Consider the following 144,179-nt stretch of genomic DNA (forward strand, 5'->3'; position numbering starts at 1 on the left):
TCGTTTGTGAAGCCATCTGATCCAGGACTTTTGTTGTTGTGGTGGTTCTTAATAACGGTTTCAATTTTTTGTCTTTGATTGGTGCATTTAGATTTTGTAGTTCTTCTTGGTTCAGTTTTGGAAGGGCATATGTTTCTAGGAATTGTTTCATTTCTTTCAGATTCTCTAGCTTGGTGGCATATAGTTCTTTATAGAAGTATGTGTTATGTGGATTTATAAAGAAGGTGTATTCCAATTTTTTGGGGTGAAGGAGTCTGAAAATGTCCAAGAGGTCTAGTCTGTCAATCTCTTCATTCAGTTCTCTAGTATCTTTATTGGTTCTCTGCTTTGTTGATCTGTCTAAGTGTGAGAGTGGGGTATTGAATCTCCCACTATTATTGTATTACTATTGATGTATTTTTGAAATTCTTTCAGTTGGTGCTTGATGTATTTAGATGGTCCCTCATTGGGTGCATAGATGTTAATAATTGTTAAGTCTTCTTGGCTGATTGATCCTCTAATCATTATGTCATGTCCTTGCCTATCTTTTATTACTTTATTTAATTTAAAATATATTGTGTCTGAGATGAGATTGGCTGTTCCTGCCCTTTTTTGTGGTCCGTTAGCCTGTATGATAGTTTTCCATCCTTTCACTTTAAGTCTGTGTTTATGTTGTTGTGACAGATGGGATTCTTGCAAGCAGCATATGGTTGGGTTATGTTTTCTGATCCATCCCCCCACCCTGTGCCTTTTGATGGGTGAGTTTAAGCCATTGACGTTTATTGATATTATGGATTTAATGTATTGTAGTGCCATTGTTCAAAAAAAAATTGTTTGCTCTTATATATTGCAAGTATTATATTGATGTTCTTGTTCATAAGAGGTCTTTTAGAACCTCTTTCAGGGCCGCCTTGGTGATGGTTGCCTCCTTTAACTGTTGTTTATCTAAGAAGGTTTTGATCCCTCCATCTAGTTTGAATGAAAGTCTAGCAGGATATACTATCCTTGGTTGAAACCCTTTTTCATTCAGGGTTGCATAGATAACTTGCCACTCCCTTCTGGCTTTTAGAGTTTGATTGGAGAAGTCTGCAGATAATCTTATGGGTTTTCCCTTGTATGTGACATTTTGTTTCTCTCTTGTAGCCTTTAGGATCGTTTCTTTATCCTTACTTCTTCTCATGTGACTGTGATGCATCTTGGAGTCTTCAGGTCTGGGTTGATTCTGTTTGGTACTCTTTGGGCCTCTTGAATCTTGATGTCCTTTCTTTTATTCAGGTCTGGGAAGTTTTCTTCTATTATTTCCTCTAGAATGTTTGCTTCCCCTTCCTCTCTTTCTTCCTCTGGCAGGCCAATTATACGAATGTTACTTCTGTTGATATCATGCCATATGTCTCTGTTGTTGTTTCCAGTGTCTCTCAATCTCTTTTAAGCTCTTTCACCTCTTTCTTCGTTTTCTCTAACTCATCCTCTGCCTGACTAATTCTGTTTTCTGCTTCTGTTAGTCTGTTTTCCCTTGCCTCAGCTTCTTTCTTCATTACAGCTATTTCAGCTTTCAGTTCTCCAATTACCTCAAGATAATCAGTATTTTCCTTGGTGGTCTCAACTGTTGTTTCCCTAATACTGCCATTCCTTTCCTCCAATGTTGTTTTCATTTCTGTGATTAATAAGTTTATTATTGCTTGCATACTTTTCTTATCTGTGGTTACTTCTGGCTGTTTTGTAGTTTCTTCTGTTTCCTGTCTTCATTCATTGGAGTAGCAGTTTTATTTGTTTTTGATCTACCCATTTTTTTGATTTATGTGTTTCTTTTTTTTATGCTCTGTTGTTCCTCAGTTGTTGTGTCTTGAGTACAAGAAACTGTGTACTAAATACCTTTATGACAATTGCCTTCACCTACCTCAGGAATTACAGTAGCAACTGAAGTGAGTGTTGAAGTAGTTTAATCGTTACCACTTAGCTAAACAATTTCTCCAATCCACCAAAAAACAGTAACCAAATCCCAGTGAAGAAAGAGAAAAGAATGAAAGGATAGCAAGAATAGACAGTTATGCAAATCTACTATCCACTTTATATTCTAGGGGTAACAAGTGGGGAAAGGGAACTAGAGCGGAGATACACACATAGAGAGTCCACTCTGAGTCAGATTTCTTCCCCAAAATAATTCACAAATTCAGACAGGCATAGAAGAAGGAAGAAGTGTATGACAAGATTAAAAAGAGAGAGACAAGAGAGAGAAAAGGGAAAAGATAAGAGAAAGAGCTTTAATTAAAGAGCAGTGAAAGGAAATTCCCAAATGTGTATCAGTGAATTCAAAAGGCACACTGTTTCTTGGTGTGGGGGCTGGGGGCTGTGACTTTGAAAGCTGTAGGATTAAGGAAGAAGGGATGACAAGAATGAGAAAAAGAAAAATAAAAAAAATAAAGAGAGAGAGAGAAAAAAAGAAAAAGATAAGAAAAAGAATAGTCATAAAAGGGCAGTGAAAGGATAGGGTTTTTTTTAATGTATTTATTTTTAATTATTTAATTAGCTATGCAGGGTGAGGTGGGGGAGGTTGGCTACTTAGAAAGAAAAAAGGCCAGAGGTTTCAGAAGGGTATAGACTTAGAATTAATGATACTCCCTGGTGGGACAGGAATTTGGTAAAGAAAAGGACTGGTTATGGGGGTGGTGGGGCCGGGAAGGAGGTATGCTTGAAAATTAAAAGGAAGAAAAAAATTTTTTTTCCTTTTTTTTTTTTCCCCTTTTTTCCCTACTCTAATTCTTAACCCAAATTAAGTTTAGTCACCTCCTTGGTGTCGCCGCTAGGACCCCTTATTGGCTGACCTGCTAAAGGCAGAAAATCCTACCGTTTCCAGAAGATGTGGTCAGAGTTCAGCCACCAGCAGCTTCTTAGTCCGCCATCTTCCGGGAACCCCCCCCCCCCGAAGCTTTTTTAAAGGATTTCTCAAAGATGAAAACTAGCTCTAAGTCCTTTTGATCCAATGAGAGCTGTACTCAAGGATGTCCTCGGATCCACCCTTAGGTTCGCGGTGATCCCCGGAGACTCCCAAGAGGAAGCCCCTGAGCTACAGTGCTCCCTCCCAGTCCTCTTCCGGCCGCCCAGCAGCGCTCTGCAACCAGCAGAGGAGCCGCCTTCCCGGGCCGAGGACAATGCCCGGCGCACCCGCCTTGCCCGCTGCAGCCTGGGAAGTCTGGAGCAGCCCGCCTGCTAGTCCGCGCCACCTCTACTCTAATTCTTGACCCAAATTAAGTTATAGTCACCTCCTTGGTGTCACCGCTAGGACCCCTTATTGACTGGCCTGCTAAAGGCAGAAAATCCTACCGTTTCCAGATGTGATCAGAGCTCAAGCCACTAGCAGCTTCTCAGTCTGCCATCTTCCGGCACCCCCCTATTTATTTATTTTTTATTATTTAATTAGCTATGTGGGGTGGGGTGGGGGTTGGCTATTTAGAAAGAAAAAAGGCCAGAGGTTTCAGAAGAGAATAGACTTAGAATGAATGATACTCCCTGGCGGGAGAGGAATCTTGGTAAAGAAAGAAGCTCAGCAGGGGAGCCTGCTAGGAGCTGTTCCCCAGGGACTCGTTATGGGGGGGGGGAAGGGGGAGGAGGTGTGCTTTGGAATTAATAATTTAAAAGAAAAAATTTTTTTTCTACTCTATTTAACCCAAATAATTATAGTCACCTCCTTGGTGTCACCGCTAGGACCCCTTATTGACTGGTCTACTAAAGGCAGAAAACCCTACTGTTTGCAGAAGATGTGGTCAGAGCTCAAGCCCCTAGCAGCTTCTCAGTCTTCCATTCCAGGAACCCCCGAAATATGGGTTTTATAGAGAAAAGGCAAGGTTACTGCAGTCCTAGGGGTTAAGAGTGCAATTGATCGTTATTGCTATTGCCAAATTATTTGGCAATTGAGTTAGTTTTGAAAATCCCATTGTAAGGATTTGCTGTATCATACAAGACCTCACCATAATTTATGTCTTTTTATGCTATTTACTTATAGCTGTATCTTATATAGTAACACCATCAGTTTCTTCTATTCTCCCTAATCTAAGCTTTTAGGAAATTTAATATTTCAAAGAACAAGTCATTATTAGAAATGTAGTAACAATTTGAACCCACTGTTAAAATTAAATATGATTACCAGTTTGATGTTTTATGTGCTTCGATTGAAGGAACATATACTTAGGTCTATTCATCAAAAACTTTGAGATATTCAATACATTTTCCCCCTCTCATATTAATTTAATAGTGATTTATGAGACTGTAAGTTAGGGTCTATATTTCTTATTTAAAGTAGAGACATTATGCAATATTCTAATCTAAAATCTTATAATAATTGTGAACCTACCTTTTAGTTGAATAAAAACCGTCTATTTAGCTATCAGTTTTTAGTCTAATTTTTTTCAAGTTTGTTTCCTTTTATCTCCTAATGCAACTGTATGAGTTCACATGCCATTAAATTTTTCTGGCTAGGCAGGCAAAATTGCTCATCTCTTTGCCATGACATGACCTAGAGTTGAATCTACCCTCCATATGCTGGAAGAAGCTTTGGTGTTATGGTATCCTTCTATCTGAAAAAAATCGTCCTGGAGTAGTGAATCGTCAGCTACGAAAAATAAAATTCTTAGATTATTGTGATGATTTCTTAGTTATATTCAGGTCTACATTTCCTCTTAATCCATCTTCAGGATCATCGCCTGAGATTTATTTTTATGAAAAAAAATGAAAGGTCATTTCATATTTAAGAATCTTCAAGAGTCTTCACTGCTTTCAAGATACAGTCTAAACTTTATTTTGGCACATAAGCTTCCTTACAGTTTGGTTCTAACACTTTTTTCCTGATGTTTATTACTGCTGCTTTGCATCCCCATAAATTCTTCTTTAAAAAAACTATTAGTACTTATTATTGATTTACAAAATTATAATGTAACAGGGTTATAATTATTTTTTATTTTTAATTTATTTATAAAATAAATAGAAATATCAACAAAACCACAGGATGAGAGACGTAAAAATTCTACGCTGTTCCCACCACCAGAGTTCTGTATCCTCTTCCCTCCATTGGAAATTACAGTAGTTCACCCAAAGTTGCAGATATGAGGTGACAATTATTTCTGTAACTCTCTCTCTCTCTCTCTGTATATTTTTATTTGTCTCCCCACCCTGCCCACCTTTTTTCTATGGTCTTGTATTTATTTATTTACTTACTTATTTATTTATTTATTTACTGCTACCAAGGTTATTGCTGGGACTCAGTGCCTACACTCAAATCCATAGCTCCTGGCAGCCATTTTTCCTTTTTTCTTTCTATTTTTATTTGACAAAAAATAAAAAAATTGAGAGGGGAGGGAAGAAGAGGGAAGGGTTGATAATCACCTGAAGACCTGATTTACTGCTCATCAAGGTGCCTGCAGGTGGGGAGAAGGCACTTGAACCTGAGTTCTTATGCATGATAAGGAAGGAGATTCAGAAGTAGTAATAGGTGTAAGTGTGACTTAGAAGGGGGGGAAGAGCAGTGGCTCACCCAGTTAAGTACACATATCATGCATAAGAACTACCATGTAGTATATGCCAGAGAGACACTGCTATCATCCTGTCTCTCCCTTGCAAGATAAACAAATCTGAAGGGTCCAGGCAGTGGAGCACCTGTTTGAGAGCACATGTTACTTTGTGCAAGGATGCAGGTTCAAGTCCCCAGTCCCTACCTGCAGTGGGAAAGTTTTGTGAGCAGTGAAGCAGTCTTGCAGGTGTCCCTCTGTCTCTCTCCCTCTCTATCACCCCCTTCCTTCTCGATTTCTGGCTATCTCTATCCAATAAATAAATATAGTTAAAAAACACATCTGAATAAAATTAAAGTAACCCAGAGAATTCTACTTCACATATCCATTAGAATGTAATTCAGAGGGGCCAAGTGGTAACACACCTGGGATAGGTCACACATAATATGCAAGGACCTTGGTTCAAGCTGCTGTTCCTCATCTGCAAGGGAGATTTATGAGCAGTGAAACAATGTTGCAGAGCTCTCTCTCTCTCTCTCTCTCTCTCTCTCTTTCTCTCTCCCTTCCTCTATCTGCCTCACTATCCCTCCCTTCTCTTTCTTTTTTAAATTATATTTATTTATTTATTCACTTATATTGCCCTTGTTGTTTTATTATTGTAGTTATTATTATTAATGATGCCATTGTTGTTGGATAGGACAGAGAGAAATGGAGAGGAGAGGGGAAGACAGAGAGAGGAAGAGAAAGACAGACACCTGCAGACCTGCTTCACCACTTGTGAAGCGACTCCTTTGCAGGTGGGGAGCCAGGGTTTTACGCCAGTCCTTGTGCTTTGTGCCACATGTGCTTAACCCGCTGCACTACAGCCCAGACTCTGTCCCTTCTCTTTCAATTTCTTTCTGTCTCTATCCAAACTAACAGAAAGGGGAAACACAAAGTAAATCTTGGACTGGCATGGAATAAAAAAAAAAAAAAAAAAACTCTGGGGGAGAAGAGCAAAGAAAATGTTGCAGGGAAGGGAACTTTCAGATTGTGGTCCATGATGATGGACCTAGTTTGTGAGTGTGAGTGTCTTGCAGACACCTGGCTGCATGGAATGATAATTGTACTCATATGCCAACAATTGTATTGTAAATCTCCCAATTAAATAATAAAAGAAAAAAAAAAGAATTGGACCAATTTGTTATTTATTGTCCTGTGACTTAGCATTGACCATAGATAAGGAATAATAAAAGATATAATTGGGTGCTGAGTAGTGGTGTACTAGGTTGAGCGGAACATGTTATAGTGCACAAAGATCCAGGTTCGAGCCCCTGGTCCTCACCTGCAGAGGGAAAGCTTTGTGAATGGTGATGTAGGGCTGCAGGTATCTCTCTGTCTCTCTTCCTCTCCATCTCTCCCTTCCTTTCAATTTCTGGCATTCTCTCCCCAATAAATAAATAGAGATAATTAAAAAATAAAATAAAATATATAATTTTTACCCAGACTCATAAAACTAGTTCTTCAGAATCATACAAAAATATTGGTCATATATTATGACTTTAATCAAAAACTTACAATCTAGACAAAGGACTTAAGGTTTTAAGTTAAAAAATTCTAGGGGAGTCGGGTGGTAGTAAATCTGAATGCACTTGATGGAAGAAAGTTTCCTCTTTTAAGTACATAGCATCATAATGCTTCTTAGCATACATAACTTTATATTGTCACTTTGTATGAACAATATCAAACAGGCTAACAAAATGAACCTAATGTGAAAAATCAAAGAAGAGAAAAAACTTTATCACCTGCCTATTTTGTGTCACTCAGTGCTATGTAATTTTTATCTTTCATTTCAATATATCCTCAGTATAAAAAGTCCACTAGGGGGCCAAGTAAGGGTTCAGCTGGTTAAGCACACATAGTTTTAAGTTCAAGGACCTGCTCAAGGATCTGGGTTTGATCCTCTGACTCCCCACGTGCAGGGGGGGATGCTTCATAAGTGGCAAAGCAGGTCTGCAGGTGTCTATCTTTCTCTCTCCCTTCTACTCTCAATTTATCTCTATCCTATTCAATAAAAATGGCCACCAGGAACAGTGGATTTGTAGTACAGGTATGGAGCCCCAGTGATAAACCTGAATAAAAAAAGGTAACTATTATATTTCTCACAAATAGTTGAAATATAAGCAATATTAGTTCATTTCTTTTTAAAATTTTTCTTTCTTTATTTAATTTTGTTGCCCTTGTTTTTTTATTGTTGTAGTTATTATTGATGATGTTGTTGTTGTTGGATAGGACAGAGAGAAATAGAGAGAGGAGGTGAAGACAGAGAGGGGGAGAGAAAGACAGACACCTGCAGACCTGCTTCACTGCTTGTGAAGTGATTCCTTTGCAGGTGGGGATCCAGGGGCTTGACCGGGGATCCTTATGCTGGTCCTTGCACTTAGTGCCACCTGCACTTCTATTAATTTCTAGGTTAGCTAAGAGATTCATACAACAATTACCAACCTACGTATAAGAGTTAATTAATGTAGTCATTGAAGCTAAGAAAAATAAATAATAAATTCCATCAAATTTTGTGATATTGAAAACACAGAAGTGGTTTCTCATATTAGCTCAGAGTAGTATGGCATGGTAACGTAGCAATGACTGAAGATAATTCATGTTTATACATGGGTTGATGAATGTGTAGGACTGGTGATAAGTAAAGGATTTTAGCTAAAACATCCACTTTTGTGATTTTGAGAATGTCTCTTTTTCAGTAAATTCTCTCTTTTATAAAATTTTATTTATTTTACTTGAAATAACAGAGAAATTGAGAGGGGGAGATTGAGAAAGAGAGGGAGAAAGACATCTGCAACACTGCTTCACTATTTGTGAAGCTTTCTCCCTGCCAGTGGGAACCAAGAACTTGAAAGTTTCTTTTAATTTTTTATTATTTCTCTAATTATCTTTATTTATTGTGTAGAGACATAGCCAGAAATCAAGAGGGAAGGGGGAGAGAGGGAGAGAGAGAGAGACACCTGTAGTGCTGCTTCATCACTTGCAAAGCATCCCCCCTGCAGGTGGGGACTGGGAACTTGAACTCAGGACCTTGCACATAGTAATATATGCGTTCAACCAGGTGCCCCACCACCAGACCCCCTGGGACCAAGATCTTGAACTTGGGTTCTTGTACATCATAATACATACACTTAACCAAGTGAGTGGACCATCACCCAACCAACTTTTTGAAAATTATCTCAGTAAAATTAAAAAGTAAATTCACTTTCAATTTCTGCACATTTTGGATGCATAAAGTGATTTCAATTATATCTACAAAGCAATCTGATAAGTTCCATTATTCTATTTTATTAAAAATATTAAAATAAATCTATAAATGTATTTATTTTGCTAATAAGATATGAAGGAATCATGTTAAGTGAGATAAGCCAGAAAGAGAAGGGTGAATATAAATGATCTCACTCATGGACAGAAGTTGGGAATGTAGAACTGAAACACAAAGTAGAATTTGAACTGGGTTTAGGGTATTGCACCAAAGTAAAGGACTCCTTAGGGAAGGCTAAGAGTTTCAGGTCTTGGTGCATAATGGTGGGAGGAATGCCTAGGCTGGGGGTGAAAGTGTTTTGCAGAAAACTGAGAAAGTTTACACATTAACCAACACCCGTATTTAATAAAAACCATTAATCCTCCAATTAAAAAATATAAAAAGAAATGGTATGTTAAAATAGCAGTGAAAGCTATTATGAAATGCTTTATACAGTAGTCACGTGTTAGTCTCTCAACTGTACTTTGCTTATTCTATTGTTGTCTATTAGATTTTTGTATTAAATATTAACCTTTTTATAGGCCTTCCAGACTAATAATGAAGAGATTCTCTATTGTTACTAAAATCTTACAAATTATTATTCAAGTCATGAAGTCTTCTGTAGAGTTTTCTAAAATTGGTCTAAATAGGTGAAGCTGAAGACAGGCCATCAATAAAGCTAAGACAATTTAGGAAGAGCAGTACATGACATTATAAAATTGTTCCCTGACTGTGTATCTAGGCAGGAATGTTCAGATATAATTTGGTTTGTTTTGATACAGAACGTTTAACTTTGAATAAAATGATTTTGTTCCCAGTGATTAAATTATATCTTTTATTCAAAATCTGACTCTTACATTAAGAAGTGTCCTCTACAACACAAACTCTTCTAAACATTTCAGTATGTTTGTAAACATCTGTACTTACCTTGTTCCATTGGTCAGTTTGGTACTGTAATTTTTTAAAATATGTTTTAAATGTATTTTAAGGATACATTTTTAATTTTTTTAATGAGAGTGATACAAAGAGAAAGAGAGAGATGGAGAGAGAGAGAAAGAGAGAGAGAGAGAGAGACCAGAGCACTGCTGGCTTATGGTGACTCTGGAGATTGAACATGGGACTTCAGATTCTCACTCATGAAAGTTATTGGCATAACCATTATGCTATCTCCATAGTTCTCTAATATTGCTTTATGATCATTCTTTTTGCAACCACAAAGAAACATTGGTTATTAAAGCCACTCATCATTTTTTCCTTAACATTGTACATGAAATAAATCTTTAGTTTTTACTTGTATCACTGATTTTTTATATTCCATTCTGCACTTTTACATACTATTCCAGTTACCAAGCACATTTTTAAATCTTATTTTTAATGGTATTAGCTGCATCTCTAAGCATAGTGTTAGCTCTACACAAATAAGTAAAACCAATCTAAATGTTTCAGCATTCAACATAGTGATAACACTGAATACAATGAAGTCTATCTGAATTGCCATTTTTTATTGTACCTCCAACATACAACTCACTTGATGTAAGATCTGAATCCTTTTAAACTTATTAAATAAATGTATTGAGCAAGGAACAGTTGAGTTCTCTCAATTAATATCAGAATTTGATATGAGCAGGCCAGATAGACATCTAAAATTTACAAAAGTAACTATTATGGAATGATTTTATTTATATATATAACATATAATATAATATATAATATATATAAATAATGCACGATAACATTAAGGTTATACAGTGTACTACAGTCTCTAGCCTTCTATAATTATAACTTTTCCACAAATATTTTTTATATCTTTGTGGTCTGTATTATATATAGTTGGAGAAGTGAAGTTTTATATAAAATAACAATATTATGCAAGTTGAATTAAAACTCCAGTACATCTAATTAGTGTATAACTTGGATTGTAAAATAGAAAGACAATTTTCAGGTACATAAAAACAATTTGTTGAATAATTGAAAATTTAGACTTATAAATACCTTTGATTATGAACTACATGCTTTTATAAAAATAACTACAAAAAACTCATCCGAATCTGGATTATTCAAAATGGAAATTGATATAGAAAATTTTAAAAGTAAAGGTAAAATTTTAAAATTTTAAAAGTAAAGGTAAAGTAAAAGTAAAATTTTAAAAGTAAAGGTATAGCATAATAGTTATACAAAGTCTCATACCTAAGGTTCCAAAGTCTCAGGTTCAATCCCCTGCACTACCTTAAACCAGAGCTAAGCAGTGCTCTTGTAAAGAAATAAAAAATAAAAGTAATCTAAAATCTTCAATGTACTCTGCATAATAAGTCAATTGTTATTGTTTTACATTAAATACACATTTGTTATTAGCAAAACTGAGACATGCTGCATTATGACAGATAGGCTGTCATAAGCTTCTTTGACATAGAGAAAGACAACCTAAAACTAACTTCCTAGGTCTTTTAAGTCATAATCTTAAAACTTCTTAAACCCCTGTATTTAGAACTTCAATATGAAAATACAATTGTCATAGAGTCTGCTCTGGAAATGTCCAAATAAGATGGTGGTAGAAGCAGCACTTGCTACACCAACTTGTTACATTATGCTGTCCATTCATTCTATTCCAGTTTTATATTCCATGGAATTCAGACAAAAAAATGTTAAGCAACATGACATTTAAAAATACTTAATCTTCACATGCTTAAGATTTTAATTCCAACATCTGGAAATGAACCTTTCATCAAATTTTGGGTTCACCATAGAGTACTGCTATGAATCTGAAAGTTATTATAGACCTTAACCACTTAAAAACATAATATAGGTGAGATAGTACGTAAGATACTACTATTTACTTTGAGCCCTTATTTCAAGGGGACTCAAATCATGAAGTAGATGTTTTTAATATCACATATTCCTGCAAAGCACAAAATATTATCATTTTCATCTAATGTAAGTGAAATCATGTACAAAGTTCAATATCGGAAAATGTGTTGTCAGGTGACTGAAGTAATTCACTATCATTCAATATCTTGATAAAAATGCAAAATGTCTTTTGTCCTTTGAATTATAAAGCGGTTAACCTTTGTCCCTCCTCTGTCCCAAAGACTGGGAGACACTTGACATAACTAATATAACTTGTATGTTTCATTATGCTGGGTTTCATGCATTTGAGAATTCACTGTTCCTAAACCTATTTTTGTTTTCATTTCGTTCTTCTTTCTCAGAGAATAAGGTGAAAGGGATAGAAACAGACAGGACAGAGGCCATAGACTAGATTCACCATCCAAGGAACGCCCTCAGCACCATTTATGGTGCTCACATACAGTGCCAGGGTTTGTATTCAGGGCAAAGTATATATGCTACCAGTGAACCATCTCCCTGGCCTATGAATCTTAAGTTACTAATTTTCAGAAGCTAGTTTACTTACTGTCATTAAGAGATCTAACTGTATGAAACTCTAGTGTATTTTACTCAAACTAAATGCTTTAAGTTATACTAAGTCAGCTACCATTTATTTTATTAATGAAATTAATTATATATTTTTAAAATTACTTTATTAGGGAAAATAATGCTCTATATGACAGTTGTTGAAACTTGGGAATGGCACTGTGGATAAAATGTTGGACTCTCAAACATGAAATCCTCAAACTCAAACTCTGGCCTCCCCTGTGCCAGAATGATGTTCTATTTTTCTTTCCTTCATTATAAATAAATAAATAAATAAATAAATAAATAAATAAATAAAACACTTAAAATAAAACAAAATAGAGAACAGTTGCTGTCATATAAGTACAGTTTCTAATCTTCCCATAACAGGGGGTGACCCCACTACCAACTGACATCTTCCTCCACAATAGTACACTGGGTCGATTTTTAAGTCACAAGTTATTTGAAATAACTACTGTAGTATAGTAGTAATCGAGTAGAAAGAAAATGAATATATATTCTATCATTTAATAAGAAAATGTTATTACTGTATTATTAAATGTGAATAAATTATAATAGTTTTTGTTAATCAAAATTAAGCATCATTTTAGAGATGATCTTTAAAATTCATGGAGTGATTAAATATGCAAATAAATGACTTAATTGTTATAATAACAATGGGAATTAAAGACAAATGAATGGAGAAATTCAGGGAATGAAGATTAAAAGAAACAACCACTACATATCTTTGTACAAAATTACTGAATATTCATTTATTGGATCTAAAACCAAAAGTTAATTTCACATACATATAAATTCTAAATCTGGTTTATAATTTCATACTTTTTGTTTTAAATATTCCAGAAACAAACTGAACTTTGTAAATTTCTCTTTTTCACTAAAAAAAAAAACCTCACACATAGGTTAACATAGCTATTTTAAAATAATGATTCAACCCTTTGCCAGAGGCACATTGAAAACGATCACAGAAGACAAATATCTGTGGAATAATATCTGGATAGATGACTAGATCAGAAGTAAAGTCAGTGTTGAAGGCAGCTGAAGTTTAACCTTCTTCCTTGACTACCTGGATAATACTAATATTATCTTGATAAAACAAGATATTTATTTGTTCCTCACATATAAACTACCTATATTTTCCCACACCTTAGTACATGAAGTTAGAATTGTGTATCAACCCACAAGAAGTACAAGAAGGCAATAGACATTTTCTTGTAAACAAACATAATTAAGAAAATTTACATAATTTTAACTTTAACATTATGTTATCTAATTTGTTCAATTTCAGAAGCAATTTAATGTCAATTAACCATTTAATTCCTTTACTCTGGATGATGCTCCATATAACACTAAAAGAATTGGGTAATAGGTTGATTACTGGACTCTGTAAATGGATGAAGGATTATGTTGTAGAACTAACAGAAATGAATTTGGCAATCTAAATATAATTAGTGAAGATGATACAATTTTAATTGAGTATATAATTTAATCCATAACAACTAAATGCACATTAGTTATTATAACTGAATTTCTTATTTGATTACACAAAATGCAAACTCAAAAATCCTTTATATTCAAAATTCCTATAAATGTATATGGCTGCCTTCTCAGTGAAATGCCTGTTCCCTCTCTAAGTTTTACTTATATGTTACTAATTTTTAGGAAGTGAAAATAATTTTCAATTTATTGTACTCAACTTTACAAAATGATAAAGAAAATTGTAGCACTTTTGAATTCCCTGTTATAGGAGTTTTATAATCTGCTTTTATGAATGATCTTAATCTATTATTCTGTATTTCTGTTTTTAAACACACTTAATGGACTGTTACAGATATATTTCTGTAAGTTAGAAAGAAGGAGCAAAAGAGAAAGACAACTACTTTCAAAGAATGTTCTTCAAGTGTAATGGAATCAAAGTCAACAAGATGTCACATTACTGTGGTGTAGTATAAGTTTTTGTATAAAAAACCAAGTTATAGCAGTTCAGAACTCTGCAACTCTTGGAAATATTATTTAAATTCTGAGACTTCTCATCTACTAAAAGAGAAAACTTCACAGCTTTTTTTCCTGAATATTCAATAAGAAAATGCAATACTGTGCTCCATTTCCTGCCTCAATTATAACCAAATGGATTTCTTATTTTAATATAGAAGTAGACCAAAAACTGACACGATTGCCTTTTCCTTTTCTCATTGTCAGAAGTGAACTAGGAGGTCAAAAACAACTGTCAAACAATTAAAACTGGCCTGTTAGATTGAATTCAGATATTAATCTCAATTTAATTTCCAATTCTAGCTATTATGATTATTTTAAGTCCTACTATGTCCTTGTCTGATAGTATAGAACTAACTACTTTCTTCACTGACTGTTATTGGGTCAGAAATTATAAATACATTCTCCTTTAAGTTTGAAAAGTGTGGATATATTGAGCAAATTTGGGAGTTAATATGATTTTATAGTATTTTGTATATATACCGTTATTATTATTTATTATTAATGTGACTTTGGGTACTGTTTTCTGAGGGTTAGTGCCTCACTGATGAACCATCTACAGTAAAAAAAGACAGGGGGACCAGCAAAATATTCTTGAAGGGACTTTTGAGTCTAGCTCAAGACTTGGTCTATAGTAAGTGTTCAATTAATATTTATACTCAATAAAAATATTAGTCTACTGTAATGTTTTATAATCATATTTAAAAAATATTATAGAATATTATTTTTAATGATATAGATGTTTCAATACAATTATTTTTCTTTATGATATAGGTATTAAGTTAAAGGTTGTTAAATAATATATTAAGTGTTATAAACATACTTTAATATTTTTCAAATGATGCACTATTCTTTGTTAATGAAGTAAAGGGAAGTTTAAAAATATTTCTAATGAATTATAGAATATTTTATTTTATTATCTTAAGAACGGACAAAGGTTCTATCATCTGAATATCATCATAAGTTAACATGGAAATGTTTAAAAGTCTTAACAGGTTCTATGGTCATAGAAAAACTGATTGGCACCACATCTTCTCATTTTCATTATGGCCTTCTTATGAAAATATTATGTAGCCACAATGTACTTGGAATGGCTTAGAAAAAAGGAAAAAAGTTTTGCTATCAAAACACTAAAAAAATCAGTATATACATCTATGATTAAAAATTTAAACAGATGTTTATATTTATAAAATTATTATTATTTATTGCATTAAAAAGGGAATAATCCAAAACTTCATAATTCTCACTGAAGCTACTAGTCTGAAGTAAAAGAGTAAAATTATAGCAGCTGACTGGTGAGCAGAGTTCAGGTTCCCTGGAAAGTGTGGAAAGAATCCTGCTGTGATGGTATTAAAAGGATCAGGAAACTAAATATCTGTGATATTCTGTGTATTATGTGAGGACCATATTTTTAAAATCCCAAGAAAAGTAAAATGCACTGAGCTATAAAGTTTAGATTGTATTGTTGCTGAGAACTACCTAATTGTTTATGCCAAAGAACATGAATAAAACATTAACAAAAACCACGTTTTAAGGTAGTTACAAGCAAAAAATATTGTTCTGTTTTGTCATAATTTGAAGATACTAAAACCTCACAAAGACATATCATAAAAGGTCACTGGTAATACTGTTATTCAGTTTTATGAGGAAAGACTGGTTAAACACCACACTTTGATACTAAAGTTTCTATTTAAGACTTAACATATTCAGTCTGAAGTAAATATTTAATAAAATATCCTTACCATTACCATTTAAAAATCACATATTTACAGAAATATTCCATCACTGGTGTAATTAAGTGTACCTAACTTTATTGCTACAGATAATAACTTTACTGTACATTAGTATGCTGGTAGACATATACATCATATCCAGATTTTGACATCAATAGAAATCTATTGGCAAGTTAAAAAGAAATGGCCCACACTGTTCTTTGGACAAATATTGTTTAGCCGCACCATATTGCAATTTAATATCTAATTGAAATTACAGTAGCTCATTTATTTTTGTGCATGAAATTTCCAAACTTCTGCACAAATCCTCGAAATTTGTTTTCAGTTGGCTGATATGAGTGATAAACAGCAGGGTTGTAATTAAGCAGTGGGCTGGACACACCATAACTATTGGCCATAGTTGTGGATTTTATTTCTGGACGGTGTATACTGGTATCAGGAACATTGTTTGATGGCTGAATAGAACTCTCAAGCTTACAAAATGGTTCAAAACGACTATAAACACGTCGGTTGGTTGAATGAGATCTTAGAATCTCATTGGACTTAGGTCTTGGTTTTCTTTCAGGATCAGTAACTGTGTTAATCTCCTTCGAATCTCGGTATTGAATCTGTTCAGTATTAAATCTGGGGGCAGAAGCACCTCCTGCCCTTTCCACAAATTTCCTTTCAACTGGGCCTGGAGAAGGTATGACTTTTTTATATTCATCAGATGGAGAATTCATCCCTTGAGATGAGTTAACTGCTATATCTTCCTTACTCTTATGGATGCTTCCTTGGGAGTTTGAGGAGGAGGAACGTTTTCTCCGAGGAGATGAATCAGTTTTGGGTTCTGATATTTTTGGCTTCTGATCCTCTTCAGCCTCAGAAATTAAAGTGTCTGAACTACTACACATTTTATAAAAGGCAGATGCTTTATTTTTGGGTAGATTTTCTTTCTTTTCTGGGGTAAGGCTAAGCAATGACCTTAACTTCTGAGATCCCTTTTTCAAAAAACTTGGGGAGACCTTAACATCCTTCTTTGAAGTGAGATCTTTACTAGCTTCCTCCTTATTCACATCAAGCAAAGCAGCAATGGAAACTGACTTGGTGGTAGTTCCACTGGGAGGATCGCTCTTGATATCCTCTTCCTCCTCTTCCAAGCTATGGGTCACATTGTGCATGCTCTTAGAACTTTTCAGTACACTCTCTTTGGGCTTTTCTGGTTGCCTAATTCGATTCCTGGTAAGTGTACTATATACATAATGTTTATTACTTGTATTATCTAAATTGGCTTTTGAGTGATCAACGAATGGGAAACTTCGCCTTTTAAGTAGATTTTCATTTTGTTGGTTCTTCGGGCTTTCCATCTGCTTATTTGCACACAAAGTTGTGTATAAGTAGTTGTTTGACTCTGTGTGGCCATTTGTAGTTTGGTCTAAGACTACTGAGGGCATCTCAGGAACCTGTAAAGTTTGCATTTTTGGTGCCTCTGACTGTAGTGGGAACTTGGGGACTGATTCTGGCAAAGGATAGTCTGTCAAATGCTGTCCATTTGTAGGAGTGTCTGGGATCTTTTTATGTGTGTCACTTCCTTGGGACCCACGGACAGTTGAATTTGAGGAGCTTGTTGTACAACTGCTAACTTCCTGCTGCTCAGGTAAAGTTGGTTTAAACATAAATGAGGAACGGAGTCGAGAATGAGTATAAAGGGCATTAGCTTTCAAATTCTCAGGTGCATCATAGCCCTCACCCACAGCTGATCCATTTGAATCAGGTGCAGCTTCTGAATGATCATTTAAGTAGGACTCGACTCTCCAGTTACGCAAGAATGACTTTGTGGTATGTTCAAGGGTTGGCATTCGTTGTTGCAGAAAGCGAATATGATTATCAGTTCCATTAAAAGACCTCCGCACATTTGAATTCCTTTCTGCAATATTTGTTGTTTTCCTCTGGGCAAGTGTGTTATGTTGGCTTACATAGCCTCCCCGTAATGAAGATGTTACACTAACACTATCTGAAGTTCTATTCAAATTAACAGGAGGATTCATGGCTCGATTCAAAGCCCTGTTAAGCATCAAGTATGAAGCTGTATCTGGCTGTTCCCCAGCATAACTATGTCTCTTCCAATTTTCATTTGTCTGATTGGATTGGTACTGACGCACTGCTTTTGGACCATTAAAGTTTGGAGCAAAGTGTGGTTTATAGCCATGGTTTCTTATGCCATATTTGTCATGTTCATTTAGGGTATATATCCCTCTATTTTTGAAATAACTAGAATCTAATTTATGAATTGCTTCTTGCTTACCAAAAAGGTTTCTTTGGCTGGGAACAGAAGCTAATGAAGAAACTGACCGCTGATAATTGCCATTTTCCCAGAGTGCTTTGCCATGTTTCACCGTTGTTGATTCTTCCTGCACAAATGAGCTGGGGACACAGGATCTGGCATAGAGAGTTCGAAATTCCTCATCAAAAGACTCAACAAGGTGTCCTGTGATTATCTGAACCATGCTGAGATGAACTTTTTCAAATGACCACATGTAGCTGAAAAAGAAAGAAAACAAGTTAAGATTAATTATAATGTAGAGTTCTATGAAGATTTATGTCATGTATTATGGACAAGAGTATTTTTGTTTGGTTTCTTTGATTACCAAGATACAGAACACCTTCAGTAATTATATCTTTACAATAGATATATCTTTTCATTTCCACTACATATTTTTAATTGCCTCTACATATTTTAAATGACAAAGTAACTCAATAATGACTGGATTCAAATCTACCCTTAACTTTTCCATTATTTTCCAGAAACTCAAAGAGAAATCTTTTTATACATTTTATATTTCTGCCTATCAGAATTTTATAAAGTAATATATATATATATATTTTACTGGAATTACAGTTGGGATTTGGTGCTTGCATATGAATCCACCATTGATGGTAGACACTCCCCCCCTCCCTTATTTGATGGTACAGGGAGAAATTGAGATGGGATAGGGAGATGAAGGAGGGGGGAGAAAGAAAGACATCTGAAGCACTGCTTCACCACTTGTGAAGCTTTCCCCCCTAAAGATGGAGATTAGGGAACTGAAGTCAGTTCTTTGCACATGGCAGTATGTGTGCTCAACTGGATATACCACCTCCTGGCCCATGATTCTTATGAATTATCTAGCCACAGGATTTTGCATCTCTATTTCCTCACATCTAAAATGAGGATGTAAGATACTGATGCTATACTTTTTTTATATAGTTTGAACATGTTATAATACAATATAGGGTTTATTTTTATACATGCATTTTAGCTCTGTGACTTATTCAGAATGCATACTTAGGGTGGATGCCAGGAGTCACAGACAGACAGAATCTTTGGGCAGCAGTCTCTGCCATTAAAGAACATACACCATTACCCTTAATATAGGCAGAATTTGTAAACTGAATCTTCATAAACTATACCAGTAAAAATATCAATTAAAAAATTCTCTATAGAATACATTCTTTTATTTTGGAAATTACGGTTTATACTACTTTTATACTATTTTGTGAAACAGACTTCTTTACTAGATTTTAAATGTGACAGTTATCTCGAAATTTCATGTTGAAATTAAATATTTAAATGAAATATTAAAAACCTGTTTACATATGTACACGTCTCCATTTCATGCCAACTTTTTCAGAAAGAGAAAGGGAGAGAGAGAGAGAGAGAGAGAGAAAGGCAGGAAGGTAAACTGATGGGTGGATAGACCTAGAGAAAGTGGGAGAGACTTCAAAGCACTGAAACCATATGACTCACATGCGGTGCTTGAACTTGAACCTAGGCCACATTCATGGCAAAGCAGATACCTCACTAGGTGAGCTATTTCTGTGACTCTAAATATGACAGAATGATACTATTTTCTCTCTCTCTTCATTAACAAATAAAATAAATCATTTTTATTTTAAAGTTTATATGTAGGGGGCCAGGTGGTGGTGCACCTGGTAGAGAATACATATTACAGTACTTAAGGCTCCGCGTTCAAGCACCCAGTCCCCACCTGTAGGAGGAAAGCTTCACAAGCGGTGAAGAAGTTCTGCAGGTGTCTTTCTCTCTCTCTCCCTATCTCCCCCCTTCCCTATTAATTTTTATCCAAAATTAATAAATAAAAGTATAAAAAAATAATAAATAAAAGTATAAAAAGTTCATATGTACAGTGTGTGGATATTGTAAGTAAAGATTCTGGGATTTACTTAAAGTGTTGGACATTTGAAACATGAAGAAATTTTAGAGGAAAGAATTTTGAATTAAGAAGGCACATTGAATTTTTCAATGAGTGAATAGCTAAGGCTATAATGTAAAATTTTAACTAGTTTCTGCAAAGACTGGTTTATGTCAACTGTTCCAGCAAATGCTATTAAAATATTGATAGCAAAAGGAAAGGTTCATGGTAATTACTGAGAAAGAACTGACAACATCTGATAACTATAAATAAGTAAACTTAAAATTGACATTAAGTAATAAAGTGAACAGAATTGTTTGATAAGAGTTTGGATGAATGTTTATAATTTGTGTTCCTAGGTCTTTCTTATTCACTTCTAAAAATAATAGCTTTATTTTCACCCAAGCTTATAACATAGATAAGAAGATAGAGACTGTGTTGCTGTTTTATTTTTCAAACTGTCTCTCTAAAACCTAAGCTATAGTTGCATATATATATCATCTATTAGTACCTGGAAGTAGTAAGTCAAAGCTGAATCTACAAGAGGAGATAATAAAGTGAATCTACTATTACAGATAATATTAAAAGTCAAGTTATATAATAAAGCCAGAAAATATAATTATGCAGACTAGCCGATACACACAATTCTGTAAGTCAAGAAAATTCCAAATTTTAATTAAAACTGCAAATAAAAGTCTTCTAGGGACCAAGCAGTGGCACACCTGGTTAAGTGCATGCATCACAGTGCACAAGGACCAAGGTTCAAGCCCCTGGTACCCACCTGCAGAGGGAAAGCTTCACAAGTGGTGAAGCAGGGCTGCAGCTGTTTCTCTCTATCTACCTCCAACATCAGTCTCTATCCAATAGTAAACAAATAAAAAAAATTAAAAAATTCCTCTAAACAATAACACCCATATACACATTTAATGAGTGTTTAAAAGGACTCATTAATTTCAAGTACTAGTTCTAATTTCTGTTTTTAATAAACTTTTGTTTTTATTTTGGAACTACAAAAAACATATTTGAAAATAGGAGAGACTAGTATCTAATGGCATGAAAAATGGTCTAAAATTGCATCTAACTTTAAGGTCTCATGATGTATTAACTCATTAAATTCTCACAACAATAATACAAAGTGGGTTCTATAATTATTCTACTTTTCTGGAGGGGCAAACTGAAGTGCTTATCAATTTATGTAATTTGCCTACTGCCACACACATAAATATCGTGCCTCATCTACTCATCAGAGAAGAGGCAAAGGTTTCTTTTCATACAGCCAGAAATTTCTTGTCTTATTCCTAGTCTTTAGTAATGAATTTACTCTGTACGATAATCTATTGCTTAAAAAATATATATTTGCCATTTTATCTATCTATTGATATGTCCTCACTGCATATCTCACTAAGGATTGATGTCCTGATTTGTAAAAGAACATTAGACCATCAAGCATATAAATGATTGTTCTCTGGAGCCAACCTGAATGGTACTACCCTTGGTCCATAGCTGTGGGATTTTAGATGTAATTTAACTTTCTGCAAATTTATTAGCATTACATATAAAACATAGCTGAAAACAATTGTTTTGAAGATCAATTGCAAGGACTGGAGATGATACATGCATTAAGAAGCAAATAAATATTCCTCCAGTGGTTGACTAGAAAGATGACAGAGAATAGTACCTAATGCTGAATAAGTCTGTCTATAGTCTGCCAGGGTATTTGTAACAGTCAGATTCAAATAGTTTTTATGCTGATATTATAGTGATTACATAGTGATTGGTTGGTCAGATTATTAATAAAAGTTATGATATATATAGAGACATATATATATACATATATATGGTAGTAAACTGCTCCTATTTTATTGAACAGTAGTTACGGAACTCATTTTGTATGTTTTTACAGGAGGCAAACATATGTGTAGTATCATCAATCTGCAAGGAACACAAAATATTAGTCAATCTCCTCACTTTGGGAATTAACTTGAATTCTAAGAAACTTGTATTGTTAGTCTACATTCGTCATGTTCTTCAGTGGCATAGCCAGAACTAAAAAATAGATTAGAAAAAAGGAGAAAAATTTTTTTCTTTTAAATTATTAATTCCAAAGCACAAAATGAAGTAGATGGATGGAGAATAGAGTGAGACCAAGAGAAGCACTGTGGAACATGCATTGCTAGATATTGGTCTCACTCATAGTTGTATGGCATTTAAGAAGATCAACACTCAGCCATCTTTCTAATTCTCTCATATTTTTATCTATCTTCTATCTACCTATCTATCAGAGCCAACACAGCAATTACACTGTTCCTTCTAGTCATTTCTCCCTTTTTCCTTTCGCAATAAAGACCGATTAGATGGAGAAATTATATGGAGACGAAAAGAGAGACACAGGTTCCCGGAAGATGGTGGACTGAGAAGCTGCTAGTGGCTTGAGCTCTGATCACATCTTCTGGAAACGGTAGGATATTCATCCTTTAGTAAGCCAGTCAATAAGCGGTCCTAGTGGTGACACCAAGGAGGTGACAATAACTTAATTTGGGTTAAAAAATAGATTAGAAAAAAGGAGAAAAATTTTTTTTCTTTTAAATTATTAATTCCAAAGCACACCTCCTCCCCCTTCCCACCACCCCATAAACAGTCCCTAGGGACCAGCTCCTAGCAGGCTCCCCTGCTGAGCTTCTTTCTTTACCAAGATTCCTGTCCCACCAGGGAGTATCATTCATTCTAAGTCTATTCCCTTCTGAAACCTCTGGCCATTTTTATTTCTAAGTAGGCAATCCCCTTACCCCACTCCGCATAGATAATTAAATAATTAAAAATAAATAAATAATAAAAAACTCTTTCCTTTCACCACTCTTTTATTACTGTTCTTTTTCTTATCTTTTTCTTTTTCCTCTCTCTTTTTTTTCTTTTTCTCATTCTTATCATCCTTTCTTCCTTAATCCTACAGCTTCCAAAGCCATAGGCCCCCATCCCCCACACCACCAAAAGAGTGCTTTCACTGAATTCACTGATACACATTTGGGAATTATTTTGGGGAAGAATTCTGACTCAGAGTGGACTCTCACTGCAAGTATCTCTGCTTAACTTCCCTTCCTCCTTTAGTTACCGCTAGAATATACAGTGGATAGTAGATTTGCATAACTGTCTATTTTAGCTATCCTTGTCTAGTCCTGAGGTGTGTTTTTTTAATTTTTTTAAATTTTTTTCTCTTTCTTAACAATCAGCTGCCTCTGATCACGAGGTTTGAGGTAATCTGGGACAGGATTTTTTTTACCCTGCTCTATTTTATTATCAATATTATATAAAGGCATATATCTTACCCCCCCTTTTAGGTTGATCAGAATTAACTATAGAGTATCTTTCATTGCTAGTGTAGTGGGCATCTTATCTATTGCAGGAGGAACTTGTCTAGTTACTCCTACCTCCTCTACAGACTCTTCCCTTCCTCCACCTCCTAGCTAATTAAAAAAAAATTAAATTAAATTAAAAATAAAGTAATCAAAAAAAACCCACAGAAACCTTTCCTTTCACTGCCCTTTAATTACAACTCTTTTTCTTATCTTTTTGCTTTTCTCTCTCTTGTTTCTTGTTTCTTTTTTTTTTTTTTTTTATCTTTTCATACACTTCTTCCTTCCTTCTTCATTGCCTTTCTGAATTGGTGAATTATTTTGGGGAAGAAATCTGACTCAGAGTGGACTCTCTATGTGTGTATCTCTGCTCTACTTCCCTCTCCCCTCTTGTTACCACTAGAATATACAGAGGATAGTAGATTTGCATAACAGTCTATTCTTGCTATCCCTTCTTTATTTTCTCTTTCTTCTTCACTGGGATTTGACTACTATTTTTTCATGAAATGGAGACATTGTTTGGCTAACTGGTCATGGTTAAACTGCTTCAATACTTGCTTCAGCTGCTACGGTAATTCCTGAGGCTGGTGAGTGAAAATGTCATAAAGGTATTTAGTACAGTGTTGCTTGTACTCAAGATACAACAACTGAGGAACAACAGAGCAGAAAAAAGAAAGACATAAATGAAAAAAATGGGTAGATCAAAACCAAATAAAACTGCTACTCGAATGAATGAAGACAAGAGCCCAGAAAAAACTACAAATCAGCCAGAAATAACCATAGATAAGAAAAGTCTGCAAGCAATAATAAACTTATTAATCAGAGAAATGAAAACAACATTGGAGGACAGGAATGACAGTATTAGGGAAACAACAGTTGAGACACCCAAGGAAAACACTGATTATCTTGAGGCAATTAGAGAACTGAAAGCTGAAATAGTTGTAATGAAGAAAGAAGCTGAGGGAAGGGAAAGCAGACTAAAAAAAAGCAGAAAACAGAATTAGTCAGACAGAGGATAAGTTAGAGAAAACTAAGAAAGAGGTGAAAGAGCTCAAAAAGAGATTGAGAGACACTGAAAACAACAACAGAGACATATGGGATGATCTCAAAAGAAGTAACATTCGTATAATTGGCCTGCCAGAGGAAGAAAGAGAGGAAGGGGAAGCAAACATTCTAGAGGAAATAATAGAAGAAAACTTCCCATACCTGAATAACAGAAAGGTCATCAAGATTCAAGAGACCCAGAGAGTTCCAAACAGAATCAAACCAGACCTGAAAACACCAAGACACATCATGGTCATAGTGAGAAGGAGTAAGGATAAAGAAAGGATCCTAAAGGCTGCAAGAGAGAAACAAAAAAGTCACATACAGGGGAAAACCCATAAGATTATCTGCAGACTTCTCCACTCAAACCCTAAAAGGGAGAAGAGAATGGCAAGATATCTATTGAGCCCTGAATGACAAACAACAGTTAAAGGAGGCAACCATCATCAAGCTGGCCCTGAAAGAGGTTCTAAAAGAACTCTTATAGACAAGAACATCACTATAATACTTGGAATATATGAGAGCAAACAAATTTTTTTTTGAACAATGGCACTACATTAAATCCATAATATCAATAAACATCAATGGCTTACAGTCATCCATCAAAAGGCACAGAGTGGAGGGATGGATCAGAAAACATAACCCAACCATATGCTGCTTGCAAGAATCCCATCTGTCACAGCAAGATAAACACAGACTTAAAGTGAAAGGATGGAAAACTATCATACAGGCTAACGGACCAAAAAAAGGGGCAGGAACAGCCATTCTCATCTCACACATGATAAATTTTAAATTAAATAAAGTTATAAAAGATAGGCAAGGGCATTACATAATGATTAGAGGATCAATCACCAATAAGACTTAACAATTACTAACATCTATGTACCCAATGAGGGACCATCTAAATACCTCAAGTACCTACTGAAAGAATTTCAAAAATACATCTATAGTTATAGAATAATAGTGGGAAACTTCAATTCGACACTCTCACACTTAGACAGATCACCACAGAAATCCAGAGAATCCTGCAAAACTTCTATGAATACGCTACCAAGCTAGATAATCTGGAAGAAATGGAACAATTCCTAGAAGCATATGCCCTTCCAAAACTGAACCAAGAAGAACTACAAAATCTAAATGCACCAATCACAGAAAAAGAAATTGAAACCGTTATTAAGAATCTCTCCAACAACAAAAGTCCTGGACCAGATGGCTTCACAAACGAATTCTACAAAACTGTCAGGAAACAGTGAGTACCCATACTTCTTAAGCTTTTCCATAAGATTGAAGAAACAGGAATACTCCCTTCCACCTTCTATGAAGCCAACATCACCCTGATACCAAAAGCTGATAGGGACAGAACAAAAAAGGAAAACTACAGACCAATATCTCTGATGAACATAGATGCCAAAATATTAAACAACATCTTGGCCAACCGAATACAGCAGCATATCAAAAAGATGTTCATCACGACCAAGTGGGATTCATCCCAGGATTGCAAGGATGGTTCAACATCCATAAGTCAAACAATGTCATTCACCACATCAATAAAAGCAAAGCCAAAAACCACATGATTATCTCAATAGATGCAGAGAAAGCCTTTGACAAAATCCAACACCCATTCATGCTCAAAACTCTAAAAAAATGGGAATAGATGGGAAATTCTTCAAGATAGTGGAGTCTATATATAGCAAACCTACAGCCAACATCATAGTCAATGGACAGAAGCTGAAAGCATTCCCCCTCAGATCGGGGACTAGACAGGGCTGTCCACTGTCACCGTTACTCTTCAACATAGTATTGCAAGTTCTTGCCATAGCAATTAGGCAAGAGAAAAAAATCAAAGGAATACAGATTGGAAGGGAAGAAGTCAAGCTCTCACTATTTGCAGATGATATGATAGTATACATAGAAAAACAAAGAATCCAGCAGAAAACTACTGGAAGTTATTGGGCAATATAGCAAGGTATCAGGCTACAAAATCAATGTACAAAAATCAGTGGCATTTCTTTATGCAAACACTAAATCTGAAGAAGAAGACATCCAGAAATCACTCCCATTTACTGTTTCAGCAAAATCATTCAAATACCTAGGAATAAAGTTGACAAAAGACTGTATACTGAAAACTATGAGTCGCTACTCAAGAAAATAGACACTGATACCAAGAAATGGAAAGATATCCCAGGCTCATGGATTGGAAGAATAAATATCATCAAAATGAATATTCTCCCCAGAGCCATATACAAATTTAATGCAATACCCATCAAAGTTCCACCAAGCTTCTTTAACAGAATAGAACAAACACTACAATCATTTATCTGGAACTTGAAGACACCTAGAATTACCAAAACCATCTTGAGGAAAAGAAACAGAAATGGAGGCATCACACTCCCAGACCTTAAACTATATTATAAAGCCATCATCATCAAAACACCATGGTACTAAAAAAAAAAATAGGCACACAGACCAGTGGAACAGAATTGAAAGCCCAGAAATAAATCCCCACACCTATGGACATCTAATCTTTGATAAGGGGGACCAAAGGATTAAATGGAAGAAGGAGGCTCTCTTCAATAAATGGTGCTGGGAAAACTGGATTGTAACATGCAGAAGAATGAAACTGAACCACTTTATCTCACCAGAATCAAAAATCAACTCCAAATGGATCAAAGACCATGATTTCAGATCAGAAACAATCAAATACTTAGAGGAAAACATTGGTAAAACAATTTCCCCCCTACACCTCAAGGACATCTTTGATGAATCAAACCCAATTGCAAGAAAGACTAAAGCAGATACAAACCAATGGGACTACATCAAATTGAAAAGATTCTGCATAGCCAAAGAAAATATTAAACAAAGAGATCACTCACATAATGGGAGAAGATCTTCACATGCCACACATCAGACAAGAAACTAATCACCAAAATATATAAAGAGCTCAGCAAACTTAGCACCAAAAAAGCAAATGACCCCACCCAAAAATGGGCAGAGGATATGAACAAAACATTCACTACAAAGGAGATCCAAAAGGCTAACAAACATATGAAAAACTGCTCTATGCCACTGATTGTCAGAGAAATGCAAATTACTACAACACTAAGATACCACCTCACTCCTGTAAGAATGGCATACATCAAAAAGGACAGCAGCAGCAAATGCTGGAGAGGTTGTGGGGACAAGGAACCCTTTCACATTGCTGGTGGGAATGTAAATTGGTACAGCCTCTGTGGAGAGCAGTCTGGAAAACTCTCAGAAGGCTAGACATGGACCTTCCATATGATCCAGTAATTCCTCTCCTGGGGTTATACCCCAAGGACTCCATAACACCTAACCAAAAAGAGGTGTGTACTCCTATGTTCATAGCAGCACAATTCATAATAGCTAAAACCTGGAAGCAACCCAGGTGCCCAACAACAGATGAGTGGCTGAGAAAGCTGTGGTATATATACACAATGGAATACTATGCAGCTATCAAGAACAATGAACCCACCTTCTCTGACCCATCTTGGATGTAGCTAGAAGGAATTATGTTAAGTGAGCAAAGTCAGAAAGATAAAGATGAGTATGGGATGATCCCACTCATCAACAAAAGTTGAGTAAGAAGATCTGAAATGGAAACTAAAAGCAGGACCTGACCAAATTGTAAGTAGGGCACCAAAGTAAAAGCCCTGTGGTGAGGGGTAAACATGCAGCTTCCTGGGCCAGTGGGGGGTGGGAGTGGGTTGGAGGAATAGTCACAGTCTTTTGGTGGTGGGAATGGTGTTTATGTACACTCCTAGTAAAATGTAGTCATATAAATCACTAGTTACTTAATATGAGAGGGGGAAAATTAATTGTATGTCTCTAAGTTCTTTAAAACACAGACTAAATCTTTTTAATATATAGGCTGTTTATTTGATATGCAGACTCTCAAATGCCTAGATCAAGTAGATCAGAAGCAACCAATAGCACAGCTGTATACAAGATACTGGGTACTGTACAGCAAACCCTAACAAAAGGACTTTTCAAAGTTAACCCAATTACCAAATAATGTGATGATAACATTAACTATCGATTGTCTTTTTGAACCCTAAGACAGCAGGATCCTCACATCTCCACTATAGAGTCTCTACTTTCCCCAGTCCTGGAACCATTGGATAGGGCCCACTTTCCCGTATGCCTCTCCCAATCCATATCAAATAATATTGCATCTGCAGTTCACAACCTAATCAACGCAATTATTGCCACCTCAACATGCTTCACTTCAGACTGTGTCCAGAGACTTCACGTGTGGAATGACAACCCTTCAGCTTCATTACACGGGTGAGACCTTTCCTTTCATAATATACTCTAATTCCAGGTGGTTTACTTTTTAACAAAGTCACAAAACCTAGATATACACCAGTTTCTGTGAGAGAGAGAGCATATGTTCACACGTATCCATAAACTACTGCAAAATCTATACCTGAAAGCAGAAGTACACTAGAGTTTGCAGTGAGTACCCCCCTAACACTTTCTCTCCACTATTCCAAGCTTTGGGTCCATGATTGCTCAACAATTTGTTTGGCTTCTTATGTTAACTCTCTTTTCAGTCACCAGGTTCCAGATGTCATGAGGATGCCGGCCAGGCTTCCCTGGACTGAAGACCCCACCAATGTGTCCTGTAGCTCTGCTTCCCCATAGACCCACCCTACTAGGGAAAGAGAGAGGCAGACTGGGAGTATGGACTGACCAGTCAACGCCCGTGTTCTGCGGGGAAGCAATTACAGAAGCCAGACCTTCCACCTTCTACAACCCACAACGACCCTGGGTCCATGCTCCCAGAGGGATAGAGAGTGGGAAAGCTATCAGGGGAGCGGGTGGGATATGGAGATTGGGTGGTGGGAATTGTGTGGAGTTGTACCCCTCCTGCCCTGTGGTTTTGTTAATTAATCCTTTCTTAAATAAAAAAAAAAAGAGAGAGAGACACTTGCTGCACTATGTCCCTGTTCATGAAGCTTCCCCACTGCAGATGGGGAATCCGGGGGCTTGAATCTGGATTCTTGCACATGGTAACATGTGCATTCTACCAGGTGTGCCACCACCCAGCTACTTGTTTTTTATTTTATTTTATTTTTCATTTTTTAGAAAGGACTAAATGACACTTGAGCCTGAGAATAAGAAATTCTAGAAATAATTGGTAGCACTGTAGGTATAAACAATTGTCTTACCTGTAGGAACCATATATAACTTTCTGGCAGTCAATTAACAAAAATTTCTGCTCCAATTTTCCATGAAATTTTGATCCTGTTTTTGAAAGATAATCTTGGCCTTTCACTGTGCGCACACGAATGTTCTAAAATTATATGTAAATAGAACATAAAAATCTTGAAATGTTAAATATGTATCAATATAAAGCCTAGAAACTAAGAAATTTTTTAAGATATTATTTTTAAGATATTATTTTTAAGAAATTATTTTCAAGATATTTAACAAAAACAGACAAAGAAAAAGAAAAACAAAATTTAAAACATCAAAAGAAATACTGGGCTGGGGAGAGATCACAATGGTTATGCAAAAGACATCTATGTCCACGTTCCAAAGATCCCAGGTTCAATTCCCAGCATCACCATAAACCAGAGCTGAACAGTGCTCTGATTAACAAATATATGATAAAAGAAATACTTACATGAAAAGTACTCAAGTATAGTAAGTATGTATAGTAACATAGCTTAAAAATATATCATTTTACATTTTCACAGACTGTTTAGATAAATTATTTATAGTTATATTTTGAAAAAATGTTTCAAGTTCTATTAGCTTAATGTCTGAATGGGTAAAATTGAAACTCAAACCTTAAAAATATGTTAAACTAGTCATTCATGTCAGTTTTATTGCTGTGCATGCAAAACTGAAGGAACATTTATTATGAGAGCTTGTGTTCTACTTTTAATAAAAGTAGGTAATATCATGAAGTTGTTTACTTTCCATCACATTCTGAAAAGTACAGAAGGAACCTTCTGTGATCATTAAGCTATCATATATAAAATATATATATTTCATATTAATTTTTATATATGCATATATACATTTTATATTAATTTTGTGTTTATATACTTTAACACAACTTAAATTTTCCCAAGATTAAAAATAGCCCTAAAATACTTATAAAACATATGTAATTCTTACCCTGAGACGTTGAACTTGACAGCCTTGTTTCTCAGTCATATTTAGAAAATGACTAAAATTGAATTCATCAAGCAGAATATATACAGATACTCCTCGAGTTGATGCCTCCACTATTTCTTTGAAAATGTCCACATCTGTAAATATATCCATCACTAGAGCAATGACCTGTTAAAGATACGATTATGAAACAACTGTAGACTTCTGAAAATAGGTATTTAGATTAAAGATCTTAGGGAACTGAGACAAAGAAACAAAATCCAGAAATAGAAATACTGCTCAAAAAGTGTAAATATGAAAAAGGGTAGAAGACTTGAATGTCAGAAAATTAAATGCATGTCTAAAGTTAATTTAGCAAGAAAGAGGAGGAAATAGCTATATGGATAAAATGGCACATGCAGAGTGAAATATCTTAATAGCCTTTAAGAAAGTAATATAGGGGCCACGTGGTGGTGCAACCAGTAAGGCTCACAATTTATCAAGCTTGTGTGACTGAATTTGAGACCTAGGTCCCCACCCACAAGATGGAAGCTTCAAAGGTGGTGAAGCAGACTGCAAGTCTCAGTCTCTCTCTCTCTCTCTCTCTCCTTCACAATGAAAAAGGAAATAAAAGTAGGCATCAAGACTGGTGGATTCCTGGTCCAGACATCAAGCCTTAATGGCAATCTCATAATAAAAAATTAATATTATAAAGCATATATATATATATATATTTTTTTTTTCTTTCCCCAGATCACTGCTCAGCTCAGGCTAATGGTGTTTCAGAGGACTGAATCTGGACCTTGGAGCCTCAGGCATATGAGTTTGTTTACATAACCATAATGTTATCTCCCCTACCCTAGATTTTTTTTTTCTGAATAAAATTGTTAATTATTAGAAGCTTAAAGATCAGTTAGATAAAATGATCTGTTGTATGTTTAAAATGTATTGTGTGATGCATTCAATTTAGGGCAGACTTTAAGGTGGGAATCAACATGGAAATAGGAAGTCCCTTGCAAATTCTTGGAACAACTGAAGTGGAAAATAGCAATGACTAAAATCAGGTCCTAGTCAATATCAGTGATGGGCATTAAGTAGATACTAGAGTTCTTTGAGCCCAACAGACTTCTCTATAGATTAAATATAACACGTGAGAGAAAAAGGGGTAGAAGTTATCTCTAAGGTTTTTATCTTCACCAATCTGAAGGAGCAAAGTATCACCATGGAGATAGGAAAGAATGTAATTGCACTAAATTTTATGTAACATACAATGTTTTGAGGTATATACCTATCAAGAGGTGTGTCTACACCAGAGATATCAATTGGATGTGAGTGATATTGAGAAGGCAATTAAAGGGCCTGGGGAGATAGCATAATGGTTATGCAAAAACCTTTCAAGCCTGAGGCTCTGAGGTCCCAGGTTCAATCCCCAGCAACACCATAAGCCAGAGCTGAGCAGTGTTTTGGTTAAAAAAAATTAAATAAAAATTAAAAAAGGCTCTGAGAAGGCAATTAAATTCAAATAATCAATGGAGACTAGATACATAAAAAAGATAACCAAGGTTGAAACCTGGGACAAAAAGCAGTAATGGAAAACTGAAAAGAATATGCAGTCGTGGAATCCAAGACAGTATATGGAGAAGGAGGGTGTATATTCAAGAGAGTCAAAGACCTTTCTCTACAGCAAATAATAGGAGGGCTATGAATTCACTGAATTTAGCAATATTCAGGATGCTGATGACTTCCACAAATGCTATCATAATGGAGTAATAACAGCCTTATATTTTTTTAGAAATTTTAAGAAGAAGTGGGGCATTAAAAAGGTAAAAACAAAATCAGGGAGCAGATAATATAAATAAGCAACTAATTTTATTGATTACAATAAGAAACAAAGAAATAAAAAAATAGTGTCAGTTTATCCGTGCCATGCTGTATTTTTTTAGTTTTAAACCTTAAATTCTTTATTAAAAATTAAAAAGTAAATTTAGTAGGTGCTGATGTAGTTATTACACAATAAAGTACTGATAATAATCATTGTTGATGGAAGTGTGAAAAAGGAAAGTCTCACATACACTGTTGGTATGAGTATAAGTAATTATGACCACTTAGAAGAAAATAGGTCATTATTAGACAGCTAATTTTGATACACATTTACTCTGTAATTCTATGTCTAGAAAGTTTCTCTAGTGAAGAAAGTATGAATTTGTAAATGAATACAGTATAAAGATGTACACTGATTTTATTTGTAATAATAATTTGAAGATTTTATATATCTACTAAGATAGGACAATTTAACAATTATAATTTGTTTTAGTATGCTCTATTGTACAAGTCTTTCTAAATGACATATCTAAATGTACTGATCTGGAAGTTTCTCAATGATATATTGTTGTAAAGGAAAAGTATCTAGACCAGGGTCCATGAAATATGGCATATGTACATGTATCCATAAGTTAGGTAAAAACAGCTACCTTAAAGCAGAAGTGCACAATAGTTTGCAGTGAGTTAATAAATATAGCAAGCAAGAAGAAAGACCTAAAAAGACATCATAGAGTACCTCATGAAATAGTTTCTACTTAGTCCTAGATATCCTCTTCATCCTATTCCACATCTGTCAACCACTCCAAAGCTAACCTTGTCAGATAAAATAAGGACTATAAAAGGTGAATAAGGGCAAGAGACCGGCATACTTTGATGATGACTCTTTAGTCACTACCAGGCCCCCCCATCACCTGGGGCCCTAGTCAGAGAGCCCTGTGATTCACACACAGACATGGTGGGCGTAGACCTCTAGAGGATCTATCTCAACACTGTCACTGGTCATCTCTATCAGGAACAACATAATGAACCCCTTTGTGGGTCCCTATAGGACCTTGCCTTCTATGTGGATAAACAACCTCCAAAGGGAGGTTAGATAACATACTCTACCTATCACCCAAGAATGATGGGTTATAATGGGTGGAATGTTCCTAGCCGTGACAACAGAATGCCAGATCAGACAGACCTACAGAGATGCAAAGGTTACATAGCCTCCTGTGCTGACTATGGACCTCAGATCAAATGAGTGGGGTTTACAGTTAACAATATTTATATAATTTGCCCATATTTGGGAGATACTCTCTTCCCTGATCCAGCTTTCTAAGCCATTTTTCCAACTATGACACCTTCTCCCCAGACAATAACTTAGGTTACCTGCTTGTTAGATGTCAAGCTCAGGCAAAAACTAGTTAAAGTCACAGGTGCCTTGGAATATACCTAAAACAGACCTACTAGTTTTTTCCAAAACAGACACCCAAATCTTTATCAGCAATATTCCAGACTTTAGGTTAAAGATTAGCTAATAATTTGTACTGCCTTATATCTTAACTCTTTTTCAGCCACCAGATTCCAGATGCTATTAGTATGCCACCCTGACTTCCCTGGGCATAGGACCCCACCAAGGTGTCCTGGAACCCCACCTCCCTAGATCCCTACCCTACTAGAGAAAGAGAGAGATAGGCTGGGAATATAGATCAACCTATCAATGCCCATGTTTAGCAGGGAAGAAATTACAGAATCCAGACCTCCCACCTTCTGCATACTATAATTATCCTTACTCCCAGAGGGATAAAGAATAGAAAAGTGAGAGTCAGGCGGTAGCGCATTGGGTTAAGCCCAGGTGGTGCAAAGTGCAAAGACAGGAGTAAGGATCTGGTTCCAGCCCCTGGCTCCCCAACTGCAGGGGAGTTGCTTCACAAGTGGTGAAGCAGGTCTGCAGGTATCTGTCTATCTTTCTCTCCCTCTCTGTCTTCCCCTCCTCTCTCCATTTCTCTCTGTCCTATCCAACATTGACGACAACAATAATAAATGCAACAATAAAACAACAAGGGCAACAAAAGAGAACAAATAAATATTTTAAAAAATGGCTGCCAGGAGCGGTAGATTCGTAATGTAGGTATTGAACCCCAGCAATAACCCTGAAGGCCAAAAAAAGAAACAAGGAATGACAAACCTGATTTGAACTGAAAGTATTACTTTCCCAGACTGTGTTGTAGCAATAGCATTACTATTTATGTAAAAAAAATGATTAGTATAAGATTTCATAACTGGGCCAGTGAAATAGCTTAGATGACAGTGCATTGTTCTGCTTTGCTATGTGTGTACCATGGGTTTGAGTACAGAGACCAGCACATTCAAAGAAACATAAGTATTTCTCTCTCTTTATCACCTATAAAGAAAAAGACATTTCAAAACCAATTGTTTTTATAAGTCAATATAGAAACAAAATGCTATTGATTAAAGTGCCATGGCATTGCATACTATAAAATTCTCTTTTTGCTTCTTCATTTATTCTAGCTGTATTATTGGGTTATAAATTGAAAGTTATATTTTTTCAGCAGCTCATTTTGAAAATTAAATATATATATATGTATAAATATACATATATATTTATTTCAGAGTGAAACCTTACATCTATTATAATAGTTCTCACTTATTTTTCTCACAGTAGTAAAATTTACTGGGAGTACAATGAAACAGGCACTACATCATTGAAATAACATGATGTAATCATTGGACTATGGAAATACTTCTACTAGTTGTGCAGCAGGCTTTTAAAATTTTTTAATATTTATTTATTTATTACATTTTGTTGCCCTTGTTTTATTGTTGTAGTTATTATTGTTGTTGTTGATGTTGGATAGGACAGAGAGAAATGGAAAGAGGAGGGGAAGACAGAGAGCGGGAGAGAAAGACAGACACCTGCAGACCTGCTTCACAGCCTGTGAAGCGACTCCCCTGCAGGTGGGGAGCTGAGGGCTGGAACTGGGATCCTTACCGCAGGTCCTTGAGCTTTGTGCCACATGAGCTTAACCCACTGTGCTACTGCCTGATTCCTGTGAAGCAGACTTTTATACTTGAGGTATCAGCACAGAGCTTTCTGGTTAAATGAAAATCATACACACAGGCACAAAGACAGACATAAGACAGATACACATAAGACATACACACACACACACACACACACACACACACACACACACACACACAAAGAGAGGGACAGAAAGAGAGAGAGAGAGAAAGAGAAAGAGAGAGGAGGGAGAGAGACAGAGAATTAATTTATAATAACCTCAAAATCATGACAAAAATATAAGGCCATTCAGGAGAGCACATAAGCAGGTATTAAATAACATGCTGTAGCTAACTTGGAGAAAGCATACTAGTTTTAAAGATAAAGATGGTATATGATAGAATGAAAATGATATATACATATTTTTGTTGCTACCAGGGTTATCATTGGGGCTTGGTGCCAACACATGAATCTACTGCTCTTAGCCATCGTCCTTCTTTCCTTTCTATCTTTCTTGTATTCTTCCTCCCTTCCTCCCTCTCTACCTCCTTTCATCTGGTCCTCCCCCCACCTTCTATTTTATTTGATAGGACAGAGAGAAATTGAGAGGGAAGGAAGAGGTAGAGAGGGGCAGAACCTGCAGCCCTGCTTCACCTCTTGTGATGCAAGCCCCTTGCAGGTGGGGGATATTGAGGATCAAACCTGGGCCCTTGCACATGGTAATGTGTGTTCAACAGAGTGCAGCACTGCATGGTACCTGATATATATATTCATATACAGACACTGCCTCCAGGGTAATCACTGGGGCTTGCAGGTGCCTGCACTATGAATCCACTGTTCCTGGAGGCTATTTTTTCCCATTTTGTTGCCTTTGTTTACTATTTCCATTGCTGTTGGATAGATTGTTGTTGTTGGATAGGACAGAGGGAAATTGAGAGAGAAAGGAAAGAGAGGGGGAGAGAAAGACACCTGCATACCTGTTTCACTGCCCTTGAAGCGACACCCCTGCAGGTGGGGAGCCTGGGCTCTAACTGGGATTCTTATGCCAGTTCTGGTCCTTGTGCTTCTCGCCATGTGCACTTAACCTGCAGCACTACTGGTTGCCCCCTCCCCTCCATAACATATTAATAGTGATTACATATCATCTAGGGTTAAACAGAAAGACTGTTAAATCATTATTCTTATAAATTTAGGATAAATTTAATTAGAATTTACATATACTATGAAGGATTTTTAAAAATCTAATACCTGTTTATACTTAATTTGAAGAACATTATAATTCATATGCATATCAAAATAATATCTTGGATAAAGGTATCTGATATAATACTCATATTAAAAATGTCTAAATTCTATTCAGTGACTGAAGGAGATTACTAACCCTCCCTTTATTGTTGTTACTATAATATTCATATTAATAAATGCACCAGAATTCAGAGAAAGAATGTTAGATAGAAGCCAGAGATAAGAAAGATGGAAATGAGGAAAATCAATGACATAGTTCATAGAAAATAGTCATCACAATACTGGACACTGAATACTTGAATTCCTTTAGAAATGTGCTTTGTTATCTGCAACAATCTAATTTAGAATCTTATATTGCCTTTCCCTTTGTAGTCTATTAGGAAAAAAAAACAACATTATAATTTTACCTGACTTAGGAAGTTAGGTAAATGTAAGATACCTTGATTTAATGTTGTTTAGTCATAGAACTGTCATTATCACACATAAAATTGAAAACTTGAAATATACTTTTAATGCTTCAAAGTGCTATGCACCATTTAAAAGGATCAGACTGCTGGTGCTTACGTGGATGGCCTCACAATAGAGGTAAGCAACTGGCTTTCCCGTCACTGATTCTAGTGATTGCGTGATGCAGAAAGAAATGCCAGGAGAAATTCAGCTGTGAACTTCCAATTTATTCGGAGGAGGACAAAGCTTATATAGCAAAGTGGAACAAAGAAAATTTTTCACATATGTCAGTAATCATAGGTTTTCAAAAGGTTAGTACCCCTATGGTGGGGAGGGCTAGGAATAATGAGAATTGATGAGACACCAAAAGGTCAAGGCAATTAGTTTCCATGATGCAAGAGTTGTTAATTATATAAAGGTAGTAAGAAAAACATGGTGGTTACACCAGAAGAGTGAGATAAAGCAGAAAAGGGCAGAGTTTGATGTAAATCATGGTGATCAAAGAATCCAGGAAGTGAGGTGTGGGGGTCTCACTGTTAAGTTACTGGCAAGGCAGTGATAAAGTATATTCTGTCTATCTTTCTCTCCTCCTCTCTGTCTTCCTCACTTCTCCCCATTTATCTCTGCTTTATCTGACAAGGACAACATCAATAATAACTACAACAATAATAACTACAACAACAATAAAACAGTGGCAACAAAAGGGAAAATAAATTTAAAAAATAAAAAACGTAACTTACACTTTTTCTTTTGAGTTGCCAAATATTTATAATGCCATAAGTAGATTATTCTATCATCTTTGTGTAAGTTGGCATTTTTGCTTTTTAAAATAACTTTATTACTCCAAGAATTAGGGTAAAGGAAACTCATGAGCACACCTTCAGAACTGAGGTTACTTAATGGAGGAAGGTGCTTAAGAGTAGAGAAGAGACATAGTGAAATATAGCAGCATATTGGTGGAGGTTGAGGTGTACTAACATATCTTGGGGATCTGTGAAAGTGTAGCCTGAGACAACAGCTTTATAAAAGAGCATTTATTCATATAGTAAAAGAAGTTTGGGGAAAAAATCTTTTGGAGCAGACTTGAATGAAACTGTAAAGAAGAATTATAGTCCTTTTACTGATTCCACTACTTAATTTTCTTGTGCTCTCATTTTCTTGGTGCATTCTCCTAAGTGACTTTCCTGGAATTTGGTCTGATAAGGGTTCTTACCATGGGCTCCCAAAATTAATGCATTAGAAAGTGTAGAAAAATAGTGTGTGCTCTTGGAGGTAGTGCAGTGGATAAAGCATTGGGCTCTCAAGCATGAGGTCTTGAGTTCAATCTACAGCAGCACATGTACCAGATTGATGTGTTTTTTTTATCCTTCTATTCTTCTCATCAATAAACAAATAAATAAATTTTTAAAAAGAGAAAAATAGTGGTAGAAAAAAAATAAGTTCTCAGTCTATGTAGTCACAGAAACAACTCATGCTCACCTTACACAGCCAAATAGGGAGTTTTTTGTTTTTTTTTTAAATTTATTTATTCCCCTTTGTTGCAATTACTGTTTTATTGTTGTTATTGTTATTGATGTCATTGTTGTTGGATAGGACAGAGAGAAATGAAGAGAGGAGGGGAACCCAGAGAGGGGGAGAGAAAGACAGACACCTGCAGACCTTCTTCATTGCTTGTGAAGGACTCCCTGCAGGTGGGGCGCCAGGGGCTCTAACCTGGATCCTTATACCAGTCCTTGCACTTTGTGCCATCTGCGCTTAACCCGTTGCACGACTGCCGAACTCCCCCAATAGGAAGTTTTGTACAGAGTTTACAATGAAAATGTAAAAGGGGCTCAATAAACTGAAAACACAGTAAGATAAGACTAATATTACTTTGGGAAACCACCAAGTCACAGGAAAGTGCAAATACATTGTGGCTCATGGATAAAGAAGGGCTTAAGGAATGATTCCTGGAGGTAAAAGCCCATATATACTCAGAAGTGGCTGTTATCAGCCTTGCAGTTTGCCAGTTGACTCACCACCTCTGGTCTGAGTTTTATCAATAAAAAGATTGCTGAAGGGTAGAGAAAATCACCTAAAAATTATCAATTTACAACTGTGAGTCTCCATAGCTGCTGTACCTCAGAGGCTGTAACAGCAGCAGGGAAACCCTATATGGACATAGGGGGCACAGAACTGGCCAGGTGACTCAGGAGAAAATCTACACTCCTGCTGGTCTGGAGGTGTGGCTATGTAGTAGGAATCTTTCTATATTGTTCTTCTGATAAATTAGGAAACACAGTGAGTAATTGCCTCAGAATCCACTAAATATAAACAGGATTTATTCAGAAAGTCACAGTGCAAAGAATGCTGATCAGCTTGGCTCTGGTTGGTGGTGGAACAGGGAATTTGGACCCCCGGGCATGGGATTCTTTTTGCATAATATTGTGCTATCTATCCTCCACTCATTTTATCTCTTGGTCACTAATGATGGTTAAGCTAAAAGTCTACTTGCAGTTAAAAAGCCCTCAGGCTCCCATAGCCTGCAGAGAAGATAAATAACATAGTAACATAAGGTTTAACAGCAACTGTGGTCCACATCAGGTATTGAGAACATAGAAACAACTATTAAGATTCGCAACTGTTAACTTAAGGACCTTATTTAGACACAAGTCAATCCAGGCAAGTGTGATCAGTAGATTGAAAAGTAAAGAGGGAGGGACTTCATAACACACCAAACATAATAGTTAAATAAAGAAGAAACATTGGAGAAATTAACCAGAACAAAAGTCCAGATAAATGTCCCAAAAAGAATGAGGACAACATCCAAACACTAGTCAATGTAATAATTACAGGAGTGAGGATAGATTTTGATAGTAATAGCATCAGAAATGGGAAAAATAATATGGCAAGATATATACTGAGCACTCAATGAGAAAGTCTTTCAACCAAGACTGTTTTATTCTGATAGACTGTCATTCAGCTAGATGGAGGCATAAAAACCTTTTCAGACAAGCAAAGGATACAGGAATCAACTAATGTCAAGGGTTCCATGTAAGACGTTCTGAAAGGTCTTCTATAAACAACACAACATCATAAACATGCCATGTATCAGAACACTCAAAGTTCAGAATAATGGCATGAATATATCTTAAATCAATAATATTGATAAATGTCATTCATCTGAATTCACCTATTAAAAGGCACAAAGTAGGAAGATGGATAAAAAACACAACCTAACCATATACTGTCTGTAGTAATCTCACCTAACTCAAAAACACAAACAGGGACTCAAAGTGAAAGGAAGGAAAACTACCATGTAAGAAAATGGACCACATAAAAGGGCAAGAACAGCTATTCTCATATCTGACATGATAGACTGTAACATAAATAAAGTAAAAAAAAAGGGGGATGGACATTACTTAATGCTCAGAGGTTCAGTCAATCAAGAGGACTTAACGATTATTAAGATCTATGCACCCCAATGAGAAGTCATCTAAATAAATCAAATATCTACTGAGATGCTGAAGTTTATTCATAGCAACAGAGTAGTAATAGGGGATTTCAACAACTCATGGTCTCAACTTGACAGATCATCTAGGAAGAGAATTAACAATGAAATGATGGAATTAAATGGAGATAGATAAACTAGAACTATTGGACATTTTCATAGTTATTCACCCCAAGAAATTGGGATGCACTTCCAAATTTTAATTTCCAAAATTAATCAAAAAGGAATTTTAAAATGTGAATAGGCCAATCACAGCCAAAGAAACAGAAACAGTTATCAAGAAAATTCCCAACAATAAAAGTCCTGGACCAGATGGTTTTAAAAATGAGTTCTTCAAAACTTGCAAGGAAGAGTTCATACCTCTACTTTCGAAACTCTTCCAAATGATTGAAGACAAAGGAATACTCCCTTCTATCTTCTATGAAAGTAGCATCACCCTGATACCAAAACCTGACAGGGATACAATGAAAAAAGAAACTACAGACCAATATCTCTGATGGACATAAATGTGAAAATACCCACTGGATACAGCAATATATTAAAATGATTGTTCATTATGTCCAAGTGGAGTTTATTCCAGAGATGCAAGGTTGGCTTAATATATGTAAATCAATCAATGTGATCCACCACTTCAACAAGATACCAAAAAACAGATGATTATATCAATAAATGCAGAGTAGGGCTTTGACGAAATCCAGAATCCCTTTATTATTGAAACACTACAAAAATGGAACTATATGGAAAATTCTTCAAGATAGTTGAGTCCATACACAGCAAAACTACAGCCAACATCATACTCAGTGGTGAGAAACTGGAAACAATCCCCCTCACCCACTATCACCATTAGTGTTCAACATAGTGATGGAAGTTCTGGCTGTAGCATTCAGGCAGAAGCAAGGCATTAAAGGGATACAGATCGTAAGAGAAGAAGTCAGACTCTCACTATTTGCAGATAATATGATAGTATACATAGAAAAACCTAAAAAATATCCAGCAGGAAAATATCAGGCAATATACTAAGGTTTCAGGCTACAAAATTAATATACAAAAGTCATTGGCATTCCACTATGCAAACAGTAAGTTAACAGAGGAAGAAATCCCATTATCAAGCCCTTTTACCATATCAACAAATACAATAAAATATCTGGGGGAAAAAAAAACCTAACCAAAGAATTGAAAGATTGTATGCAGACAATTATGAGTCACTATTCAAGGAAATTGAAAAAGACAAAATGAACTTGAAAGGTACTCCATGTTCATGGGTTAGAAGAATTAACTGCATCAAAATGTATATACTACCCAGAGCCATATATAATTTATTTTATTTAATTAAAATCATTAATTAACTCCCTTTTGCTTCTCTTGTTTTATTGTTGTAGTTATTATTGTTGTTGTTATTGATGTCATTGTTAGATAGGACAGAGAGAAATGGAGAGAGGAGGGGAAGACAGAGAGGGCAAGAGAAAGATAAACACCTGAAGACCTACTTTACTGCCTGTGAAACAATTTCCCTGCATGTGGGGAGCAGGAGGTTCAATCCAAGATCCTTACATCTGTCCTTGTGCTTTATGCCACCTGCTCTTAACCTGCTGCACTACTATCCCCAACTCCCTGCCATATAGAAATTTATTGTAATCTCCATCAACATACCACTTTTTTTAAAAAAGAAAATAGAACAAAAGCTACAAATGTTTATCTGGAGCCAGAAAAGACCTAGAATTGCCAAAGCAATCTTGAGAAGAAAGAACAGAGCTGAACATCAACTCACAGATCTCAAATTGCATTATAGGGCCATTGTAATCAAAACTGATTGGTACTGGAACATAAATAGACATACTGACCAGTGACATCATATTATAAAGAATATTTAAAAGCATTATGACACTAGGTTTGAATACAAATACCAACATGTGACATCTATGTGTGACATTTTTAATTAATTCTTTAAAAAAATCAAGCACCAGAAAAGCTGAAAGCATAATATGAATTAACATACACCACACTATCAATATTTAAGATGTATGTTTTTTGTCATTTTTTTTTACATCGATCTTTTGAGAGATTTGGAATCAAAATTCTGAATGGTAATTGGGATAAAACTTAGTATAGCTATAATTTTTACTCAGAGTTGGAAAAAAGATTTAAGGTACATATATATACCTGAAATATATATGTATACAAATATATATATTAAGAAATGTACACAAATATATACCTGAAAGCAGAAGTACACAAGAGCATGCAGGGAATACCCCCCAACACTTCATCTGCACTATTCCAGTCTTTGGGTCCATGATTGTTCAACAATTTGTTTGGCTTTGTATGTTAACTCTCTTTTCAGCCACCAGATTCTGGATACCAGCAAGATGCTGATCAGACTTCCCTGGACAGATGACCCCATCAATGTGTACTGGAGCTCCGCTTCCTCAGAGCCCCACCTTACTAGGGAAAGAGAGAGGCAGACTGGGAGTATGGATGGACCAGTCAAAGCCCATGTTCAGCGGGGAAGCAATTACAGGAGCCAGACCTTCCACCCTCTGCAACCCACAAGGACCCTGGATCCATACTCCCCGAGAGATAGAGAATGGGAAGGCTATCAGGGGAGGGGATGGGATATGGATATCAGGTTATGGGAATTGTGCAGAATTGTATCCCTCTTATTCTATGGTTTTGTTAATGTCTCCTTTCTTAAATTAAAATAAATAAATAAATAAATAATAAATAAAGGCAAAAAAATAAAAGAATAGGAAAGCTATCAGGGGAGGGGATGGGATGTGGAGTTCTGGTGGCAGGAACTGTGTGGAGTTGTGCCCCTTTATCCTATTTTTTTTGTCAGTGTTTCCTTTTTACAAATAAAATTACATACAAAAGAGTAAAAAAAATAAAGAAGTTTTTTTTTCCTGAAAAAAAAAAGTCTTTTGCTTTATTAGGGAAATAAGAATATATACAATAGCTGTTATCAAATGAATACAGTATGTTAGCTCCCCATGAGAGGTGTCTGCACACCACTCCCACCATCAACTTAAGTCCTCCTCCACTTGTACCATCCTGCCCAATATCCCCTACTCCCTTCTCCCACCTATCACCCACCAAAAGTCTTGGCTTTGCTGCAACAGACCACACCTAGTTCAGGTTTCACTTTGGTGTCCTTTTGTTTGTTCAGCTCCACCTACATAATAGTCATTCTTCTGTGGTTTATATAAATTAATATGATTCAAGAAGAATTTTTAAAAAATTATTTTAATTTTAGGAGAAATCACTAGAAAGGAAATAATGAGGGGTGCTGTAAAAATCAGTGTAAAGTTTTGTGGAAAATGTAAATAATAATCTCAAACTAGACTAAATATACAAGTCTTTCAGCATAGTGTTTTTCAGTTGAGTTAGATCTTCCCATAATTAACTCTACTTAATTTGAGTATATTTACTCTGTTAAGCAGCTATCAAAGTGAAATATATAGTCAACATTTTTTATGGATATTTACTGCTATATACCTCCAAGTAGCTCTGAATCATGTATGAGATGTGTTAACAGAAGTAGAAGTCAATGTGACACTTGCTGTAATAAAATTAAGATTAAACAGCTCTAAAGAAACAATTATTTCCAAGAATTATACGTTATCATATAATTGATCTTATTTATTCACTGAGGTTTATTGTAAATGAACAGAGTATTTCTAAAAATCTTGTCATAAAAGGGAGTGAATCTTTCTCTAGGGATGAAATTTCAAGAGATGGTGGATAGGGACCGGGTGGTGGCACAGCTGGTTGAGCGCACATGTTACAGTGCTCAAGGACCCAGGTTCTAGCCCCCGGTCCCCACCTGCAGAGGGAAAGCTCTGCAAGTGGTGAAGCAGGGCTGCAGGTGTCTCTCTTTCTCTCTCCATCTCTATCTCCCCTACCCTCTTGATTTCTGGCTGTCTCCATTCAATAAATAAAGATAATAAAAATTAAAAAAGAGATGGTGGATCAAAGCACCATCACGTAGAGTCTATGAAGCAAGGAGAGCAAGGTTGTGACTGTAGCACACCAATTACAAAAGCAAGTAAACTGTAGGAATAAATCAGGACCACAGAGATAAAAACTGCTTATGCTCATTTAAGTACTGCCAAGAGAAAAGGGGAGTTTACCAAAGGCATCACATTGACTTCCTATAATACTGGTCAACTATACTGGGAGAAGTACTATCAGCTAGTGAAGTATTTTAAAACATCATATACTCAGATGCTCTTATTCTTATTTTGTGAGGTTTTTTGTATGCTATAGATACACACACACAAACACACACACACACACACACACACACACACACACACACACACACACACACACACATGTACCGGGGAGAAAAAGTGACTGTTGAATAACATAAAACTGCTATTGATAGAATAGGAAGTTCTTACAATTAGCATATCAGTGCAACTTTGTAGAACATGCCAGTTTACCAAACTTACTCAATATCTTATTATTTAAATAAATATAAGCCCTTTTTATTATTAAGTCTAAAATTCAGAATCAAATCTTGACAAATTAACAAAAGTTTTATTTATATTTTTTTATTTTCTGAGATGCTTGTGTGATCTCCAAAGGCTAGGGATAAATTAGTCACCTAATTTGAATTATTTTCAATATTCACCTGTGTGATTCCTCCTGTAAGTGAAAGATGTTAGGTTAGTTGATTTGTAGATTATCCCAGTCTGAGTGGTTGTGGGTATCTGTGTGATTGTTCCTTGAAATAGAAGGGTGTTCTGTCCATGACTGCATTCTGCCTTGTACCATGTGTAGGAACAAATGAGCTAAAGATGATTGAATGAACTAACATGAATTATTATGTGATACAGAAGTACCATGGATCTATATTTGTGAGTTTGGCCACTCTTTGAGAACCATGATATAGAAATTTGGGGGGCCAGATGGTGGCGCATCTGGTTGAGCGCACATGTAATAGTGCTCAAAGACCTGGGTTCAAGGCCCCAGTTCCCACCTGCAGGGGGAAAGCTTCAAAAGGGGTGAAGCAGTGCTGCAGGTGTCTCTCTGTCTCCTCTCTCTCTATCTCTCTCCTTTTCCCTCAATTTCTGGCTTTTTCTATCAAATAAATAAATACTAAAAATAATTTAAAAAAAGAGAATAGAAATTTAAATCTTACTATCAATCAGTCTATGATGAAACTGGTTTCACCAAGCATTTTTTTCACATAAAGTCAGTTTTCAAAAATTTACTGAGGGGGCTGGGCAGTAGCACAGCGTGTAAAGTGTACATGGTGCTAAGAGCAAGAACTAACATAGGGATCTCGGTTTAAGCCCCCTGGCTCCCCACCTGCAGAGGGGTCACTTCACAAGTGGTGAAGCAGGTCTGCAGGTGTCTATCTTTCTCTCTCCCTCTCTGTCTTCCCTCCTCTCTCGATTTCTCTCTCCTATCCAATAACAGCAACAGAAATGACAACAATAATAATAACAACAACAAAGGTAACAACAAGGGCAACAAAATGGGAAAAGTGACCTCCAGGAGCAGTGGATTCATGGTGCAGGCACTGAGCCCCAGCGATAACCTTGGAGGCAAAAAAAAAAAAATACTGACAATGTAGTATGAATACTTAGTACATTAGGAAAAGTATAGATTAGTGCAAGAGTGAGAAGAGTAACTAGTAAGCCAGTTTTGCTGGGATATAGAAATCTGTTGAGGAGGAGTAAATCCTAAAGTTAGAAAAATTCACATATTTGACATAACTTGAACTGTAAGTGAAGTCTTTGAATGACAGATAGGCTAACACAGATTGCTTCTGACAGACTGAGGGAATATGTAAGACTTTCTGGCCCAAACAAACTTTTATTAAAACTTGCCCAAGAAAATCAATGTTAGCACATATTGTATTGGGTAGTCAGAAATTGGAAATCTCCAGGTAGGTAGAATAGTTAGGGTATTTCAGTGCAAATGTAACATAAATATATTATAATGCAATACAGAAGGCAGTTGCTAGCAATATCTCTTGATTGTCCTCCCAAAGTGATTAGCCAGAAGCTTAAATTTCAAGGAGAAAAATATAAGACAACAATTTAAAAGTCAAACTTTTGATTTTTAATGGAAAAATCAGAAATATATCCAAAACCAAGGTAGTTGTTAAAATAATGTGCTAAAAAAAAAAAGTGTCCTGCAAACCCAGGGATTCTGATGCAGAATTGAGGGCATCACTGTAGGAGTGTAGGGAGAACATGTGAAATGAGCTATGAGAAAGGGACACTGGATTTTTGGTGATGAGAATCTGATGTGGTAACAAAATGTTTCGAAAGGTGAAGTTGTGCCCCCTAAAAGATGATATAATCTTGCAAACCATATAGCCTCAATGAGAAATGATGCGTATGTATTTTTGTTGTTGTTGTTTTGAAGCACACATTTTAAAACACAGTGGAAAAGTTGAGTGGACAACAAAAGAATAAAATGAGAAGCAGTTGATTTAGTTGATTTCATGTGATCTCAGTAATATTAAGGAAAGAATAGGTACAGACAGAAAAGTTTTCATTGGTGTTAGATTTTACAAATGTAGTAAGAATGTAAGAAGAATGTTCTAAGGGAAAGGGAGAGATCTCAACAGCTAGAATGCATTTACAGAATATATGCAAGGGCCTAATTCTAGTAAAAGTTTTTGAAAAAAAATTTGTAATGTAGGTTTCTTAAGACTTCATTTTTTGGAAACTAATCAAATGGCAAAAGAAACTATACCAGATAGGTATTAGAACTTTCAGATAATCAAAGCAGTGAAAGAAAAATCCAAATCAGTAAAATGTGAAGCAATTCATTAAGAAAGCTAATCTAGAGCTTTTATTATTGATCTGATCAAATGATAGTCTATCTAATAATAAAGCTACCAAAGTAATTTGTCCCCTGAAAGCTCTGTCCAAAGGATTATGCAAAATACTATTGTGCATTCAAATAGCTGGTAAGACATAAGGTTAATAATATATGTATTTCACCACACTTCTTCACATAGGATGATTATCTTCACATAGGATGATTCACCACACTTCTTCACATAGGATGATTATCTAGTAAAATGTTGTTTTTTTAGACTTAATGCTAGATTGCCATTTCTTGTTTGTCTAAAATTGACTAGCTCCAATTTTAGGGCATTATTTCAATTCTAGTGTTTGAATTCTTAAAAGTCCTCTCTACAAGATCAGAGGGAAAAATAGATTAAGAAAATAAAGATAACAATAACAATAATTTAACAATCAGGGTCAATAGTTTTATACTTTCATGTTGGTATTGCATATTTTTATAAATTGAGAAAATCTTATATATGTAATGTATGTTTTATATTTGTCACTAATACACAATATTACAAAGTGTTTTAGCATCATGTTTGAAAAAATACTTCTCTAAAACAGTGTGAAGAATGTGGTAAAACACATAAAGACAAACTAGAAATCTGCTACATAAGGGAATTATAACATTCAGCATTTAAAATATAGTGTCCTTAAGAGCTTTTTAATATTGAAAAATGTGTGAAGAGTACCGAAGCGAGTGCATAGTTACGGGAAACTTTAAGGGTTAACAGAATCTGGGCTCTTGAGTGGGGATGGGGTAGGGAAATAATAAACACATATAAAATAACTTTTTTCTGTGTTAAGTCTCCTGCTGGTGCCTTCTAAGGGGAAACATTTTTTTTTTAATTTGGGAAGGTATGTACATAAAATTTTGTTGATGGGTACAGTGTGTGCAACTATACCACTGTGATTTTATAGTCTTTTAAGTCACAACTAAATATTACTTTTTAATAAAAGAAGTGTGAGTCAGATGGATCATGAAATGAGTCACTCAAATATCAAGAAAGAAATAAAATATGGAGTCAGGCGGTAGCTCAGCAGGTTGAGTGCATATGGTGCAAAGCCCAAGAACCATCATAAGGACCCGCATAAGGATCCTGGTTAGAGCCCCAGGCTCCCCACCTGCAGGAAAGTTGCTTCACAGGCAGTGAAGCAGGTCTGCAGGTATCTATCTTTCTCTCCCCCTCTCTGTCTTCCCCTCCTTTCTCCATTTTTTTCTGTCCTATCTAGCAAAGACGATGTCAGTAACAACAACAATAATAACTACAACAACAATAAAAAAAGAAATAGAAAAAAGAGGGGATAAGAAAGTGTAAGGGACTTGGTTTAAAGTGTCATAGCATAGAATTTGTAAATCTGAGGCCCCAGAAGTCCCAGGTTTAGTCCCTGAAATATTCATAAACCAGAGTTGAATGTACCTCTGTTTTCTTTCTAATTCACATATGCACACACAGACATACACTTTGTGTGCTTCTCTCATAAAGATAGGTATTTGTAAATAATAATAATAAATAGGGTGAGGAAATAAACTAATGAAAATGAACAACTGATGTAAAGAAATTCTATTAATTGAATATGTCCCAGAGTATTTTTTGCTAACAAGTTATAGACCTCCACTTGATTAACAAATGAGATCATAACAAGTTTATTTTATTTCACAAGGCTCAACTTTAGATACTTTTTTCTCTCTAAATTGCAAGTAGTGGTAATTTTTATTTTTTGAGTGTGATGGAAATTTTTTTTTTTTGCTTGTTTGTTCTGTTTTGTTTTTAGTGCTAGGGTCTAAGACTTGCATAGTGTTACTGATCCTGAAATGACTTTTGCATTATTATTACGATTGTTAATTTTCTTAAGAGACAGGCTAAGAGAGGAGGGATATAGTTTCTGAGTTTCCCTTAGTACTATAGGACTCCTGTGTTGTATAAGGGACTTAACCCATGCTATATGAATAGCAAGGTACACATTTTATAATATTTTATATTTTATAAAATATAAACACTTTATATTTTATAAGAATTTCATTGTATAAAAAACTTTCAAAGTTAACCCAATTACCAAATAATGTGATGATAACATTAACTATCGATTGTCTTTTTGAACCCTAAGACAGCAGGATCCTCACATCTCCACTATAGAGCCTCTACTTCCCCCAGTCCTAGAACCCTTGGATAGGGCCCACTTTCCCATATGCCTCTCCCAATCCATATCAAATAATGTTGCATCTGCCAATCGCAACCTAATCAACTCAACGATTGCCACCTAACATGCTTCACTTCAGACTGTGTCCAGAGACTTCACGTGTGGAATGACAATCCTTCAGCTTCATTACTCGGGTGAGACCTTTCCTTTCATAGTATACTCTAATTCCATCCCATGTGGTTCACTTTCTAAGAAAGTTCCAAAACCTAAATATACACCAGTTTCTATGGAGTGAGCATGTGTTCACACGTATCCATAAACTACTGCAAAATATATACCTGAAAGCAGAAGTACACTAGAGTTTGCAGTGAGTACCCCCCTAACACTCTCCACTATTCCAAGCTTTGTGTCCATGATTGCTCAACAATTTGTTTGGCTTTGTATGCTAACTCTCTTTTCAGTCACCAGAATCCAGATATCATCAGGATGCCGGCCAAGCTTCCCTGGACTGAAGACACCACCAATGTGTCCTGGAGCTCCGCTTCCCCGGAGACTCACCCTACTAGGGAAAGAGAGAGGCATACTGGGAGTATGGACCGACCAGTCAACGTCCATGTTCAGCGGGGAAGCAATTAGGGAAGCCAGACCTTCCACCTTCTGCAACCCACAAAGACCCTGGGTGCATGCTCCCAGAGGGATAGAGAATGGGAAAGCTATCAGGGGAGGGGATGGGATATGGAGATTGGGTGGTGGGAATTGTGTGGAGTTGTACCCCTCCTACCCTATGGTTTTGTTAATTTATCCTTTCTTAAATAAAAACAAAACAAAACTCTACAGAGGGGCTGGGTGGTGTCATACTCAGTTGAGCAGCACACATTACCAGGCATGAGACCCTGGGAAGTTGAGAAAGAAGAAGAGAAAGGGAAACAAAAAGCAAGACTTGACAAAACCTAGAGTAGGGCACCAAAGTAAAAACCCTGTGGTGAGGGTGAGGGTGAACATTTGGGTTCCCAAGGCAGCGGTAGGGGGGTGGGGGGCGATGGAATGGGACACATTTTTTTGATGGTGGGAATGGTGTTTATGTACACTCCTATTAAATTTTAGTAATATAAATCACTGTTTAATTAATATGAGAGGGGGAAATTGATTGTATGTCTTGAACTTTTTAAAGCACAGACTGAGTATTTTTAATACATAGGCTGAGTCTTTGATATTTTCACTCCCTCAAAAACCTAGACCAGGGAGAACAGAAGCAACCGGTGGCACAGCTATATACAAGATGTTGGGTATTATACAACAAATCCAAACAAAGGGACTTTTCAAAGTTAACCCAATTACCAAATAATGTGATGATAACAATAACTATCCATTGTCTTCTTAAACCCTAAGACAGCAGGAACCTCACATTTCCATTATAGAGCCTAAATTTCCCCCAGTCCTGGAACCTAAGGGTCGGGTTTACTTTCCTGCATGTTTCTCTCAATTCATAACAAATAATATTGCATTCGCCGATCACAACCTAATCAAGGAAATGAGTACCACCTCAGCATGCTTCACTTCAGACTGTGTCCAGAGACTTCAGGTGTGGAATGACAACCCTTCTACTTCATTACTCGGGTCAGACCTTTCCTTTCATAATATTCTCTAATTCCACTCCAGGTGGCTTACTTCCTAACAAAGTCCCAAAACCTAGATATAGACCAGGTCCCCTTAGATAGAGCATATGTTCACACGTATCCACAAACTAGGGCAAAATATATACCTGAAAGCAAAAGTACACAATAGTCTCCAGAGAGTACCCCCCGAACACTTTATCTGCGCTATTCCAGCCTTTAGGTCCATAATTGTTCAACAATTTGTTTGGCTTTGTATGTAAACTCTCTTTTCAGCCACCAGGTTTCAGATGCCAGCATGATGCCAACCAGACTTCCATGGACAGATGACCCCACCAATGTGTCCTGGAGCTCTGCTTCCCCAGAGACCCACCCTACTAGGGAAATAGAAAGGCAGGCTGGGAGTATGGACCGACCTGTCAACACCCATATTCAGCGGGGAATCAATTACAGAAGCCAGACCACCCACCTTCTGCAACTGACTGGGTCCATACTCCCAGAGGTATAGAGAATGGGAAAGCTATTAGGGGAAGGGATGGAATATAGAGATCTGGTGGTGGGAACTGTGTGGAGTTGTACCCCTCGTATCCTATGGTTTTATTAATGTCTCCTTTTTAAAATAAATAAATAAATAAGTAAAAACTCTACAGAGGGGCTGGATGGTGGCATACTCAGTTGAGCAGCACACGTTACCATACACAAAAACCTGGGTTCTAGGCCCTCTTAAAAGGGGTGAGGCTTCATGAAGGGTGGAGCAGTGCTGCAGGTGTCACTCCTTCTCTCTCTATCTTGCCCTCAACTCTCAATTTCTCTCAATTTCTTTCCAATAAATAAATACATAATTTAAAAAGAACCCTATTAGTGCATTTGCTTAATACAATTCCATAAAAATATTTATAGTTACTCACTCAAGCTAAATGTGTTATCATAACACTTGCCATTGGAGTTCTTTGCAAACCATTAAAATAGATTTGCATTAGAAAATGAGATTCCTTTGAGTCTCAACCTATTGTTTGAAATCTTGTCAAGACTAGGGCATTAGCTAGAATTCTGCAGAGAACAGAAGAATTCATACACTGAGTAAACACAAACATCAGATCAGTTATGACATCTATGGTAACTATAAACTCTTAAATTTTATGTTTCCATTTAAAAAAGGGCAGTTACATAAACTATTCCCTAAAATATATAACTAAGATCTATTTTTTCTACTTTTTCAAAATATGTTATTTTATTAATTTATTTTTGGGTAGAGACAAAGAAATCAAGAAGGAAGTCAGAGATCAAGAGGAAGAGGAAAAGAGAGACATCTGTAGAACTGTTTGAGCACTTTAGAAGATTCCCCTGGCAAGTGGGGACTGGGGTTTGAATCTTATGTATAATAACATGTCCTTTCTACCGGATATGCCACCATTTGATCCCCCACTAAGATTGAATTTTATTTTCTCAGTCTCAGGTTCCTTATGTTATGTTTCTCAGGTTCCTTATGTTACCAGATAATAAGATCCAAGGTGTAGAGGATAGATGTTGAGATCAAATGAGAGTAGGAAAATGAAGAACTGAAGAGCTGTAAGTGTTCACTTTAGAAAAATGGGGACTAACATTACTAAAACCTGCTAGCCATACTGAAACTCTTCATTTTTATATGTTGGTGACATTTAACAGTGTTCTAGAGATGTGTGGTTATTTTCCAGCATAATGTTTTCTAACAATTAAGATCTGTAGATAAAGTATACCATCTGAGAAAAATGTAGTACCATTTACTTGAATAAAACACTTGCAGGAATAATCTTCTTTAGCTTAATTAAAAATGCAATGAGACTAATATATAGATAATAGCTTTACTAGTGAAATGGCTAAAGAAGGCTGAAGTAAGATATAAAATGTGTTTTCTTTAGGTTATTTATTTTTTATTTTAATCACGGAGAGACGGTCAGAGAGACACAGAGATCAGAGGATTGCATAGCTCTGACATATGGTGGTGCTAAGAGCTGAACATGGGACATCTGGGGTCACATTTAAGTAAGCCATTGTGTGCTTCCTGATGCTGTATTCCTCACTGTGGAATGTCCAACATTTCCTGTTTTCATTTTTGTTTGTTCTAGTTTATTTTATGTTACATTAATAAGCATTTAAGAAAAAGCAGATTACAGAACATATTAAAAGTAGGCTTTCTTTATAAAAAATTAATTTTAATTCATAAATAAATTAAAATAAAAAATAAGAAAAGGAGAAAAAAGAGAACGGGAAAAAAAGTAGGCTTTCTTCATTTAACTTTGATGAAGCTTATAGTTGATAGCATTATTTACTCCATACACATTACAATATTATAATAGAAAATAGTTGCAACAAATATTAATATAACCAGCCAATATTGTCTAACCAGAGATTCATAAATATATATTAAATGGACATGATTGTATAGTGTCTGTTATTTTTGTGATTGGACATCTTGTATGTCCAATTGGTGAGATTTGATTAAAACATTTTATCAGAATTAAAAAAATTATTAGCAACATTCTCTCTCTTTAGATTCATTTATTTTCATAAGATAAACACACACAAAGAGATAAAAGCACTACTCAGTTATTACATATGATTGTGCTAGGAATTGAACTTTGGACGTCTGAGGCCTTTGTATAGATATCTGATTTGCCATTGTTACAGCATTTCCCTTACCCTCTTAGCAACATACTCTACAAATAAAGTAAACATACTTTTAAAATCATCTATTAACTGTGGAGATAATAAATAACTTTTCTTGCCTTAACTATTTATCATATTGGACTGAGGACTGACTCTTTAAAACAAAGGTGCATATTTTTTCCCTAAAATTTAGATAATAAAATGGATTTAAGTTCAATTTAACCTATGTATGTTCCCTCTATGGGGAGAGTTTCATAGGTTCTGTCTTTTTTCTAAATTTTGAACACTATAAGTAAAATCTTATTTCTAAATTTGACTAGGAATTCCTTATGTTGTGGCTCTTCAAAAGTTCTTTTCAGTATGGTAAACTGAAAAAAAAAAGTTGTCCAATTTCTGGCACAGCCATGTCACCTTAAAAATTAATTAATTAAATCTTTTTTTAACATTGTAATCCAAAAAAAAATAAGTGTACTTTCTTTTTTGTTTTGTTTTGTGGATTTTCTGTAGCAGTAGACCCTCAAGTAAATGCTATTGCTATTTCATCATCACTGGGCCCACTGTGCCATTCATTTTATTACAGATACACACACACACACACACACACACACACACACACACACACACATACAAAAAACACACAGAGATGACAGAGACAGAGAGAGAAAGAAATACAGACAGAGAGAGAACTCACAGTAATGAAGCTTCCAGAATATCCTGGTACACCCATGAGATGCCTGGGGTTCAAGCATAGCAAAGAAAAAGCCCAAACAGGTGAACTATCAGCCCTTAATTTAGTTCATTTTAGCACTATACATGTACTGAGAACTTTGGAGCAAGGACGGAAGCTGCTTTCCTAATGAGCTGGCTTCTGGCAACTGGGTTAGTTTGAAAGCAGCTATGAGAGGCACTAGAGCTTTAAACTGCTCCATAGTCTTGCTAAAAGCTAAAAGCTCCCTGCTTACCCTAAATCCTTTTTTCCATTCCACCCTCCTCCTTTAATGAAAGTTAAAAAGAAAAACTCTGAGGAAGCTATGTGACATTATTAGGTAGTTTAAGGCTACTCCTATCTGCTATTCTTTTCTTTTCTTCTTTTTTTTTGCTTCTAGGATTATCACAGTGCCATGTGCACTTTAACCCAATGTGTGCCTGACCCCCAATCTATTCTTTTCTTAAACTACATGGCCACTGACTCTGGGAATCATGTCACAAATTTCCAAAATGGCATTTCTTTTCACTGCAGGTAATTTATGTCCCCTTCTCTTCCGGAACCACTATATCTTCCGACCTCCACTTATTTTCTGTGTCTTTTATTTTTTTTGTGTTAGTCCCTCTGGATATATTTTTCCTGTGCTCTTCTTGTTCATAAAAGTTCTCGATTTTAACCAACCACCCTACCTTTTTGTCAACCTTGGTTTGTAAGAAGTTCATGTAGCCATAGTTCTTTTCTGCTTCTTATTTAATTTTTATTTTTAAATTCTTTTAAATATTTATTTATTTCCTTTTGTTGTCCTTGTTGTTTTATTGTTATAGTTATTGATGGTATTGTTGTTGGATAGGACAGAGAGAAATGGAGAGAGGAGGGGAAGACAGAGAGGGGGAGAGAAAGATAGACACCTGCAGACCTGCTTCACCTCTTGTGAAATGACTCCCCTGCAGTTGGGGAGCCAGGGCTCTAACCAGGATCCTTACAGGAGTCCTTGAGCTTCGTGCCACCTGTGCTTAATCCGCTGTGCTACCACCTGACTATCTCTTTTCTGCTTCTTATTTTTCTTGGTCTCACAGCTCTAATGCTAATCCGTAAGTGTAATATCTTAACTACCTGAATCACTCTTGCTCACCATTGGAGCAAAATCAGCATTGGCAAACGGAAGGTCGCACCCATTTTTTTTAAAGAAACATACATACTAAACTTTTTTTTGGGGGGAGGGGTCATGCAGTATGAGAAAACTATAAAACTAGGGCTGGAGGAGGAGGAGAAGGGGATTTGGTAGAGCATCGAGCCATCCTCTTAAATTACTTTAGAACTGAGTGGGGAGGGAATCATTTATATTCAAGCAAACTTAGATTTGGATAGCATTATTTTCTGATATAAGTGATAATATCAGTGCATGCACTCAACAGGGCATCACAGGACTCTTGAAGAGTACACTATTCACTGCTTTAGAAGAAGCTCTGTTTGCTCAGATGGGCTTGCCAAAAATGTCTGTAGGTCAGCATACAAAATGACTATAAGTCCTTAACACCATGGAATATCTGGGTTCAGTTACTTCCTACTTTGCAGAATATTTTGGAGAAGAAATAGTCATTTTACATTATTTTTGAAGTCTGAATCCAAAGATTTTTGTGCACAGAGAAAGAAAATACAGGAACCAAGACTTTTCAATAAATCTGTTTTAGTGAGATTTATTTCTGCGTGAGTGAATATGGATATATATCATCATATGTATATGTATACACACACACACAATGAGCAGCACTAGTAGAAATAAAGAGAACAATCATTCATACAAAATAAAGGTTTACTTGGAATTTTATAGTCCTTAGGATACATTCAAGAGTATTGGAAATGGTAAAATAATAATAATAAGATAACCATAATAATTAAGAAGGACAGGTCAGTCAAAACAAATGAATCAGAATTTCAGAAAGACTATAATTATAATATTCTATGGGATTTTTGCAACATCTTAAGTCAATGTCGAAGAATAAAATCATGAGAAACAGACAATTTCTACTATAGATAAGAAATTTCACTCTGAACTAGGGAAACTACTTCTGGAAGTCAGTGAAGTCAAAACAATGGAAATATGATTCAGAATTACTAAAAGTAAATTTATGATTTATAAATTCACAATGCCTCTAAAATAGAATAGAGGGCATTTGGGGATACAGCCTTACATAATTGGAGTCAACAGATAGAGAATACTTATTTTGCTACCTTGCATCATAAAATTGCATGTCACTGTCAGAAAATGAAAAAACACACAAGGCCAAGTAAATGCAGATGGGCAGCACAGTAGACCTGCATTTCTGAGGCTTCAGAGGTCATAAATTCAATCCCTGCCACTACCATATGCTAGCACTGAGCAGTGCTCTGGTCTCTCTCTTTCTCATGAAAATAAATAAATAAACAAATAAATACATTATTTTTTAAAAAGAAAGAAAACACAGAGATATAGGAAACAATATTCTGTACAGTCATGCAATCCCTCTACTGTGAATAGAATGAAGTAAACAGCTGTGGCAAACATGAAGCAAATGGTAGCTGATTCAAATATTATGAATCGGGGCCCAGTGGTGACGCACCTGGTTGAGCACATGCTATAGTGCACAAGGACTCAGGTTCGAAGCCCCAGTCCCCACCTTCAGGGGGAAAGCTTTGAGAGTGGTGAAGCAGGGCTGCAGGTGTCTCTTTGTTTCTCTCCCTCTCTATCTCCCCCTTCCTTCTTGATTTCTGGCTGTCTATATCTAATTTTTAAAAGACATTTAAAAAACCCAAATATTATGAATGAACTTGAATAGTATAATGACTATACAAAGGGACTCTCATGCTTGAGGCTCCAAAGCCCAAGGTTCAACACCCCCCCCACCCTCACCCTACCAAAGGTCAGAGCTAAGCAGTGCTCTAGTAAAAAACAAACAAAAACAAACAAAAATGAAAACAGAAAAAGTAAATCAGATTTACTCTCCATAAATAAAATAAACCTACAGATGGAAAGATAGCTGGCCTCGAAAAGCCTCTACTAGGGAAATAGTCATTCAAAATATTCACTTGTCATACAAATAACACAGCTGTCATTAAATAAAATAAGGCTATCAGAGTTAAAGTGCATAACTATCTGAGATTGAAACATTTCTTTATATATCTGGCTAATAAAAACAATCTGAATGTAAAATGCTGACTTCTCTTCAAAGTCATTCCAAGATACAGTGTCTGACAACATAATGTCTTTTAGCAACTGTTAATTCAATATTAAAGGTGTGACTGAAGACAATTTTAGACACGTCTACACAAGTTATTTTATTTTATATATCTTATCACCATGAAAAATCTTTCATGAGGGAAAGAGAGAAAAAGTGGGTCACCTGCAGCACTGCTTCACCACTTGTGAGTTTTCCTTGTTTTGGTGGTGACTAGGGGTTGAACCAAGAGCCCTGCATATAATGATGGGTGCATTCAACCAGTTTCATTGCAACTGAGCCCTTACATGACAAGAATTCTTTTTACAGCCCTGAGGTAACCACATGACTATTGAATATGGGGGGGGGGGGAAACCCCTCTGTAATATTAAGGGTATATCAATCTTGATATATTTAGAATTCTCAGAAAGACTAAAATTGCAATAGTTTATGTGATCTACACAAACTTCTAAGTCAACTATGAAGATAGAAATCATGAATGGTCTGGACAATTTCTCCTACCAGTGAGAAATGTCTTTCTCTTTTTATTTTTTAAACACTATGTATTGAATTAATGTTGGCTTACAACATTATAAGTTTTTAGCAATGTGATTTCAAATTTATGCCGGTATGCAGCTCTCACCACGCTCACAGGAGGATTCCTGCAACATAAACACATGCAATCTCACAACTCAGCATTGCTTATTATTATACACAGAGAGAAACAGAGAAATACCATAGCACTAGAGCTGCCTTTAGTGCCCTAGCATTTCCCATGTGGGGCTGAGGGCTGAGCCTGAGCAAGGTAAGTAACCTGCCTAGTGAATGATCTTTGTGGCGCCATACCAAAGCCCTTTAACATAATGGTTTTAGAGGATAAGACGATCACCACTTTGCTTTATTAAAAATATCTTACTACATTTATTTCAAGAAGATGGCAATAAACATTATTTTTAAAGTGGTTATCAAAGTTGTAAATACAATGCAAATTTCCTTATGAGTTTTATACTGAACTAGGTATACGCTGGATTTCCCCAGTCTTGATGGTTTTTCAGCCTAGGAAAATGTGACAGATGTATTTAGAGGAAGGCAGCAGACTCAGGTTAATAACCTAAAGATATAGCATCAATGAGATTGTATTAGGAGGCATCTGCCATCTTTAGCATTCAGGACATTTGCTTCTAGACTATTTAAGAATCTTGATATGGCTAACTAAGCAGACAGATTTCTAATTCTTTTCTGTTTATGGTAGCGTATCTTTATTGCTAGAAACGCAGAAAAATTGGGAGTTGGGCGGCAGCACAGCATGTTAAGCACAGGTGGCGCAAAGAGCAAGGAACTGCATAAGGATCCCGGTTTGAGCCCTGGCTCCCCCACCTGCAGGAGAGTTGCTTCACAAGCGGTGAAGCAGGTCTGCAGGTCTCTATCTTTCTTTCTTCCTCTCCTCTCTCCATTTCTCTCTGTCCTATCCAACAACAACGACATCAATCATAACTACAACAATAAAACAACAAGGGCAAAAAAGGGAATAGATAATAAATAAATATTTTTAAGAAGCTTAAAAAAACAAATGCAGAAAAATTAACTAGAACTAGTGTAAAAGAAAAGTCATGGTCTATTAAAAATATTTTGACCTATGATAACCCTTGAATGTCAGAAGACACAAAAGTTGCTTTGATTATTGAGTATGCAAATGCCTGATAATACACTGCAATTGCATACACAGATAATGTTCTTGTGGTCCTTCATTTGCTTTCCCCAGTCTCTCTCTCTCTTTTTACCAGAGCACTGCTCAGCTCTGGTTTATGGTGGTGCTGGAAATTGGTATTTCAGAGCCTCAGGCATGGGAATCTCTTTTCATAACCATTATGCTATCTCCCCTATCTACCCCAGTCATTCTTAATAAAATAGTGTAGTGTGACCCAATATCTCATCAGTTTTGGCATCGCATCCTTTATGACTAAAGCAAAGAATTTGAGACAAGTCACCATTTAGCTGCCAGTACAGAGTTAATTTAATGGAGCCATGTTTGAGCATTTTGTTATACATATTTGCCATATATAAATACACACACGTATATAATATACAGTTATAGATGCCATTGATATACTTTTTTATTCTCTTCAGTCATCAGTATTTACTTAGGAGATAGCAAAGACATAAGCTATGGCACAAACATTATTCTACAATTATTTTATGTATTTTAAATTTATAAAAGACTGTGTTTTGTATTATTGAAATGCAAAATAGTAATAATATCGCTATTGACTTCTATCTTCATTAGTATATTTTTGTCTAAATTTTTTAAATAACAGCACTGTCTCATGAAGTAAAAGCTTTGATTACACACGGTGATTCCTACTGGAGCCAGGAAGAATGAGATTTTTGGAAAGGTAACCCAGGGATTCTGATAACCTGACATGAGGTGAAATAAGCCTGAAAGTACCTCTCTTCCTAAGGCAATCCAACACTGAAAGACAATGATATAAATATATAAAAGTTTTTTGCTATTATTTTAATTTTACTTTTTTGCTCTTATTTGTATGTGAACCTCTGTGTTAAATTGATATTAAAGATGGAAATGTACTACCTTTAAGATGAAGGACAATGTGATAGTTATCACATTAATTGCATAGTTTTGCATATACAGTGCATTTTGACACTATTGTCAATTATAGGTGTGATATATACTTTTCTTTTTCTTAAGTCTTATTTATTAATGAGAGAAAGAACCAGAGCATCATTCTAACAGAAGTCATGTCTGAGACTAAAGTCAGGACTCCATGCTTGCAAGTCTTGTGATCTTCCTCTGTGCACCTCTTAAATGTGATTCTGCATTTTGTAATCAATAAGCCACATACCAAGGAATAAACTATATAAAATTTTTGTACATCATATTTTAATTTAGTCTTTTTTAACCTGAACCATTTGATTTCATAATATGTGTTCTGGATCATTTAATCCTTGCAGTTCAACTTATCTTCAATCAGCAAAATCTGAGAATGAACATTTGAACAGCATTCAGTTTGGAAATTTCCACTGTTCTTTTGAACTGAACTAAGTTATTTTGGAGAGAGAACATTTGAACTGTTAAGTGTAAAAAATCAAAAATGTATACTTGATTTATGCATGGAATTGCTACATTTACTATTACTGAATTTCAGAATCTTGATGCAAACTATCCTTGCCTATTATTTTAAATATATTTTCAAGAAGAATGCTAGAAAAACCTTAAATCCATCTTCTCATTCACACAGGTGATATATGTAATGTCCATTTGTGATATAATAATATTGCTTTCTTAAGTTCTATTCATTAATACAGTCTGTGAATTTTGAATTTCATGACAAATCAAAGTATTTTTTTTTCTATTTTAGATTTTAAAATATGCCAGGAATTTTATAGGTGCTATAAATTAAAGTACTAAGATATAATTTCTTTCTCATGGATTACAAATTCTAGTTGAAAAAAAAATAGAGCAAAATATTTGAATCACAGAATGATTAATGGCTACAAAGATGCATACAGGAGCATGAGAGATAATACTGAATTAACCAGAAAAAGCTTAGCAGATATGATATGTTAACTGAAACTTGAAGGTTAAGAAGAAATCAGTTGGAAGGAATATTGCAAAGAGAACAGAAATGAAATGTCTCTGGAGTAATTCAAATAAGCCTGAAGATAGTCAATGATTCCTGCAACAGAACAGGCAGCATTAATTTTACAAATATTGGTGACAGATTCAAAAATCCCTGAAATATTTTTAGGGTGAGTAGGGAAGTTATATGGAAGAGGAGAGGGATAATATTAATTCTAGTGCATAGAAGATAGTTCACCAGGGAAGTGCACCTGCTTTGATATATGCATGACTCAGGTTCAAATAAAGCCCCATTCTTACTGGAGCCAGCTTTGGTACATTCTTGATCTCTTTCTGTCTCATTTTTTAAAAATATTTTAATGATGGAGATACAGAGCACTGCTCATTTCTGGTTTATGGTAGTGCTGCAGATTAAACTTGAGACTTCAGAGCCTCAGCCATGAAAATAGCCATTATGCTATTTTCCAATATGCTATTTTTGTCTCTGTCTTCCAATATGAATAAAGCCAGTTTGGAATAGTAAAGCCTTAATGCAAAAAAAAAATTTAAAAGGGGGCCAGGCAGTGGCACACCTGCTTAAGTGCACAGGGATCCTGGTCTCCACCTGCAGAGGGAAAGCTTATCAAGTGGTGAAACAAGGCTGCAAGTGTCTCTCTGTCTCTTTCCCTCCCCTCTCAATTTCTATATGTCCCTTTCTAATAATAAATAAATAAACTATTTAAAATAATTTTAATGGTACTACACTGAATAAAGGGTTAGGTGATTCTAGTATCTTAGCAATGTGTTAATGACTTGTGGTAAGTGGGTGAAGTACTATGTTTAGAGTATCTGAGACACTCCAATATCCAAAAAGTCAATGAGTGTGTGAAGTGTCTGACATTGAAGGGCCAGGAAAATCAGGAGAAGAGCTACACCCTGGTGTACTAGAGGTGGGGCTGTATACTGAGAGCCTTTCCACATTGTTACCCTGGATAACTGGGAGAAATGGTGATTAATTTCAAAATAACCCACAGAATATAAAATGGATTTGTTTGGAAAACTCATAGGGCCAAGTAGTGCTGCCAGCTTGGTTCTGGTTGTTGGCAGAGAAGCTGACCTGAGCCCAGGGGTTTGGATCCTCAGGGCGAGGGAGTCTTTTTGCATAAACACTGTGCTATCTCTCCCACCCTGATTTATCTCTTGTTCAGAAGTGCAGGATTATGTTGGAAAGACTACTTATAGTTAAAAATCCCTCAATATTCCATAGCATACAGGGAAGAAAAAGAACATAAGAGGCTTTAACAGCCAGTGTGCTTCAGCTCAGGGATTGAGATAACATTGAAAGAACTGTTAATTTCCACAACTGTGAACTCCTTAAGTATCTTACTAAGACACAAGTCAATGAGGCAAGAGTGATCAGTGGATTCAAAAGTACAGAGAGAGTGACCTCATAGCACATTATATACAACGGTTAAACCAAGAAGAAACACTGGAGAAATGAACTAGGACAAACAGCTAAAAGACACCTCCAAAAGTAGAATCACAGAAGATTAGGTCAACATCCAAATGCTAATTGAGGAATTAGTCACAGGAGTGAGGAAAGAGTTTGAAAATAAAGTCATCAGAAATGGGGAAAAAAACAAATCAGACTGTGAAAGAAAACACTATTTTGAGGTAATTAGAGAACTGAAAGCTTGAATAACAGAGCTAAGAGCACACCTAGCTGAACAAGCTAATAAAGTGTCACAACAGGATAAAAAAATAGCTGAGATACAGAAACCAACAGAGAGGAGGGAGAATAGAATAAATGAGTCAGAAAACAGAGTTAGCAAGATTGAAGATGAATTAGAGAAAACTAAGAAATAAGTAAGAGATCTCAAAAAGAGATGAAGAGATACTGAAAACAACAACAGAGACATGTGGGATGACTTCAAAAGAAATAGTATATAGGCATTATTGACTTACCAGAGGAAGAAATAGAGGGAGGAGAAGAAAACATTCTACAGGACATAATAGATGAGAACATTTCTAGTCTAGACAACATAAAAGACATAAAGGTTCAAGAAGCCCAGAGGGTCCCAAACAGAATTAACCAAGACTTAAGACACCATGACCCATCATATTTAGAATGGAAAGGAATAGGGATATTCCAGGAATGCAAGGTTGGTTTAATATACATAAATCAATTAATGTGACCCACCACACCAATAAGTACAAGAGTAAAAACCACATGGTTATATCAATGGATGTAGAGAAAGCCTTTGACAAAAATCCAATATCCTTTTATGATCAAAACACTACAAAAACAGGAATAGATGGAAACTTACTCAAGATAGTGGAATCCATATACAGCCAACATCATATTCAATGGTGAAAAACTAGAAGCATTTCCCCTTAGATCATGTACTAGGCAGGGCTGCCCACTATCACCATTACTATTTAATATAGTGTTCAAAGTTATGGACATAGCAATCAGGCAGGAGCAAGGAAATAAGGGATACACATTGAAAGAAAAGAAGTCAAATTCTCCCTATTTGCAGATGATATTATAGTATTCATACAAAAACCTAAAGAATCCAGCAGGAAGTTTTCTGAAATTATCAGGCTTATATAGCAAGGTGTCAGGCTACAAAATTAACACAAAAAGTCAGTGTCATTCCTTTATGCAAAAACACTTAAGTTGTAAGAAAAAGAAATCCAGAAACCAATTCCTTGTACTATAGGATCAAAAAATAATAAAACATCTAGGAATAAACCTAACTAAATAAGTAGAGTACTTGTATACTGAAAATTATGAGTCACTATTCAAGGAAATAGAAAAAGACACAAAGAAGTGGAAAGATAGTCCATGCTAATGTGTTGGAAGAATTAACATCATCAAAATGAATATAGTACCCAGAGCCATATACTTATTTAATGTAATCGTCATTAGGATCCCACCCAGTGTTTTGTTTGTTTGTTTTAGAACAGAACAAATGCCACAAATGTTTATCTGAAACCAAAAAAGACCTAGAATTGCCAAAACCATCCTGAGAAGAAAGGACAGAACTGGAAGCATCACACTCCCAGATCTCAAATTGTATTATAGGGCCATTATTGTTAAAACTGCTTGGTACTGGAACATGAATAGACAAACTGACCAGTGCAATAGAATAGAGAGCCCAGAACTAAGCCCCCACACCTCTGGACATCGAATTTAGACAGAGATGTCCAGACTATTAAATGGGGAAAAGAGAGTCTCTTTAATGAATGGTGTTGGAAAAAAAATGGGTGAACCACTATATTTCACCAAACAAAAAAGTAAATTCCAAGTGAATCAAGGACTTGGATGTTAGACCAGAGACTATCAGATACTTAGAGGAAAATACTGGCAGAACTCTTTTCCACATAAATTTTAAAGACATCTTCCATGAAACGAATCCAATTACAAAGAAGACTAAGGCAAATATAAACCTATGGGACTACATAAAATTAAAAAGCTTCTGCACAGCAAAAGAAACCACTATCCAAATAAAGAGACCCCTCACAAAATGGGAGAAGATCTTTCTTTACATGCCATATATCATACAAGAGACTAATAACCAAAATATATAAAGAGCTTGCCAAACTCAACAACAAGAAAACAAATGACCCCATCCAAAAAATGGGGAAAAGACATGGACAGAATATTCACCACAGAAGAGATCTGAAAGGACAAAAAAACATATGAAAAAATGCTCAAAAAATGTTCCACTTCACTGATTTTCAGAGAAATGCAAATAAAGACAATAATGACATACAACTTCATTCCTGTGAGAATGTCTGTCATACATCAGAACAGATAGCAGCAACAAATGCAGAGATGTTGTGGGGACAAGGGGACCCTCCTTTACTGCTGGTGGGAATATAAATTGGTCCAAACCCCATTGAGAGCAGTATGGAGAACTCTCAGAAGGCCAGAAGTGGACATACCCTATGACCATGCAATTCTTCTCCTGGGAATATATCTTAAGGAACCAAACACACCTATCCAAAAAGATGTGTGTATTGTGTCTACATATGTTCACAGCAGCACAATTTGTAATAGCCAAAACTGGAAGTAACCCAGGTGTCCAACAACAGATGAGTGGCTGAGCAAGCTGTGGTATGTATACATGATGACATACTACTCAGCTAGCAAAAATGGTGATTTCACCATTTTCAGCTCATCTTGAAGGAGCTTTAAGAAATTATGGTAAGGGAGTCTGGCAGTAGCACAGCAGGTTAAGCACACATGCAGTGAAGTTCAAGGACCAGCATAAGGATCCTGAGCCCCTGGCTCCCCACCCACAGGGGAGTTGAGTCCCTTCACAGCGGTGAAGCAGGTCTGTGGGTGTCTTTCTCTCTCCCTCTCTGTCTTCTCCTCCTTGGTGCATTTCTCTCTGTCCTATCCAACAATGATGACATTAATAATAACTACAACAATAAAAAACAACAAGGGCAACAAAAGGGAATAAATAAATAAATAAATAAATATTTTTTAAAAAATAAATTAAGGTAAGTGAACTAAGTCAGAAACATAAGGATGAATAAGGGATGATCTCACTCACAGGCAGAAGCTGAAAATCAAGAACAGAAGAGAAAACACTAAACAGAACTTGGACTGGAGTTGGTGTATTGCATTAAAGCAAAAGACTCTAGAGTGGGGGTGGGGGGTTCAGGTTCTGGAACATGATGGCAGAGCACCCAGTGGGGGTTGTATTGTTATGTGGAAAACTGGGAAGTGTTATGCATGTTCAAATGATCATATTTACTGTTAACTGTAAAACATTAATCTCTTAAAAATATATACATATAAAATGCCAAAGGCAACAACAACTCCTTTGTCTTTGTTCATCCTGGTCTTTGTCCCCATTTTCCACAATTAACAAATCATCTACAAGACTAGCCATCTTCATATTTGAATCCCTAAAAAAAAATATGCCAAGGGTTAAAGGGCTTGTGAATGAATCACCTATGTAATCCTGCTATTCCTGTACTGCCTGTTGTTGGGCAGGCAGAAAATTCTTTTCTGATTTACAGATAGTCTGGGAGGAGAAAAGCAGCAGAGAACAGCAATGGTCAGGTCTAGTGTGACAGAAGTATCTTGTTCATCTCATTATTTCCCAGGGGATCTATAGAGAAAATTGTATTCTTAGAAACTCTACTTTAAAGTCTAAAATTTCAAACACACATTAAAGGAAGAAAATATCAGCTTCTCCCATGAAGGCCAACTTGAGCAGAAGCAGCAAAGAAGAAATCCACCAGCTATATACAAAACAGATAAAATAACATCACATCTTTGAAATTACATTTGATTCTAAGTAAAAATATATAACAAGATAGATATTTTCTATTGAAATTTTCTCTTTATTCCAAATAATTCATTCTATTGTGCTGTGATTATAACACTGACATTCCTGAAAATTTTTAAGTTGCTAATTAAGAAAAATGTCCAGGCACTATTTTATACATATCTAATACCTAGAGCTTGCCAAAAGCTTTGTTAACTGTGAACTGACATTCAATCTATTTAATTCTTCTTTTGCTATACAGCCCAGCTTTACTTACACTTCTTGAAAAAGTGACTATATTAGTCCAGACAAAAGAGAGTGACTGACTAAGACATCACAGAATATGAATCTACCAAACAAAAGCTTAAACATTTTGACCCGAATCCAACAGCTAACTTAACAGCTAAGTTTTTGTGCTCTTTGGTCTTTTTCAATATGTCTTCAGAACTTTTCACATGGAAATTATTATTCTAATTTCTGTCAAAAGTTCTAGGATACTTTTCTGAACCCTCTCTCCCTATATTTTATTCAAAGAAAATAAGATAATACATGGGATGCATTGGATCGACCTTCTCGTGGTGCATCCCGTGAGTACCCATTCATTGGGGAAACTGACGATCCTTCCTAGCTGACTGAATCCACATGGATCCCAGTCACTTTCAAAGCCAGCAACAAGCAGCTCCTGACAGCTTTCAACCTGACGCTGTTGACTGGCTACGGAAGAAGGGCAAACACTAGAAGAAGAAGAAGATAATACATGTAAATGTCTGAAACTTTAACCTCCTCTAAGGACTAGGATTTATATTTGTTTACCACTTTGTATATACAACAAAGCAATCAAGACCTTCATTATCAGTAAGAAGATTATAAATATTATTTTATATTAATCATAGTATCTGTGGCTATTTCCCATCTGTGGTTTCATATGCAATTTTTGTTTATTTGCTTTTTTCTATGACATGTGAGTTGAAGTCACATGGCTACAGAAGCAGAATTAATTGACAGTGCTGTCCTAGGGCCTATGGAAGGTGGTAAATGGCATTTTAGGAATACATTTTTGGTTTAAGTAGTTGGTGGTTGTCATCTGTATTATAAAAACTCCTGACAGATCCAAATTCTATGAGAATGGGCACTCGTTAAGGACAAAGTAGAGTGCAAACACAGAGTAACACCCCTTACTAAAAAGTTTAGGTCCACTCAGATACAGTAGTAACCCAGTTTATGGAAAGCTGAAGTGCTAGGGAGAAAAAGACTTTCATGCCTGTAACTGTAAGGTCTCAGGTACCAGTACCAGTAAAGGTACCAGCATAAGCCAGAACTGAGCAGTGTTTTGGTCTCTGTCTCTACCGTTTCTATCTTTGCATCTCTCTCTCTCTTCTTATCTGTATCTCTCTTTCTCTCTCTCTCTCTCTCTCTCTCTCTTCTTATCTGTATCTCTCTTTCACTAAAAAATATTTTAGGGGGTCAGGTAGTAACACAGCAGGTTAAGCACACATGGCACAAAGTGCAAGGGCCAGAATAAGGATCCTGGATCAAGCCCCTGGCCCCCCACCTGCAGGGGAGTCACTTCACAGACGGTGAAGCAGGTCTGCAGGTGTCTGTCTTTCTCTCCCCCTCTCTGTCTTCCCCTCCTCTCTCCATTTCTCTCTGTCCTATCTAACAATGACGATATCAATAACAACAACAATAATAACTACAACAATAAAAAACAACAAGGGCCACAAAAGGGAAAATAAATATTTTTAAAACATATTTTAGAAAAGAAAGTTGAGGAGGGGCACTTCAATAGAAAATACTCCACTATTGTAAAGGTGGGGAGAGTCACTATAAAGAAACAGCACAGACATGATAAAGAATAGATAACACCTGGTTATTAGTAAGGTCTCATAGGTATATTGATAATATATCTCTGTAATATATATAGGCAAAAATAGGACCAAGGTGGAGCTGCCTTCTGAACTCTACTCATAGCCTTGAAGAATTTCCTAGAATACTCATATAGATATGGTACTCCCTCCTTGCTAAGGAAAGTCCACAGGGGATGGGAGGAGCCTCTCAAAACATGCCAGTCTTCTAAGGTGATAAGTCAATGTCACAATAGTTGTGTCCTTCCCTCCATCCTTTACTGCTAATCGAATTATAAGCTGGTACTGTTATAAAGCAGATGCCCTCAACAAAATTACACTGTAATAGGGCGTGTTGCCAAGTTAAAACTATTCACATAAAGCAGCTAGTAAGCCTGATCAGACCAGATATAAGAGAAATCTTATGCTGATTATTTTTAACTATGCTGTATTATTAGTCATTAGTTTCAGAACTTTTTTCATGATTTGGTTTCAGATCTGTCAGCAAAACAACCATTCCATATATAACATACAAAGTAAAAACTACAAACATGAGCTTTATATTTATTTTAAAAATATATATATATATATATTATTGGCTATAGAGAAATTGAGAGGAGTAGGGTGATACAGAGAGGAAGACAAAGAGACACCTGTAGCCCTACTTCACCATTTGTGAAGCTTTCCCCCTACAGGGGGGTACCAGGGGCTTGAACCTGGGACCTTGTGCACTGTAATATGTGCGCTTAACCAGATGCACCACTACCTGGCCCTATATTTATTTTATGTATTTTTTAAATATTTATTTATTTATTTATTTTCCCTTTTGTTGCCCTTGTTGTTTTTTATTGTTGTAGTTATTATTGTTGTTGTTATTGATGTCGTCGTTAGATAGGACAGAGAGAAATGGGGAGAGGAGGGGAAGACAGAAAGAAGAGAAAGTCAGACACATGCAGACCTGTTTCACCGCCCGTGAAGCAACTCCCCCGCAGGTGGAGAGCCAAGGGCTCGAACTGGGATCCTTACACCGGTCCTTGCACTTGGTGTCATGTGTGCTTAACCTGCTGCGCTACAGCCCGACTCCCCCCATATTTATTTTTTTAAGACTATATAATGCCTTGACAAGAGACTGCATCACTTAAAAATGGCTTTCTTTTTTTGCTACTATCAGGTCACTCCATCACCAGGGGTTCTAGACAGGGAATCCTTGGATTTCCCCCATAAGTAATATGGGTCTAGAACTCTAATAGAGCCCTGTCTCTACCATCACTGGCTACACACATTGGAAAAGTCATTATTTTGTAACTTCTATAGGACTGTACTCTCACTATGAACTAACAATGGCAGAGGTTGGGTCATTCCACTCTGCCACTCTAGAAAGACTGGTTCTGAAGTGAGTGCAGCCTAGAATGTTCTCAGCTATGACTATTAAGTGTGAGCTCAGACTGACTAGGAGCTCAGACTGACTAGGATTCAGAGGTTGTACAGGCTCATATTCTAAATATTAATAGACACGTGGCCTGGGTTAGATCATTGCAGTGAATAGTTGATTGCATTTATATATTTTCTTCAAAGTTGTAAGCAACTCTCTACCCTAATTCTGTTTCCTAGTACTACTCTCAACTCTGATACCATCTTCCCAGTACATCCTCATGTTAGTTATCAAGCTCAACCAAAGATTACTAAGAAATAGGCTCCTAGAATGAATGTTCTAAAAAATAGACTTCCTAGCTTCCTTCAACCCTAAGCCCCCTACTTTCATCTGCTCTATTCTTACTTTATGGTTCCTGTTTAACAAACATTTTCCCTGCTTTCCATCTTACTGCATTTCAGTCACCAAGTTGCAGATGCTATTGTGATTCCCTCATGACCAGATGCTACTAGGATTCCCCCCTGACCTCCCTGGGCAAAAGAACCTTATCAATGCTTCCTGGAACCTCAACACTCTAGAGCCTTGCGCCAGTAGGAAAATATAGAAACAGGCTGGGCATATCAATTGACCTGCCAATCCCCTGGCCCCATGTAGAAGCAATTATAGAAGTCATGGCCAGAGCTGAGCAGTGCTTTGTTTTCTGTCTCTATCTCTGCATCTCTCTTTCTCTGTCTTCCTATCTGTATCTCTCTTTCATTAAAATAAAATATTTCTATCTTGCACAACCCAAAAAGAATTTTGGTCCATACTCCTAAAGGGGTAAACAATAGGGAAGTTTCCAATGGAGGACATAGGACATAGAATTCTGGTGGTGGGAAGTGCATGGAATTATACCCTGATTACATTACAATCTTGCAAAAATCTTTTAAAGAGAGTATATGATGCCTATATGATACGTGTTTGGTGCTAACTCTCAGATGCAAAAACTGTGCTTTAAAATGTATACCGATGAAAGTGAAAGTCAGAACTATAAATTGACCTACTACCTAAGGCTCAAAAAGACACACATATTACATAAAAGAAAATATACAAGACTGAAAAAAGAAGTGTTATAAAATATAATAAAGTTTTATTCAAATATGAGATGATAAAAGAATGAAGGCACCTTGCTTTGGTATTAGATCTGTCCCTTTACCTTCCCAATAAAGAATATAAAAATTCCAGTCAAAATGGTTGAAACTTAAATACCAGGGTCAATAGTGATCTTTTTTTGTTTGTTTGTTTTGTATGGTTTGGGAATTATTCATATATGACTTCACTGTTCCCAGGTCAGTTTTTTTCATTAAAATAGGAAAGAGAGAGAGAGAGAGAGATCCAAAAGCTTATTCTAGTGCCATAATATCTTCCAAGTGGTGCTATGGTTTCAAACCTGTGCTATGGGCATGGCAAAGTGTGTATCTACACAATGAACTGTCTCTCTGGTTCAGTGCAAATATTTTTTTTCTATACAGTATACTTTCTCATCGGTCCAGAGCCTGGGTGTATTATTGTTTTGCCATTTCTACTTGAGTGACAGATTCCACGGTAATAATACTTGCAAAGGAGCTAGCAATAAGCTGTAGACTTAGGTACCAGTCTCAGATGTACTATGTTTTGACTGTCAATCTATGTAAAAATATTCCTTAGCATCATGAGGTTTCAGTTTCTTTATTTGAAAAATGAGAAAAATAAAATCTACCTGATAGTGTTCTTAAAATCAAGTGAAATATTCTATTGAACACATAACACCATATCTACATGGTAAAAGCTAAATAATGGTGCTTAGATTTGAATGTCTGGATTTACAGTCCACATTCATGATTATAACATCAAGTTCATACAAGTTACTGAGTATTCTGAAGATTCCTTCAAAAAAGTATTGTAAAATCTGTCCCTAATTATTTCTAATTCTAATTCTCTCTAATATGTTATCCATTGAAAACTGAAAAAAAAACAGGCTATCTATCCCAATGAAAACCAAAAATGTTAATATAAATAACAGATGGTTGAGGACAAAACCCTGTAAAGCCCATTCCTTAAATTCTCTATGTTGACAATCTCTTCAAGGGTGCTCTCTTCAATATAAGACACCTGAATTAACCACATTATATTCATAATTTTTTATGTGTGTACATTTTACTAATAGTCACTGCATACATATGTTAAATTACATAAAATAGATTATGTCCTCCATTTTTTTTACCAATGAGACCATCATCTTCAGCAAAATAAAATACATTAAAGTCCAAATAAGACCACATATACCATTTGACAAGCATTTTATTAGAAAATTTAATTCTAGCACTTGCAGCATGCACATTCTTGGCAGATACTTCTTTTTTTTTTTTTCCTAATTCAAATTCTAAATGTTTAGAAAAGCCACAGAAATCAATGGACACCAGTCACCGCAGACCAGAGAATACATGTACTTTCACATTTATGTGATTAAAGTACAGAATACACCGTTAAATATAAGCCTAGAAAAAACTCTTGTCTCTCATCCTTAAATTACCCCTCCATAGAGAACTATAAATACTCGAATGATGGAACAGTTTCTTTCATGGAATAATTAAAACACTACTGTTTCTTGACTAAAATAAAATATACTGATTCAGACTAAAATAACATGACAAGGAACCAATTATCTTTTACCACTTATAACACTTGAAGTAATTAAAATGTCAAATTGCTTCCAAAATGGAGTAAAATAAGTTGGATATAATAATAAATATAGAAGCCTGAAATACACACACACACACTCTCTCTCTCTTTGAGAGACCCTTTAGGGTAAATGCAAAGGATGTGAGAAATCAACATATTGAACTCTGAACCTGACTGGGCTTGACTCAAGAATGTAGTCATCTTTAGTGAGCTGGCAAGCAATTTATTCTATTTGTATTTATACTTGTTCTTGAATTTATACATAAATATTCTATTGACCAAATGTGCCATAAACACATTATCCCACGTAAGTGTAAAGTCACCACTATAAATAATGATAGATCTGTAACTATATAACTGCTATACATAAAGCATTTTAAGAACTTTAACATATGTCAGTATGTAAACTACTGTAGGGGAGATTTCTAGACATAGAAATCTGAATATTGGGAGTCTGCAGTAGCACAGCGGGTTAAGCGCACATAGCGCGAAGCGCAGACACCTGCGTGGAAATTCTGGTTCGAGCCCCCCGCTCTTCACCTGCAAGGGTGTCACTTCACAGGTGGTGAAGCAGGTCTGCAGGTATGTCTTTCTCTTCCCCTCTCTGTCTCCCCTCCTCTCTCGGATTCTCTCTGTCCTATCCAATGACGGCAACAGCAACGACAATAGTAATAATTACATAATGATAGTAAGCAAGGGCAACAAAAGGGGGAAAAGATGGTCTCCAGGAGCAGTGGATTCGTGGCGCAGACACTGAGCTCTGGAAATAATCCTGGAGGTAAAAAAAAAAAAAAAAAGAAGAAGAAGAAGAAGAAGAAATCTGAATATTTCAAGATGGTTCACTCACAGGTCTGTTGGTAGAAGGTCTCAGCTCTTTCCCCACTCTCCCCCAACCCCACATCTGTCAAACCTTGGATCTCTATGTAAACTACTAAACGACCATAAGATGCAGCAGCTGGCTTTCCCTAGACCAAATAACCCAAAAGAGAGCAAAATAAAAGGACAATGTCTTTTGTAATATAGTCACAGCATCTCTTACCATTTTCTAATCATTAAAAAGACTCATTCTAAGAGAAAGGTATCTAGATTCCCTCTTTTTGAAAGTGCACCATTGAGCAGTCATAGACATAATTTATAATTAGGACAAGTAACATTAAAATGTGCACAAAATAGTCAGTCATAGGTTCCCCAACAACACTCCAGTTAGTGATGGACTACAGGAAATATAATGGTCTCAGTAGTCTGGCGGTAGCGCAGCAGGTTAAGCTGGTGGCGCAAAACACAAGGACGGGGGTAAGGATCCCGGTTTGAGCCCCCGTCTCCCCATGTGCAGGGGAGTCACTTCACAAGCGGTGAAGCAGGTCTGCAGGTATCTATCTTTCTTTTCCCCTCTCTGTCTTCCCCTCTTCTCTCGATTTCTCTCTGTCCTATCCAACAACAACGACGACAATAAGAATAACTACAACAATAAAACAAGAAGGGCAACAAAAGGGAATAAATAAATAAATATTAAAAAAGAAATATAATGGTCTCAGCAGGCTGTGAATAAAGATGTAGTTTTTTGGTATTTATTTATTTATTTACTGGATAGAGACAGCCAGAAATCAAGAAGGAAGGGGATGACAGAGAGACAGAGAGACACCTGCAACAGTGCTTTACTATTTGCCAAACTTTCCCCTTGAAGGTGGTGCCAGGGACTCAAATCCAGGTCCTTGTGCATTGTAATATGTATGATTATTTATTTATTTATTTATTTATTTATTTATTTATTTATTTACATCAGGGGCTTGGTGCTGGCACTATGAATACACTGTACTTTATGTGATGGCCATTTTCTTTTTCCTCCTTCTCCTCCTCCTTCTTCTGGTTTGTTTTTTGTTTTATTTGACACAACAGAGAGAAATTGAGAGAGGAGAGGGTGATAGAGAGAGGAAGACAGATATTGCAGACCGACTTCACCACTCAAGAAGTTTCCCCTCTTAGATGGGGTGTGGGGACACAAAGGTGGGTCCTTGTACATAGTAGCATGTACACTCAACATAAAGATTAAGTGACTGAGCCAACTAGGTTTGTGTAAGTGCTCACTATGGCATGTAATAAAATGTTGAAATCGCTTAGTGTTGTATTTCTCAAAATATCTCCCCATCTTGAAATGGTGTATTGTAATCTATTAATAAGTAAAGAAGGAGAATACTTTCTGTGAGGGGGAAGGGCAAAAGTAAAGATTTCGAGGTGGGGAAGACCAGTGTACCAAGTCTACAAAGACAAAATCAGCACTTCTGTGACACTCCCAGACTGCAAAGATATAAAGGTTTGTAATCAGAATAGGTCATTGGCTATTCTGGGAGGCAATGCAGGGATACTAGTGAAAGTAAAAATATAATGCAGCAAGAGTTAGATAGACTGTGTCACCCACGAAAAACAGAACAGAAGTGGTAGTAGTAGAGACAATTAGCAGGAGCCAGATTTGGCAGAAATTCAAAACTCAAGCCTCATAATAAAATAAGAGAAAAAAAATAAAACACAGATGAAATGTGTGATTACAAGGTGTTGTGATCTCATATTTAAGAAAGTCATCAGCCAGCCGGCCAGGCTTCTCAGGACTGAAGACCCCACCAATGTGTCCCGGAGCTCTGCTTCCCCAGAGACCCACCATACTAGGGAAAGAGAGAGGCAGACTGGGTGTATGGACCGACCAGTCAACGTCCATGTTCAGCAGGGAAGCAATTACTAAAGCAATTACAGAAGTCAGACCTTCCACCTTCTGCAACCCACAAGGACCCTGGGTCCATGCTCCCAGAGGGATAGAGAATGGGAAAGCTATTGGGGAGGGGATGGGATATGGAGATTGGGTGGCGGGAATTGTGTGGAATTGTATCCCTCCCATCCCATGATTTTGTTAATGTCTCCTTTCATAAATAAATAAATAAATAAATAAATAAAAGAAAAAAGTCATGATGTCTTTGTCAAAAGAACGAAATGAGAAAAAGTATAATGAGCTTCTTAATATTCTAGTAACTATTCTGAATATATTGCATTTGAGAGTCTAGTGGGTCACACAGGCAAAGATGGTAGATAACTTAAAGCCAATGTTCTGAAGACAGGACTCTCCAGAGCTTTAGAATGTAGTTGTAGCTAGAACTGTGCATGTAAGATTCTCTAATGAATACAACCCAAAGAGAATGCAGACAGAACCAAGCACAAAAGTATTTTCAACATTCAATTTCTCAAGATGGAAAGAGATGACAATAACACTAAGAAACAAGAATCAGAAGTAGAGGAAATGAATGAAGGGTGATAAATAAAGAAAAAAGATAAAGGAATTAAAAGTAAACAAGAGTTACAGAAAAGTGGAAGAAACAGCTATTAAAAAAAAAAAAAAGCATTAGTGGCATATCTTGAACCACACATACACCAATGGTCTATGAAACAAGCAGGCTAGGAAATGACTGAAAATGAAAGCCCAATTTTAAGTTTGAATTGAAAATAAAAAGTGAAGGCATTTGCTTGAAACTATTTTGTTGTTATTGCTGCTGGGGATTTCACTGCTCCTACCAAACTTTTTCAGACACACACACACACACACACACACACACACACACACATACACACACTGCTCCTACCAAACTTTTTCAGACACATACACACACACACACAGAGCGAGAGCAAGAGCGAGAGTGAGAGAGAGAGAGAGAGAGAGAGAGAGAGAGAACATGGTATCAAAGATTCCTCTAGTGTAGAAGGCTCTGGGGTCTAATCTGAGTTCATGATCAAGCAGGCTCACTATCCAAAGAAGCTACTATATGGTTCATTCAGATGGACACTATTTAAAAATAGTTTTTCTATTTATTTATTTATTTATTTATTTATTTATTTATTTATATTTATTTATTAGATAGAGCCAGAAATAGAAAAGGAAGGGGAAGGTAGAGAGGGAGAAAAACAAGAGAGATACCTGCAGCACTGCTTCACCACTCCCAAAGCTTTCCCCCCTTCAGGTGGGTACCAGGGGTGAATATCTGGGTCTTTGTGCATTATAACATGGCCCCAACACTACTTCTTAAAAAAAAAAAAAAAGAAAAGAAAAGAAAAGGGGAGTCGGGCTGTAGCGCAGCGGGTTAAGCGCAGGTGGCGCAAAGCACAAGGACCGGCATAAGGATCCCGGTTCGAACCCTGGCTCCCCACCTGCAGGGTCATTGCTTCACAGGTGGTGAAGCAGGTCTGCAGGTGTCTATCTTTCTCTCCCCCTCTCTGTCTTCCCCTCCTCTCTCCGTTTCTCTCTGTCCTATCCAACAACGACGACAACAACAATAATAACTACAACAATAAAACAACAAGGGCAACAAAAGGGAATTTAAAAAAAGCGCAAAAGTTAACAATTCAATTAAGAATGGCAGCTACAAATCATCAGTTTTAAAATAACTAAGTCATAGATGTACATACAGTAAGTGTAGTGATTTTTTTTTTACTTTAAAAATGTAAGACTTGCACTGCACAGTGACAGATGGTAACTAGATATATTGTAGCGATTATTACACATTGTATACAAATGTTGAATCAGTATGTTGTATTTGAACTACTATAGTTTCCTATGTCAATTATGGTTTTCAAAAGACAGAAAGAGACAGTGGTAGGATGGTAAGAAACTATTTATGCTAGATAACAGAGGGGGAACACCCATTAATAAAAATTATCAGTTTAAATTCAGAGCAACACAACTTTAGGAGGGCACAGTGGGAAGGCGGTTCAATGGGAAGAATACAGGAAGTGCCTGCAGGAAGCCCAGGGTTAGATCCTAAAGCTGTCTATGTCATAAAATAGTAGCACTCTCCTCTACTCTCCTGCCTCACACTCTCTCTCCTATAAAATAAATAAATTATTAGAAATAAAGATCCAAATCACCATACTGTTTTTGCTCTATAAAACACAGGAAAGAAAACAACAGTTTAAATGAAGGGTCTTGAGTTGAAAAGGTTGAAAAGTTTAAGGATTAGATCTGGAAAATACTGAAATAGGATAGAAACATAAATGACTTATCCAGTGAATCAGTCAATGATAGTTGAGAAACACAAAGATGTTCAATTCAGTTGTAAATGTTAAACCTCATGATAAATATATAATTCTTTTTAAAAAAGCACTACTGTTTTCTTCTCATTAATAGGACCACAATTGTGCACTATAGAGTTACAGAGGTGATAGCTATAGTTTCTTCAGCAGTAACCAGGAATAAAAGGGAGATATTTTCTACTTCTGGATTTGAGGGATGCTTTTCATATGTATAAAGGATGAGTATATTCTTTGGGTCACATTTCCCAAAATGTGATTTAAATATTTTAAAATTGTTTGGGTTCTTAGTTTCTTTGATCTCACCCTTCAAAAATATTTACAAGTGAACATACACATTAATTTGAAACCTAACTCTGGGAAATCTGAGGTTTTGAGTTTCAGGGATTTTGCTACTGTGAAACTATGCACTTAAACCAATCCTAAAGTTCCAATGGCTTTATCAAAAGTTGGTCTACTTTAATAAAAAAAAGAAAGAAGTTGACAAAACAATCCTTTACTTGAGGAATGAGTTGCATGTTTTGTTTTTTTTCAAACTGATTGTTAGATGAAACAAAATATTTTGAAAAGTAACAAGAAGAAACTGAAGAGGGGGCCAAGTGGTGGTGCACCTGGTAGAGCTCACATGTTATGGTGCCCAATGACCTGGGTTTGAGCCCCCAGTCCCCAACTACAGGGGGGAAAGCTCTGTGAATGGTGAAGCAGTTTCTCCCTCTCTGGTTCCCCCTACACACTCGATTTCTGGTTGTCTCTATCCAATAAATAAAGATAGTAATATAAATTTTAATATAAATTTTAAAAGTAAAAAGAAGAAAGGCTGGTGTACTTAGCTCACATTGACAAATGTTTTTGAAAATCGATAAAGCAAATATTCAATCAAAAAATTAACATTAGTGGTCCAGGAGATGGTGCAGTGGATATAGTATTGGACTCCCAAGCATGAGGTCCTGAGTTCAATCCCTGGCAGCACATGTACCAGAGTGATGTCTGATTCTTTCTCTCTTTCTTCTTTCCCATTAAAGGAAATAATAATAACATTATACTTTCTTCCAATTATGTTTCTAGATATATAATAATGTAGAGCATAATGGATAAAAATATTTTATTTGACTACTTTGAGTTGTTTATTATATTCATGTTTCTAATAATTTTTCAGACTTTGTTCAAAAATTAAGTTTAACAGAAACTGTTAAAATAAATACTATATCCTGGAACATGATGGCAGAGAAGGACCTAGTGGGGGGTTGAATTGTTATGTGAAAAACTGACAAATGTTATGCATATACAAACTATTGTGTTTTGCTGTTGACTGTAAACCATTAATCCCCCAGTGAATAAATTAAAAAATAAATACATACACTATAAAATATATGCTTAACTATAGCATACATGTAAACTTTAATATTAAATCATATGTTATTTTTTAATTTTTTCTATTTATTTATTTTCCCTTTTATTGCCCTTGTTTTTATTGTTCTTGTAATTATTATTGTTGTTATTGATGTCATCGTTGTTAGATGATGTCAGATATCAGGTCTGCAGATGTCTATCTGCAGACCTGCTTCACCTCTGGTGAAGCAAACCCCCTGCAGGTGGGGAGCCTGAGGCTCAAACCAGGGAAGCAATTACAGTTCCAAGCAACACCATAGACTAGAATTGAGCATTGCTTTTCTCCTTCTCCCCACCCTCCTCATTCTTCTCTGATAATATTAAGAAAAAAAAAAACAAGAAGAAAATACCTATGTATTGTTTCAGGTTTTTTTTTTTTCTTTGCCTCCAGGGTTATGCCTGGGACTAGATATGAATACACTACTCAAGAGAGGAGAAAGAGAGGAACAGAGAAGATTCCTGAAGAGTTGTTTCACCATTTGTGAAATACTATGGTTCCTTAGGTATCCCATAATTACCCTGGGTCCATACTCCCACAGGGATAAAGAATAGGAAAGCTCAAGGACTGGCTTAAGGATACCAGTTTGAGCCCCCCAGCTTCCCACCTGCAAGGGAGTCACTTCACAAGCTGTGAAGCAGGTCTGTAGGTATCCATTTTTCTCTCTTCCTTTCTACCTCTCCCCCCCATTTCTCTCTGTCCTATCCAACAACGACAACATCAACAACAACAAGGGCAACAAAAAGGAATAAATAAATATTAAAATAAAAAGAGTAGGAAAGCTAGCAGGGGATGGGATGGGATACAGAGCTCTGGTGGTGGGAACTGTGTGGAGTTGTACCCCTCTTACCCTATGGTTTTTGTCAGTGTTTCCTTTTTATAAATAAAAATTATTTTTTTAAAAAAGAAAACTCCCCTATTACTTACCCCTCTTGGAGTATAGACCAAAATGTTATGGTTATATACACAGGTCCTCTCTGAGAACACTATGAAAGCTTGAATCCCAGTTCTGACACTCTTTACTGCTAAACAAGAGGCTAAATCTCTCTTTGTTCTTTACCTCTGAAAGGGGGTATTTGTCTCAGAGTCGTGAACATAACTGTGCTAATACTTACAAAGACCTTAGGAAATTGGCTTGATACAGTTTTTTTTTTAAAAGATTTTATTTATTTATGAGAAAGATAGGAGAGAGAGAAAGAACCAGACATCACTCTGGTACATGTGCTGCCGGGGATTGAACTTGGGACCTCACGCTTGAGAGTCCAGTGCTTTACCTCTGCGCCACCTCCCGGACCACTTGATACAGTTTTTAATAATGTTAGAAAACATTATTTTCTTTGATAAATCTAATCATTCTTCCTTGTAGAAAAGCAACATAATATTCAAGAATCTTGGAGTGTAAATTAAGATAACTGAAGGCTATCAATCCTGATAGCTATAATCAGTTGGTGACTGGACTTTTAGACTTTTCCTATATCTCTCTATTTATTGTAAAGGTACTACATGACCACAAATCATGTATTCTTCACTCCTTTCTCACAGTAACTACTCCAGAATATCAGCATAGCTGAATATAAATATAACAGTATAAATGACTCAAATACTGATTTTTTTCCCAAGTTTATAAATTTTCTAGTACAATATATTGGACTGAAATTTAGCCAAATGGCAATGCTTTTACCTCCAGTCTTATTTATCTGTTTAAAATATGTTTGAACTCATGAGGGAATAGCAAAATGTGACCGTTGAAAAGAAGTTAATGGAGTAAGTGCAAAGAAATGATTTAGTTACTAGAAGAAAATAAAAAATTAGTGATGTTCGTGCATTTATAGATTCAAGAATCAACTAATTTGACTGATTATTAATTAATAAAGCTTTCTCTATAGCTAAAGAAATACTGTATAATACACAGCAGATCAACAACTGGTGTTCCATGGATAGGAGGTGTAGGGATTGAGTGGAAATAGCAGTAATCTGCCATATCAGAAACAAGATTTGCCCCAGTGGAGTACATAATCACTGATACTATTGACAATTAGTACCACATGTTGTAATAAAAAACAGACCGACTTTTAGTCAATATTATTATTTTTTAAATTCCCTAGAGACAAGGAACTTCCTTATTGCTTTAACCTAGAGCAGCCAGATCCCACCTGGTCCTATTTTGTTACGTCACTGCTTGTCAGTACAGGAAGTCATTTTACTCTGGGGGAAAAATAAAAATAAAGCCTAAGTGAAAACATCATGAAGTACATTTTTTACACAGAATCCCAAGTACAATATCAAGCAAATTACAAATGCACATTCCATTTCAGAGGCTTGTATAAGGTACTGAAGTGCCATACATAATTGAAAGCACATGTATGTGTAAACTCATCTTTTTATTTCACAGGTGAGTAAATTTCTATAGTTTATTTTTTTCTTAATCTTTTCCCCATAGTTTCCATACTTTTTATAATGAGTACGTGTACACTGATATTAAGAGTAAATAAATCTTGCTTTTTTTTTTTTTTAGATAGATGTTGAGAGATAGAGAAAAGGAGTCAGAGAGGAAAGACACCACAACTGCACTCCCCAACACTGGTTCCCCTGTGGTAGTCTGGGGTTTAAACCAGGTACTTATGCATAGTAGAGTGCAAGTTTTACTGGGTGAGCTACCACTAGTTACTCCAGAAAATAAACCATTAGCACAAACTTTTGTTGAACTAGCAAGTTGTGTTTACCAATAAGTATGTCAAAGATATTTTATCAGTATTATCTACTTCAAAATTCTTGATAATGTCTCTTGAATATGCTGATATATAAAAATTAATAATGGGGGGAATACAGGTCCTTTATAATGTATATGGAACTTGGTTCAAATACTCACAGTTCATAAGTTAAACCCTACAAATCTTATAGTATACTCCCCCAAATATAAGACAATGAACCACCTGAAATGTTTCTTTTTCCACTTATGACCTATTTTCACATAGTAGGAATTCAACATATATATTTGTTTACATATTCAAATATAAATATATATATATATATATTGTGTATATTTAGTCAATTGTTTTCTGTACCAAAGTACATCCTACTGACTTAAAAGCAAATAATGAAGACACTTTAAGAAACAGTTTTAAGATGCTCAGAACACCTTCCTTAATATAGGATTTCAGGGAATCTGGCGGTAGCACAGCGGGCTTTAAGTGTACATGGCGCAAAGCGCAAGGACCAACATAAGGATCCTGGTTCCAGCCCCCGGCTCCCCATCCGCAGGGGAGTTGCTCCACAGGCAGTGAGGCAGGTCTGCAGGTGTATTTCTCTCCCCATCTCTGTCTTCCCCTCCTCTTTCCATTTCTCTCTTTCCTATCCAACAATGACGACATCAATAACAACAACAATAACTACAACAATGAAAAAAACAAGGGCAACAAATGGGCAAATTAATAAATATAATATATATATGAGTTCATCAGGTAAGGCATGCCTCTTTTCATAATAGATATAGCCAGCTTCTAGCTTGGACACCACATAGAAGGTGCCTTGGCACAGGAAGACACAGTCTATACTGTTGTTTCTCCCTTTGTCTCTATACCTAAATGAAAAATTGGCCTATACACTGTTTCACTAATCAGAGAAAGAAGAGGAAAAAGGAAGGACACCTGAAAGCAGTAATGGGTGTGGGTGTGACTTAGAAAGGAAGTGAAGGTAGGACCATAGGAAAAATGAGATATATAGATATGGATACAAAATCAACCTGTACCTGTGACTTTAGAAGAACTTTTAAAGTTTCCACCAGAGAAGAATGGGGACACAGAACTCTAGTGATGGAAACAGTGTGGCTATCCCTGTTATCTTACAATTTGGTAAATCACTATTGAGTAACTAATAAAAAATTTGAAAAGTGGCCAGGAGTGGTGAAACCATGTGCCTGAAAGGTCCTGACACAACAACAACAAAAATATACAAAATGAAGGTACAGAAATTTTCTTTTCAGGCAAGAAGTTAAAGATACAGTCTCATTTTAAGAAGATATTTTCCAGGACTAGGAGGTGGAGTACCTAGTTAAGTGAATGCATTACAATTTGCAAGGACCTGGGTTCAAGACCCTGTTCCCAACCTACAGGGGGAAAGCTTCACAAGTGGTGAAATAGGGCAGCAGTTGCCTTTCTGTCTTTCTTTCTTTCTATCTCCTCCTTCCCTATTAATTTCTCTGTCTATATCCAGTAATAAATAAATATTTTAAAAAATATTTTTAAAAAAGAAGATATTTTCCCACATTGGAGTACCACAACACTGGCACCAGGAGAATTTCCATGAGTGATAGAGCAATGCTGTGGTATCTCTCCTCCCCCCCCTTTCCTTATTTCTATTTTATTCTCTGTCTTTTGATATGAAATAAAAAGAATGGTAAAAACAACATTGGCCAGGAACAATACATTCAGTAAGTCTCATTACGACACACACACAAACTATTTTTCTCTTATATTGAACTTTAGTCAGTGACAGGCTATTTCATCTGTTGATGACATTATACCAAGATGTGTTACAACGATTTCATATTTTCCCTCTACTTTTCAAATAAACAAATGAACAAAAAATAACAATCTGCCTAAGGACAGGTTTCATCACTATTCTATACACAAACATTTCATCATTTCCCACCATCCATATGTACAAACTGGTTGGAAAGACCACAATTTACTCTAATGCCTAAATATTAAAACTAATATTGGGGGTGGTGGTGGCTATAATGTATAAGTCACTAAGTTCTGATACCCACACTTCATCTGCATGAAATGTGACACATGACAAAATTTCATCTACCTCTCTGCATCCTTTTTTCTTGATTCCAGTCTACTTGACTACCTTTACATTTTCTATTGACAGAAAAAGCCCAGTTTCTGTGAGAGAGAGCATATGTTCACACGTATCCGTAAACTACTGCAAAATATATACTTGAAAGTAGGAGTACACTAGACTTTGCAGTGAGTACCCCCCTAACACTTCCTCTCCACTATTCCAAGCTTTGGGTCCATGATTGCTCAACAATTTGTTTGGCTTCGCATGTTAACTCTCTTTTCAGTCACCAGGTTCCAGATGTCATCAGGATGCCGGCCAGGCTTCCCTAGACTGAAGACCCCACCAATGTGTCCTGGAGCTCCGCTTCCCCAGAGACCCACCCTACTAGGGAAAGAGAGAGGCAGACTGGGAGTATGGACCGACCAGTCAAGGCCCATGTTCAGCAGGGAAGCAATTACGAAAGCAATTACAGAAGCCAGACCTTCTACCTTCTGCAACCCACAATGACCCTGGGTCCATGCTCCCAGAAGGATAGAGAATGGGAAAGCTATCAGGGTAGGGGGTGGGATATGGAGATTGGGTGGTGGGAATTGTGTGGAATTGTAACCCTCCTACTCTATGGTTTTGTTAATCCTTTCTTAAATAAAAATTAAAAAAAAAAAAAAGCCAAGTATGCCACCACCACCATAGATCTATTTCTCCCAAAATGACCTGAATAGGGTGAACTCCCAGTGACACTTGACCATATGCTTATTCTTTTTTTTTTTTTTTACCAGAGCACTGTTCAGCTCTGGCCTATGGTGGGCAGGAAACTGAACCTGGGACTTTGGAGCCTCAGGCATGAGAGTCTGTTTGCATAACCATTATGCTATCTACCCTCTCCCCCCATTTGTTTATTCTTTCTTTTGCTAACCCAAGTCAGTATATGAGAATTGCTTAATAATTGTTATTGGGAGGTTCTACTTAGAATGCTACATAATAACTTATTTTCTTAGCTCCTTGGGTCAGCATCTAGTCCTTTTTCCTTTTCACACTGCACTTATCTATTTCCTTCTACTTAAATTTTATCTAAGAATTCAAAATCCCATCTCTGATTTAGGCCTCAAAGTCAAGCATGATCACCAAGTCTGGTCATTCTGTGTTTTGATTCTAATATGAAGAACAAAGCAGTGGTGAACCCAGAAGAATGTACATGTTATCATATGCAAGAACCAAGGTTCAAGCTCTCAATCTCCACCTGCAAAGGGGAAGCTTCATGGGCGGTGATACAATACTATAAGTACAAACGTCTTTCTTTCTCTCTTACTCTTTACCTCCCCCTCCACCTCAACTTCTCTCTGTCCTATCTCTGTCCTTTCTTTATAAAAGAAAGGTCTTTTTTTCCAGCCATGACATCATCTCCCCAGACAATAACTAGGATCCACCTGCATATCAGATTTCAGGCTCAGGGAAAAAATTAACAACAACAAACTAGTATAGCCACAGGCCCTTTGGAATATAGTTAAAATATGCCTACTAGCTATCTACAAAATGGAGTACCCTGCAACTCTTCATCTGCATTATTCCAGCCTTTAGGTTCATGATTGGTCAACAATTTGTTTGGCTTTGTATATTAACTCTCTTTTCAGCCACCAGGTTCCAGACACTAGCAGCATGCTGACTAGACTTCCCTGGACAGACAACCTCAACAATGTGTCCTGGAGCTTTGCTTCCCCATATTCCCACTCCACTAGGGAAAGAGAGAGACAGGCTGGGAAAAGACCTGTCAATGCCCATGTTCAGTGGGGAAGCAATTACAGAAGCCAGACCTTCCACCTTCTGCATCCCACAATGACCTTAGGTCCATACTCCCAGAGGGTTAAAGAGTAGGAGGGTTATCAGGCGAGGGGATGGGATGCAGAACTCTGGTGGTGGGAATTGTATGGAGTTTTACCCCTCTTAGCCTATGGTTTTGTCAATATTTCCTTTTTATAATAAATAAATAAATAAATTTGAAGAAGTTAACCCTAAGACAGAAAAAAAAAAGATAAGAAAGGGAAAAATAAATAGCTACCAGGAGCAGTCAAATCTGCATGCAGGCGCCAGCATTAATCCTTGTGGCAATTTAAAGGAAAAAAAAAGGTTCTATTGTGAATTCCGCTCTTTATTTATACATGTCTTTAGGAATTGTTGGCTAAAGTTATTGGTCGACCATTGGCAGACTATAATTACTTAAAGACATTTGTGCCTGCTTACTATTTCCAAATCTCTAAAGTTAACTTCAAATGCCAATACCATAATTCTGATTGTTCAGGCCAAAAACTGTAATCTCAATTTTCAATTTATTTCACATTATATTTTATTGCTTTCCATATATAAACAAATCTAGTTATCATTACTACCATCATAACAATCTGAGACACCATTATCTCATACTTCAATTATTTTTACAGCCTAAGATAAATATACCAGTATCTACAGTCAGTTCAATAGCTCATCCAGGTGTATCCTTAAAATTGAACAAGCCACTTCTTTTGTTCAAATTATCCAGTAGGTTCCCATTTACAGAGCATAAATCAAAGTCAATGTATGCCCCAAGACTGCCTTTTTATGTATCTGAATTCATATTCTACTCCTCTCCTTTTTGCTCCCTTGAATTAGCAAATATTGTTTCTAAAAATAAAGAGCCATGTTTCTGCCCTAAAGCTTACTTTGGTTAGTTTGCTCTGCTCCTGATAGGTTCATGGCTCATTTCTCTTTCCTTTCATTTGGATTTCAGTGTCACTTTGTTGATGATGTGAATACCATATTAAAACCTGTAAATTACTTTCCCAATACTCTTCACTCTCCCAACCCAACCATCTTTTTGTGCTACTTTTTATTCCATTCTTAATTCATTGAATTTGTTTTATTTTTAAACATTGTATTTGATCATTTATTTATAAGAGAAGTGGGGGGTGGGGAAAGAACCAGATCACCATTCTTTTTTTTTTTAATATTTATTTATTTTCCCTTTTGAAGCCCTTGTTGTGGTTATTGATGTCGTCGTTGTTGGACAGGACAGAGAGAAATGGAGTGAGGAGGGGAACACAGAGAAGGAGAGGGAAAGATAGACACCTGCAGACCTGCTTCACCGCCTGTGAAGCGATTCCCCTGCAATCCTTAAGCCGGCTCGAACTGCAATCCTTAAGCCGGTCCTTGTGCTTTGTGCCACGTACGCTTAACCCGCTGCGCCACCACCCAACTCCCCAGAGCACCATTCTTATGTATGTGCTGACAGCGACTGAACTCAGACCTCATCCTTGACAGTCCAACATTGTATCCACTGTAATATATCCTGGACCATTACATTTATTTTTTTTACTTTGATTTTGCTTCCCCATTCATATATAAACCTCACTTTAGGACAAGGATTCTGTAGTATTTTATTCTTTCAACTATTCTCAGAATCTTCAATAGTAACTGAGAGACAGAAAAGCACTATATAAGGGGTCAGGTGGTGGCGCAGTGGGTTAAGCGCATGTGGCGCAAAGCGCAGGGACCGATATAAGGATCCCGGTTCGAGCCCCAGGCTCCCCACCTGCAGGGGAGTCACTTCACAGTCAGTGAAGCAGGTCTGCAGGTGTCTTTATTTCTCTCCTCCTGTCTTCCCCTCCTCTCTCCATTTCTCTGTCCTGTCCAACAACGAACAATGGCAATAATAATAATCACAAGGAGGCTACAACAAGGGGAAAAAAATGGCCTCCAGGAGCGGTGGATTCATGGCGCAGGCACGGAGCCCAGCAATAACCCTGGAGGAAAAAGAGAAGAAAAGAAAAGAAAAGAAAAGAAAAGAAAAGAAAAGAAAAGAAAAGAAAAGAAAAGAAAAAAGAAAAGAACTGCATAAATATTAACTAGATGAATAAATGGACTGCCAAACTTTTCACCAGCAAGGATGGTCAAAGGAAAATTGGACAATTTTATATTCTTCCTCTTTTCTCCTTACTTTAAAATTTCCCTATATTTGAATTGAAATAACCCTTTTCTTCTCAGTGTCTGCTGACATAATCAGAATCCCAGGTACTATATATCCAATACATATCACAAACTTTGTTAGTTCCAGGTATGTTGCAGCTGATTTCCAAAAGCAATCCTATAAACACCTTGAACCTGAACCCTTTAGAAGCCAGTGCTTCCATATTTCCATTAACTGGTCTCAATTCTACATCCTCACAATCAAATCTTCTTGAGCCTTCGTTTCATAATATGCAGTCATTACTACTTTTCAATTATGATCACTTTGGTTTCATTTTGCTCCATTATGACTATCAAAAGTAATATCTATCACAAGAAAGTATATTTTTTCATCTATAAAATATGGATGGCAAAGTACATATTTCACAAGGTGGCTCTGAAGGTCAATTTAAAGTAATGCATGTAAAATGCTTAGCAAAGTGCATGACACAGAAATGTTCAATAAATACTCCCTACTACAATTACTGGATTATATGATGTAAATCCATTATTCAAAACCAGATGTTAGTTTCAATCCCAATGATAAAAGTCTACCATTTATTTTTAAAGATTAGCTTAAGAGTGGTTCCTTAAAAGACACCAGTAATTGACTTAAAAGCATATGGCATATGATGAATCCCTTACAAGTAAAGAGTAATAGGCAGACTCCTTGAAATTCAAAATGTCATCCTCACAAAAGGGCCTCAGAGCAACTCTCCACTATTTTTATATGTTAAGACATACCCGAGATCCTAAGCTTATCGCAATGAGCTGGGTGCCGCAATTTATTTATTTATTTGTATTTATTTATTCCCCTTTTTTACCCTTGTTGTTATAATGTTGTCGCCGTTGTTGGATAGGACAGAGAGAAATGGAGAGAGGAGAGGAAGACAGAGAGGGGGAGAGAAAGATAGACACCTGCAGACCTGCTTCACCACTTGTGAAGCGACTCCCCTGCAGGTGGGTAGCCAGGATCTCGAACTGGGATCCTTATGCTGGTCCTTGCACTTTGTGCCATCTGCGTTTAACTCGCTACGCTACTGCCAGACTCCGGTGCAATTTATTTTTAACATTTTACAGGAATAATAAGAGTCAATCAATCTTCTCTTCCTCTACATTCCTTTGAGTTTCTAGAGATACAATTGTTCCTGTTATTTGAAGTTATTTTTATTTTTATTTAAATTTAATTTTATTTTTTGACTTTGATATGACAGAAAAATTGAGAGGAATGGGGGATAGAAAAACAGAGAGACACCTGCAGCACTACTTCACCACCCATGAAACTACAGGTACACCATCACCCAGCCCCTTAATTAATTTTTTTAATGTAATATCTCTTTGCACATTATAAACATAAATGCAAACATCTGAACTATGTTCATAATATGGATTATTTCCAAATACAGTTATTCCAAATCAACATTTTCTTATTTGGAATCTTGTAAGCAATAGCAGGGAGGAAACAGATTTGACCTGTAATGAATACCAAGTACAGATTATTAAGAATAGCTAATAGACCTAGACCTACCTGGCATTCCTAATGACAGTGCTTTTATGCATGTGTGGCACCAAGAACCTGCACATGGTGATTTTCACAATTTGTGGGGCAACTTTATTTATTCAATTATTTCTTACCAGAGCACTACTCAGTTCTGGTTTATGGTGGCGCAGGGGACTGAACCTAGGACTTTGGAGCCTCAGGCACAAAAGTCTCTTTGCATAACCATTATTCTATTTACCCTAAACCCACAACTTTATTTTTATTTCAGAAAGAGAGATAAAGAAGAGGAGAGACACCACAACAATGGAGTTATTGCACATTCTTGTGGTGCCAGGGTTCCAAAGGTCCTGTGCAAGGCCAGGCAGATGCTTCTACCTTATGAACTATATTATGGATCTTTAGTGACAATGGCTTGCTGGATACTGAACTTGGTCAGACATGAACCTTACTTTAAAGTAACAAATGTGGTAAATTCAAGAGATGGTGAAATATAGACTGATGAAATTTTTGGAAAACTTAAGGTCTGGAATACTATAGTTGTAGGAGGAGGGGTAGAGAAGAAAAGAACATGAGAAAGAGTCTAAAAACTATATACCAGGGGTTGGTCAGTAGCGAAGCTCGTTAAATGTGCATGGTGCGAAGTGCAAGGACCAGCATAAGGATACTGATTCCAGCCCCTGGCACCCACCTGCAGGGGAGTCACCTCACAAATGGTGAAGCAGGTCTGTAGGTGTTTATCTTTCTCTCTCCCTTTCTGTCTTCCATTCCTCTCTCAATTTCTCTCTGTCCTATTGAACAACAAAACAGCAATAACAACAATAAAAACCGTAACAATGATAAAACAACAAGGGCAACAAAAGTGAAAAAAAAATTACATACTGAATATTGAATATATGGTGCCATGTTGTATATACAAGCTGTTTTAATCCATTCTCACAAAAATTCTATATAGTATTTACCTTTGCATTTCAAAACAGGATCAGTAAAGTTCAGAAAGCTTGTAGGGTAATGACTGCAGGATACCGACTGAACTGGGATTCAAGCTATCTTTTCATACTAGTCTAGGAAGACATTTTTTTTTAAGTGTTATTTGAATTTGGACAATAGCAAAAGAAGATGCAATTTTTTGCTCATAAAAAGTTACCAAGTCAACCAAGAAAGTAAAAAGCTCGCCTGACATAAAGTTAAAGAGTCCTAGAACTTTTGTCCTTTCTTCTCTCCCTTAAGGAGCTGTATTAATATTATACACTTACTATCCCCTAGATTACTGGTAGTAGTGAAGAAAAGGAATAGATAAATGGAATGTGTTTTTTCTCTGTATAGCACCTGGAGTTTGGAGTAGGGAGACAATTCCCTCACAAACACAATAAGTATCTTGATGATGTCAGTGTAATTTTAATAACACTCTTGCCCACATATATTGACCTATAATGCAGCTTTTTCTGAGAAGAGTTGTTTGAATTAATGTCACAGGAGAGTAACGCCATTGAATCTAACTAGTCAAAAGATATTTCCTAGAAGAAGCTAATTTTTATTTCAATTCAAAGATGTGAGCACTCACAATGAGAGCTGCAATAAGGAGGGGGAGGGAGAAAAGCAAACTCTTAATAAAACAGAGACTATAACAAGGGAGGTAACCCTTCCTTGTCTGATAAAGACACTTATAAATACATAAAAATCAACTAGCTATGTAGGATATAACTTCAAAGTGTATCACATGGAAATGACACAAGAGAAATTGTCCATATAATGAATTAATTCAGTCAAGAATAAGGCTTACTGAAATGATCAAGAGTGGCTGTAAGCACAATCAGAGGTCAGAACAGAAACATTAGACTTAAAAACAAAACACATGAAAAGACTTTGCTTTATATTCACCAAATAACTGCAGATACCTGTAGTACAATGGCTTGACTGATGACATACACAGTGGCAGATCCCTCATGCAGTACTACTTCTATAGTACCAGTCAAATCAAAGGACAAGTCCCCATCATCTGTTCACCTTTCCACTTTCAGCCAGGAGGCCAACAAATAGTTAATGTTTGTCTGTATTACTAACAACTCCCAAGGCCATTAACAGACACACCCAGGTACAGTGAGTCAGGGAGGAACCAAGACCTGAACTCAGGAAAGGGAGTATACAACACCTCAGGAATTACTCTGCCCTAATTCTCACTAGACTTTTGCTTACGTATCTTCTTAACTCCACATTTCATAAGAGTAAGATTTCTATTTTACAGAAGAGCTTGTCTAGAGTCAGGTAACAGATGCAAATAGCATTTATATATTCAACACTACTAGAAGTCATAATCTTATAACTTCACAACTTGGGGGTATCTGTCACTGAGTGGCTAGAATAAACAATTATTTTAATGAAAGATGACTTTTAAAAATAATTAGAGAGGATACTTTCATAAGAAGTGTTCATGGTAATTAAGAATAATGTATATGTCATCTTGGGAACATTTCTTAAGAGACATATAATTGCATGGGAAAAGTCTTGCTAGATGCTATCAGACTTTTATATTAAGCACAATGTGACAAATAGAAATAGATTAGGAAAAAAATTCCAGTAAATAAAACCAGTGGTCCTTTTAGGAAACAATTAAATGTTATCTATAATTTAATTTTCCAAATGAAAAATTCTTAAAAAAAAAAACCTGCAGGGGGAAAGCTTCATAAGTGGTGAAGCAGTGCTGCAGGTCTCTATCTCTCTCCCTCTCTTATCTCTGCATTCCCTCTCAATTTCTGTTTCTATCCAACAATAAAGTTTAAAAAAAAAAACTTTTAAAACAATATCTAAGGGACAGCTTATAAAATAAAATGAATAGATAAAAAATGAATTTATGGTAGAAAGATTATAATCTAATCTTGAAAAAACAATGATTTTATATATATATATATATATAATGACTATTACATCACATAAGGTAGAAGCAACAACTCAACAATCAAATTCAAAAGCAAATTCAAAAAATTCAAAATCAAAACATTGTCAGGGGAGACATGAAATGACATATTTTTTTTTTCCTTTTCTCAAGGATTGGATGGTCAAGTTGGTGGTTATGATGATCAGACTTCAAACATTTGGACCTCTATAAGAAAATCCTGTTGGATTATTTTCATTATTTTAAGACTTTTCCATAATGTGGCATTTATTTTCACAAGCACTTGATCTCAACTGCAAACAGAACAGTAAAAATGGATTTAAATTATTTTCTGAGCTCACATCCTGAGTTCTGTATCTCACGTTTCCAGCACTATTTATTCAGCTATATATGTTCAAAAATTTCTTTGCTGACTACCAGACATATTTTTCCTGAGAAATTAGGGGTGAGAAATATTTTTCTGGGGGTATGGAACAACCTGCCACTGTCCATGTCCAGTGGAGCAACAACTACAGAAGCCAAACCTTCCACCTTCTGCACCCCATGAAGAATTTTGGTCCACACCCCCAGAGGGATAAAGAATAGGGAACTTTCCAAAGAAGGGGATGGGATACAGAATTCTGGTGGTGGGAATCATATGGAATTATACCCCTCTTATCCTACAGTCTTGTCAATCATTATTAAATCACTAACAAAAATTTTTGTTCTATCCATCTAAATATGTATTATTTAAGTGCTATGAAAAAATAATTTTCTTTATAATACTATGGTAATTGATTGAGAGTTAGCAGTACAGGTAAATTACCATTTTTTGGATATTTGTTTAGAGAATTTATCCTCTGAAAATGATTCAAAACAAAGTTTATCTTAAAATCTAATAAACTTCCATTGATTCTTAAGAACTGTAAGAACTTCACTTTCCTGGTGAGTATATGATAGTCATAAAACACTCATCTTTATAAAATTAACTATTAACTAAAAATTAACTATTAGCTATTGGGGCAGCTTGGACTATTACTACTCATGACCACAGAATGTGAGCTCAGATCTACAGGGATGCAAAGGTCACATAGGCTCCTAAGCTGAATATAGAGAGGCCCCAGACCAAATCAAATTGATGGGGTTTACAGTCAACAATATTTGTACCCCTTTCCCATATTAGGGAGCTACTCTCTTCCCTGATCCAGATTTCTGTTCCTTTTCCAGCCATGACATCATCTCCCCAGACAATAACTCGGATCCACCTGTATATCATATTTCAGGCTCAGGGAAAAACAACAACAAAAAAATACAAACAAACAAACAAAAAACTAGTATAGCCACAGGCCCTTTAGAATATAAAATATGCCTACTAGCTATCTACAAAATGGAGTGCCCCTAACTCTTCATCTGCACTATTCCAGCATTTAGGTTCATGATTGATCAACAATTTGTTTGGCTTTGTATGTTACTCTCTTTTCAGCCACCAGGTTCCAGATGCTAGCAGGATGCCAACCAGACTTCCCAGGACAGACAACCCCAACGATGTGTCCTGGAGCTGAGCTTCCCCAGAGCCCCACCCTACTAGGGAGAGAGAGAGGCTGGGAGTATGGATTGACCTGTCAAAGCCCATGTTTAGTGGGGAAGCAATTACAGATGCCAGACCTTCCACCTTCTGCATCCCACAATGACCTTGGGTTCATGCACCCAGAGGGTTAAAGAGTAAGAGGGCTATCAGGGAAGGAGATGGGATATGAAGTTCTGGTGGTGGGAATTGTGTGGAGTTTTACTCCTCTTATCCTATGGTTTTGTCAATGTTTCCTTTTTATAAATAAATTGATTAATTAACTATTCCACCAAAGTTATTTTTCACAATAATATTTGTTCTATGGCTTGGGAAACAGGTTTGTTGGCTGAGCATGGACTTGCACACCTGAGGCTCTGCGTTCTAGCCCTGATAAAACATATACCAGAGCAGTGCACTGGATTTTTTCTTTCTCTCATATAAAAGAAATGAAGAAAAAAAAATCTTAAAAAAATAAGTTTGCGGGAGTCGGGATGTAGCGCAGCGGGTTAAGTGCAGGTGACGCAAAGCACAAGGACCCCGGCTCCCCACCTGCAGGGCAGTTGCTTCACAAGCGGTGAAGCAGGTCTGCAGGTGTCTAGCTTTCTCTCCTCCTCTCTGTCTTCCCCTCCTTTCTCCATTTCTCTCTGTTCTATCCAACAACAACAACAACAATAATAACTACAACAATAAAACAACAAGGGCAACAAAAGGGAATAAATAAATAAAATAAATATTTTTAAAAAACATTAAAAAATAAATAAGCTTGCTTTTCTTTTAATTTTTATAGGAACTCATCCAGTTTTAAACTAATCAGTCTAGAGAGATTTTAAGATCGGTAGTTTTGTGAACTACCTGACCCTTACATATCTTTAAACAGACAAGAGACATATGAAGAAATTCTTAAAATACATGGGAAATATACTTTCAATGTACATGAACCTATCTGGCTTCTATGTTCATTGCACCAGGTTAGAAACTAACAGAAATCCAGTGTTTTAGGGAAAAGTTTTTCTGTACTTATTTATATTAATTGCAATATGTTCAATTTAGACTGTTGAAACAATTCTCTCTTTTTAAAATATAGCTTGAATATGTAGACAAATCTAAAAGTTTTGTTCTTCATTTTACAGCACTTAGATATTGTAAAAGGGGAGCAAAGCATTACATTATAGTTTTTGCAGTATGAAGTTCTTTGGCTTGTTAATGCAAATAGGAATTCTTAGCAGAGAAGAAGAGGCAGAGGATATTACTTGTAGTGGCTCACTAAATCAATAGCTGCCACATTACAAAGAAAAATACATCAAACAGTGATGACTAATGACAGCTTCAGTAAGTGCTAGTCTATGAACTTATGATATCTCCTAAATTTAATTTTTACATCACAGAAATACAATGTTTCAGAGAAACCTACTGGGATATAGGCTGATGAGTTCATAACTACTAATTTTGCCACAATAATAATTATTTTCACTAATATAAATTTTCACTTAACACTGAGGTTCATAACCATATTATCCCCCCCAAAAAGAGAAATTAGTAAAAAGCAGTATTTGATATGTTATTTTACATTTACAAAGATTTATTTTCATATCTTTGTTATGTTATAAGATACAATTTTGTAAAGTGTTTACAGATCATAGACTAGTTTTAAAAATATGGTGTAGTTCAAAACATTGAAATGAACTGAATTCATTCAACAAAATTTTAGGAATCCACCATATGTTTGATTGTATGACTAATATTTAACCATTGGAATTGATTAACATTTCCTCTCATATAATATTGCTAACAGAGTAAACATGGCTAAATAATAAGTTTATTAAAGTTCCAAAGGTTTTATGGGAAAAAATTATCTTACTTTTGCAAAGCCTACATTTGACTCTGAACATTGTGCCTCCTTAAGATGATTGCAAGGCTTTTAGTTGCCTCTAGTGCAAACTGCTATGTCACTATATATTTCAAGGGGCTTTTCTATCTGTACTTCACAAAAGCAAGCTTTTTCAAGCATTCCTGTGTCTTATTGATAGGGAAGAAAGCAATACCACGCATGTGTGCACCCTATGATCTCTTTAGAACTAAATTTGTGTATTATATAATATTTATAACCAATAAATAGGCAAAACAGAAACTTTATAGTTAACAAATCTTAATTTTTACCCAAACATTTTTTTATACTCTAGATTAAACTCAATAAATAGCATGAATAGTTTCTAAAGTAACTATCATGATACTAAGTACAAAGAGAATTCTCCATGATTTCTATTAGATTGATTAAGAAAATAAAATCAGAATTTTAGCTGAGCAAAAAAATAAAATTTCTCAGATAAACCAACATAAATATTTAATAAAGACAATCACGGCCTTAATTCTAAGCATTTGAAAACTTCATTGTAGATTTTATAGTCTCATTTTTAGAAAGAATCTAATATTGGGCTGTGGAGATAGCATAATGGTTCTGCAAAAGATTTTCCTGCCTGAGCTTCTGAGCTACTAGGTTCAGTATCTGGTACCACCATCAGCCAGAGAGCTGTGCAATAGTGCTCTGGTTTCTCTTTCGAGAGCTGTGCAGTAGTGCTCTGGTTTCTCTCTCTCTCTCTCTCTCTCTCTCTCTCTCATAATAGAATATATATATGAAATAACATAGTTCTATTTCCAGGTATATGCAAAGTATGGGTACTAAACCTTTCTATTTACCCAAATGTATATTTCCTCAAAGTAAAAACACAGTTCATACACATGCCCTTTTGAAAATCTACAAATATATCCATCTAAAGATATATGTATATATCTATTTATGTATCTATATCTGGTATACTACTTTTGTCCTTTTTATTACATGTTAGCTTTCATTAAAAATAGAAATATTACCTTTCTTGCTTCTTTTATCATTTTCCGAATGGTCTCCTTTATTGTAAGTAAGTGTGCTCTCGGTGGATGAAAGAGGAGGACTATATGTGTAACACCTAAGAGTCCAGGCATTACATATGGCCAACCTAAGTCAAGATTTGGAGCTTCCACATCAGACTCAACTGGCCAGTATGTCCCTGAAGATGAAGCATCGTCACAGGAATTATCAGTACCATGAGTTGTATTCTGTACAACTTTCTGGGCATTTTTCAGAATATAATTAATTTCTTCTTCAGCTAGAAAGTCTGAAACTCGTTCCTTGGCAAGAAATTCTTGGTATGCTTCTAACCCTTGGTCAATCAGCATGTCCATGGCTACTCGATACCATTCCTTGTAGTGTGGTTCAACATAATTGTCTGATCTGCCCTCATCACTCAATGAAGATAACTTCGATGAGGTCGCCATGCTTGCAAGTGGTGGTTATAGTATTTTCAAATGTCCATTCAGGCAGAGATGAGACTATCTGGGTGTTTAAAAAAAAGGAAATCAGATTAGAGTTCCATAATCAAATATATTATGATCTATGTCAACTATTAGCTTTACATTTACTCATTTCCATTGTCTCAATATGACATACATTTCCTACCTGATATGGCATTAATAGCACTATCACAAAGGAGTCAAACAGATTTCTTTTCATATACTATTGGGTTTCTTCTTCTGAAGCATCTCTACTTTTAGTTCTTTACGTAAGTTTTTTTTTTTTCACTTTTGCTAGCATTCTACAAACCATCCTTCTTAACCTTATCTGGGAGTACATATTATGCTATCAGTTTCTATAAGCCTTTTTCTTTTTTAAAGAGATTTTTAAAATAAAAACCTGTATCTCACACAAAAGTCAATAATACACACAAGTACAGAACAGATGTGAGCTTGGTATGGTAGAGCACTGTAAAATAAATAAACAACTATTTTTTATAAATTTATTTATTTATTTTGTTGCCCTTGTTTTATTGTTGTAGTTATTATTGATGTCAATGTTGTTAGATAGGACAGAGAAAAATGGAGAGAGGAGAGGAAGACAGAGAGAGGGAGAGAAAGATAGACACCTGCAGACCTGCTTCACTGCTTGTGAAGCGACTCCCCTGCAGGTGGGGAGCTTGGGGTTCCAACCGGGATCCTTAAGCCAGTCCTTGTGATTTGCACCACCTGCGCTTACCCGCCGTGCTACCGCCCAACTCCCGTAATAAAATTTTTATCTGCTGTAAATCAGGTTCTTTTTACAAGGAAGAAGAGACAAAGTTAAGTAGACAAGAGATAGAATTGCATATAGAAGAAGGACATCAAAAACTTCTGTATTTCAGTACAAGACTAGTTTTTAAATAATTACTCTGATAGTAACAGGGGCACGAAATATAGACTTCCAGTATTCAAACAACTAGTGGAAAAGTGACAAGAATAAAAAAGATAGTTTCTAAAACAATGCCTGAGGCTTGACGGTTTGATAGTGTGTTAGTGGTAAGATTTTTTTTGGACTTCATAGTTATTGCTGGGGCTTAGTGTCCACTAAAATCCACTGCTCCGGGTGACCATTTTTTTTCTATTTTATTTGACAGGACAGAGAGAAATAGAGAGAGGAGGGGGAGACAGAGAGGGAGAGTGAAAGATAGACACCTGCACACCTGTTCCAACTCTTAACGAAGTGAAGGTGGGGAGTTGAAGGCTTGAACCCAGATCCTTGAGTGGGTCCTTGTGCTAGCACTATGTGTGCTTATCTGGGTGTGCTAACACCCAACCTCCATTTGTAGTGAAATTTAACACATAAAGATATTTACTTTAGCAACCAAAATCTGTCTACCCAAGCTCGCATCCTATCCCTACAAAAACATAAAATGTTATCTGTTGATACATTTACTGTGAAAAACAGCAGAGTCCTTATCTTTTTTTTTTTTTTATTATTATCTTTATGTATTGGATAGAGACAGCCAGAAATCAAGGGAGGGGTGATACAGAGGGAGAGAGACAGAGAGACATCTGCAGTCCTGCTTCACCTTCTTAAAGCTTTCCCCCTGCAGGTGGGCACCAGGGGCTCAAACCCGAGTCCTTGCGCATTGTAATACATGTGCTCAACCAAGTGTGCCACTGCCTGGCCACGAGTCTTTATCTTAATCAAATAATGAACTTCCCATTCTTTGAAAGTCATAACTTCCATTGTGTGGATTCAAGCAAGGCATAACTCGATACTGTACTACAAACTGGTATGACCAAAATCACTTAGCTAATCTGACCAAAATCTACTTAACAAGACTTAGCAGTATTTAGCATGGTATATATCTCAAGTTACCACATTCAGTAATCAGGTTCAAGCTTCAGTCCTTACCTGTAAGAGGGAAGTTTCAGGAGTACTAGAGCAATGTCGCTCTGTCCTCTCACTTCCTCTCTCTCTCTCTGCCTCTCACTCTCTATCAAAAATATGGCATAAATCTTGGTAAGGTCTTGTATGGTATAGTAAATCCTAGCCATGGGATTTATTTTTAATATTTATTTTTTAATTAACTTTATTTATTTATTGGATAGAAACAATGAGAAATCGAGAGGGAAAGAGGTGACAGAGAGCAAGAAAGAGAAGGACCTGCAACACTGCTTCACCACTCGCAAAACTTTCCCCCTGCAGACAGGGGTCAGGGTATTGAACCTGCGCCCTTGTGCACTGTAACGTGCACTCAACTAGGTGTGCTACCAGCTGGCCGCCTAACCATGGGATTTTCAAAGTAAACCAAATTCCCAAATAAATTGCTTATAACTATTTATTGCCTTCTTATACTCTTTCTCTCCTTTATAAAACCCATATTTCTCTCAGTCCTGGATCCTCTGAGGCATGGCTTATTTTCCTTCATGCTTCTCTTGATCCAAACCAATTGATATGGCATCTGCTGATCTCAACCAAATCAATGCAGTGCCACCTTGATATGTTTTACTTTGGACTGTGTCCAGAGACCCCAGGCATGGGATGTCAACCTTCCAGCTCTATTACCCTGCCACCAAGTTGCAGCTGCCACCATGACACAACCTGACCACCTCACCAATATGTCCTGTAACCCCACCTCTCCAGAGCCCTACCCCACTAGGGAAAGACAGGCTGGGAATATGGATCGACCTGCCATTGCCCATGTTCAGCAGAGAAGTAATTACAGAAGCCAGACTTTCCACCTTCTGCACCCCTTAATAACCCTGGGTCCATACTCCCAAAGGAAGAAAGAATAAGAAAACTTCCAATAGAGGGGATAGATGTTGAACTCTGGTGGTGGAAATTTTGTAGAATTGTACCTCTTCTTATCCTACAGTCTTGTCAATCATTATTAAATCAATTTTTAAAAATGACCACTGGAAATAACACATCCATGTAGATACTGAGCATCATCAATAACCTTGGTAACACAAAAATGCACAAATGAAAGTGAAAACAAACAAAACCATAAAAAAAATATCTTAGCACTGCTCTGATTTTCCTCATGGAGAAGGGACAGGGGTAGGGTTGGTAGTGGAAAGAGGAATCAGAAAAGATCCAACTTGAACTATGACAGAGCTAAACCTGAAGGAAGATAAAAAAGATGTTAATATTTTAGACAATTCTATGCTGATCCTGAAGCTTAAATTTTGAATAGGAGAAATATACATCCTCTGACACCTATTATCAGTTCTGGTATAAAATTAAAAGTATAATCTTTTCTTTCTCTTAAAAAACTCTCAGCTTGAGTCATAACTTAATCTAAAAATGTTCCCTGGACTATAATCTTGGGCTTTGATGTAGTTATCTGAATTCTGCATGAAAAAAAATTAAGACAAAAAAACCAATCACAACAAACAGAATATCAGTAACCCTGCTCAGAATGGCATGATGTGGTAGAGTTTTGCAGAAACTTATTCTCACTTCCAAAACTACAAAAAAAAAAAAAAAAAAAAAACAACCATGAAGCTTGTCTGAGGATGTATGCTTTATCACAGGGAGAAATGAAATTTGTTCCTTTTAATATCTAAATAAAATGAATTTGATCTACTGACTTATATTGGTGATATAATTCTTAAACTATCAAATTCCTCATTTTGGAAAGTTAAGTATTTTTCCTAATGTCACCTTATTCAAATTCAATGCTTCTATGTCAATGTTTTGTACTCTTTTTTTTTTAAATTTTCCCTTTTGTTGCCCTTGTTGTTTTGCATTGTTGTTGTAGTTATTATTGTTATTGATGTTGTTGCTGTAAGATAGGACAGAGAGAAATGGAGAAAGGAGGGGAAGACAAAGAGGGGGAGAGAAAGACATCTACAGACCTGTTTCATCGCCTGTGGAGCGACTCCCCTGCAGATGGGGAACCGGGGGCTCTAACCAGGATCCTTAGGCCTGTCCTTGCACTTTGTGACACATGTGCTTAACTCGCTGTGCTACCACCAACTCCCTATGTCAATGTTTTATAGTAATTTGTGGAGGAGAATATATTACAGACACATAATATATAGAAGGCAGGGGTATTGATAAACATTTTTTTTTACTGATGAACATTTCTAGATATGTAAGGCAGCATTACTAAAAAATATATGTTTTAAAATGTCAAACATGTCAAGGTTGAGAAATCCTCACCAAAGTGCTCATTTTATATGCATAATATTACACAGTTAATAATTTTTAACATTAAACTTTTCTGTTTTTCAAATATAGTATAGATGATAGATTGACAGACAAACAGGCAGGCACGCAGGCAGCAGGCAGACAGATAATTGAGTTAGAGTGTACTGCTAAACTCTGGGTTATGGTGGTGCTGGAGATTGAACCTGTGACTTCAGAGCCTCAGGCATGAAAGCCATTTTGCATAATCACTATGCTATCGCCCAAGACCAACCTTAAACTTTTCTTTAGCACATAATATTCATTTTTTAAATTTTTAATATTTATTTATTTTCCCTTTTGTTGCCCTTGTTTTATTTTTGTTTTTGATGTCATCTTTGTTGGATAGGACAGAATGAATGGAGAGAGGAGGGGAACACATAGAGGAGGACAGAAAGATACCTGAGACCTGCTTTACCAGTTGTGAAGAGGCTCCCCTGCAGGTGGGGAGTCCTGGGCTCAAACCGGGATCCTTACTCCAATCCTTGTGCTTTATGCCACCTGCACTTAACCCGCTGCACTACCGCCTGACTCCTCATAATATTCATTTTAAGGAAGAGTTTCATAGTCCAGGAGGTCATGAAGTGGTTTGAGTACTCAACTCGAAAGCATGAGGTTCCAAATTCAATCCCCACATCTCATATACGAGAGTTATCTGCTCTTTCTACTGTTAATAAATACATTACTTAAAAAAAATGACAATGAGTGGGAGATAGTTCACCTGGTAAACTGTACACATTCTCATGTGTAAGGGCCTGGGTCTACATGGGAATACCTACATAGGGAAAGCCTCATGAATGGTCAAGAGGTTCTGTAATGACTATACATCTTTCTGGCTCTCACTGTCTTGCTAAAAATTGTACACTAAGATGGGTAGAATCATGCAGACATGAATCTCCAGCAAAAACTATGACAGCAAAAATACATAAAGTTTATAATAGCTTGATAGTGTCACTTCATTTGATTATAGTTACCTAAGATTTAGTGAGATGTCATTTTCATTTGATAATTATAGCCCATGAAAGAACAAGTATTCAGTGTTCACATGAAAAATACATGTATTATTTGCAGTTGTTGAAAATGCTAGGTTGCAGGGCCAGATGGTAGCATCACACCCAGTCCATACATTACCATTTATGAGGACACAGATTCAAGCCCTTCACTTGTAGGAGGGAAGTTTCCGAGATATATATCTGTGTTGCAGGTCTATCTTTCTCTCTCTCACTTTCTACCCATTCCTTCTCTTCCTTCCCTATTAATTTCTCTATTTATGAAAACACACACATACATACACCCCACTTTGAACTTGACATGCAACTACTGAACCCTAGTGTTGAGGCTGGTGGCAATTCAAAAAAGAAAAAAGGAAAGAAATGCTGATTTTTATGTGTTCATAAAAATCCAAACTTTTCTGAAAAAAACAGATATTAAATGTATTTGCATTTATAAATTTAACCTTTGAAATACTATAACATGGAGTATCAAATGCCTATTGCTAAGATTTAATAAAAATGTATATAAGATGTATAAAAATGTATAAAATGTATTAAAATGTATATATTTTTATTTAAGAAAGGATAAATTACAGGGGAGATTGCTAACACAGTCCCTCACTACCACAAATTACGCAGTTGAGTTTCCCACATTTGGGGAAATTGCAGGGGTCAGCACATCCAGAGTGCAATGGATAAGCTTCGCCCTGGGAAAATCACCTTCATAATTATGGTATCTACCCTGCCTGGTAAGTATCCGTACAATCAAATTTTAAGGGAGATCAACAGGCACAGGCTGAAATGGGCACTGTAATAAAATAGCACCTGTGTCTAGTTAACTAGGCTTTATAGAGCACTTTCAAGAGTTCACCACTGGATATTCAAGAGTATCATTTGAGGACAAGTTAATTGAGTGTGCCTTTATATGAAAATCATGGTTGCTTAATAACTATTAAAGTTTTATACACAGTACATTCTTTTAACATCCACAATAGAGCTAATGAGTAAAGAAAAATAAAACCATGCTGGGGGGGTAGATAGCATAGTGGTTATGCAAAGAGACTCTCATGCCTGAGGCTCCAAAATCCCAGGTTCAATCCCCCCTACCACCATAAACCAGAGCTGAGCAGTGCCCTGGTGTTTCTCTCTATATCTATCTCTCTCTTCCTCTCTCTCAAAAATAAAATAAATAAAATAATTTAAAAAAGAAAATCATACTATAATGTAGAGTAGATCGATAGGATCATTTAATCATGAAGTGAGTTAGGTAAAAAAATTTTAAAAAGTCCTCTAAAAAGTGTGATTCACTATACACCTCATAACCATAAAATATCATTAAATATTTAATTTTAGTGTCATTTGTGGATTGTGTAATTTCCCAACATTAAGTATGAGCTGCTATCAAACAATTTATAAGAATATATATTTAGGGAGTCGGGCTGTAGCGCAGCGGGTTAAGCGCAGGTGGCGCTAAGCACAAGGACCCACATAAGGATCCTGGTTCAAGCCCTGGCTCCCCACCTGCAGGGGTATCGCTTCACAAGCGGTGAAACAGGTCTGCAGGTGTCTATCTTTCTCTCCCTCTCTCTGTCTTCCCCCTCCCCTCTCCATTTCTCTCTGTCCTATACAACAACGACAACAATAATAACTACAACAATAAAACAAGGGCAACAAAAGGGAATAAATAAATAAAAATAAATATTAAAAAAGTATATTTAACCCATGAACTTGTATGGAAAAGAGTTTGGTAGTTTCAATTATAAAAATAAATATGTGGGGGCTGGGTAGTGGCAAACCTGGTTGAGCACACTTGTTACAATATGCAAGGACCTAGCTTCAAGTCTCCAGTCACCTACAGGAGCTTCACAAGTGGTGTAGCAAGTCTGCATGTGTCTCTCTGTCTCTCTCTCCCTATCTCCCCATTCTTCTTGATTTCTGGCTGTCTCTATCCAATAAATACATAAAAATAATATTTTAATATAAAACTAAGAATATGTACATACATGCATAAATGGCTTAAGAGATAACTCAACAGGAAGGGCAAATACCTTGCATAACACAGGCTAGGTCTGAACACTGGCAACACATGTGAGTGCCACAGCACCAGGGAAAGATCTGGTGCTACAGCATCCTTCTCCACCTCTCTTGCTGTCTGTCTATCTGAAGAAAAATTGATCCCAGAATAGCAAGATTGTGTGTGAGGTTCTGGCTCAGTCAACCAACCAATCAATGCAGCTTGCATTCAGTGAAACCAAAGACCAACCAAAGGGGTTGGTCTCAAAGAAATAAATACTTATATTCACACAAAAACTTGTACATGAATGTAGACAGGAGCTTTATTTATGCAAATTCAAAATTCAAAACAGTTGGAAGTACTCTTCAACATGTGGATAATAAATGAATTCTGGTACATTATGGAATTCTCCTTAGCTGCCCTTTTCCTCTTTCCTCCACAGAATAAATAAATCAATCAATCAACAAATAAATAAATTTGACTATCAATACATAGAACAACTTTGATAAGACAAAATTACAGAAACAGATATCAAGTTAGTTGATTGCAAGGAGATATTAGGAGATAATGACAAGAAAGGCAAGGCATGTGTGGGTATAAAATAGCAATAAGAATGAATTTTGCGGTGGAGAAAATGTTCTTTCTGTATCTTGGCAGTATTAATGTCACTGTACCGGTTGTAATCTAGTATGATTTTCCAAGATGTTATAACAGAGAGGAACTGAATAAAGTATACAGAGAATTCCTTGTATATTTCTCTTAATAGTTCATAAAAGTTTGACCACAGGAGTTTTTAAGATTCAAAAAGTAGGTAGTATTCCTGTGGTTCGATTAGCCAGTGTCACTATTTTTGTCATCAGCAGTATTAAACAAACAACAAATCCTATTCTCCATTTGGTCATGGTCTTTGCTTATGAAAATTCACTGCAAATATTTCTGAAATAAATGAGTTCAGTGGAAAGCTGTTCCAAAGAGAAATGTTTTTCTTTCTCATTTTTAAAATGAACCCTGGCCTCCCATATGTCTAATTTCACTACTTTTTTCATTCAGATAGAAAGACTAAGGGAAAGGCATCAGAACACTTGAACTTCTCTGACCCTATAGTACCTATCATGAGGTATTTGAACTGGGATCTGGACAGCATGTGGCAATGCAGGCATCCTACCTGGTGAATTAACACTGCAGCTCCAAATTTTAACTCCATGTAACTATAACCAGTCTGAAGTTAAAATTACTTAATATGTGAGCAGATGACTCCAAGTCACAACTTGGAAAGAAACAGCAAAAGGATTCACAACTTCTGTCACAGGCTGTTCCTTCAATTACTGAATGTTGTTATGGATTGAACTGTATGAACCGGCAGGATATGTTCAAGCGACAAACCTTCAGAACTAGTAAATGTAATCTGCTTTGAAAAACAAACTGGGTCTTTTTTGCAGATTCAGTCAAGTTAATAGGAAATCATATTCAATTATAATGGGATGTAATCAAATATGATTCCTTGGTGTCATTGCAAAGAAAGAACTGGCACAAACATAGAGGTCCAAGTGACTTCAGAGACAGAGACTTGAACAATTCAGACTATTGGTAACACCAGAGCTAAGAGAAAGACATGAAACAGCTTCTCCTTTATAGCCTTCAAAGAGAGCATGATCTTGATGGCAACTTGATTTCTAACCCCTAGCATCCATCACTGTGAAAGAATAAATTCTATTGTTTGAAACTTATGGTACTTTATTTCAGTAGTATATAGCACTAGAAAGCCTAAAACACGCACACATATGTGCCTTTATTTTTTAACCTTAAAAACTTAAGGTTTAAAAATTTACAGCAATTTAATTAAAAATAATTTGCCACCCCAAAATGAATTTTAGAGTATTTTCTAATGTATGTGACAATATAAAATCAGTTCTCTGAGGTATTCTCAATATTTGACAGGTTTTATTAAGGAACAATTTATAGTCTTTTCAATGTTGGGGAAAGTATATCAACACATTAAATATGAATATTTTATCCAGTTAATTGATTTTGATATGTAACAAAATGTATATAAAAATATTTCACAAAGGATTAATTCATCACAAATGTTTTTTAGTATCACAAGCAGTTAAAAATCATGCACTCTTCTTTAACAGATATTAAAGAAATAATTGGCAAGATTATGTTTGTCTTTGAATTTGATTACCAGAAATTTAAGAGGATAAAACATGAAAGAAGTTGATATAAAATTTTTAAAAGTCACTATAAGTATTCAAGCTGCCAAGTACAACTTGGTATCTAATCTTGAAATTCAAAGTAATTAAAAGATTTTAAGCTGTATTTATAATAACACTTAACAACCAAAAAGTCCCAAAGCAGCCAAGGTATCCAAGACCAGAGGGCACATTTTTTTCTCTGTGTGCTATATGAAAACGTTTCCATATGTGGATCACCAACAAAAACATCCATTTTATCCAACTTGTGAAAGGGACAAACCTAAATGTTTTTAGTTTATTTATGAATGAAAGGGAAAATTATATTTCTCCATGCTTAAACATTTCTTAACTGACTTTAATTGGGAGGATAGGATCAGCATGCCCTTTTCTCACTAAATTAATTCCAGAATTTTGTACTAGTTTTTCTTCAATACATTTACCATCCTCAGTCCAAAATACTGTTCAAACAGAAGAACATCAAGTCCTTCCATTTATGTTAGTAACATTAAAACAATAATTGCCTGTCACTTGGAAACATTTTCATAGAAAAAGGGCACTTTACCCAGACAACATGTACTCAATAATAAATTGCAAAGGATTACTCTATGCATGCCTTAAAATGTAACTGAAATTAAAGTAAATTATTGTTTTACTAGCATCTAAACTAATCCTGAATTGTACTCTACCATGATTTAGTACTGTAGAAGCAATAATGAATAAGAAGAATGTCATCCTGAGGTGTACATATAGTAATTATTTGTATAACTTAATAGAAACTGATACAATGTACAGAATAGAATAACTGCACATACATTAAGTACCATAATCACCAATTAAAAATACAGTAAATTGATGAATTACAAATTAGCATAAACATGCCAAGAAGTTAGTTAATAAGTTTTGTATGCATGAGGCCCCAGGCATTGTATCTGTCATAAGTGGTACACTAGAATACCCCTTCCCCTCCTCTGTCTTTCTCTCCCCTCACCTCCCCAGTTTCTCTCATAAAAGCTAATCAATCAACTAATTTTTACATTTTTTTAAAATTTTTAACCAGAGCACTGCTCAGTTCTGGTTTATGGTGGTGCAGGGGATTGAACCTGGGACTTTGGAGCCTCAGGCTTAAGAGTCTGTTTGCATAACCATTATGCTACTTACCCCTGCTAATCAACTAATTTTTAAAAAAGAACAAGATGGGCTGCCCTGATTTAGCGCACAGATTACCAAGAAGAAGGACTGGGCTAGAGTCCCTGCAGGGGGGGATGATTCATAAATAGTGAAACAGGTCTGTAGGTGTCTATCTTTCTCTTCCCCCTATCTAGCTTACTCTCCTCTCTTAAGTTCTATTTGCCCTATCAAATACAAATTACAAAGAATAAACAATTTATAAAAAAGGAAAAAGAAAAAAAATGTCAGCTGGGACCAGTGGTTTCCTAGTGCAGGCACCAAGCCCCAGACATAACCTTGGTTGCTTTAAAAAAAAAAACCAAACATAATTTACATTAAATATTAACTACCCAAGTAGAGGATCAAGAAGAGTTTGGGGGAAATTGCGTTATGAAGTATAGATAATATTGGCGTGTAGCTTACCAGAAGCAATAACAGAGATACTTGTAGACTAGCCATCAATTAAAGACATGGAGAAACAAAGTTCAATGACCTCTTGACTCAGTGACAAACTGCTAGGATGACTTCAGTACTCTAATTTCGTTCTGCTAGATACTGTTTAAGACAGTAGTTATGTCATTTTGATACTCTAAGCTTCAAGTTACTCTTCAAGAAAATGGGTACAATAATAGTGGTGACTCATAAGATTTTTATGGGGCCTAATGAGATAAAAGCCTTAAATTCTGTGCCAGTCATAAAATCTTCTAAAAAATTTGTTCAAATGGGGAATAATTATAACTAATAAATTTCCATTTTTCTTACTTTCTTATTCTGCAACCTTTTTGTCTGAAATCCAGCAAAAGGATATATCTTTGGACAGAATTCTGCAATGTGTAACAGGGTGAGTTCTGGGTACCCTGTTTACTTCTAACTACTACAATTTTCTTTTTGTTTGTTTCCTCAAAAGATCTGTAAGGCAAACAAACTTGCTAAATTCACAAGGAGGGAAGAAGTGGCATGATTATGAAAGTGCTTTATAACCCAAGTGACATGAGGCTCCTCTTTTTTGTTTTGTTTTATTTCACCAAGGCACTGCTATGACTTAGGGTGAGGCAAGAGATTGAACCTGGGGTCTGAGAACGTCAGGTATGAAAGTTTGTTTGCACATCCATTATGCTGTCTCCCCCACCCTTATCCCAGTTCTGCCTGGGCCAGTCATTTATTTGTTTATTTATTTATTTATTTATTTTAATTTACAGGGGTTTTTTTGTTTTTATTTTATTTTTCTAATTTTTTAAAATTATCTTTATTTGTTCATACAGACAGCCAGAAACCAAGAGGGCAGAAGGGAATAGAGAAGAAGAGAGAAAGACAGAGACCTATGGATATTATTATCCTATGGACAATTTTAAAAACTATTTATTATTCTATGGATAATCTTTAAAAATACTTTTTCTGTAGTTACCAAATGTTTATCATTGATTAGCTCTTGTTTTGCACTGGGGGTCGGGTAGGATTTTAAGATGCCACCAGTCTTTATTTTCATTTTAGAATAGTTTCTTCTTTTTCATTCATGTATAAGTCGACTGCAATTGGTGATCCAAAGCCCTGTACACAAACATGTCATTTATTCTTATAGTCTAATACATGAACAAACAGAATAAGCAAAACTGAAAGAAAAAAGAAATATATGCAATTAATAGCAGGTTAGCAGGTATCTTACTGATGCACAGTTCAACTCTTAGACATTAGTACTAGGTCCTCTGCACACAGAACCCACAGCAATCTCACACCTGTTATCAATTCTCATGTAATATTTAAATATATAATTCCCAGGCCTGCAAAATATCTTACTTGGATAGTGCTCTTGCTCCTACTTTGTCATGCCCACATGCATGACCTGGGTTGGAGCCAACCCTCACATTAGAGGAAACTTTAGTGCTGTAGTATCTTTTTTCTCTTTGTTTCTCTCTCTCTCTCTCACTGAAGAAGTTGGCCCAGAACAGTGATGTTCCAGCAATAAATGATAATAATAATGAATTTAAACATATGTTTCTCTACCATCTTCACTACACTATAAACTCTATGATGAAATTGTCTCTGGCACAGTTACTACTGCTCAGTACATAACTGTTAAATAAGCTAATAACATACAGCCTTAATTTAATGAAGCGAAACAAGAATTGAAAAAATATATATATGATAAACCTCCAAAGGCTGAAATATAATGTTTTTGAATGATAGTGAGGCAGAGAGGTATTCAGTGGGTGAATTGCATTCCCTGCATACGTGAGGACCTGGATTTGTTCCCCAGGTCAACAAATATTCCAACTTTTCCTTTTCTCTCATGATATAAACAAAATAAAAAATATTTTAAATATTTTAAAAGTAAATGAATACATTCCAACATGAAATCAAATGACACAAAACTACTTTAAGACTGAAGTGCTTCTTAGCTTATGCTAACTGACAATTCAGTTTTTGACAATATACTATATATTTGTAAAGGGTTTAGAGAAGAATAATTAGAATTCCATAGAGCCCTGTAAAGAAATTTGATTAATCCATAGATCTTTATCAAAACATAAAGACTAATTTCAAATTACTTCTTTTTCAGAAGAAGAGATGTTATCATGTGTCATTTAGGAATCTCCTTAAAATTCATTTTAAGATTATTTAATTATGGTAAGGTCATCCTGCAAATAGTTTCTGTGCATTTAAATTAATCTCAATTAAATAACACTTTAAGTTCTATTTTTTTCAACAGAATGAGTGATGCAAATTAGCTGTGAAGCATGTCTCACTTCTCTTTTAATACTTTTAATATCATTATACATATTATGTGTCATTATGTGTATTAATTTTAATAAGAATAAATGATTAATGGATGTCCAAATCAATAATGATTATTTTTGCTGTACTTAAACTATGTATTCCTGAGTAACCCAAGTTTGTTTGTATTTTACACTGTGATAAAACAGAGCAACATAAAGTTAGTCCAATAAATTATCCAGATATAAAACTTAATTCTGGTTTCTTTTTTTTAAATGTATACCTCTCTACTAAAGAGGTAAGCAGAACTTATAATAGAATAACTACACTTTGTCTTGAGAACATTAAAATGCTTGGAAATATCATTTTAACAGTCACTCTTTCTCATGTTAATGGTAATTGAAAATGATTGCTGGGAATCTACAGCATTGGCTTCTAGGACAAGGCAAAACATTTCTTTCAAGTGTCATCAAATTATTTATTTTCCTATTGTCAGACAATTGGGCTAGGGAGCTTTATTCTTCTCTGTCCTCACTCTTCTCTTTATTAACTTCCCCCCAGGGTCAAAGTATCCAGTCTCACAGCAGCAACTACCCTAACCTAGTGATGAATTGAAAATCTCCAGAACAGAAAACCCTCCTAGGTTCACGTATTCAACTGGTTTCCAGTGATTCTCTTTGGATGTATCACAACTTTTCTTTCTTTAGACATGAGTTCGTTTCCATTTTGGGATATTTGCACTAGTTGTTCAGTGTTCTTGAGATGCTTCAATTTAGGGGTTGGCTGTAACTGAGGGGAGTCCGGCGGTAGCGCAGCAGGTTAAGCGCACTTGGCACAAAGTGCAAGGACCAGCATAAGGATTCAGGTTTGAGCCCCAGGCTCCCCACCTGCAGGGAAGTCGCTTCACAGGTTGTGAAGCAGATCTACAGGTGTCTGTCTTTCTCTCCCCACCCCCATCTTCCCCTCCTCTCTCCATTTCTCTCTGTCCTATCCAAAAAAAAAAAAAAAGACATCGACAATAACAATAATAACCACAACAAGGCTACAACAACAAGGACAACAAAAGGGAAAAAAAAATGGCCTCCAAGATCAGTGGATTCATGGTGCAGGCACTGAGCCCCAGCAATAACCCTGGAGGCAAAAAAAAATGCTTCAAATTTTAATTCCTATCTTATTCAAGATAAGATATGATGTCCTTACTCTTTCAGACTATTGTTTCAAAAAATAATTGATTTTAACTTCTACACTTAATTCCATCATCTCAGTTTATTTAATTCACAGCACTTAAATTATGTAAAATAACCAAGATATCTGTGTACTTGCTACTGTCTGTTTCCCCCTCATATGGAAGCTGTTCAATTGTCACCAGAGTAGTGTATTTTAATTTATCAGTGCCTCTATTATAATGGTTATCCAGGGGACCTGGTGGTGACACACCTAGTTAAATGCATGATGGTTAGCCCGCCTTCTGACTATCTTGAACAAGGTCTATTGTTACATAGTACAAGTATGATGAAGTCACATATGTTCCATTCTTCCACTGATGTATAATTAAGGAGAAATAACTAGGTTTCTATATATCTAAGTATCTATCTATTCACAACCTACCCATTCAATTATTTCCTGTGACATTCTTCTCCTTCCCCCATCATCTCAGCTATCCACTTACTTTTGTGTACTATAGGAAATGGGGTTCGGGATATTTTAACCACATTTTCAGAACGTTATAACAAAAATGATATGTATAGATAAGAGCACTGCAGGCAGCAAGGGTCTCGTAGAGTGAAATGTTGAACATGTGTCATATGTACTTTCGTCCCACCTTTGGAGTCTATTAGAGACAATAAAAAGTCAATGTTGGTACATGCTGACATTTACAGAGGGACAGGTGCTGTATGAAAACATAATAAAATATGCACTTCGATATGAACTGCTTAACTGGCTTTTAAAATAGATTTCACAGAAGTGTGCTTCATCTATGAAAAAATGCCTTTGATATAAAGTGTCTCCAAAGTCCCAGGTTCAATTCCCCCCACCACCATAGGCCAGAGCTGAGCAGTGTTACTCTCTGTGTCTTTTTCTCTCTGCATCTTTCTCAAAAATAAATAAATAAAATACTTTTTAAAAAGTGAATCAACACTAGTTAATAGAACGCTTACATGCACATGGAGGCTGAGCAATTTATAAACAAAAATTACATTTATGTATATAAAAATTTTAGTTTAAAAAAGAAAATGTTGGATTTCTATGTGGATCATAACCAAAATAGTAACCTGGGTTCCCTGTGATCTTATTTCATCCTGATTTTAATTCCTCTACTGAATTCTAATCTTACATACTAATGGCAGTGAGGAGGTTTATAAAGCTCCAGTCACAGTTGCCCAAACCAGACTAGAATCAGAAAGTGAACCTGGAACATCATTTGTTTCACTTTAATTTGTCCTTCAGGATCAAGTCAGTGTAAAATGAAGAAGAAGATGATAGCATGATTACATGGGATCATGTCTATCACAGGTGCTTTCAGTTCAACACAGCGTGTGCATGTGCGTGTGCGTGTGTGCGCGCACAGGTGCCTTAACCTTGCTCTTTCTATCCCTTTGTGGCTCAAACTTCTGATTTAAATGGTCTAAGTTTTCGATCTAAGTTTCCTACAAAGGATTTAATTACAACAACATACATTGTGAAGTGGAGAAGTCTTGCCATCCATTCAGTGGTGTTAATCATTTGTTACATTATCTAAAACTTATCTTCCTTGCTTCAATTTAACAATCTTCTATATAAGTAAGAAAATCACATGAGATGTATACAAAATAAATTTAATTATCTGACATCTTCCCCCAATAACAGCGTCATACAGTGATATTAAAATCAAAGACCATCATTAGTTACTTTGACTTTAATAACTAATGACTTTATCAAGAAATTTTCTCCATATGATACAAGTCTTTTTGTCCTAAGGAATCATATTTTAGAACTAGTATCCTTAGGATTTTGTATGAACTTTTTTTTAAAGCCTCTCATGATGGGCAAGAGAATTAGCCCACTTGCATAATGTGCTGCTTTGCCATGTGTGAAACCCAGGTTTGAGCCTAACCCCCACCTTACTGAAAGATGCATTGATGCTGTGGTCTCTTTCACTCTATCCTGAAAAAAATTAAAATAATAATTCTAATAGTAATAATAAAGCGCCTTGTATTTGCTCTTCTATTTATATAAAAGATTCAGCTAAATAAATTGGAGTAAATCAATTTTAAAATATAAACTTCAGAAGCATTTGAATATACTATGTTAATAAAAAGACTCCAGGCAGTCCAGTGGTAGCTCAGTGGGTTAAGCACACGTGGCACAAAGCACAAGGGCTGGTATAAGGGTCCCGGGTTCAAACCCCTGGCTCCCCACCTGCAGGGGAGTCGCTTCACAGGCAGTGAAGCAGGTCTGCAGGTGTCTATTTTCTCTCCCCTTCTCTGTCTTCCCCTCTTCTCTCCATCTCTCTCTGTCCTAGCCAACAACAGTGACATCAATAACAATGACAATAATAACTACAACAATAAAAAAAAACAAGGGCAACATAAAAGGGAATAACAAATAAATATTTTTAAAAATCTTAAAATAAAGACTTCAAAGTTTTGAGTCTGCACCAGACGTGACCGATTTTACAGAGAATATGTTTATACATGAACATATTATAATTGGCCTGATAATTGGCAGAAATATCTTGAAATTCATATTTCAATGTCTATATATTGATTTTTCCCTGACATTGATCTAGAAATTGTTACATATAAACAAATTTAAATAAATTTAGTACTATTTTCTACTACAGTTTTAGAAATATTTTGTATTATTTATTTATTGGACAGAAACAGACATTGAAATGGGAAGGCAGAGGTAGAGAGGGTAAAAGAAAATCAGACTTTCGGGGCCTGGCAGTGGTGCACCAAGTTAAATGCACATAATACTAAGCATAAGGATCCACATAAGGATCCAGCTTGGAGCCCCAGCTCACCACTTGCAGGAGGTGCTTCGGAAGTGATGAAGAAGCAGGTCTGCAGGTATCTATCTTTCTCTCTCCCTCGATCAATTAACAAATATCATTATTAATTTTATAGTTTCCATCAGCAAATCATTATCCAATTTTGTAACATTATTATTCTTGTTTAGCTATTTGCAATTTGAATATTTGTTATAGGCTGAACTTATTAGTTATTTCTTTGTATACTTATTTGAATATTTGTTATAACCGGATCTTATCTTGAGAGAGAAAAAAGAAGAGGTATCTGCTCTGTCAGTCAAGGATCTTCCCTTGGTGCTGTGGTACTCTCATATGATGCCAGTGTTTTATCCTGGTTTCACACTTGTTAAGATGTGAGCAGTGACAGGTAGGTAAGTCAACACCCAGTCATCTAGAATTTACCTTTTTTTCCCAAAAAAATATCTTTTATCTTTTTGTTTTATTTATTTATTTTTTAATGAGTGAAAAATAAAGAGAGAGAGAAAGAGACACACATACACCAGAGCACATTTTAGCTCTGTCTTATGGTGGTTGGTGCCGTGGATAGAACATGGGACTGTGGAATCTCAGGCTTGAAAGTCTTAAGCATAACTCCTATGCTATCACCCACCACTACCACCCCAAATATATATATTACACCACTTCAAGGAAACCTGGCCCTTAAATTTTCAGAAGTGTTTAGAGATTACGCAAGAACCAGTGGATGCCCTAACCATTAGGCAGCTACTGACATTAAGTACCAAGGATGTGTTAAGTAATTCATTTTCACTTTTTTTTTTCCTCTTGATAACTCCAGAAGGCACATATGTGACTCTCTTTGGAGTACGAAAGTTATAGCATGTAAAAGATGATCATCCACCTGTGAGTGACAGAGCTCTGCAAACTGTAGGGAGGACTTTCGCATTTATATAGCATTTATATTATTTAGTTTTTGGAAAACAATCATATATTTTTATGGGAGTGAGCGATCAGAGGTTAAGTAGTTCAAGATGGATATTAAGTGGATAAAATCAAAGTGTCAGTAGGACTGTATTTCTTTTTGGAAATAATTTTTATATGTTTTCAAACACTGAGAAAAAATAAAATTCCAATGTTGCTGATAAAATATTTATTTCAAAAACTGATTATAAAAGAAGTAAATGTCCAAATCATTAAGTATGACAAAAGAGGCAATTTTTTAGTTCTTAATCAGATGATCATTGTATACATATTCCATTATAGAGGAAAAGAACATATTTTTAAAATTTTTATATTTATTTATTTATTTTTCCTTTTGTTGCTCTTGTTTTTTATTGTTGTTGTTGTCACTGCTAGATAGGACAGAGAGAAATGGAGAGAGGAGGGGAATATAGAGATGGGAAGGGAAAGATAGACATCTGCAGATCTGCTTCACTGCCTATGAAGCGACTCCCCTTCAGGTGGGGAGCAGGGGGCTCCAACTGGGATCCTTGCACTGGCCCTTGGCTTCATGCCACGTGTGCTTAACCTGCAATGCTACCACCCAACTCCCAAAAAGAACATATTTTTAAGTGTATAAAATGCTAGAAATGAATTGGTGGATATTGTATTTAACTATCTTTTTTTTTCTCATCTTTGACAAAAGCGGGTACCCTCCTGGGTAAGCTACCATATATTGCCAGTCCTATATTTCACAACCAAAAGAAAAAGCCAGATAAAAGACCAAAAAGGAAAATAAAGATGGGCCAATATTGAAAGAGTTACCTGAAAAACACTATCAAGAGATATTTACTTATCTTTACACATCTCTGACATTAATTCTAAAGTTACATCTATTTGAAAAACCAAGTTAAAACAGAAGGAAGGTTGAATGGTTCAGATGAGATTAAGTATTTGAATCAACCTGCTGTTTTCAAAACTACCATTGCTTATGCATGTATATAAGTGACAGTCCAGATGAACACCCCATGTTGAAGTGACTTTGTTATGCCACTGAGGTAGAAGATGCCATTCTTTGGTGCTTGGAAAGCTGTATTTACTTCTCCAGCTGAATAAACGTTATATAATCAGAGAAGTAGCCTGATGATAAGTAAAAACTAAAGTCATTTGAAATGAAAATTTGACAAAAGAAGAGGAAACAATGAGCTTCCCATCAAATATTTTTTGGGTAGACTTTGGTTAACATGATTTTTTTTTTGCCAGTACCCTCAATAAGAAGTGTCACAGAGAAATTCAGGGCACAGTAGTACACAGAATTGATGATATAACCCAAACTCATCACAATACCGTATTTGCTCAATCTCAGGACTAACTCAGGTTTGCTAATGTTCAATTTCACAAATGGCAAGTGGACATATGCATTATAAATTGGCATCTCCAGAAAATAAGAAAAAAAAGTAAATTGGCCTGGGTGTGCTTGTAATTACGATCCAGTCTCTTATCAGTTTTCTGAGATACAAAGAGGATATTATTGAATTCATAGTCCCAGAGTGTATTATTTAATGCATCATGGCTAATACATATGTGTTTCATGAATGGAAAGAGTACAAAAACACAGCCATAACCTTGAAATTTCATAACCGCTAAGTTTCATATAAATCTTTAAATGGGTCACTGATGGTAATGAGATTACACTTGACTCTGTGCTAATACTCAAGAGGCTGACAAACTAAGTTTTCTACTACCTCATTCTCATTAGGTATGGGCACAATCTGCAAATTACTTGATGCATACCTTAAAAGATAATTGACATATACCTTTTGGTAAATTTTCTCAATAATATTCATAGATTTTATTCTTTTTGGAGTGAAAACACTATCTGTACAAAATCTTCAACCCATGATATTATTTTTTATTATTTATTTATGAGGCAACACTGGCACTTCACACATGTACACTCCCACAGTTCTTGGGCCAACTTTGTACATTCTGTTTTATTATTATATATATTTTATTGGGGGTGTAGTAGTTTATAGTAAATAAAGTTTTTTTGTACATGTATAAGATTTCTCAGTTTTCTGAAAAACTCTCACCCACAGCCTGTCTTCCTCTACCCTCATGCATCAGGACCTCCCACCCCACCCCAGTCTTTTATTTTGAAGCATCATACCAAACTCAGTGTAAGTCTGCTTTGTGTTTCCCCTACTGTTCTTATTTCCCAACTTTTATTGATGAGTGAGATCATCCCATATTTATCCTTCTCTTTCTGGCTTGTCTCACTTAACATGATTCATTTAAGCTCCATCCAGGATGAGGTAAAAAAGATGAATTCATCATCCTTAATAGCTAAGTAGTATTCCATTGTGTATTTTTTCAGCTACCCATCTACTGTAGGACAGAACTGGCCTGTGGATACAAATATTACTACTTATAACTCTTCTCCATAAAGGCATGAGAATGGAATATGTTCTGTTCTTTCAAGTAATAAAATTACCAACTAAGTTTTAAAATGTAACCCACCTCCAGACTAGAAATATTTGAATGCACAAATGTACATTTCAAAATTAACAGCAACATTGTTTTTAACAGACCCTGTGAATTGTGAAACACCCTTAGAGCAGTCATATTTTGCAAACTTACCTAACTAGATAAACAAGGACAACTTGTAATTTTTACAAATAATTAGTTAATCAAAATAGTTTTTTTTTTCAAAATGATCACTTCTAACTAGATTTACACTTTAGAAGAGGCTGATTTTATTGGGATCACATTTTGATTCACAAGATTCCACAGCCTTATATCTTTTAAATTTATTATTGTATTATACAACCAGGAAACAGGTAGTTTATTTAGTCGCCACACAGTAAGCCATGGTCCAGAAAGCAATCAATGAATGAACCTGCACCACAAACTATAAGGGGAGATAGTAATAAGAGAGGATACAATAGAAACAAACAATAAAATTAATTAACCCACAGCAAAAAAAGGTTAGTCAGTTACAGTTAAAGCAATAATCTCCAGAGTAATCACAAAATACACCATTGAGTCAGCACCAGAGGCGTGGTTTCTCTACATCTATGCAATCCCTTTCAGCAACCATTCAGTTGGTGATGCTTTTCACAATAAATTCTGAGCGTCTGGTCTAGAGTATGCCAACACTAAAGGCAGGATCTGCCCAGTCCCTCAGGCAGGCTCTGCAGGGTGCAACTAGCACTCTTAATAGGTGCACACACCACGTGTATTCCAAGCACAGAAGTAAGAGGGTGGAATGTGAAACTTTCAGATGTAGGGACTTCTACCATCCGAGGAACTGTAGGAAGGCAGAGAGAAGCAAACAAAACAAAGATCAACCCTATCCCTTCCTGTTTCATCCTGCTTCACACCATTCTCATTCTTTGTTGTTGTTGTTGTTGTTATTGTTTGTTTCTTTTCTTTTTAAAAAAACATTATTTATTTATTATTGAATAGAGACAGAAATTGAGAGTAGAAGGGGAGATAAGGAGGGAAGGAGACAGAGAGACCTGCAGTCCTACTTCAGCACTCATGAAGCTTTCCCCCTGCAGGTGGGGTCAGCAGCTTGAACCTGGGTCCTTGAGAACTGTAGCCAGGTGAGCCACTGCCTGGCTCCCCATTCTCATTTTTTAGTTATTTAAAAAAGAACTGTTTTCACTTCTAAGTCCCAGACATCCCTACCTCCTTCTCTACTGCCTGTGAGGACTACTTAGCCTCAGTCACAGAATTTCCTGGGACTCTACCACTTATCAGGAAAGGGAAAGAGTGGTGGATCTTGCCAGAAACGTGCCAAAAAGCAAGTGGGAATTTGGAAATAAAGCTGCTAAATACCGATCACAGTTCACTTTTGATTGGCACCAGCATGTTTTTTTTCTAGAGTTTTGGTTTCCCTAATTCTCACCCTCCACGTATTAGGTAGAAGATGCAATAACCTATACACCCAGCACTGCGTGCCAAGTCAACATGCTATATTCCGTGTTCCCAAAACCTCTGTTCTCCCTATAAAGCAACATTGTCTCTCCTTAGTTATACCTAAGATTCCAGTAAATAACATACAGTATTTTCAGCCTGCCTCCTCTACCACCCCACTATATGTTAGTAATGATTCTCTCAGCATGCTGTGAAGAATAGGCCTAAAGGTCTTAAGGACCTTTGTAGGGATTTTCTCCTATTAAGATCACTTACAGACTAGACCCGTGGTTTTCAAAATTCAATATACACTATAATCACTTGGAGAGCTCTCTAAAGGCTCCAGACCGACATAAATTTGGAAAGCATAAATCTCAATCTGGGGAGGCAGAAGTGAGATACGATCATAAGATCGAAATATGACAGAAGATATTTTTAGGAGCTACATTTGCGCCCTCACTGGAGATTAAAATATTCAATAAATAAACACAACCAAAACCTCAAGCCTCTCTGCAGCCTAAGCTCCCCGCTTTTTCCACCAAAGACCTCCCACCTTTCCCCCCAAGACTTCCTTCCACAAGTGTCTTCCCAGGTCCTCCCCCACTTTTCCCTCCCTGAGCCCCTCTCAAATGCAGGAAGAAAGAGGAAGCAAATCCCAAATCCTCCATGAGTGTGCCTTGTACCTCAGGGAATCAGTACTCTTTCCTTCCCCTCCCACCACCTCCTTTAACTTTTCAAACTTCTCAACTAATTCTCACTTACTGAATAGTAGGGGTGCGGAAAAAAAAAAAAAAAAAAAAAAAGGTTGACAGGACCAAAGGCAAATATCTAATCCGTGCCGCTTGGCAGCCCGAGAGAGCCTTTTCTTTCCCTCCCCTTTCCGCCCGACCAGCCCAAGGTGGATGCAGTCCCAGCCCCCAGTTATACCTTTTGCGGGGCTCCTTTCAGTCTTTCACCCTCCGAGGCGGTGAAGAGGAGTCTGGAACCCTGATTTACAACCAGGAGAGCCCCCGAACCACGTACAACCGCTCCACCACCAGAGGTTTGTTTCCCAGAAATGGAAGGAGGGGAGGGGAGGGGAGAAGAGAGGGGAGTTACCTACCTGCCCAGCGTCAGGTAGGCAGAGAGCAGCTCATTCCTGCTGGGACCACGCCTCCGCGGGACTAAGTGCAGACCTGGGAGTAGGCGGGTGTTTGGGATGAGTTACAACAGGTATGGAGCCTTGTCACACAAAACCTATTGCAGCCAAGAAAGCGCCTCAGAACTTGTCTGAACTCAAAAAAAAAAAAAAAAAAAAAAAGCCCCAACCCTCTACCAACAAAGTAGAGAGTTTTCTTTTCCTGTCTGCCCTAGGCTATTACAAGGCCTCAGGAATCCCAGGAGACTGCTATGCTCACCTGGGAAGAGGACGGATCCAGGGATCCAGAATCCACCCAGCTAGAGACTCAGAAGTCACAGTGAGAGAGTGAGAGTTGTATCACCCTCAGAGAGTTGGCAGATTTAGCCTACCATGTATAATTTCAGTCTTCAACTAGCAATACAACCCCCCAACCATTTAGTGTTGATATTTACAGGCTTGGTAGAGACTAGGAAGTATGAAACATGGAAGAAAAGGTGCCTTGCACATTTTTTTTTGTAATTTATGAATATTTTTATTCTTACAAAAAAGGGTATCATATCTAGCACTGTTCAAAATTAACACTTAACAAAAGTTATCAAATTACACACTAACCACAAGTTTCCAGGAATTAAAGAACCACAAAATGAACAATACAATTACTCATAAGTGCATTAACTTTTTATGTAAAGGGAGGATTTCAGACTTCTTCAAAGATTTAATGCTGATGTTGAACTGTCCTGGTCACTGAGTTGGAATGAAAATACAGAAAGCTATTCACTCGGTGGGAGCCTTTGGAACAATGTTGTGAAAATAAAGACCTTAATATTGTGTTTTAACATTAAAAAATTACAACAGATAGCAAATTTAGTTGTATTTCTTTGTCCACACCTCAGTAAATCTGTTGTTTACTGTGGTTTGATGAGCACAGTACTCAAGTTATGGTCCCTTACAACTAACACTAATTTTTTTGCACATTAAGGGAAGAATGGAATTTAGTGTAATGATAGGTATATTTTAAGCTTATGGAATAATATTAAAGTTTATGTATTTGTATATATAATGGGAGAATTATAGAGAAAAGGATACAGAGAAAGATAACAGAGCACTGCTCAGAAGTAGCTTATGGTGATGCCTGAGATTGATCCTGGGATTTTGGAGTCACAAAGTCTTATGCATAGTGACCGTTGACCGATGCTATCTCCCAGGCCCTGAACTGAATGATATAAAACTGAATGCACTCTTAAGGTGTCAGCTGCTTGGTCAAGAGGAAAGACACATATACAAAGAAATGAAACTAGTAGTATAAGCCAATGTGAGGAGCTTTAAGTGGAAGGGACATATAGGCTTTAAGAAGTAAAAGAAATAAATGATTAACTGCTCAGATCATTGGAGAATGCTGACAGAACTTCACAGAAACATTAGAATGTGTTTTGCATACTAACAGATAAGCAGCTTGGCAGGAGACTGAAATTGATATATAACATAATGCTGAAAAGCAGAGTAAAATCTAGATGTAGGAAAATAAATTCTGGAATCATGCAAATTAATGCTAGATGTGACAGTGTGGTATGGCATGGTTATATTGCCAAAGTTAGTTTAGAAATAAAGCCTGGAGTCACTTTCTCACCTACAGAATGAGGTCAGTGCTATCAACCATCTGGGCTTGTTGGTAGAAATATGAATTATAAATAGTATATGTAATAGTGGGTGTAAAGAGCCATAGTTGCTAGTTAGAAAATACAGGGACTTATATGAACTGATAGTGATATAATAACTAACCTAACCTTTGATGCCTTTGATAGTAAATTGTAAGGAATCAGAAAGAGCAGTTAATCAGTGTTATTAAAAGAATGATAAAGTTGGCAGTAGTGAAAATGAAAAGGAGACAAATTTGCAAAGAATGAGACTTAAAATCAGTATGATTTTGGGGTCAGATTGAATATGGAAGTTACAGATAAAGAAGTGGAGGTTTTAATAGACTTTCTAGCTTCTATCCACCATAAAATCACTAGCCTCATCTGTTCTATTTCTATTTTATGGCTCCTGATTATTAAACATTATACTCTGATTTATATCTTACCCACTTCCAGCCACCAATTTGTAGATGCTACTGTGATTCCATCCTGACTTCCCTTGGTAGAAGACCTCACCAATGTGTCCCAGAATCTCACCTGTCCAGAGCCTCACCCCACTAGGGAAATACAAAAACTGGCCAGCAGTATGGATCAACCTATCAACACCCATGTCCAGTAGAGAAGCAATTACAGAAGCCAAACCTTCTACCTTCTGCACCCCATAAAGAATGTTGGACCATACTCCCAGAGGGGGAGAAATATTAGGGGAATGACCCTCTGGTCACTCCCTTTAGGGGGATGGCCTCTTAACTCCAACTCCATCAGGATTCAGAGATAGAAGAGGAAAAAAGGAAGGACGTTTGGAAGTAGTAACAGGTTTGGAAAGGAAGGGAAGGCAGGACCATAGAAAAAAATGAGAATATATTTAGAGAAATAATAGTCAACCCATATCTGTATCCTTGGAAGAACTACTGCAGTTTCCAGTGGAGGGAGTAGGGAAACAGAACTCTGGTGGTGGGAACTTGTTTGGAATTATACCCATCTCATATCATAGTTTTGTAAATTAATATAAAATCACTAATAATTTTTTAAGTGGAGGTTTAAGTCACTAAATGTTGTTGGGGAAAATAAGTAGGATAAAGTAGGGCTAGATTGAAAAGAAAGGTTATTTTTAAGGTGTTGAGAACCTTTCTAGCACTCAGAAAAAAGACAGTGAGGAAGTGGGGGCCAGGTGGTGGTACACCTGGTTAATTGCACACATAACAGTGTGCAAGGACCCAGGTTCAAACCCTTGGTCTCCACCTGCAGGGGTGGTAAGCTTCACAAGTGATGAAGCAGGGCTGCAGGTGTCTCTCTTCCTTTATCTCTCCATCCACTCTCTGTTTCTCTGTCTCTATCCAATAATAACATTAATGAAAAATATTTCTAAAAAATACAGTGAGAAGGAAACAGAAGAGATAGAATACTATGTAAGTACAAAAAATTCAAAAAGTGTGGTCCAGGAGGTGGTGCAGCGACAAAAAAATTCAAAAAGTATTAGGAAGAAGACATAGTCTCTGGTCTTCCCATAAGGAAACTCTACCTAATAAATTCTCAACTCTGTTATTTTTGCACTGAGAAAGTATATCAAAAGCATAAATGCTACAATTAATACTGTAAAAATAGCTAACATGGGGGCCAGGTGGTGGTGCACACATGACAGTGCACAAGGAACCGGGTTCAAGTCCCTGGTACCCACCTGCAGAGGAAAAGCTTCACAAGTGGTGAAGCAGGGCTGCGGCGTCTCTCTGTCTTTCTCCCTTTCTATCTCTCTCTCCCCTCCCAATTTCTCTGTGTCTCTATACAATAATAAATAAATAAAATAGCTAACATGTGGTCAAGAGAATCACAATCATGTTAAGAATCTCCCAAGACAATATTTATTGGCAATCTACATTTCATCTTTATCTCATTTAAAAACTTAGTCTTTACAAGAATAAAATAGTAAAAATCTAAATTACACTCACCATACCTTGATTTATCTCTCATCTCAGTAAAAATACAAAAGGGAGTAAAGAGTATAATCAGGGGAGTCAGGTGGTAGCGCAGCGGGTAAAGTGCAGGTGGCGCAAAGAGCAAGGACCAGCGTAAGGATCAAGGAAGAAAGTAGTTCCCAAATATGAGGAAAGTATATAAATATTGTTAACTGTAAACCATACCAGTTTGATCTCGGGCCCATATTCAGCAAAAGAGCCTATGTAACCTCTGCATCCCTGTAGGTCTGAGATTACATTCTGTGATCATGGCTAGGAACCACTAATTTCAGGACCCATCTTCATCAGGTAGAGTATGTTGTCCATCCTCCCTTTGGAGAAGGGAACATTCCCTACCATTAGCAATCCATATTGAGGGCAAGGTCCCATGGGGGCCCACAAAGGGGTCCATTATGTTGTTCCTGATGGAAATGACCAGTGACAGTGGTGAGAGGTATCTATTAGAAGTAATGGCCCATCATGTCTGTGTGGGAATCCTGAGGCTCCCTGACTAGAGGCCCAGGTGATGGGGTGGCCTGATAGTGACTAAGGAGTCATTATTAAAGTATGCCCGTCTCTTGCCCTTATTCAACTATTATAGTCCTTACTTTGTCTGACATGGTTAGCTTTGGAGTGATCTGATAGTTAGCTTTGGAGTGATTGGGGGGGCGTGTATTAGGAGGTAGATGAGGAGGGTATCTAGGGCTAAGTAGAAACTATTTCATTAGGTACTTTAAGATGTCATTTTAGTTCTTTATACTTTCTTGCTTCATTTGTTGACTCACTGCAAATTATTGTGCACTTTTCTTTAAGGTATATGTTTTCCCCTAACTTATGGATACATGCCCTATATTATGGGCCCTATGTCTATATCTAGGTTTTAAGGTTTTGTAAGAAGAGCAACACTTGAAATGGAGTTAAGGAGTCCTATGAGCTAGGAAAGGTCTCACCAGAGTGACATCTCTGGACACAGTCTGAAGTGAAGCAGATGCATATCAGTTGGTATGACTAGAGAGAAGCATGCAGGAAAGTGAACCCCACCCTAGAGGTTCCAGGACTGGGAGATATATGGGGTTTATAGAGAAAAGGTAAGTTTCCTGCTGTCTTAGGGTTTAAGAAGGCAATAGATATTGCAGCATTGCTTGGGAAGGGCCTGTTTAATGGAAAATTATTACTTATACAAATAACAGCAGTCCTGTAAGAGTGTGTAAAAATATATCATTGTCTAAGAATAAAAAATACCCCTGATTTACATATAAATACAATATTTTGGCATATTTTGTATGTACTGAGTAACAGAGACCCCAGTGTAAAATTTCTGCTTAATTTAATTATCTCCTAATAATCATTATTCTGTAAGTCATAGTCCTAAAACAAATGCATCAGAATTAGCAACAGAATTTCATCATGCTCCCTCTGCACCTATAGGTCAAGTATCTGAAAACATCTTCGTCTTTCTAGTATAGTTGTGTCTGGATAAAATATCATATTTTAATAAGTTGCTTATTGTTATATTATAACTTGGTTATGAAATTACTTTTTGTTTCTTTGTTTTATTTATTTATTTTCCCTTTTGTTGCCCTTGTTGTCTTTTTATTGTTCTTGTAGTTATTATCGTTGTTGTTACTGATGTTTTTGTTGTTAGATAGGACAGAGAGAAATGGAGAGAGGAGGGGAAGACAGAGAGGGGGAGAGAAAGATAGACACCTGCAGATCTGTTTCACTGTCTGTGAAGTGATTCCCCTGCAGGTGGGGAGCCAGGGACTGGAACTGGGATCCTTAAACTGATCCTTGTGCTTTGTGCCACGTGTGCTTAACCTGCTGAGCTACTGACCAACTCCCATGAAATTACTTTTTAAAATGTGTATAGGTTATGTTATCATAAATTTCAGATTGCTTCTGAAGAAGGTCGCTGCCACCGGCCCCCAGCCCGAAAGGACACTCAGAAGCAGCGGGGAAGTCTGTCAAGCAGTTCTTCATTTATTATGTGCTGGGCATTGATATTTAAAGGAATTTTGGCGGGCGGAATTTTGGTGGGGGGAATTTTGGCGGGCAGGGTTATCTTATTTTGTAAAGGGGAAGCAGGTGTGGTTTTGCTGAAGCAGTTTTCCGAGAAGTACAACTGTTGAGGTTATTCTATGAAGATTAATGGCGCGAAGCGTTCTCATACCAGAGTGATGATGAAGTGACTTATGGGCCTAGGGTGTGTTCCCACACTTCCCTCTTTTTTGTTTTCTTTGTCGGAGCTGTTGTAGTTTGGGGGCCTGTTGGTGGCATAGCCTGGAAGCCTCGGGGTCTGTGCCTGTTAGGTTGCCTCATCCGGGAAGAGAGCATACCTGTCTTTGGTCATCAGACCAGCTCGAGTGAGGTTCTCGGGGTGCATGCCTGTCTTAGGTTGCCCCTCCAAGGAAGGGCCTTACCCGTCATTGACTACTGCACCAGCTCACAGAACTCATCAAACACTTTCACTTTGTATTTTGCTCAAGGCCGTTTGGACCCAGGGGGTCTTTTGCCCACTACAGTTTGTGAGGTCTTTGACCACATGAGACAGCATAACTACCGACTTAAACCTTTGATGGATAAGGCTAGTCACTCGGTTTAAAATACAGGGGCCAAGGGTAAGGAGCAAAAGCAAGATCACTAAGGGCCCAGCAAGAGAGGATAGCAGGGTGGTCAGCCAAGGAGATTGGTTAAACCAGCTTTCAAACCATACGGTTTGTATTTCTCTTTCCCGTCTTCTTTTAGCGAACCCCTCCCACAACTTGGTCATGGACTCGCGGACCACCCCCGAGTGGTCAGCATAGAAGCAGCACTCTTCTCCCAATGCAGCACAGACTCCTCCCTGTTGAAGGAAAATCAGGTCAAGTCCTCTCCTGTTCTGTAATACAGTGAGGTAAGGGATTTTTCTAAATGACTTATGGAGGTCTCTATCCGCTCTAGATCTTTGTCAATAGCTGCTCTGAGTGAATGTACCTTCTGATGTGTGGTAATGAGGGAGGTTGTGCCCATTCCCACTCTGGCAGCCCCCAGCAGGGAGGCCACAGTAATGAGGGCGGCAACTATCGCCCACTTTTGTCTATGGGCTTGGTGGATTCCCTCTATGGTGTCTAAGAGACTCTCATAAGGGTGATAGATCACATGAGGGTACAAAAGGACTAAGATGCACCACTCACGATTTTTTTTCTAAGATTTCTCCCGAGACGCAGGGGGTCACTCCTGAGGCCTTGCAAGCCCACCAGGCTTCATCAGGGGCCGGGTAAAAAGCTATCTTGTTGGGATGAATGGTGTGATTGCATAACCCAGGTTTCTACTGAGGTACCAATACAAGTCCCGTTTCCCTGTACTTCCTGAAGGGTCATTCCTGTCTCAATAGCCCTTGTCTGCCTGCACCGATGGGAAGCCTTTCCCTGTATGGTAGTGTTGATAATTGCTATTGCCTCGTAGTATGGGGGTGCAGTGTGGAAACATAACCAACAGGCAGTGGTTAGATTTGGGGTGGTGTTGTTGAGAACAGAAAAGGTTCCCTGGATAAGGGGCCACATGGGATCTGCGGGAGGAGTGGTCCATGGAGGGATAACTGGCCTTGACCTATTAGAGGTCATTAGTGTGGTGAGGGAGGAGGAGTCAGCAGGAGTAAGGCTAGTGTGTGTGGGGGGGGGGCTTTGGCTTATTTCTGCCCATTTGGGATCCTTTTATTACAGGATTGGGTCCAATCAGGAGGGATGGTGGTGTCTGTGGCTGCCACCTGATGGCAAAGAAAGTTCCCGGGTCTTTTCCTGACACATATAACCTAAGCCCCCAGGTCTTTCCAGTCCTCCAATAGCTATCTGACTGCACTCTTTGCCATGTTTTAACCTTGATGGTGAAGGGATTTCGTTTGCCTACTGCTTGTCCATCTGTGCTATTTCACTTCATCTCTATTTGTGTATCTCTCTGAGCCCATGGTGCCATGGTCTCGCACCCCCATGCTTTACAGTGATAGTCATCCTGTCCCTTGCAATCTGGGGAAGCCTCAGCAGGGCAGGCCTACCACCCCATGGATCTTACTGTTCCCTCTATTCCTGTTTGTCTGCAGCCATATGCACTTTCACCGGGAACCCAGTTCCAGGTTGTTCTGTCTACAAAAGTCCTAATGTTGGAGTCAGACTGTTTCATGTGGGTGGACTGTGTTCCAAGAATAATGTCATCCATGTAAACAAAAATTTTTACGTGGCCCTCTTGGATAAGGGGTTCAAGAGGAGCATGAACATAGGTCTAACAGAAAGATGGGCTATTAGCCATACCCTGGGGTAACACAGTCCATTCAAACCTGGCGTCAGGGGTGGCAAAGTTTGTAGAAGGTACTGAGAATGCAAATTTCTCATAATCATTTGGGTGAAGGGGAATAGAAAAAAAGCAATCTTTAATATCAGTGATCACTAAATGTAGGTCTGATAGGATGGCTGGTATCCAGGGCATTCCCCTTAGGGAGGACCTCTGAATGATCATTCTTTTATTTATCTGTCGGAGGTCTTGTAGCATTCTCAATTTTCCAGAATTCTTTTTAATGACAAAAACTGGGGTGTTCCAAGGGCTGTTAGAGATTATAATATGCCTGAATTGTAGTTGTTCCTGTACTAACTCAGAGAGTGCCTCTAGCTTCTCTCAGGGGAGGGGCCACTGTTCAACCCATACAGCAGGTCCTTCTTTCCACTGTATGGGCGGCACCTGAGGAAGAGTGGCCTTCAGAGTTGGGGGTGTCTACCATCGGGTTGGTTAAGGCTACACTGTCTCCTGAAGTCATTTACACTGGGTCCTGTGGTGATGAAGGCGAGGGTACCCCAGATTGTCCTGTCCTAACCGGTTAGCCGAGAGACCCTTATTAGATTAGGGGGCAGACCCGGCCTCGGTCATTCTCCTCATCTTCCCAGTTGAGGTCGGTCTTGGGCTCCCATGATGGTGTATCCCCCCTACTCCATGAATGACAGGCACCTGTCTAATAGGCCAGGAGGAGGGAATCTCTTTGGCCTTTAAGACCATCCTATCTGCTCCTGTGTCTACCAGGCAGTTAAACCATTTTCTTCCTATCTTAATTGTCATTTTGGGCCTGATCCCGAGGACTATAGGGATGGTCCAGTGAGCCTGCAGCTGTCGGAGTCCCTCTTGGTTTAACAGGGCTGAGGGTAGCCCCCCATGAAGTTTAAAGCTTTTTTATCTTTATCGTATTTGGGTCAGCACTCTGTCTTCAGTGGAACCCTTTATTGCACCTTGGGCATGGTGTGGAGGGGGGCCTGGAGCTTTGTGGCTGAACCTTGCCTTTAGGGCATTCCCTCTTAAAGTGGCCCTCTTCTCCACTTTGGAAGCACCTTCCCCTATTCATATAGGGCAGGGCTTGAGAGGCAGCTGGAAAAGCTCTGGTGAGAGCAGCCGTAAGGGCCTCTGTCTGTCCTCTCAGTGCAGTGGCAAGAAATTCTGACTGCTGCCTGTGGCTCCCTATATCCCTGGTGGCCACTATCCACCTCTCCATAGACCTATCTTTAAGCCCTGAACAGGCCATTTTATGATCGGCATTCATTGTTTCCCATACCAACATTTTGACAAACTGGTCTCGGAGAGCCCTGGGGGGGGAATTTCCTCTGCAGACTCTTTTCTACCCTATCAATAAAAGTAGCTAAGTCTTCTCCACTTTTCTGATTAATTCCTGAGATGGGAAGGTCCGTGGGACCTTCAGCCAATTGTTTCCAGGCTGATAAGGCTAGGTGATGAATCTGATCATGGTAGGGGTCAGGGAGGGCTACCTGTTGGGTCCCTGTGCTCCATTGGTCGGCCATTCCCTAGAGTTGGCCAAATGTAAAAGGAATTGCTGGTTGGGCTGCTAGGTTTCTCTCAGCCTGTATATGGCACTCCTCTTTAAAGAGGGCACACCATTTAATGAATTGCAGCCCCAACAGGACCACCTTGCAGATGATGGTAAGCCAGTCTTGAGTATTATAGGGCTGATGAGCCAGACCCTGAAGTATCGTTTCTGCCCAAGGCGAGTTAGGACCATCTTCTAAGACAGCCTCTTTCAAATCTTTAAGAGTGTTCAGCTCCCATAGATACCACGCTGCAAGTCGAGCTGGATTTGGGTTAAGGTTGACAGGATAAGCCTGATATGATGGGGGGGCAGATGGTAGAGGTGGGGTCAATTGCATCGGGGCCGGAAGATCTGGAGGAGGAGGGTTCTTTCCTCCAAAAATATCTTGGGCTATCTGATCCTTGATATCAACTGGATCAGGATCGTCCCGGAGCAGGACGGGGGACGAGTCCCTAGAGGGAGGATCTGCACATGAGTCTGGACTATGAGAGTCAGGGTCGGGGGGGGGGGGTCCCATTGCCACTACTTTCTCCAAGAGTATATAGCAAGCCTTAAGGGCAGACAATGTGGCAGGGACTCCCAAGGGAGGCTCTTCTCCATACTCGATTTCTCTCCTTTTAACAAGAGCTTCAACACGGTCCCAAGTGTCCCAAGAAAAGAAATTGGCCCCCTTGATCCACGGGGCGGCCCATAAAACAGTCTCCCATGATTGAAGGGCATGGCAATCAGAAAGCTCAATGGCACAGCTCTTGAGCATGTACCTGACAGCCTTGAGGGAGGGATCTTGACCTTTAGATGATATTGTACCCATGGTGGGATCAGAAGAAAAAGAAGAGGAACTATACAAGAAGGGATATTAAGACAAGGCAATTGACTAAAATAAAAGGAAAGAAAAGGGTAGACCTGAGGGGCAAGGTATCTATTCTAACCTATTGTCAGGTAGGAGGCCAAAGGGGGTCCACAATCTCCCTAGAGGGGTATAGGAATCGGGCATAGGGAGTGAAAAATAACTGGCACCCAAGGGGTGACAGACAATCAACTGTGCTCGCCTGACCGGGCCCCTCGCAGGACCTTAAGGAGTCTTAAGCTTAGGAGTGGCTATATAAACCCCGACCTCAGTCTCGACAGTGTTGAGAATCTCCACTGAGCCAAGACGACTCCATGGACACGCAGGTTGAGAGCCCAATCACGCCCTATAGTCTAATGACTGTGAGGCACACAACACGCACATGGGCATTCATTCAGTCAAGAAGGGGCAATTGACTGTCCAGCCGCCGCTATTGGAATGTCGCAAGTCAGGCCTTCAGGGTTCACCAGAGAGTAGCTGCTGCCAGAACTCATCAGTTGCACTGACAAGGTCAATTCTTTCATGAATTACCAAAGTGGGGAGACAAAGTGCAAGAAAGAGGGAAGTGAATGAAGAGTTATTGGGAGCGACCAACACCCCGATCTGCGACCTCCTGTCGCCTGGCCTATTTACTTACCCCCAGTGAAGCCTGTTTCTTGCCCCACATTTGGGTGCCAGCTGTCGGGACCCTTGGATCTTGGTCCCGACCTCCGGGGGAAGAAGGTCGCTGCCACTGGCCCCCCAACCTGAAAGGACACTTAGACGCAGCGGGGAAGTCTGTCAAGCAGTTCTTCATTTATTATGTGCTGGGCATAGATAATTAAAGGAATTTTTCCAGGCAGAATTTTGGCAGGCAGGGTTATCTTATTTTGCAAAGGGGAAGCAGGTGTGGTTTTGCTGAAGCAGTTTCCTAGAAGTACAACTGTTGAGGTTATTCTCGGAAGATTAATGGCGCGAAGTGTTCTTATACCAGAATGATGATGAAGTGACTTATGGGCCTAGGGTGTGTTCCCACACTTCACTATATAAAAGAACATGATACATTCCTACAGAAAACACTTAATGTTAAGCTTGTTAACATTACTTGTTCTAATCTGTAGAGGGGCATCAGGTCTAGTAGTTGTGTACCATAAGACCAGGTCATATAGATCCATAGGAGAAAGAGGACAGAAATGAGGCATCCTTGAAATTGAATACTTGGAGTTACTCATTTTTTTTGTACCAAAGAGAGTCTTAAATTCAATAAGCACTCAATACCCTCTAAGAACATCCTAGTAATGCATGCATCCACTAGTGATAAAAGAGTAGTTGAAAACTATGAAACATCTACTAAATGATAATACTAAAATATTTCTCATGGGCTATCCTTGAATATCTGCCTTGTCTACTTTTCTGCTTCTCATGCCATCTCTCCCACTTCCCGTCATTCTTAACCCTCTGCCCTTATGTTATATGTCCTAGCTCTATCAACCTCCTTTTAGTTCATCTGTTTCAACAGGATTTCTTTATTTTGATATTTTTATTATCTTTATATATTTATTGGATAGAGATAGCCAGAAATTGAAGGGAAGGGGTTGCTAGAGAGGGATAGAGACAGAGAAACACCTGCAGCACTGCTTTACCACTCATGAAACTTTCCTCCTGCAGGTGGAGACTAGGGGCTTGAACCTGGGTTCTTGTGCACTGTAATGTGTGCACTTAACCAGTTGCCCTACCACCCAGCCCCTCACCAGGATTTCTCAAAACACTTGCAAATTTTGTTCCTTCTTCTTCATCTTGCTTCCCCCACTTCCCTATGAGGGAATTAATTTTTTTCTTGTGTGTGTATGTTACATATTCCTTTTATCATTCAATATTCATAAAAATCCATAATAAAATGCAAAGTTCTATTGATTCCTTTAAAGAGTCCATAGCATTACTTTATATGTATTTTCTGTGGTATATTAGAGACATTTTCCTATTGATTAGAATTTTGTATCCAGGTTATTTTTCTTTATATTCAGAATGTTGGAATAGACATCCTTGAGTACTTGAGAAAAGTATTGCTTCATAAGTTCTGCTCTTCCTTCAGTTTTAAAGCAAACTTTCTAACTCTTCTTAAATAAGTAAAAAACAAAACAAAACAGGTTCTAATTCTTCTTACAAACAGGCAAAACCATCTCTATGATAATTAATTAAAGGAAAGGAATTAAGGGTAAATGTTTCACCAATGAAAAATATTTACAAGCATGTATAGGATTCTATTGCTGAAGATCATATTATCACATTTCTATTAGTTACTATGAAACTAAAGCATGATTTTTAATTTAAAATATATTATCTAATTAACCAAAAATTAGCAGTTAATTTATTGCGAAAAGCAGCTATTACATTAGAAAAGAAATGGAATAAAAAAGAGTAAGAAGAGAAGGTTGGGCAGTAGTGCACCAGGTTAAGCACACATAGTACACATAGTACTAAGTGCAAAGACCAACTCAAGAATCCCAGCTACCCACCTGCTGGGGATTGGCTTCACAAGCGGTGAATCAGGTCCACAGTTGTCCTTATCTCCCCCTCCTCTCTCATTTTCTCTCTGTCCTACCCAATAAAAAATGTAAAACATTGCCTCTATGAGCAGTGAATTCATAGTGTCAGCACTGCCCCAGCAATAACTCTGGAGACAAAAGAAAAAAAAAGAGAGAAGAAAATAGAACTCTGTAAGGAATTGAGATTGAAATAAAATATAGCTACCTAAACTGATAGAGCCTATGTTTTAGAACCAGTTGATTTTGTTATAACCATTTAGTTTGTCATTTTATTCTTATGACTTCATATTCATATCCCTAAATCTGGTATAATCATAATAATAATGACCAGTCTCAAGGAGATGTTGGTGAGGCTAGAAAACCCTCAATTATCACACAAAAGTTCAGTATTACTATGGTTATCATTACTGCAGACATTGCACACTTATTTCAAACATCAAAGCTATTATATGATCCAAGATTAGTTAGGACAGAAACACAGATATTTTGTACATGTCAGAATTCCATTCTGATGGTTCACCATAATGATAATGTTTTAAAGGGATGTTTCCAATTAACCTTTTAAAATTATTTTTATTACTTCATATAGCCTATGGGTTAGTGGTATTTTTATCTTAAACTAAGTCATATTTTCTCTTAGAATTTAGAGAAAAGTTAGCATGTATCTGGAACTACTAAGTCTATTGAGAAATCAATCTTCCTCTATCTTTCTTTCCTCTCTCAATTTCTCTCTGTCTTATCCAATAAACAAAAAAAGGAAGAAAGAAAGAAATGACCTCCAGGAGCAGTGGATCCATAGTGCAGGCACCAAGATCCATCCATAACCTTGGAGGCAAAAAAAAAAAAAAAAGGAAAATGTATCTGTAAAGAGGAAGGACAGTGGACTGCTGTGTCATGTGACATACACAGTTTTGAGCCTACCCCTCACTGCCTTAAAGGAAACATTTGTGCTGTGGTTTCTTTCTCACTCTCTGCCTCTCTTTATCTCTGAAACAAAATAAAATAAAAATGAGAATGAGACACAAGGCAAATAGACACAAAAGATGAAGTTGAGTTCTGATTGTTCTCTGCTTCCTAAGCCATATTCATGGGAGGGCTTGAATACCATCCAGTCATTGGGTTTTGAGAAACAGACACCCACCTACAAAATGCATTTCTAGTTCCTACATTTGTAGATTCATGCTAGTTTTCTGTTACTTACAATCTAAAGTAGTTTAACAAATGGCCTACACCAGTCTGGTGAAGGACTGAGGCTCACATACCCTCAGAGAATATGAAATAAACCATATTAGAAAAGGGGTAGGTAACAAAGAGCTTTCCTGTCTCAAAAGCAGAAATTTATAGTCTATATCATGCCACAACAAAGTATTTAAATAAGCTCTTGGATACTTAGATTTCATGCTTATCATTGATGAAAAGTTAATGAGGATAGTAACAAATGACAAAATATTTTGAAATATTTTGAAACTATGTAGTTTGCACCTTAAAATTCCCATTCTTAGTCCACTATGTACATAAGCCCTATACTTACCTGCAAACACAAAAATAAATATTGGAGGAATCGGGCAGTAGCATAGCAGGTTAAGCACACGTGGCACAAAGTACAAGGACAGGCTTAAGGATCCCAGTTCGAGCCCCCAGCTTTCAGCTGCAAGGGAATCGTTTCACAGGCAGTGAAGCTGGTCTGAAAGTGTCTTTCTCTCCCCCTCTCTATCTTCCCCTCCTCTCTCTATTTCTCTCTGTCCTATCCAACAACAACAACATCAATAACTAAAGCAACAATAAAAAAGGGGGGCAACAAAAATGAAAATAAATACACAAAAATACATATTGGATCACGCATTTAAAATATTTGAGGTCTAGGCAAAAAATTATAAATAATATAAACTTGGTAGATTTAACAAGAATTATAGATAAAACTGATATAGTGATTTAAAAATTTACATACTCCAGATGTTCACTGTATTTGTAAATATCAAACCTGACATTTCTGGACCTGCAAGATAGTTCACTTGGGAGGGTACCTGCTTTGTCATGTGTAAAAACCAGATTTCATGGTAGCACAACAGGTTAAGCGCACAACAGGTTAAGCACACGTGGCTCAAAGTGCAAGGACTGCTGTAAGGATCCAGGTTCAAGCCCCCAGCTCCCTACCTACAGGCGATGAAGCAGGTTTGCAGTTGTCTTTCTTTCCCCGTCCTCTTTCCATTTTTCTCTGTCCTATATAACAAAGAAGACAACAATAATAACTACAACAACAATAAAAAACAAAGGCAACAAAAAGGAAAATAAATAAAACCAGATTTATGCCTCTCCCTCTCCTCTCTCCCCCCCACCCCCCGTCAATCCGGAGTGGAGAAGCCACTACAGTCTTTATAAATCAGCCATCTCTCTTTTATTTCCAATAACATCTATCTCAATTCCATTGTAAGACTCATTCCATTATGATATTTTCATAAGCAAATCATCAAACAGTATCATGGTAAGAAAAAATTATCTCACTGTCACTTAGTCATATTTTATGGTTGAGATCAATGAGCAAAGAAAAATTGTGGGTGTTTAAATACTAGTGACAGGTCGTATTCACAGACAGGGAGCTTTCACAGTAAAATACAATTTGGAGAGTGCTTGGCAGGTGGTATCTTAGGGAATGTTTCTTTCTTTCTTTTTTCATTTTTTCTTTCTTTCTTGCTTGCTTTCTTTCTCTCTTTTTTTTTGAAAATTGAGTCCTCCAAAGTGAAGTCAAAAGACAGGCTTATAGCACTATGAAACTCAAAACATAAAATTTGTTATCAAACCATACTAACAAATAGGATGGTGAGTATTATCTTAGGTCACCCTCAGACCAGACTCAATAAAAATAGCTCTAGGAAGTAAATGGTAGTTACATACCTATGTGTGTATACATATACCACACCCACATGAAGAATAGTTCTCAGCTTCTAGGGTGGAGGATGGGGTTGTGGGGTGTGGAAGAGGGAAAGAAAAGACTTGAATAGGTAATACATATGGAAATGGTATAGGTTTATTTCATTAAATTCTGTTTTTCTGGCATTTATTATCATATCATGATAAACATTATAATTTCATGCCATATTTATAAGATAGTAAGAATTTATGCTTAAACACTTTGAAGATGAACCAGAGGAGGAAAGAGGTTTTGTTTGTTAGCTTGTTAGTTTGTTAGTCATCCCTGTAATTCAATACTCTAAACTAACTTTATTCAAATAGAAATAAGACTGAGGTATCCCAGCACTAAAATTTCCTCCAGTTTGGTGGAAGCTAGGTTAGCACCTGGGTCACGCACATGGCAAAGCAAGCACCCTTCCTGATGTACTATTTTGTGAGTCTGGTACAAAATAGGGTGTTTTTTTAAAATTTATTTTATCTTAACTAGAGAGAGTGAGACAGAGAGAAAAAGAAAGAGAAATGGAAAGAGAAATAGAGAGTCCAGAGCACTGTTCAGCTCTGGCTTATGATAGTGCTATATGGATTATGGATTGATCCTGGGACCTTTGGTGCTGTAGGCATGAATATTTATTTTTTTAATTTTAAAATTATCTTTATTTATTTATTGGATAAAGACAACCAGAAATTGAGAGGGAAGGGAGTGATGGAGAGGAAGAGAGACACCTGCAGCACTGCTTCTTTCCCCCAGCAAGTGGAGACCAGAGGCTTGAACCCAGGTCGTTGTACACTGTAACATGTGTGCTCAACCAGGTTCGCCATCACCTGGGCCCAATGCCTGAGTATTTTTGCATAGCTATTATGATGTCTCCCCAGCTCTGGTATGAGTTTTTCTGAGGGAAAATGAATCTATTAAAGTTATCCTCAGTTTTCCTGTCTAACTAGCACTCTTAATCTTTTTTTTCTCTCTTCCTTTTGGATCTATCAATAGCAGTACTAAAACCCACAGTACCTCCTCACTACTCTCACTCATAGTAGTTAGCATATAACATAATCTACATTTTACTAAAAATGAAGAAGGAGAAGGAGGAAGAGGAGAAGATGAAGAAGACAGTTCAGAATGTTCAATTTATTAAAGAAAATTTTTCTCTGAAATCAAAATGCTAACATTACTAACATCCCTTGAAATTATAAATGATTTTAAACCTAAGTCTGGAAGGAATATATACAAAGATTCCATATAATCAATAGATCTAAAGTCAAGTACTGTTGGTCTGCTTCTAATTCTGCTTCTAAGACCCCTTCTTTTTTGATAATCAAGGTTAGTTTCGCTTGCATTGCTTAATGCTGTGGTCTATTTACATAATTACTGTTTTACCTGAGATCCGCCCTGTCTGCAGGGCACTGGTTTAATCCCCACTAGTTCACACTCTCTTTTCCCTCCGCCCCCTCTCCTAGTCACATCCTGTTTTCCACCCAACCACTTCCTTCCTGGAAACTATAAATGCAGATTCTTTTCTCAATAAACATTGCACTGCTTCCCAGCTCAGCCATGAGTCCCTGGTCGTCTTTCTCCCACCCGCGAAGCTAGCCTGGCAAAGTACACCCCTACTGTAGCTCATTTCCCTGTGATCTTACCATCACTCTCTCCAATTTGATATTTATTATTTCTATATCAGTTTTGTTTTAATTTTCATCTATATGTTCTACCAAATGTTGTATATTATCATTTTGTAAGTTTCAAACTATATTATAGTTTGAGAGGTGGCTCAGTGGTAGAGCAGAAGACTGGAATGCATAAGATTCTATGTTCAATCTCTAGAATTTCATGTATTAGGGTGACTTTCTGGTTTTGGTGTGCTTTTCATTAATAAATAAACAAATATTTTAAAAAATAAACTACCAAAACTATGTGGTAATGCAGGGTCTGGGAAATGAGTCATTATTAGAATATAAAATATGCATATGTCGTTAGGATCCTGGTTCGAGCCCCCAGCTCTGCATCTGCAGAGGAGTAGCTTCACAAGCGGTGAAGCAAGTCTGCAGGTGTCTCTCTTTCTCTCCCCCTCTCTGTCTTCCCCTCCTCTCTCCATTTCTCTCTGTTCTATACAACAACAACAACTATAACAACTACAAGGGCAATAAAATTGGAAAAATAGTCTCCTGGAGCAATGGATTAGTAGCCCCAGCAATAACCCTGGAAGCAAAAAAAAAAAAAAAAATTGCCTATGTAAGATCATACTTTTGGTCTCTAGCACCACATATGCAAAAGCTGAGCTGTGCTGCATTTTATTTCTTTTTGGCAAAAGTAGATACTTTTTTTGTTTAAAAATATGTAATTCAAGAGAAGTTCAAAGTTAAGTTTCTATGTAGATTACTAAACTGAAATGAAAGAGTCTACAGTATTGACATTCACTCTTTTTAACTACATAAAAAATGAACTAACTGAGGAAGAATTTATGGAAACCTGTGAATGATAGTAAATTATAAATGACAGGTGAGAAAGATATTTCTGTGAGTTGACTGAATCCTAGATACAACCAAATTTAAGAACATCTATTATGTTTGTTTTAAACTTAACCTCATTTCTGTTAGTTTTTCTACCTTGAAATTACATTGAGTTCTTAAATAAAAGTTGACACCCAAAAGAGGTGATGGGACATGGGACTCTGGTGATGGGAACTCTATAGAATTGTACCTTACAATTTTGTAAATCATTATTAAATAACTAATAAGGTATTTAAAAATAATGCTGATTGTAATAAGACACTGAAATGAGAAATTGTCTATGTGTAGATATTATTGTGCACAGATGATTTCTGTCTCTGGAGAGGAAGTTGGGAGTATTTTCTGTATGTCTGGTATATATTAGAATGCAGGTCTCCTACCTTTCTTGGGTGAAATTTTTATGAATGTAGGAAAAGTAATGAAAATATTAACATAAATTTATTAGTTTCAGCAGCTTCTAGTAAGATTCTGTACAAAAGCGAGGAGCTTATATTCTTAAGGCCTTTATTTGGAGAAGAACACATTTAGATTTGTTAGTGAAATATAGTGATCTTAAATAGCTGAACGCCATAAAAGCAGGATTTGTGAGTAGAAAACAATGCAAATTACCTAACCCTCAAAAAGTTAGTGTAGGAAACTAATACAGTAAGATTGAAAGGGCCAGGGAGGTGACTCAGCAGTACAGTAGATTCTTTGCATATGCCCTGGTTCTATGGTTCTATCCCTGTATTGCGCAACAGCAAAAAAAAAAAAAAAAAGCCAACAATAAATAGGTTATCTTAAGTGGAAGAGTGGTAGTCTTATCATTACTCTTATACACCAGAAAAAATATATAATGTTATAATACTATAACATTATATATTATATTATATTATATATTATATACACACACACATATATATATGATTTAATTCAGATATTTCTTTTCCCAGCCTCCACAATGCTTACTCCTTGGCTGGCATAGGTAATGCTCTTTATAGGTAACAGGTAATGTAAGACATTACATGCTGGAATACAGTAGAATAGAATAAAAGTAAGTCTAATAAACTGATTTCAGAGGAAATCATTTAAAAATAGATTTGAGAAACTGACAGAACCCTAAGGAAGTTCATTGGGAAAAGCACACACCCAAAGTAAGTTTAAGATTGAATACACTTGCTCTAAGATTCCTACAGCAGATCATTAACCTATATAAAATTCAAGAACAAACTAACAAAAAGAGTGGGGATGGGTAGGTATAGAAAACAGGAATCTATATTATTATTATTACTATTATTACCTCCAGGGTTATTGCTGGGACTCTGCTTGCACTAAGAATCCACTGCTCCTAGAGGCTATTTTTTTTCCTTTTGTTACTCTTGTTGTTTATCTTTGTTATTACTGTTGTTGTTATTGCTGTCATTGTTGTTGGATAGGATAGAGAGAAATGGGAAAGAAGGGGAAGACAGAGAGGGGGAGAGAAAGACACCTGCAGATCTGCTTCACTGCCTGTGAAGCGCCCCCCCCAACCCCCCCCCGCAGGTGGGGAGCTGGGAACTGGAATCCAGATCCTTAAGCCGGTCCTTGCACTTCAGGCCATGTGTGCTTAACCCGCTGTGTCACCACCCAGCCCCCAGAACCTATTATTTTTTAATCATCAGTTTAGCATTCAGTTCATTAATTATATCTATAGAAAGTAGGCGGATGAAGTAATCATAGCTTCACAGAGGAAATACGACCATAAATGCCTTTCAAAAGTGAACAATGTCTCAAGAATGTGAACCCTGATGATTTTTATAGTAGTCAGGGAAAAGGGAATCAAGTATGTGAGCTGGAATTTATTCCATGCCCCAAGAGGGGTCTTTATTATTCCTTCCTATGGAATATAATTTAGGTTAAATGTCAAAGACAGATATTTGTTTAAACAAACAGTAGCTTCATTGAAATTATTTTTTTTTTATCCCCAAATACTGCTCTTGTGTGTTGTGAGTGGTTAAATTAATATATTGTGGAGACACACACACATCTGGGCCTGATCAAGGGGGACTATACCTCTCATTATTAAATACATGCATCATCTGGAGATAATATAGCTTTAGTTATTCTAGGGGAAAAAACTGAGTGCATACTTGGTAATAGTTGGGATTATAATGTTAGGTGATTATAGTTCACCACAATTTAGATGATGGATAAACATGGTTAGATGCTAGAAATGGGCTGGAAAATATACCTTTGTGGACCTATTATTTCCCACCACATATTTGCTTCTAGAAAAGATGCCAATCATAGAGCATACTTCTTCCCCCAGCCTATATGCTCAGTCTCAAAAGTTAGCAAATTTCACAGACCTGCTATCAAAAAGGACTCTATTTTTCATAAATAGAGCAGTTATTCCTAGGTGGGTCTATGGATATGATAAGAGTGATTATATTAGAACTATCCATAGGCATATTTAAATAATGGAGAGAAAACTAGGGCAATACAGTGTCAGCTTAATAATCAGTGGTTACATATCTTCCCCAGATACAAGGAGACTCTCCTTCTAAAATGAAGAATATGAAGTTAAGTTAAAAGGAAGTCAATGGAGACAAAGATTTTATGCATACGTTTTTTATACTTTGGAATCTAATCAAACCTAACCGAGGAATTACCACTGAACTTCCCAAATAAACAATAGAAGCAATTTCACTTTCAGTTTTACACAGAATTATTTCTGTCCTAATACATTCTGATAAATGTTCCTTATCATGCTTCTGAAAAAAAGCAAGATACCATTTCAGGTCCTTTAGTTATTAAACAACTATGCTATTATACATCAATTAACTAAATTGTTGATAGAATTTATATGAAATGAAAGCTATATGTGCTGAGAAATCAGGAATTAAGATGGGTGCTTTTCTTTGCACTTTTAGCAATAAACCTTCCTTTGGAAACTACCCAAAACATGAGTAAGAAACGAGCCATTTTTAATTGTATCAAATCCCTGATTGTAACCAGGTCAGGAGGTGATTTCATAACTAAATTGCACTGATAATATTTTCTCGCCTACTTAGAAAGTGAGCCTGAGAGTCTGTTAGTTAGTCATGGCATTAGACTGGATCTACAACATGTAATTTCAGTGGGTGACAGTGTCATTCCTTCTTAGAGATGAAAAGCAGAGAAGTCATTATGTAGATATGGAAACAATGATGCAGATAACAGGGGTAAATAAGAAACACTGGAAAGAATTTTGATGATTCTCTAGGGTATAATCTCTGTCTCTGAGACGCAAACTCATTCTAGTTCTTATTTTATTTCTCCAACTCTGCAAACTCAACTTTGCTTCATTGTCTTCTTACTCCACTACTATTTGGGTTGTTTTTATTTGCAGTTAAATGCTTCAAAATAGTACAGTTAACATTAATTTTGATGGCAACACAATGTAATTATTTATTGAGATTTGATAGCTTTCCAAATGTCTTTTAATATTTACTATTACTTCTTGACATAGGTAGTATCCTGTGGGGCTATGTGTCAGCTTGATAGAGCTTAGGGAAAACTCCCCCATCCTTGGATGGAGGTCTGAGAAGATACCTCCTTGTAAGTCTCTCTCAACTGAGATGAGCAAAGGGGAAAAACCGTCTCTCAGACTTAGTTCTTCCCTTTCAGTCTCTCAGAAACCTCACTGCCTCTCTCCATTAACTGCAGGCCACATGGCTGCCTGCCTTAAGGTTCATTCAAAGTTCACATAGTCACCCAGAGTTCACACAACCACCTCACTTTTGATCACTAGAGAAAGCATACTCCATCACACACCTCTCTGACATCAGTCAGTGAAGCACCAAACTTTATTTCCTTATAGCTTTGACACCTACCATGCTCTGTTTATCTTCTCTATATCTCACCCTACTACTGGTTTAACGCCTATGTTTCTCTCAAATACCTTTGGATAATTAAGTTGCTTGCATCATGGAGAATAATTGTCTTGACCTTTATGTATCTCATCAATTCCTGTCATACCATCCCCCCACCATAGGGGCAAGCTGACCTTTAAGAAACCTGTAATTTCTGATGTATTTGAAAAATGTTCTTTGTCTGAAACCTTATTTAAACCCAAGCCTACTCTCAAATAAACGAGAGTGCTTCAATTCTCCCTGGCCTGAACCGTGTCATCTCTTCAACGAGCGAGGGAGAAATGGTCAGTTTACCTTCATTGCTGGAATTCACCTCATGTGAGTGCCAGAAGTATCCTGAATTTAGATATGATGAGTTAAATGTCAATCTATGTTACTATATGTTTAGTTGAAAAATATTCAAGAAAGTTATTATTACTGATTAAAGAATTAGTAAGATTTGAGGGGTTGGAATATAACTCACCCAGAAGTGCACATACTTCTCTATGTGTAAAGACCTAGATTTGAGCCCCCAGCATCACTCCTTCCCTCTCTATCTCTCTATATGGTATTAAAAGGGGGCGGGGAGAGTCTGCTAGGAATGGTAGAATCACATAGATGTAATAATGTCCAGTGATGCCTAACAAAGTTTCAGAACCTAGATATAGACTAGGGCCCATGAAATAGGGCACATGTCAACATGTGTCCATGTTAGCGGAAAATATGTATCTTAAAGTAAAAGTGGGCAATAGTCTACAACGACTCAGTAAGTGCATCAAGCAAATAGAAAGGCCTAAAAATAACCCCATAAAGTACTTAATCAAACAGTTTCTACTTAGACCTAGATATCCTCTTTATATACTTGCTATTTCACTTCCCTCAATCACTCTAAGTATAACTTTGTAAGATAAAGTAAGGACTACAAAAGTTGAATACGGGCAAGAGAGCAGCACACTTTGATGATGGCTCTTTTGGTCCTTACCAGACCACCCCATCATCTGTGCCTTTAGTCAAGGAATCCTGAGATTCCTACATTGATATGATGGGCCTAGACTTCTAACAGTTCCCTGTCTCTACCATCAGTGGTCATCTCTGTCAAACAACATCATACATCCTCTTGTGGTCTTCTACAGAATCTTGCCCTCAATGCAGAACAACAATGGTAGGTACTGCCCCATTCTCTGAAGAGAAGCTGGGTCAACATATTCTGCCATTTGAGTAAGAATGGTCCTGATATCAGTGCATCCTAGAATGTTCCTAGCTATGACCATGGAATACAAGATCAGACTTACAGGGATGCAGAGGTTACACAGGATCCTGTGATAACTATGAACAGACATGGGCCCTAGGTAAGATCAATAGGGTTTACATTTAATGATATTTACATATTTTCTTAATATTTGGGAGCTACTCTCTGCTCTGATCCAGCTTTCTAGTCCTATTCTCAACTCTGACACCATCTTCCCAGACAATACTTTTGGTCTACTTGCTGTCAGGCTCAGACAAAAGTTAGTAAAGTCAGGGGTCCCTTGCAGTATATCTAAAACAGACTTTGTAGCTTCTTCCAACTTGAAGACCCCAAATCTAATGTGCTATATTTTTACCTTTGGATTCCTGATTACTGAAAAAAAATGTTCTGTTTTATATCTTAATGCTTTCCAGACTCCAAGTTCCAGATGTTATCATGACACCAACCTGATTTCCCTGAGCAGAAAAATTCCCCAGTGTGTCCTTGGAACCCACCTCTCCATAGTCCTACCTCAATAGGGAAAGATAGAAACAGGCTGGACTCGACCTGTCAGTGCCCATGTCCAACAGAGAGGCAATTACAGAAGCCAGACCTTCCACCTTCCGTACCCCATAAAGACTTTTGCTCCATACTCTGAGAGGGATGAAGAATAGGGAACCACCCAATGGAGAG

General features: G+C 36.8%; 1 protein-coding gene and 1 non-coding gene across 2 annotated transcripts; both read right to left on the bottom strand.

Moving 5' to 3' along the window:
* Window positions 1-12,913: 12,913 nt before the first annotated feature.
* Window positions 12,914-120,183, bottom strand: FAM83B (family with sequence similarity 83 member B). The gene is made up of 5 exons (XM_007516497.3): window positions 120,006-120,183; window positions 96,530-97,031; window positions 30,628-30,792; window positions 29,670-29,794; window positions 12,914-18,434 (listed from the first exon to the last, which is right to left on the bottom strand). The coding sequence occupies exons 2-5, from the start codon at window positions 96,971-96,973 to the stop codon at window positions 16,178-16,180; spliced, it is 2,991 nt and encodes a 996-aa protein (XP_007516559.1). The 5' UTR covers window positions 96,974-97,031; window positions 120,006-120,183; the 3' UTR covers window positions 12,914-16,177.
* On the bottom strand, window positions 102,754-102,917 carry LOC132538347 (U1 spliceosomal RNA). Its single transcript, XR_009549744.1, has one exon. It is a non-coding gene; the product is annotated as a U1 spliceosomal RNA (small nuclear RNA).
* Window positions 120,184-144,179: the final 23,996 nt, after the last annotated feature.

Source organism: Erinaceus europaeus, chromosome 4 (genome assembly GCF_950295315.1).
Source record: "Erinaceus europaeus chromosome 4, mEriEur2.1, whole genome shotgun sequence".
NCBI lineage: Eukaryota > Metazoa > Chordata > Mammalia > Eulipotyphla > Erinaceidae > Erinaceus > Erinaceus europaeus.

Bases quoted from the DNA above. Each gene is read 5' to 3' on its own strand.
- FAM83B (XM_007516497.3), bottom strand. From the start codon at position 96,973: ATGGCGACCTCATCGAAGTTATCTTCATTGAGTGATGAGGGCAGATCA. The intron at 29,795-30,627 runs GTAAGAATTACA...ATATAATTTTAG, and splicing joins GTCAAGTTCAACGTCTCAGG to AACATTCGTGTGCGCACAGT. The intron at 18,435-29,669 runs GTAAGACAATTG...TTTCTTTTTCAG, and splicing joins GTTATATATGGTTCCTACAG to CTACATGTGGTCATTTGAAA.